Here is a 135,316-nt window from a genome sequence, read left to right as displayed (position 1 = left end):
TCAAATAAATTCTTTTTCTTCTTTGACATCTGGAGTCAGCTTCTGTTATTTGCAACTAAAGCCCACAGCTTCTCCCAGTCACCAGGTGGGAATCCTTCTTGACTGTTCCTTTACAGTTTGTGCTACTGTCACTGAGGTCTAGTGATTCTGTACCATGATGTCACCTCTGTCACCCCCCTGCTACCCAGCATTATGTTTGCATATTCTCACTGTCCCCATGTTAGTGGCTTCTCTGGCTTCTGGGCTCTTCTGAATGAGGACCAAGTACTTCTGGCCAAACCTTAACAAGAATTTTTGAGGAGGAAAAGGAGAAAATAAAAGTTCTCAATGAGTCTGAGTGGAGAGGGGAGAGATACAGCAGGTGCACAAGACACAGATGTGGCTGGGTGTTACTGCATCTGCCTGAGGTCCTGAGCGTGCACAGCTTCTCCCCCTTCGTGCTAGTTTTCCTTATTTTCTAAATTCTCAGCAATGAAAACATATTAATTACCCTTTAAATGGAAGTAAATTAACTTAAGAAGATGCAGTTTTATCTTGCTTTTATAGTAGCCAAGTTCCCTGAGGATGCATTAATTGATTTTAAATCCAAATCAGCCCTAATGCACTTGGGCTCTTTGCCCAGAGGAAATTAGTGATGACTCCTGTAGAGGGAAGGCTTCGTGCCAGCTCCTCTTTCTGCACATTTTTACCGCTGCAGATGAGGTGAGCACAAATGTGGGTGGAGAAAGTCCAGAAGCACCAAGCTCTTTGTTTATTTAGTAAATATTTACTAAGCAGCTACTTTATGCCAAGGACTACACAAGACACTGGGATCCAATAATGAATGAGGCAGGTTTGGCCCTCATCTAATGAAGCTTATAGTTGGACACACTGAAATGCCTACTAGGGCCTTCCTAAAGTTTCTATGCTCAGCTCTTCCTGCATGGATCTCACTGGAGCTGTCTTATGGGTGGCCAGGCCCACCAGGGACCCAGGTGGAGCATTAGGGAACAGGAGTGTGGATAGCTACAAATGCTGGGTGGACTTGTTCCCCTCCCTCTGCCAAGCTGCTCCTCCAGGAAGATGCACTTCTATGTATGAATTGGGCCCAGAAAGACTGGGGAGATGGTCCCAGTACCCTCTCCCTGACATCCCCATCTAGATTTAGCAAATAAAAATACAGGCACCCAGTTAAATTTGAATTCCAGATAAATAACAAATTATTTTAGTGTAAGAGTGTCCCATTGTGCTTACAATGGCTCACCTCACTATTTGGGACATATTTACACTCAACTGGGTGTCTGTGGTTTATCTGGCAGCCCTACCACTCCCGCTTCCACCCAAGCCAGTCACCCTGTGCCCCCAGTATCCTGGATCCCTGCCCTGAAGCCGCACGTCTCCCAGAGCAGGAGTGCAGAATGGACCCTCTGCCTTTCAAAATGCTCTTCTTGAGAGAAGAGAGGTCTGCTCACAGCTGGCTGTCCCTGAAAGGAACTGGATGTCGCCATCTTCACTAGGCACTGATTCCTTCAAGGATGGTGCATGCTAAGGAGGATACAGATGAGGACGCTGGAACCTGAGGGATGTGGAGGCTGGTAGGGGAAGAGAAGTAAGCTACTGAAATTATTGGCATTCTGTAGCAAATTACAATGATTTAGGTGCCAAGAGGATGCAGGGAGGAAGAGGCACATTTACTTTGACCAGTGGGAGTCTTGCTGACACCAAGGAAGAGGTGACACTCACCATTGACTAGATTTATGACAAATCTGTGAATTGGGTTCTTGATGTCCCCCACAGTTGTCACTCCAGATGAAGTCTTTAAGCTATCCTTGACCTAGAAAGCAAATTAAGGCTGCAAGAACAACAACATTCCAGAAAAGGCATGCCGGGTGGGGCAATCAATACCAATCCACATCCTGAAACAGTGCCCATGTGTTTGTAGAAGTCTCACGAAGCCAGAGTCCAGGGTTTATGTGGGATATGAGGCTGAAAGGCTTACCCATAGGTGCATTAAGGCAGGACAATGGAGGATCCAGGATCCCAGGGAGCTTGCACTTCCATTTGGAATCCAAGCTGGGGTCACCTGCCCCCGCCAGAGGTGGGCCTCCTGGGCAAAGGCTGGCCTGAGCATTACTGCTGTTCCTAACATTCTGTGCTAATGAGGGCTGCCAATCACAGCCTCGTCAATATATAGCAACCTGAGGTTTTCGAACAGATAACATTTCAGAGACGGCTTTATGTTTGCCCCACATCAAACGAGGGAGAAAAAAGCCTTCTCATTCATCGATTCTTCATTGGCATGAGTGAGCATTTCCAACCTGCAAACATTTGCAGCGGCAGCTGCCAAGCCTAGCCCTGACAATGCCCTGAAGGTGGCCAGGAAAGAAAGCTACCTGGGAAGAAAACTGCCCATTTGCTGAGAAGTGGCCAAGAGGCTGTTCCACATGGGCTGTCAGGATTCTTTGGCCTGTTCTGCCCTCACAAACATACCCAGAGTGTCCCAGTGCTGAGTCTCTGGGACAGAAGAGCTGATGGTAGTTAATTAATGCTCTGCCAGCAAGTTGGGCGGACAGGCTCCCGCAGCATCCAGGCTGGTCTGTTAGCAGGTTAGGCTCCCTGCACAGGCCTATGGCAGGGCTGTCGGGGAACAGCATTGCTAAGTGGGTACATATAACAGGAGTAAGCCAGCTTCCTTCCTCTCCACCCCCTGCCGGACAGAATTCCACTCAGAGGGAATGTCTGTTCTTGCAGCAACTTAATTAAAGCTGGCTGCATGATGGAGCCAGCCTGTGCTCATTTTCAAACTGGGTTTGTGTGGGGTGTGGCTCTTGCTGTGTCCACTGCCCTGCTACAATCTGCCCCTTACACTCCTCCAGACTCTGGGAGAAAGGGAGACACAATGCCCCAGGAGGCTGAGGCTAGAGCTTTTGGATGCCTCCTGCTCCTCTTGGCAGGGGCTCTGTCCAGCAGGCCCAGCTCTCTCCTGGCCTGAACCCTGACCCTTCTTCTTAGTCTGCCACCTGTCAGATTCTAATCTCCCAAGATGTTTTCACCTTCCAGGGGCCATCATCACTAGTTTTGGGAGGCCAGGGCTGTTTGTGACCTGATCCTGTTTTCACTAAACACTGGGGCCTACTGGAAGGGTCCAACCCTACATCCCCACCCCCACCAGGAGGGCTGGGCTGGAAACCACAGGAAGGGGCTGGGTTGGCCTGGCTGCTGAGTCCAGAGCTGGAGGTGGGGAAATCAGGAAACCCAGGCTGGATTCCAACAAAAAGATCCCCAACAGCCAAGGCACTGGTAAATAAGAGTGCAAAGACCAGTGAATGGCAAAGGATTTTTTATTTCCATTAAGATTTGCAACTTTTTGTTTTGAACACCATCCTTCTCATGAGGAGCAACACGTCTTTTTATTAATTCTCATGATATAATACATGCTTATGGGAAGAAATTTAAAAAATACAGAAGAGTAAACATAGAAAGTGAAGTCCCTACCACTCCCACAACCACCCCGACCCCAAGTCCCACCAGCCTAAGATAAACTGTTAACAGTGTCTGGGGATGATCAGGTTTTAAAGAAACAAAACTCAGAACTGAAACTGCAGAAATCCACTGAACTCTGGCTGGCGAGTATGGGATGGAAAGCAAAAGTGGGTGTGTGCGAAACATGTCTACCTGCGTGATCGTGGTGTGCTAACGCAGGCTCTGCTTTGGGCCGCCTGGGTCCAGATTCTAGCTCTTCTACTCCTGTGATTTGGGCAGTTTACTCGACTTTTTGTTTCCTTTATCACTCAGAAGTCATGCATGCCAATAGAACCTCACTGCCCTGTTGTGGGCATGTGAGTATTTCCCAGCTCATGAAACATCTGTGAACCTGCAAGGGTTTCCATTCTGCTCATGCATGCTCGTGAGACCCACCTCTTTGCAGAAATGATGGTGATGATAGTAAGCCCTCCTCTAGTTTGTGAGGCACTTAGCACCCTTGGGAGGCAGCTAATTAAGAGATGCAGAAACCAAGGCATAGAGACTTGTGGAAGGGCCTATAAGCTGTCAGTGACAGAACTGGATCTAAAATGGAGTACTTTTCCAGAATCCCGGTGCCCCTGTGGCCTGTCTGAGTTGGGAGGACAAGGCTTATGACAGCCAGGCAGAAGAAGGCTATTTCAGACCCCATGTCTCTCCATTCCCTTATAATTTTAGCGTGACCACTGGGCTAGCAATTAGGCAAGAGCCCAGGACTCAGTGGACAGGCCTCAGTCTGCAGTCCTCCGAGGCACAAACATCCTTAGTGCAGAGTCTCTTTTCTTCTCTCTCCTTCCCATTGAGATTTAATAGCTTTAATTCATCTAACTGCTTAACATTTTGTACCTTTAGAAATATATCACTTTTTCTTATTATAAAAGTGATACCTGAGCCGGGTACAGTGGCACACACCTGTAATCCCAGTAGCTCAGGAGGCTGAGACAGGAGGATTGTGAGTTCAAAGCCAGCCTCATCAAAAGTAAGGTGCTAATTGAGACTCTATTTCTAAATAAAATACACAACAGGACTGGTGTGTTGTATTTTGGGCACAGGACTGAGTGCCCCTGAGTTCAATCCTTGGTATCCCACCCCCAAAAAGTGACACCTGCACAGTATAGAAAATTCAGACAAACAAAGATAAAATAGAAACAATTCAGCAGAAGTATTTTACACCTTCTTGGAATATCCCCCAGTCCCTCCTTGTGCCCAGTGATGCCCTCCAATAACACAGAATCTTTATTTGGGGACCCCCTCAGCCTCCAGTTTCATCCAACAACATGATATCATATGAAAATTACAAGTTATTGATTGCAATGATTTCTGACCTGCAAATGACTCATGCAATTTGACAATGTCATGACTCAGTTTTTAAAGTTGCTTCTTAATTTAAAAATCAAATTCAACTTGGTCCATGGATTTTAAAAATGCCCCACTGCCTCGGTTCCAATTCTTTGATACTATTAGCAGAGGGTTGCTTTACCAAGAAAATAAACTTGTTCTAGAGTTTCAATGAAGTGTTACCATGAGTCACAGGATTCAGAGCGGTAGAAAGAGAGGTAGGTGAGCTGCGGTCACAGGGCCGGGCATTGAGTGTGGATGGCGATGTGTACAAAGGGCGTGGAGGGCCAGGAGCAGGGTGCTGACTTCCGCCTGCAGGGAGAAAGGGTCTGATGAGGCTTTCCTGAGGGATTGGACCTTCAGTGAACATTAGGAGACAGGGAAAGAGGTTTGTCAAGTAAATGGGTATGGCCAGGGAACAGGGCTGGATGTCTGGAGTGGAGAGGGCAGGAGGGGCCCACTGAATCAGCAGGTGCAGCAGAAGGAAGGCCTGGAAATCAGATTACCCAGGGCCTGTGCGCCATGCTGGCCATGTGGTCTTCATGGGCCCTGGAGCAACGCTGCAGTCTTGCTCAATGCCTTCCAGCTCTGGGCCCCTAGCCTAGCTCTGTTTGAACGACCTGGCCTATTGCAGAGGGATGGAGAGAGAAGGGCGCAGCCTCACGCTCCAGGGGAAGGATGCCAGAGGCTTTCAGGAGCATGTGGAGAAGAACATGGAGAAGAAGTCTGGGCTTTGGAAGAAGACGGAGGTTGGGCCCTGTCCCTTGCACTTCACCAACCCACTTCAGGGCTTCTCTGAAAAGCTCTTGTGTTTCTCTTACCAAGTGTCTGTTGTCAGCCAAGTTGCTTGTGAATGTTAAAATACACACACATACGCCCCCATCCAAAGGAAAGCAAGTCATTTACTGTTTTTGTCCAAGAGTTAAAATGGGAATGTGGGACATAGGAAAATACTACTTAGGGATGAGGAAAATTAGAAGTGGAGCAGATAGTGAACAGACAAAAGCCAGGAGGTCAAATCTAATCTTCCAAGGCTTGTTTTGACTTTCCGATTTTTAGATTTTCTTCTCTCTGACTTGGGGACCACGGAAATGTGGAGGCAAACGCTGGCTCTATCGCTGGTGAGTTGGGTTTTTCTTGGACAGACTTTGGCCATCTGGGTTCTGTCAGGTGAGAAGTGTTTTCAGCAGCTGTAAAAGCCCTGGCATCCCCTGAGTTAATAAGTGGGTCACAGAGAGATCTGAGTTCTGCCGCTTTCCACCCAGCCCTTGTTCCTGGCCTGGCGACCCGCAAACCCCTGCCACTCAGGAAGAGAGCCAGGAAGTCCTGGAAACAGCTGGTCCTGCTCTGCGGGGTGGCCCCAGACAGCTAGCCCTCACTCTCTGAGCTGCTAAAACTGGGGGCAGCAGAGTGACTGAGTTGGAGGAGGCTTGGGGCCAGGACATGCCTGAGGACAGAGGGGAGAACAGGGACCTGGCCATGCCAGCCCCCTTGTCTTGGCCGCTGGCATCTGTGGCTGGAAGCTTCCCTGGAGGTGACTCACTCCATCCTGGCTGCTGGAGAGTATGGTGTGATGGGTATAGGGAGGAGGCAGAGAGACATGGGATTCACCTCTTGCAGGGCTGGCCAGTGGGGGGCAAGAGGCTGAGGACAAGGAGGCGCTCTTGTGTCTGCTTCCTTCTGAGTTCTCAAGTCAACTATGTTCCTAAAATGTTTTCTAAAGATGCAGGTAGGAAGGAAAGGGGTTCTACCTGCTGTGGCCAGCTACCCCCCCATGCACCAAGGCCTGAGGAGTCACGCCCACCTCTAAAGACATCTGAGCACCTTATGGAGACCGTGTGTGGCCCTCATGGCAGTCCCAGGAAGCAGAGGGGTAGCAGCTCTCTAACCCACAAGCGAGTGGTGGAGCATTAGAGGTTCTGCTCTTGCTCCAATCCCAGCAGCTTGGCTGCTCTGGCTGGGTATGGTTGGGTGTCCTCCAAGGCTTCGTGTGTTGAAACTTTATCTCCATTGTAAGCTCTTAAGAGGGTGGAAACATGATCCAACTGTGATGTTTAGAGGTGGGGCCTTTGGAAAATGATTAGGATTAGATAAGATCATTAAGGCAGAACCCTAATGTAAGAAGAGAAACAGAGACCAGATAGACACTGGTGTATGCTCCCTGTCTCTTGCCAGGTGATACACCATGCTGCCTTGAGATTCTGCCAGGAAAAAGGCCACCAGTAAATAAGGTCCTTAGACTTTGCACCTTTAGAACTGAGGGCCTAGAGTCTTAAATAAACCTCTTTTCTTTATAATGTAGCTTCTTTTAGATATTTTGTTATAATAATGGAAAAACAGACCAATACACTGACATTCTGGCACACCTCATCTGTACTCCTCCCTGAACAACTGAAGAAGTGAGGATTTCTCATTTTATTAAAATAGAATTGAAGAATGAGTTCAATATGACACTCCAGACCTCTTCTGAAAAGAACAGGTGACCTCTCAAGACCAGATGAATCTGTACTTAATGAACATTTTCAGCTGCCATTGACACCAGAAGCTTTTAAGTAAAAATCATCCAGATGTTCTTTTGAGTCTCGATTGCAAAACGAGGCCCTGTTCTTTGGACCCGTATGCTCACTCTAAACTGATAAACCAAAGTCTCACGTAGCTTAGCACAGCTGAGAATCAGGAGAAGAGTTGTTCTTCCCCAGAGCCTGGTTCCAGAGAGAACTTGAAAATATTTGCTCCACTAATCATGTAGGTCCTGTAGGCAAACCAGCCCAAACTTTGTTAGTCTAAGGAGTTCATATTCCATGAAGGCTTGGCCTCCTGCACCATGTAATTAGGAGTCAACATGTTCAGAATAGAGGCCATAATGTGTCCTTATTTATTTATGCCAGGTGAACCAATGAACACATCTCAAATTAACCACCGTATATAAGGTATTTTACAGTATGTAATATGGTTCTTAAGAGAGAGTATAATTGATTCTCTAGGATAAAATACAATAGATTCTCTAGAGTTTTCAAAGTCTAATTTTGCTTTTTTAAGTGTCTGGTTTTCATTTATGCTGCCTGCTGTCCAAAAAAAATAACCTTCTTGTTCTCCTCCACTCCTCCTGCTCTTCCCTCCCTCCCCATTAGCTGATGATACCACCTTAGTGTCCCCTTCTTTACCCTCCCCACAATGATCCCATATTTGGTGTAGGGAAGTCTCATGCATAGGCAAGTAAATAGAATTAGAAGTTTCTGGAGTCCACAATGTATTATCAAGGTGACTTTGACAAGAAAGCATCAGTGCCTCAGTTTCACGTCTGTAAGCCTGAAATAATAATAGTATGTACCTCTTAGGAGTGTAAGGAGTAAATGTAACAATTAAGAGACAATCCCTGGCACCTAGTGAACAATGAAATGTTAACTGAGCTGCAGCTGCTGAGATTTCTCTGAGTAGCTCATCAGCAAAGCCCATTAGAGGTTCTGTTCTTGGGGTCACTAAGGAATCACTCCTTATTAAATTAATCTAATCTAATCATTCTTCTTGGTTTAGTTTAACAACGTTTAACAGAAACTAAATAAGGACATGGTGAGAGCCCAAAGGGACTCAGTTTCTGCAATTTGTGAAATGGCTGTTTCATCCCAGAGCTATTTCAGGGGTCAAGGAAGATATCAGGTATGAATGCAAGAGGGAAAGACTGAGCAGAGCTGAAGGATGTCATTGTTCCCTCCTGGAAGAGCAAGTGCCTTCTCTGTTCTACCCCCTGGTTTTCCTTCAAGGTCCCCAGAGGGCCTCAGCCCAAGAGGAGGGAGGCGCGGCAGTCAGAGGCCATGTCAAGGGTGCATGGGGCCAGGACTATGGGGGAAGACTTTCCTAGCTACCTTTTCTTCTACTACCAAGTCATCTCCAAGCACGTCCAGGCCTGGTCAGTGGGAAAGTGGACTCCACTCTGGAGCTGCCCATCTCTGACTTGCTCTGACCTTTCTCTTCTCACATCTGTTCAAATCTGCTGCCCTGCTCTTGGCCTCTGCTTCCTCTTATCCCCTCTCTCTTCTTGCTTCCTCCCCACTTGGTCAAGCTCACCATGGCAGCACAGCACAGAACCTAGCCTGGCCAACAGGAGTGCCACGCCCTTACCCTCTACAGGCCCTCTTCCTCTTCCTCTTCCCTCCCTCCTCTCTTTACTTGGTCAGTTCACATCATGATCCGCTCTCTGCCAGGCCCCTTGATGGGCACGGGACATCATGGTGTCATGGACAGATGTGGTTCCACTCTCACTGTGTCACTGCTGTAAGAGCTGCGTGACCTTGGGCAAGTCCATGGCTCAGGACCTGTGTCCTTTCTTCCACACCTTTCTCTGACACCCAGGTGTTCTCCCTTCTGTGATGTCTGTGGTTGGAGCGTTGGCTGAGGCCTGAATGCCACAGAGGTGGGACTGCAATTGCAGTGACAGCTCAAGGACATCGGACTCCATGTCTTCTCCTCCCACATAACTATAAAAGACCACTTCCTCAAAGCTAATTTATTCATTTTCTATTTTTAAAGCCATAACCAAAACCAGCCCTAATGGCCATGCAGTTCACTGGCCAAAACCCCAAATGCCCAGCAGACAGCAGGGGAACTGCTCCTCCTTCTCTGTGGTCAGAAGCCCTGCAGGAGAACCCACCCACCCATGCCACTACAGTGTGGGACAGCGGGTGGGGTAGCCCAGGGTGTCTCCCAGGGCAGTGCCCTTGGCAGGAACCCAGTGCCCAAGCTGTCTTGGCAGAGTGAGCGCTGCCTTCTGCAGACCACATTCTCCCACAGTGTCCTCCAGGTGGAATCTGGGTGTGCCTCCTGTGTGGCAGGACAGCGGGATTGTGGTCACTCTAGGAGGTGCATCCGGAGTGACTTAGGCTCCTGGGAGGGGTCTTCCAGACTTGTCTCGAATCTGTATTTGCATAGCAAACACACTGATTTCATTTATATTGCATGTTATAAGTCAATAAAAATAGCAGCATTCTATAAAGATGTGTGTATTCATACTTTGTACAAGAGTGAGGGAACAGAATGTCCCCCAAAAGATTATTACCGTAATGTTGTGCTGGGTGACTTAGGAGTTTGGAGATGGGTGGTGATTGATTCTAAAGGCCACTGTCCTGGGAGGGACCTTGGGTATGGTGAATTCCGGTGACAGCTCAAAGCCCCTGAGGAGTTAGTGCAATCCTGGACAGGCCTGGCACCATCCTGGGCTTTAACGTCAGAATCTGTAAAACTACGATGAAAGTTTCTGCCACTCTCGACTCTAGAGAATCAAATCTAATAAGCCAACAGGTGCAACAGGCCCTTATGAGGAGTGGCGTTCTGCATACAGGGAGGGGTGTCATTGTTTCCATTGCCGTCTGGTACCCAGGACCTCACCGTGTCACATTGGTTTCCATACATTTCCTCCAGAAGCTTCTTCCTGTTTCCTCCTGACTCCTGCCTCCCCTGCCCAAGGCCCAGAAGCAGGGACCTTGGCAGCTTCTGGGATTGACTCATCAGCAAACTCAGGTCATGACCTCAGATGTCCCTTGGAATCTGCTGTGCCAAATCCAGTTTGTTCTGACTCCATTTTAACAAGAACGTGAGTAGGCACATGTCCTATGAGTTGGGTGATAAAGGGGGGCCGGCAGAACGAGGCTTCCTTATTATAGCTCTGGGCTGTGACACTGACCACAGAGTTCCCACCTCATCTAGCTTTCTCAGAGCCCAAGCCTGGACCTTTCCAGCAGCCTATAGGGTTGCAACTTCTACAATTTTCTACAGTGGTTCAGCATCTCAGTGATAGCCACAGCAAGCTCTTTCACCTGTGGGGACATGGAACACGTGCAGGTCTTGACCTCTTAGCTCTGCTCCTGAGGCCAAGCCTACCTACTTGAGATGGATTCCAGAAGTGTCCAGGGAAAGCCATCATGTCCAGGCCTCAGAGCACCTCTGGTGCCCCCTTTCCTTCTCCAGATGGGGACCTGGTCATGGTTAAGTTTAGATTGCGAGAATCTTAACAGCCAAGCTCAACTAGGTTGAATAGTGTCTCCTAAATTCATGAATATGTGGTACCTGTGGATGTGACTTTATTTGGAAAAGGGACCTTTGCAGATATAATGGGTGAAGTTGAGGTCATGCTAGATTAAGGTGGGCCCAAAACTTAATGACCTTTGTCTTTATAAGAAGGGCATGTGAAGACCGTGACACAGAGGTTAGAAGCCACTTTGACAACAGAGGTGGAGACTGGCATGACGGGGCTGCAAACCAAGGAGTGCCAGGGATTGACAGCCACCCATGAAAACCTGGATGAGCAAAGGAAGGATCCTTCCTGTGAGCCTGGGGCGGGAGCAGGGCCTGCTGACACACCCTGATTTCAGTCTTCTGGCCTCCAGAACGGTGAGAGAATAAATCTGTGTGGTTTTTACATCATCCTGTTTGTGGTACCTTGTTCTAGGAGCCCTGGGAAGTAATGCACAGGCCAGGGCTCTTCCTACTGCTTCCTGGAGAGGCAACCACAGCCTGGGGGTTGGAAGGGGGGCACTGCGCTCACACACATCATCATATTTAATTCCCATAGCAACGCTACAAACTAGGGCACTTTTTTCTGTCTATTTGTAATTTTGAATAGCAGTAAATTCACACTGTGCAAAAATGTAAAAGTTACTACAGTGAAGTCTCCTTCCCACCTTACCTCAGCCCATGCTCCTGTACCCAGTGTTTTCCTCTAGGGGTAGCCATTGGGATCAGGTTTTTTCAGGAGCTCCCAGGGCTGCTCTATAGAGAAACCTGCAAATTAGCAAAAATATCCCCCTCTCCAACATCCGTATTCTTAAAACACAAATTGAATATGCTATATTCTGTCCTGGTATACTGTCCTTCTGTCCTTGGCTTGGTAGCTTTGAACCCAGGCCACACCCGACTTCTGGACAGTCCCCTCCCTGGAACCACCCTGCTCTGGCCTCGCCTTTTGCCTTGTGGTCACTCCTTTGCCAGCCTCTTGATCTTGACCCTGCACTCTCCCTGGGCTGCTCTCCTCCCCTGTCGTCGCTGGGTCAGCAAGTAGCACCACTTGCATTCCCTGGCTCAAGCCAGTGCCGGGGGGAGGGGGGCATCCCATCCCCCATCCATCCACACTCCTAGGGCTCAGCTCCATCAGCTTTCCCTGTCTCCTCGGCTGTCCTATGTCCAGCAGCCTCCTGGTGGGTGTCCTCCCTTCCATTCATAACCTCCACACCAGCCCCCACCCCTTGTCCACACAGTAGCCAGCAAGATCATCTTAGCACTTTGGTTTCTGCCTTCTGCCTTTGGAAACCCAGATGCCTTCCTGGGTTTAGAAAATTCCTGTCTCTCCAGCCTCACCTGGCATTGACGGCCTCCAGGAACTCTCCCCTTGCCCCAGCCTCACTGTTCTCCTCAGTTTCTTACAGTACCAAGCTCTGTCTGACCCCAGGAACCTTTGAAAATATGCTCCCTTTACTGGGAAAGTCCTTCTCTTGATTAGTTCCTCTTCCCTTGAGGTTCATGGAGGCCCTCCCTGACTCTTCTGTTATTTTCCATCTCAGCTCATGGTTGGTTTCTTTCATAACACTACGACTATGATTGTGATCATGATCACATAAGGCCTTTTGTTGCTCACTCTGCCTCCTGACAATGCATACTCCACAGTGGCCAGGACCATGTCTACTTTATTTGCCAGTGATCCCTGGAGCTCAGCAGCCTACCTCACAAGGCAAAGCTTTCAATAGAGGTCCAATGAATAAATAAACAAATGCCCATTTTATAGGTGGAGAATTGAGGCTTAGAATGGTTGAACAACTTACTCAAGGCCACACAGTGAATAGGTAATAGAGCCAGGATTTGACACCAGGCAGTCTGATTCTAGAGATAAGTTTATATAAGAGAAATTGTGATGGAGAAAGCAGAGAAAATTCGTGCTGTAGATATTTGGATTTCCCCACAGAGAGGGAATAGAATCCCACACTCTCATTACAGTAGAAACCAGACCTCTCCAAATGCTTAGTCTCTTTGTCAGCATGGCATCTCATAATCTAATACGGAAGGTCAGGGAGCAGGATGCAGCCTGACAGTAGTTTACTGTCTGCTTTTCAAACTTGAAGCCTCTTTGAATAAGAGGGACTTTTTCAGGACGGTTGGCTAGAAGGGAAAAGGTTGAGCTGGCCTTTTAGAAATCTTGAGCCTTTTAAATATTCATCTCCTGCCTTGTCAGGCAAAGAAGTTCAACCTTTATTAAGCAGTTTGATGACCATGGGGAGCCACCAAAGGGGGAGCAGGGCTGGGGAGCCTGGGCAATCCCTCTGCAGCATCCATTCAGAGGGGAGGAGGCGCCACTCCTGTGGCGGGGTGGCCAAGCAGGGAAGCCCTCCCTCTCCCCCCAGCAGACAGGAAGCACACTGTGCACTGGGAAGCACATGCTCTTCCTTCCTTCTTCCCCGTGTTTGTTTGGAGAATTCCACAAGCAACACCTCCTCCCCACTAAGGGCCTGCACAAGGGGTATTCCTTTACGGTTTTTGTTGTTGTTGTTGTGGTTGTTTCCTTTAAAAATTTTTTTTTTTCAGAAATATGAAATGCACACAGAAAACTGCACTGTTCTTAAATGTCCCAGATCAGATTATTGTTCAGCAAATATTTACTCCCCATGGGAGGAGTGTATTTCCCTACTCCATTGGTGTTGGACTCGGATGTGTGACTGATTGTGGGCAGCAGTAAAAGGACACTAGTCCCAGGCAAGACCTGAAGAGAGCTGTGCCCTTTCATTGGCCCCTCTGGACTCCTGCCAGTTTCATTTTGAGAGGACACACCCCGGACAGCTGCCAGTTAAAGGAGGAAGGGAGACACATGGGGCAGCTCTGCCTTTAACCCACAGCTGAGCCCAACCTCAACGGGCTGACCTCTAACCACTGCAAACCAGTCAGCAAGAAATGTGTGTTTATTGACTACCACTGGGCTTGCGGGGGGTGGGGGGGGCGGACTTGTTATGGCAACAGCTGCAGACACTGTAAGTAAATTTTGGTGAATTTTCACAAACTGAATAAACTTTTGTAACCAGTGGATAGATCAACATAGACCAGCACCTTGGAGGCTTGGCCTCCCTGGTACCCCACTCCAGTACCACATCTTCCCTAGGTAACCATTATCTTGACCACGAACAGGGGATCTTTGTCTGTTTTGTTACTTTAAACAAAGGAAATATCTAGATATACCCATTGGGGTCTGGTTTCTTTTCCACTATATCATGGTGGTAGGATTTTTCCATCTGTTACTTCAGAGAGTTGTGGTTCATACATTCTCACTGCTATTGTACAAATATACCCTAATTCATCTTGCCATTCTATTGTTCAGTTGGTTTTGTTTCAGCCCTCAGAAATAATACTGCCACAAATTTTTATTCTGGTATCAGTCTTTTGGTGAAGTTGTATAAAGGTATGTGCAGAAGGTATCTGTGGGGTATTGTCCTAGCAGTGAAATTATATGTAAGGTATGTGCACATTCAGCTTTAGCAGAAAATGCTGAGCAGATCCCCCAAGTTTGTATCCATTTACCTCCCTAAGAGTTGGAGAGAGTTCTGGTTGCTCCACATCCTCACCAGGGCTTGGTATTTCCTACTTTTTAAAATTTCGTCATTCCTATGGATGTATAATGAGATTGCCTTGTGGTTCTTCATTTGCATTTCCCGGATGACTAATAAACTGAAGCCATTTCCACATGTTTATTAGCCTTTGAATATTTTCTTGGGAAGTGTCTGTTCAAGGCTTTGGTCCATTTTTCTACTGAGTTTCCTGTCTTTTTCTTATTGATTTGTAGAAGTTATTTGTTTATTCTTGATATGAATCCTATAAGCATTACCAAAAAAATCCTCTCATTCTATGGGTTGGTTGCTTTTTATGTTCCCAACAGCAGTCTCTCTGATGATGAAGTTCTTCATTTAATATAATCCAATTTATCAATTTTACTATTTATGGTTAGGAACAATTTTGCTCTCTGTAAGGAATCATTATCTGCTCCAAAATTATAATGATGTTCTCCTATGTTTTGTACCCCCCAAAAATGTATTGTTCTATGACTTAATTGGGATTGATTGATGTGTGTGGTGTGAGGTAAGGGTTTCAGTACTTTTTTACTCCATATGAATACACAGTTGACCCAGAGCCATTTATTGCAAGAGCTGTCATTTCCCCTGCTGCACTAGGAGGATATTGTTTTTTTCTTTAATTACTTTTTAAAAAATTATGGCTTTGAGAACATGCTCTCAGACTTACGAGACTAGTTTCATCCCGTCTTTCACATCCTTGCTGTGGATTTGGGGCAAGTTACTTTCTGTCTGAGTCTCAGTTTCCTCATCTGTATCGAAGAGTAATAATGCTTTTCATCTGAGACTCTTGAGGGCATCAAATGAGAAAAGGCATCCACAGTGCTTAATTCAGTGCCCATGACTGAGTGCACAATAGAAATCTGTTGTTACTATGTTCCCGATGTTAGCAGAATGGAAGTCAAATGGAATTTTTCTAATCCAGGAAAATGAATTTTCTGTTTTTGCTCAATTCAGTTTCCAAGTCTCTATGAAACCTAATGTAGGCCAGTCCATTGCTCCCAGCTGGTTTTGTATTCCTCTCTTTGTTCCCCAGCATCCTCAGGCACTTTTACTCGGGGACCCTGACTATTGCCAGCTGTTGTTTTCCTGGACTCTACATAAAATCAGCAACCTCCCCACATTATTTGCCATTTGTTTCCCCAGTTCTCTGCGGCTCAGCTTTTGAAGCCATAGATCCAACTTCCCTAGTGAGCTGGCATCACTGAATATGCTTTTTCTGGTTTGTTTGTGACACTCAGCCAGCTGTAGGCCTGTCCAGCAGGGAACCAGAGGATGCTTTTTTAGGGCAACATCCTGTCTTTGTGAGATTGCTTTGTAGAGAAACAGCTGTGAAAGAAGCCTGGTTGGTCAATGTCTTCAGCAGTGAAATTTTAACTCAAAGCAAAGCATAGATAAAATAAACATCGGACAGTTCACCCGTCAACCTAGGTAGTCATGTGATCTTGATTATTAAAAATGTCGTTTGAAACTTCTTGTGGTCAAGGAGAGTTCATGGTCCTGCCCAAGCTGGGATGCATAGTTTAGAAATGAGTTCCTCTGGGGTTAACTTCTGTCTATGGAAATGTCAACAATTTATTCACATTTTAAAAAGGTTGCAAATGTCACCCGTTCCTGATTTTTAAGAGGAGGTTAAGTGTTTTTCAGGGGAGACGTAGCTAAAACAGTCTGGTCTTCTATAACCTGTTTATAAGACAGTGTCAAAGCTATTCCTGGTCTCTGGGCTATATTGCACATTCGTTCAACCTGCACACATGCACTAACTACCATACTGTGCCAGGCCTGTGCTGGGTGCAGGAGATAGAGACAAATGTCCTACCTTTTGAAGTTCTTTTATTTCACCTAGATTGTAACACCACACACAGTATTTTATAAGGTAGGCAGATATTTTCAGAACCCAAGTTGGTCTTGCTTTTAAGCATTTTATGTCATGACTCTTTTTATACTCTGACTTATCATTTTGGCCTTTCACCTGGAGGTTCTTCTCCCTGAATGAAGATCCTGTCGTCCTCCCTGATGAGTAGAGATGCTCAATTTGGCTTGATCATTGATGTGTTCTACTTTGATTCCCACCAGGGAGTATCTCTTTTTGTTGCTACATTTATTTTCAAGCTAAATCAAGTATAATATAAGTTGGTGTCCAAAATCTCCTTGGTATAGTTACCGGAAATATGTATTAAGATGTGAAGACCTTTTAAAAGTGACCTTGGAGATATTTAGAAGTCACATCTCTCCATGGAGTGAGCCTATAATGGGAACATTTCTTCAGATGTTAAAACTTCTTTATTTGGTGTCCTCCACTGCAAAACAAAACTATGTGTGTATTTCACATTGCAAAGGTTCTCATGCTATACACTAGTTACGTGTCTGTGGCATTAAATCATTGGTTGGCTCATGGTATAAAATTTTGCATTTTCAAAAATGTGTTCAACTATAGCTGGTTCGAGTCACATTATGTCCTTTTGCAACTACTCTCCATACCAGCAGTTTTCAAACATTTTTTTAATAAAACAAAAAAGATTTTCATTAGTTAAAAATTTCTAAACATCTCATTCCCAACATGTTTTATTTATTTACTAGTTATGCAACAGAGAGAAAGTGGAATGAGGACCTCCACATTTTGAAGAAAGCTGCCAACATGTTCTGATGGTTTCATGACAGCAAGACTTGTCCAGAGTTCACAACCCCCATCCCAGCTAAGCAAGCCTAGTGACTTCAAGATTCATGTCAGGGAATTTGGAAAAGGACAGAGGACTTTTGCTTTCTCCTTGGCTCTCCTGTGGGGAAGGGAATGGGAAGTACTTACGCTACTTCAAGCCAAATGATGGGACTTTAAGGGAACCACTCAAAACCATAGGAAGTGTCTACAAGAAAGCAAAGGAGAGGCCTGATGGGAGAGAAATTTCTTGAAAGAAATTGAAAGCATCCTGAGGTATGGATGAGCAGTTTACATGATGACTGTAGCCCACTGTGGATCCAGAGATCCGTGGAGATTGGAAGCTGAATGGATCTGCCTGTAATGAAGGACAAAGAAAGAGATCAGAGGTGGGAGCAGCCTGCATTGACTCAGGCAGCAGAGCAAAGACACTTGGGTACCCATCAACCAATAGGATGGTCCAGAGGACTATGAGCTCTGAGGCACCTGGAGGGTGAATGCATTAGCCTGTTTTCCATTGCTATAACAAAATGCCGGAAGCTATGTTCTTATAATGAAAAGATGCTTATTGAGCTCACAATTTTGAAGGCTGAAAATCCAAACAGCATAATACCAGCTCTGGTGAGGGCCCCCCTGGCTATTTCCACATAATGGCAGATGGCATCATGGTTGGAGCCCAAAAAAGAGGGAGAAATCCCATGGTGAGATAGGAAGCTAGAAAAAGAGTCAGGAGTGAGGCTTGCTTTTTATAGCAACACTCTCTCAGAGGAACTAACTGGGATCCCACATGAGCTACATTCATCCTTCTGAGGGCAGCACCCCATGACCCACTAGACACCACTTCTTAAAGATCCACCACCTCTCAATACCACCATAGGGTGGTGATACATGTAGCTTGGGGGACACACTCAAACCATATACAAACCATAGCATGACTTATGGAGCCAGTGAGATTCCAGTGGTAAAAATATAGGAGGTGAATGTTGGGAGGTGGTAAGAGGCTATTCAGAGAGCACATTGCTAGTGACAGGGACCAGGAATTCCATGTGGGTCTTCATGGGGGCAGAGAAAGATGGAGCAACATTTGCAAATCACACAGAAATGTGACTCTGGAAACAGAAAGAATTTGGTGGATGCCCACCTCAACTGAAGACACTGATGGCTGAATAAAACAGCACGATCCCACAAGACTTGGCCCCTTTCCCTTTTCTCTTTTTTTTTTCCAAATGGCCCTCGGCTCTGTGCTCAGCTTGGGGAGCTGCAATAGGAGGGGACCAAAGATATGAAGAACAGATAGAGGGAGGGCAAAGAACAACTCTTGGTCCCCTGCTTCCTATGTCAGGTCCTCATGCCTTGGGTCAGGCCTGAGCATGGGAAGAAAGTGTGTTGAATTCAATGTGGGTTTGAAGTTTTGATTTAGACTGGCCTAAACTTTTTTAATACTTGAGAAATGCGACCATTGTGTAAGCTGAAATGACCAGAAAGCTAAGGTATCTGTCCAAGAAGTCATCAAGGATAGGAAAGCCTGATCCAAAAACCATGTCTGAAGTCAGGTAGTGGGAAAATTAGGAAATTATTTTCCGCTTGTACTCTACAAATATTACTCCACCTAATAAGCTGACTGCATTAAAAAAGAAACCCAAAATTCCTTCCTTCCATCCTCTCTCCCTCTTTCCTTCCTTCTCAGGTAAAAAATCAACACAAATGCTCATCCTGATGTTATGTATCTTCTTGTGCTCCCCTAGATCCTCTCCTGCAGCTTTTGGGTGAGCACTCACTTTGAAGACCAGGACTCCACACCTGGTACCTTTGAGTAGGAAGCAGCCTGGTGATTCTGTGCAGACCAGAGCCTCTGGAGACCAAGCTGCTCTTCCGAATCTGAGCAAATGTTCAGGAAATGCACAGCTGCTCACTCAAGCTGCCTAGGCTGATCACCTGTTCATTCATTCAGCACATTTCCTGCCTGATCTCTTGTGTCAGGCTGCTCAGCTCTGAGAGTCACTGGCGAATGAAATAGACATCATACCCATCCTTGAGAAGCTTATAATTCAATCACATTCGAAAAAACACCATAAAAACATAAATAAATAACTACAAACTCTGGTCAGTGTTGTAGCAGTGGCTGTAAAAAAGAAGAAGAAGGAAGAAAGAAAAAATAGTACAATAGTAAAGGATAACGTGTGGTTGGAGGGCGAGAACAGGGGAGAATGTGTGCTGGCAAATCTCTAAGCTGCTCAGAAGCTAAAATGTACAAAAAGAAAAGCTAGTCGGGGTGGTGGTGCATGCCTGTAATCTCAGTGACTCGGAAGGCTGAGGTAGGAGGATCCCAAGTTCAAGACCAGCCTCAGCAACTTAGCAAGACCCTGACTCAGAATGAAAAATAAAAAGGTCTGGGGATGGTAACGTGGTAACATGCCCCTGAGTTCAATCCCTGGCAGAGAGAGAGAGAGAGAGAGAGAGAGAGAGAGAGAGGGAGGGAGGGAGGGAGGGAGGGAGGGAGAGGAGAGAGAGAGAGAGAGAGAGAGAGAGAGAGAGAGAGAGAGAGAGAGAGAGAAGAAATTTACTTAAAAGATAATTTCACCTAACAAGCATTTTCTGAGAATCTAGTTTGAGTATGGAAACAGGCCAGCCAGTGCTGCAAAGAGATAGATTTAGGGACGTTTAAGCCAGGAGCATCTTGGCCAGAGTCCCTGGTACTTAGGAATCTCTGAGCATGTCTGAGCCATTTGGGGCAGGGCAGTGAGTGTGCGTGCCCATGTCCTCCTGTCCCTGCAGTGTCTGGGCTGGGAGCAGAGGCTCAACAGAGCTGGAAGAAGGGGTCTCAAAGGATGTCACAAGGATGATTTAGCTGTCTCCTTTAGACAAGCAGCCACGTGACATGAGGCTTCAGCTTTCGGCTGCTGACTTCCTGGCTCTTTTGCTTCCACTTCTTGGGCTAAGGTGTGAGTGAGAATATTGGGTCCCTATGTCATGCTGGACAGCTTCCTAGGTGACTTCAGACCACATCCCACCATTGGACCTTCGCCACCTCATGGGGTAGGCCTTGTTGTCTTCGTTTCACAAATGAGGGACCCTGGGCCTTTGACTAGTGGATCCCTAAGCCCATACTCCCTGCAGAGCCAGGGGTCAGATGCCCATTTGTCTCACTTTTTCCTTCACCCATGTGCCTCCAAACAGATGCTGGCCACTGAGCATCTTGAGGGCTGAGACTGCTGAGATCTTACATCCCTCTTGCCCCTAAATTGTAAGGAATGCAGTCATTCATTCATCCAAAATAAATATTTACTGAGCGCTAGTTAAATGCCAGGACCTACACATGTGGTCATTAACTATTTGGCAAATGGAAGAAGGAAAGAGGGAGGAAAGGGGGAAACCTAGCTGGGGAGGAGGCTGGGTGTGCACTGGTGCTCAGCAGGAGGGCTGGCCTGGGGATTGTGGGGCTCTGAGGAGGAGGGGCAGCAGCACTGGAAGAGAAGCCCTCCCCTGGGAACCATTCCTTGGCTCTGGCATTGATTGGTTGCCTGACATTTCCTCTCTGGACGTAAGTTTTTACAGAACTTTCTGGAGCTCCTCAGGTAGACTTTTTGGCAGGGAATTTTGAAAGCCCCATCAATGGAGCAAGCCCTTCCTTTCACTCGTGATCAGCCATTCACAGGTGATCAGCCTAGGCAGCTTGAGTGAGCAGCTTGGCGTGGTCTGGGTGAGTTCTCCTGAGGAGGAATGACTTTTTCTGGAGCAGTAAATGACTTCAGAAGATGAATGCATGAAGTTTTCTCTTTCTGTGTGTGGATTTAGATTTGAGCACTTGCTGTGTGAGAGGCACTTACACATTAACTGTGGATTGATTGATTGATTGGTTGGTTAGGGGTAGTGGATGGAAATCTGAACTCAGTTTTTAAAATCCTGGGTGATTCTGAGCAGTGACTTACTTTTCAGAGCCTGAAAGGTGCAGATCATTATATCAGATCAATCAAGGACTGGAAGGAGACAAGTGCTGTTGGTATTCCTCCAGATTTTCCTGGGTAATTCAGCCAGGATTGAGAATTACTTATTTATATGGTTTTATTCCCATTGAACTGGGAACTGGGTGTCCAAGATTCCTAGCACCAGGTCTGTCCTATAGAAAATTTGATAAATAGGTTTTATTATTGTTGTTATTGTTTTAAGCAGTACTGGGAATAGAGAGCCCAGGAGCTCAAACATACCATGCAAGTGCTCTACCACTGACCACACCCCTACTCTAAATACACACATAAATAAATAGCACTGATTGTAGCATTTGCCAGTTTCCTGATGTAAACACTCTCATCATGTCCATTTGCCCTTATGAATGGCTTCACAATGACTCAGAAGATTCCTGGGTATCCAAAGTCACTCTCCCAAGCCTGCACTGGCTATCTTCAGCAGAGCACAGCAGGGGAATGAATGAGTGGAACACATGCATTGTTTGGGAGAATGTTCGTGGCTCTTTCTCCTCTTTTGATACTAACAGCAATCCAATGAGGAAGGTAGGATTTCCTGTTTTGCAGATAAAAAAAATTGAAGTTCAGAGAGTCTGTGATTTGCCAGGGCCACACAGCTTCTGTCTGTGGTGGAGTTGGGTCTCAGAAAAATCCAAGCTCTTTCTCCTATCATGACTGCTACTTAACTTCCAGAGGCACTTATGTAGGACACACAATTTCCCTGACTTGGGGGGAGGTGGGAAGAGGAGGATGGATGATCTCATCTGTTCAGCAAAAGCCCAGGACACTGCATGGGATGATAACATGAAGATGGTTCATCCAGCCTTGATAGTGTCGGTGAGCATTCTCAGGGAAGAGTCTCTCCGGGGAAAGATTATTAATTCATGATAAGGATAAAGCAGACTCATCTCTTGCTTTTTTTTTTCTTTCCTTTTTGGTAGGGGCAAGGGGGGTACCAGGGATTGAACTCAGGGGCACTCGACCACTGAGCCACATCCCCAGCCCTATTTAATATTTTATTTAGAGACAGGTTCTCACTGAGTTGCTTAGCACCTCACTTTTGCTGAGGCTGGCTTTGAACTCATGATCCTCCTGTCTCAGCCTCCAGAACCACTGGGATTACAGGCGTGAGTCACTGTGCCTGGCTTTATCTCTTGCTTTTTAACGTGAGCTTGAATTATTGTGATAATTAAGCTCGGCGGTTAAGGGCATGAGCTGTGTGGTGTGAGAAGCTGTGTGATCTGTCAAACACCAGGAGCAGCTGGATGGTACAGGCAAGCACAAATGCCTAGTGAGAAGGCCTCCTGCCACAGTATAGAGAGCAGTGTCTGCTAAGTTGGGCAGCTTAGGGCACAAGGATGGGTAAGAGCTATTCTCTGACTGAAAGCCTCTCTTTACCAAATAGCAATGCTGTGTCTCTAAACAATGGAACATGCCCCATTCTGTATTCAGGGATTCAGCAAGAAGTAGTGTTGGAAGAAGGCACACATGCATGACCCTCATGACATCTGAAATATGCCATTGGTCCTGCAATGTGTCACATGCTCAGAATGGGTTCATCAAGATGGGAGGTGGATTGGGGATGATTCTCTTACATTGTCCCCATTCTGTGGTGACTTAGATGGGTGCTTGCAAGAGGACCTGGGGGAGAGGAGTGCCCAGTGGACATGGATAAAGCAAAGGGTCCACAGAGAGAGTAAATCTATGTCCTCTCAGTCCTGACAAGTCAACCTTTGGAAAGTTGGCCCGAGATGACATTTCAAGGGAAAAATTCCAGAAATGTATGGACATACAGGAAGTGTTAAACACATTAGAAGACTTCTGGAGGTCCATTTTTTTTTAACTTTAAGATTTTAAAAAAGTATATGAAATAAGTAATTACAAAAGATTTACCTCTAGACCTTTGTTATTTTGTCTAGCATTGCTCAGAAGAAGTCATGCAGTGTCCAGGGAGAAAGTGGGTTCCAGGGAGCCTTTGCTGAGCAGTCCCTGAGCCCTGAGGGCCAGACCCTCTGCTGACTACATTACCTCATTTCATCACCTCATCAGTAATGCGAAGCAGTCACCATTATCCACATTTTACAAGAGAAGCAAGATGCTCAGATGTCCCACCCAGGAGGCAGCAGAAAACAGTGGAATTAGAACCTAACTCTGCTTGCCCGGCTCCTTGGAGCCCAGTGTTCGGAGCACAGGCAGCTCAGCTTAAACCCAGACGGCTCCTTCCTTGCTCCAGGCAGAACAATTCTTTAATGTACCCATGCATATTGCATTATTGACACAGAATGAGGACTAAAATTAATTATGTACTATTGCTGAGCCCTGCATGGGGCCCCTGTGAAAGGCAGCTTGCTATAACAAGAAGATGAGCAGCTTTGGAAAGAGAAGGTCCCGCATTCACGATCTGCTGGTCAGTTGTATAGTTTGAGGCAACTTAACCTTTCTGATCATATTTCTCTTATCTACAAAAGGAGTATAATAATCCTACAAACTCTCCTTGATAGATTGCTTGTGAGGATTAAATGAGATGAGAGCACAGTAGATGTTGTGAATATTAGCATGATCACATATTCTTCATAGAACTAAGCTTATGTCCATAATGCATCCAACACAACCACATAGTCTACAATTTTGTTCAAAATGGACCTTGAACTTTCATTATCACTATCTTCAGTGATATTCTTTCTCTCTTTTTGAAAATAGAACTGCATTTGCCACTTCTTTTTAATTTATTCTTATTTGTTATATATGACAGCTGGATGCATTTTAATTCATATTACACAAACAGAGCACAATTTTTTATGTCACTGGTTATACACAAAGTAGAGTCACCCATTCATGTACTCAGGGAAATGATGTCCTAATGTCAAGTGCTTTTCTTAATTCTCAAAATATCCTCTACATAACTTTATTAAGTCACCCTGGAGCTTGGGACTGTATTCTCTCCCTATTCATGGGACATGAGAGCAAAGGCTCTGAGGGAGAGGGAGGGGAAATATTTTGTTTGTTCACTTGTCCTATGTTATTTAGCATATGCTCCATATGATACTATGTTATTATTACATACAAGTCATTTAGCATTAACAATGTGAAAAGCCCAGTCTTTGCCTCTAAGTAGTGCACAATTTAGGGAAAAACAAAACAGAAAGCAAAGCAAACAGGGTTACACTCCTGAAACATGGTGCCTCCAAGGAAATATGGCATCCGGGGATGGAGACACGTCCTCTTGTTTGGGCATTGCTATAGTCTGGATGTTGACTATCTCCCGGAGGCCATGAGTTAAACTTTGACCCTCAGCGTGGTGTTATTGGGAGGTAGGGCTTTATGGGAAGTTCTGAGGTCATTGGGGGCATGCCAATGTGTTTAACACTTCCTCGAAAGGAATATGGTACCCTATTTCTCTTTGTTCCTTGACTCTTAATGCAAGTGGTTCTGTTCCACTGCATACTCCTTCCAAAGCTATGGGGCCAACCAGTCATAGCCTGGAACATCCAAAACTGTGAGCTGAAATAAATCTTTTCTCTTTATAAGTTAGTTATCTCAGGTTATTTTGTTATACTGACAGAGATTTGACTAACACAGGCATCATGGAGGAAGAAAAATTTGGACAACTGACTTAACCTTTCTGGAATCTGGAAAACTTTGTTAACCTTTAGGTCAACTCTGAAGAGTGGGTGTGGTTTGGTGGAGATCCAGGAAGAGGAAGGGCAATCAGAGTTTATGGAGAAATACACAGGATATGACAAGGATCTGTCTGTCTGGTTGGAGCTTATAAGTTATGCGAGAGGAAAATGAGGTGATTTAGATGGGTGTCAAAGTGCGAAAAACTTTGCCCATCAAGCTATATTTGACACTGACCTAGGATTTCTAACAGAGGAGGGACCCAACCCAAAGAAGCTGTCAATTAGACGAGATGGAACCTTCTGGGAAGGCTGCTAGTGCAAAGGTCATTGAGTAGGTGAAAGAGAAAAGGTTGAGAACTGAAGTGGCTAGAATTGCTGCAAGAGAGGTGACCCAGACAGACACCTTCTAGGATGAGCCTTATGAGTTCCTGACTGAGATCTGCCAGGTGAGACCTTGCTTATTCTCTCTGAGGTTCAGGTGCCATAGCTGGGAAGTAAAGAGGTTGGGCCAGAAAGTGATTTTTTCAGTGTCTCCAGCCCTGGCCTCTCATATCCTCCTCATATTTTGTCCTTGTTCTCCAAGCTTGCTGGCCCCTGTGGTGGGACAAGGAGGACTGCTAGGCCTCCCTGCCAAGCCACTCCTTCCCCTCAACAGCCCCAGTCACATTCTCAATAGCAGGTGGCTTTCCTTTTGTAAAACCTCACCGAGGCACCCAGCTAATCAAATCATTTGTGTTTGCTTTGACTTCACAAACTTTCCCAGAACCAAATGATGCCAAAACAAAGAAACAGATCAATGGGGCAAAATAATAAAGCCCAATAACACATAAGAATATTCTTTTATTGCAAAGGTGACATTTCAAATCAGTGAAGAAAAGATAAATTCAATAAGTGGGCCTGAGGAAAATGGTTATTTTGGAAAAAGTAATGTTCCATCGCTACCTCACGCTCCACCAGTATTATTAATTCCAGATGGTGTTAGGAGAGAAATATAAAAAATGGCCATGAGAAACATTACTCTTGAGACAGGAAACACCTTTTTTACCATGACCGAGGCAGTTAACAATAAAGGAGAGAGGCAAGAGGAGAATGGGAAGGACAGTAGAATTAATCAGACATAACCTTCCTAGCCTTGTATTTGAATACATGACCAGGATAGCTCCACACTGGGCACAACCACAAGAATAGAATCCTAATTAGAATAAGTTATACTCCATGTATGTATAAAATGTCAAAATACATCTTCTGTAAAACTAAAAAGGACAAATAAAATTTTAAAAAAACAATAAAGGCAGAGATTTAAAAATTTGGCTACACAAATATTTAAAACTGCATCCCAAAGACACCAAAACCATTTGCTGGTGTTGCAGCATCCCTTTGGGGTGTATCTAGGACCGGAAGGGAAGCTATTTCTAATCACCTCGACATGACATGGGTGGACCATGGGCAGAAAAAAGTGAAGAGAACTAGCTTCAAGGAATCTTGGGCAGGAAAGAAGCTGTGCCATAGGCTGTCAGAAAGGAACCCTGAGAGTAGTTGCCTAGGGAACCGTGGGTCCCTTCCTGCCAGGGCTGCCTGCCCCTCTGCCCTGGGGAGTAATCTGCAGAACCTGCTGGCCTCCCTGCCCCATGGCCTGGAGCGTGAAGGCACCGCCCAGGAGGGAAGTGAAGACCTGCCATGCTACGGTGTGCCTGCCACAGCCTGAGCTGTACACCAGCTGACAGGAAAGAAAGGGTCCACCTCCCCCTAGAAGGAGCAGTGGCCCAGGGAAGGTGTCCTTGGGCCACTCCTAGCAGCCTCAAGAGCTTGTCTTTCCTGTTCTGTCCTTACTGCCTGGTGTCACAAGGGAGGGATTTAGTGTCACACTGCCTTCCATAGTCCATGGCTGCATGCCAGGCCTCAGTGCCCACAAGAAACACGATTCTACCTGCTCTAGGGAACAATGGGGCAATGAGCCTTACAGAGCTCACCGATGAGTGGCTGGAAGGCTGCAGCCACAGCACATGGCAGTTCCTCTGAGCCAGAGATTCCTCCCTGGTTGCTTTTCCCTTGGGGACACTGAGAAGGAGCCCCAAGGCGCCCTGCAGATGGCAAGCTCCTTTTATGGTCTCCTTTCCCGCCCTAGGCGGCCAGCCTTTAGGAATAGTAGTCTGGGAGTAGCGCTGCCTGGACACTGCGCTGACCTCAGCAGAAAATTCACTGGTGGCAATAGATCCTAGCCCATAATGGAGAAGTTTCTAAATGACAGATTATATGCGGGCTAGCCAGTTTCTGGGAATAGAATTCATGTTGTACCCACAGGTAGAATTTACACATGCCTGGGTTCACCTAACAAATGGGAACAGTGATCCAAGGAGAGTCTAAAGGCAGAAAAGGTGTTTTAGTCAGCTTTTTCACTGCTGGGACTTTAAAGACCTGACAAGAATAATTAGGGGAGGAAAAGTTTATTTGGGGGGCTCACAGTTTCAGAGGTCTCAGTCCATAAATAGCCAGCTCCATCCCTCAGGGCCCTGTGATGAGGCAACCATCCTGGTGAAGAGTGTGGTGGAGAAAAGCCACTCAAGACATGACAATCAGGAAGCAGAGAGTCTCCACTCACCAGAAACAAACAAAATACATACCCCAAAGACTACACACGATGCCCACCTCCTTAGCCTACCCTACCTGCCTTCAGTTACCACTCAGAGGACTACTTCATATATTGGGTTAAGGCTCTCATAACCTAGTCATTTGATCTCTGAATGCTTTTGCATTATCTCACACATGAGCTTTTAGGGGAACACCTAAAATCTAAATCACAACAAGAGGTAAGGAGTCCTGGGGAGAGCATTCTTCCTAAGGAAAGAAGTCAGGCATATCAGGTTTGAGTGGGTGGCAAAACCATTTTCTGGAAGAGATGAGCAATTCTCAGCAGTAGTTGAGGCTCGGATTCGGGTCCCTGTTAGATTCAGGTCCCTGTTAGATTCACACCTGAGCTCCATGGAGAGCTTAGACCCTAAGTAAAAACAAACTCTGGACCATCCCAGGCTCATGCACAGAGTGTATTAGTTAGGATTCCTCATCATAGTTGGCAAAAACGGATTCTGACTGATTGAAGCCAAAAGGAATGTTGTGAAAGGATATCACGTAGCTCACACTATGGCCAGCCAGGAGGACTGGAACACTAACAGAAACAAAAGGTCACTCTGCAGCTGGGCACAGCCACAGAACCAGCTTGGAGAGAATACCACTACTATCTCCATGCCAAACCCTTATTTCCCTTGTCTTTGTCATTAGATATCACTACCATCCCCATCACCACCATGACACCATCTCTGTCACCACCATCATCACCATAGTCACTGCCACTACCGCCATCACCACCACCATCATCACCACCCCAGAAAGAATTTGCCCCTGCTACTGCTTCATTGTGATCACTAGCTTTTGATTCGAAGTCCAAAAGGAGTGAGGTTGATTCACCCTTGGATATCCTGGCCTCAAAAAATGACTGGGAAAATGAGCATCTATCCTCTGCAGCTTCCAGATTTGTAGAGGAAATTATCCCAACAGAGGGAGGTGAAGAGGGAACAATGAGACACTTGCTGCCCAGCCTCAGAAGAAAGAAGAGGAGGAAGAGAATAAATAAGACAAGTCAATTACATTCTCTAGGCTTTGTTCTCCTCTTCCATAATGAAGGTCCAAATCTCCTGGGTCATGGGAGGAAATAGGTCTTAGATTCCATTGTCCACTGTAGTGTAGACAAGTGGAATGAACCATCATCACCATCACCATCACCATTACCATCATCTTTATCATGATCCTTTGGGTCTCCTGAATCCCAGCACAGTGCAGACTGGCAGAGTTAGCAGAGAGCTCCATCTCCAACACAGTCTTTTCCCAACCTGTGCTTTCTCGCCCTCAGCACTGCTGACATTTTGGACCAGATTATGCTTCATTGCCCAGGCTGCCTTAACCATTGCAGGATGTTTAGCATCTCTCCCCCAGGTGCTCATCAAACTTCCTCCCCAGTTGTGGCAACCAAGAATATCTCTAGACATTGCCAGATATCCTCTGGGGGATGCGGATTTGCCCTGAGGTGAAAACTATTGCTCTAATGTCATCCCCAACTTTCTCTCTTCCATAGCCGCCATATTGTCCTGAGATGAATACTTTCACAGGCTCAGGAAGAGAGTGCCTCAGTCCTTCTGCAGCCACCTGAAGAAACAGGCCTGGACTTTCCTGGTGGTGAAGCAAGGTTCTTGCCAGGAACATGCAGAGTTCTAAAGAGTCCCTCTTTATTCCACTGATGGAGGCAGGGAAGAGGGAAGGGATGCCTTGTGCAGTCTAGTATTTATGACTCATTGCCCTGCACAACCCCACCTCTAGGGCTTCCCTCGCTTAGCTCGCTTTTCTGAAGGCCCTTTCCACTTGCCCCAGACTTACCCCTTCCTCCTTTCCCTGAATTGGCCAGCATCTTTCTCTTTCTCTAATCTATGTTCTACCCCATACTGTGGTGTAGACAGTGGGGTGCACTGGGGTAAGCCACAGCCCACACTGAGATATATTATAAGCAATCACCCCAGGAGGGTATTTGTCAGAGACAGGAAGGAAGACAGTGCTCCTTGGATCACAGCACGCTTTTTAAAATTAGGGCCCTCAGAAAAGAAGCCCAGATTACTCTGTGAGGTTTTATTCAATGGACTCCAGGAACCGTCTTTTCCTAAATTGCTCTTTCCCATTTGCTGTTAGAAAACATGGGGCTGAATTTGTGGTCAGCCACAGCGTACATATTTTTATTTCTGGTTCTCCTGGTTTAGTCTCATTCATGGCCCCTTTTATGCCCTTGACCTCATTTTTTTCTTTAATTCCTTCTTTTAAATTATCTGCCCTTGTTACATTTTATGTATTTCTCTGGCACATAACAAGGTCAAAATAAAAAAGAAAATGGATGTAGATAAAGTATAGCCTCTTTCATATGAGAGCCATGTGTTTTCATGTCTCGTTTTTCCCTCAATTGATGTGAACCTCTTGAGAGCAGTTATGTCAGCTCCATTTCCTTGCTCACTTCCCCCACTCCTTCACTCCATGCTCAGCATCCAGCCCAATGCCCATCACCACCGACACTCACTCAGGACTTGAAGCTCTGTTGGTGGGTGATTCTGTTAGGCACAAAAATATTCTTTCCTTCTTTTTCCTTATCTCGTCTCATCTCATCTCGTTTCCTCTCCTCTCCTCTTATCTCCTCTCCTCTCCTCTCTCTCCTTTCCCTTTCCCTTCTCCTTTCTTCCTTCCTCCTCCTTCTCCCCTCTCTCTCCCCTATTCTTGAAGATACAGATGCAAAGGAGGAAACACGTGCATGTTACAAAGAATTCCCCACAGGTCCTTCAATGTATCCAAGTTTTAGGAGCTTCTAATAGGCATGACTGGAGTCCACGGTGTGCATACTAAAGGGTGGCTCCAGCCCAAAGAAGGATCAGTCAGGAGCTTTGACCCTGAGTAGAATCCCGGGACCCTCTCAGTGACCCTGGTCTTATTTTGGGAGGTTATAGGCCAGGCTTGTCAGCTCACCATCTTCCCTCTGAAACCACCCTGTCTTTTCATCTTGATCTAGCAATCCTTGAACTCTGCTTTCTCCTGCTGTGTTACGTGGAGAATGTCAAACTCTGTGCTCAGTGAATATTAGTTGAGTGAGTAAATCCCATTCGACTTCCCAACTCTGCCTGAGCTACATTGAGCAGTTATGATTATCATTGTCATCTTTATAGATGAGGAGGGCGAGGCTTAGACATGTGAAATCTGTAAAATCTGGACTAGAATTGATAGATAAAGCCAAGAAATCCTCTGCGGGTGCAGAGGGGTGTCTATTAGACAAAGCCCAGGCCTCAGACCCTGCAGATGTACCAAAGACCCCACCATTGCTTCAGTTTTTAAATATTCATTTTTTTCTTGCTTTTATGGGCAACACCCAAGTATACAATTTAACTCTGTGTTAGGCACAGTGAAGGCTGTAGAGATGTATGCCACCATTCTTTTTATTTTTATTATTATTTGTTCTTTTTAGATACACATGACAGTAGAGTGTATTTTGACATATTATATATACATGGAATATAATGTATTCTAATGAGGATCCCATTCTTGTGGTTATACATGATGTGGAGTTACATGGGTTGTGTATTCACATATGAGCATAGGAAAGTTATATCTGATTCATTCTACCATCTTTCCTATTCCCTCTCCTTTTCCCCCACTCCACCCTGTCCAATCTGGTGAGCCCACCCACCCTCTTCCCTCCCCCTCCCCCCTGCCTATTGTAAGTCAGCATCTGTATATTCTGTATATCGACAGAATATTTGGCCTTTGGTTTTGGGGAATTGGCTTATTTCACTTAGCATGACATTCTCCACCAAGTTCCCTCCATTTATTGGAAAATTCCATGATTTCATTCTTTTTAATAGTTGAGTAGTATTCCATTGTGTATATGTACCACTTTTTCTTTATTCATTCATCTACTGAAGGGCACCTAGGTTGGTTCCATAGCTTAGCAATTGTGAATTGAGCTGTTATAAACATTGATGTGGCATGCCACCATTCTTGAGCAGCTCAGATTCTAGCAGGAAAGCAGACCTGAAGACAAATACTCAAGATGCAGAGGGTCAGCGCTCTGGTGGCAAGTTTCTTTACCTAACACTTCCAAACCTGCGTGCAACTCCGTTGCAGCGATTGTCACATTGTATTGTCAATGCTTTGTGTCTGTTTCACTACCAGGTTATGAGCTCCTTGAAGTAAAGGGTGATCTTATTTTCATCTTTTCCTCCATAGCATTTGGCCTAGTGCCTGGTACAAGTTTGTGTTTAGTCAACAGTTATTGAAGGAGCAGCCACAGAGAACTCTGGGGGCTTTAAGAAGAGGAAATGTCTCTCAGAAGTCATGAAATGCACCATGGAGGAGAAGATTTTTGCATGGAGTCTAAAAACCAAGGAAGTGTGTGCTTGTAGGAACAGGCCAGGGGAACCCCATACACATAACTCATCTTGGCCACACTCTTCCTGCAGGTCAGGCTGAGGTGTGTGGTGTGAAGGGCTTTACAAAGCCTGTCTTTGACCCTCCAACAGCTCCAAGAGATGGCTGGAATCAGGCTACCACCTTATAGTTGAGGAAGTGAAGACAGAGAGGCATCATGGCTACCAAGAGCGAGAGGAGAGCTGGAACTCAGTACTCCTGTCTCCAAAGTGTGTGTGCTGTTACCCACTCTGTTATATAACCACAACCCATGCTGCATTGGGAGAGGCAATGATCTCCTCCTTCCCACTCCTCCTTGAACCTCTTAAGTCTCTGAGATCCCCTGGAGTCTATAATCAATAGACATTAACCATGTGACACCCCTGGGGACATACAGCAATGTGAGACAGCCAGGCCTGAATGTTTTCTGTGCCCATGGCCATCAGTAGCCAGCTCCACAGCATCCCCAGGTTCTCCTTGGCTCTGACCTGGGAGCTGAGGTGGATGAGGGCTTCTCAGGGACATGTTCCTTCCCATCTTAGAGGCCTCACCTTTGCTCTCCAGGTGTTTGCATTCTGCAGGGAAAAGGTCTTGGGACAGGAACAGTCCAGGAAGATACCAGCTACCCTCTCCTAATTCAGGACTCTGTTTTCCAGAGTATTCCTGGGGTTTAGGAGGAGAAGAATAAGCCTAATGGCTACAAAGAAGGCACTGGAATCCCAGGGATTTTGGTCCAAGCCTCCATGGTATCTCTATTGGAACACTCCACTCTGTCATCCACCATTTTCACACTAAGCTCCATCTTAACCTGTCCTTTCACAGTGCACAAGACACAATGGGATACTATGCATGACCTATTAGTCCGCTGAGCCACCGGACGGATCAGCCATGATGATTGTACAGTATATTCATTTAAAATCTTCTCTGGAAGGATCAGGCCCAGAGTTGGGTTAGGCCTTGAGGACTTAAAGCCCAAAGAAGGACCCAAGTTGAAAAGATCACAAATATGAAGTAGAGAACATCATCTGTCATAACCTCTATGTATGGCAAAAGACAATCTCTATGTATGGCAAAACCCACAGCTTTTAGTGGGTTTTAGGGAAGTCTATGATAATATTCACTAGTATTTATTATCTGTCAGGTGCCAAGCATATGGAATATCTCAAATCTTAATGATAAATTGGATATCAATGTCCTATTTTACAAACAATCTCCAAGAAGGTAAGCCAATCTCCCAAGGCCACACAATTCGTAAATGCCATAGTCAGTGTTCACACCCAGGACTTCCTGGCTCCAAATCCCATGCACTTTTCACTACACATATCTCTGCCTATGCACCAGAACTCTCCACCATCATCATGTCATCATTACCTGAAGTGCATACACCAAGGTGACAATGGATACTGGAAACTGCAGAAATAAATCTGGACCATCTTCTTGGGGTATAGTTTATTTGGTGACTCATAAACATTAGCTTAATATTAAAATTGACATTGATATATTAAGGAAGAGACAGCAAAATAAGCATAACTGTTTAGGGTAAAAGCAGAACTTCCTCAGACCTGGGTCTCTTCCAGGCTCTGTCCCAGGCTAACAGGAGCTTGTTTCTCCCCTGCCATGAGGTGCTTGGGTGGAAAATGTTAAGTCCTGGGTTTTCCTGGGAAAGAGTGGGGAGGGTTGCAGGGTGACCTGGATCCCTCCCTCCTGGTTAGGCGAGGCTGGGATTTATCTAAGAGGGATATTTCTGTGCATACAGGAAGTTAGGGGCAGAGGAATGAACTGTGGGACCTTTCAAATCTCTTATCTTGCTTCTAGGCAACTGTGTTATTTAAAGCTACATCTGGGGCTGAGGTGTGGCTCAGTGGTAAAACACTTGCCTTGATTACACAAGGCCCTGGGTTCAGTCTCCAGCATGGTGGTGATAGAGATGATGGTGGTGATAGAGATGGTGATGGTGGTGGTGATGGTGGTGGTGATGATACTGGTGATGGACAGTATTAAATTTACACCTTCTTGGAAATTTCATAAAAACGAAATTCTTAGGAAAATTCTTACCAAATAACACTTTCAGGTAACCAGGAACTGAGCCTCCCCTTTTCCTGGCCTCTATGTGCCTCTCCTTGTGCTAAAGGAAACTAATTTAGTGGGTCAGCACCTTCCTTTCCTTAAATACTCCTCAAATTTGGCTGTGCTCTTGAACCTCCTGGGGAGTTTCAGCAAACACTGGGTGGGCTGTAGCCTCAGGGGCTCTGATATGCTTGGTCAGGGGTGGAGGTAAGTGACCATTATCTCCAGTTGAAAACTACCCCAGGTGGTCCAGGGTATAGCAGGCCTGAGAACCTGCCTAGTTTTAGGCCCCAACCAGGATCCCTGGAACTTTGAGGAAAGTAATTTCAAGAAGATTTGAGCTGCAAAATTGCCATCACCTTACTCCTATTGATTAACAAAATACAGAGAAAAATCTCTCTGCTAAAAGCCTGAGGTGAAAAGGTTCCACTTTTGATGGATGAACTTAAAAAGAAAAAGGCTTTGATTTGCTTGAAGTCATCCTTGGGGATTTTTTTTTCTTGCCTCTATGAGAGAGTGCTAAAACCCTCAGAAATGAATTAGATTCTAGCAGCAAAGGTTGATGAAATGCAGGTACTAGGGAAGAGCATATGAAATTGAAAAGCAGAAGGCCATGGCTGGCTTCCCTCTTGAGTAGTTTCTGTTTTTCATATTTCTGCAGTAGTATTGGATCCATTTATCCTCACTGTTCGCCTTGTCACTGCCTTAAGCCACACACAGCATCTTTCTGCTGCAATGTAACAGTCTCCCAACTAATTTCCAGACTTTCTCTTCTCCAATCACTCTTTGTGTTATGTCCTAAGAGATCTTTCTAGAACAGGCACTTGGTTATATCACTCTCCAGTTTAAAAACCCCGTGGTGTCTGCTTCCCTACTGCATGTGAAATGAAGTCTGAACTCCTTAGTGCAGCTCATCAACTTGTTCATGATCTATCGGGGGCCTACCTCTGGTTTTTCCTCTCAATTTCTCCATAATCCCCTACCTTGTGTAGACTCCATGCCACAGCCAAAGACAATGCCTCACAGTTTTCCAAACATGATGTTCCCACTTATGTTCCTACATCATTTTTTAGGGAGTTTATTGATTGGGTACTTCCTCCCCATCACCTTCTTCTCTGGGCTAAATTCCACTGGTTTCTTGAGAAGCTTCATTGAAGCCCCGGGTCCAGGCTCAGTGGCCCTGCTCCCTGCTCCCTGCTTCCCTAGCACTTGGGCAGAGACCTCTTAGCACACTGTTATGAGCATCTGTTTACTCATCTATACTATACTGTGATCCCTTCAATATCACCCCATGCCTAGCCTGTGGCCTGATACATTATCAATACTTATTATGGTTTACAATAAAAAGAGTCAAAAGAACTCTCAAAATGCATTCTTGTTGATTCCCTATGGGCTTCCAGCACAATAGGTCACTGAAATAGTTTGCATGGACCCCAAGAAACATCTTTGTCCTAAGTGGTATCTATTTTTCCCTGTTAATAAAACCTCATGGAAAAGCATAGGGCATTTGCTGAATGATAAGCATTAGGGGTGGCAAACAAAGAATAAAACATAATTGGATTTGCTGAGGCACAGGCCCTTTCTTTTTCTTTGCTTCTACTGCATTAGGTGTTCCTTGGCTGAATGCCTTCCTCCTCCCAGAGTGCCTGTCATTGGGTCTGTGACTTTTATGCCATCACCCTTGAGATAGCTGGACAGCAAGAATCATGCTTCCTGATCCCTCCATGACTCACCTTGCCTGGAAATATTGTCCAATTCTGAATCAGGATGAATTAAGGATTTGGGGACACATTCTGAAATGTTTGTTTCGGGGTCACAAATTAAAATTTTCACCTCTAATGAAGATGCTTCAAATTCTTTCTGGAATATGGTAAATTATAAGTAAATAAATGGAGAACGCAAAAATGAATAAAAATAAATAAGTAAAGACATGAGAAATACTTCATAAACCAAACTATGGCTCACCTATTCATTTGTTGATTCATTTTTTTCCACTAGTACCTTCTCCCATTCAACCCGCCATCTGCCATTAACACAGAAGCACTCCTTTCAATCTCAGGTTTGTGTTCTAACAGGAAACACATATTCAACAAATAATTGTGTCACCAGGAGAATGAAAAGAGTGCCCTGATGGGCACCAAGAGAAAGTGGTACTCATTCATTCAGCCAGTCACCACTCACTGCACCCTCAATTCCCAGCACAAAGTCTGGACCGCTAGTATCACTATATGTTTAATGCAACCGCTGACCCCAGATTGTGCAATTAACAAAAAAGGATTTGTGGAAGTTTCAGTTGAAAGCCTCAACTTTAAACTTGTGTGATTTTTCAAAGCTTCTATTTTTTCTCAGACCTCTGCAGGAAAAAGGAACACTAGCATGTGTCACATTAGTGAGAACCTAGACTGGATAGTCAGGTCACTGCTATACTAGGGAGCACACTGGTCTAGAGCTGCTGGCGTCCTATAACACAGCTCCTGAGCCTAGCCAAAGGCAGTTTCTCTTTCAAGGGCAAAGAAACAACATTTCCATCACCTGTTCCCTGTCCCCACCAGGGAGAAAAAAAAAGATATCATATCATGGTGTCATAATTTTACCAGTAAAACAGGACCCAGATTGTTCTGCAAATGCACCACTGCTCTGTCTTGACAAAGTTTCCTATGTTTCTGCAATGACAAGCCCTGTACCGTGCAGCCTCTCCTATCCCAGAGAGACCTAAGTGACACCAACCTGCCTGATTGCACAGAAGGATTGGGCTTTGCCATTTCTAGCTAAACATGAGATGGGGAGAGACAGGAAAGGTGGGCTTTTGGGTATCACTGTGACCTTGGCTGGGGTCATTCTACTGCCAAGTCATCTGGAAGACAATGTCTCAGTTGTGAGCTGGGTTTTACAAGGCTTGACAGAATTTGGATTCTGTGGCCAGTAGATAATTCATAAAAGCATCAGCAGCAGAGCTCAGAGCCTCTTTTGAATGTTTCTATGCCTTTCTGTCCTCCAGATCAAAAACTGGCTGGGTGTCCAAGAGCTGAAGACAGGATCCCAGGCATGAACTGGGAGAGCTGGGTGGAGTCCCAAATCTGCCACCACCCCTGTTTGATCTACCAAGTCACTTCCCCCCTGTGGGTGCCTCTTGCCCCATTCATAAAATGGGAGTTAAACAAGCCCAAAAAGTCTAACTTTGGGGCTCCTAGAGACTAAAGTCCTCCCAGAGAGTAAAGATGTCTCATTTCAAAAAGCTTGATGAAAATCTACATTTCTCAACAAAGATTTGACTTAACCAAAGGGGCAAACCCTGGTGCTTTCTGCAGCCTGATATAGATTCCATATGTTGGGGTTGTGCTGATCAGGAACCCCTGGCAGCAGCCACGCCTGTCTTTAATAATGGGGAAATCAATTCATGTTAACACATTTAGTTTTTAAGTATATAAAATTGTTCTAAATGTTGGAACCAGAATGAAGGATGTCCCTTCAAAGTATTTTTGGTGGTAAGCACATTGGAGGCCCCATGGAACCCAGTGATCCCTCCAGCTTGAGATTGGAAAGGAATCTAAAGAGAGTCCCTTCCTTCCTTTCTCCTGCTCCCTTCCTCCACAAGTAAGCAGCATCCCTCTGCCCCAGGGCCAGGCTGCAGGCTCCCTTCAGATGAGAGCTCTGGCCCATTTGGGTGATTAGAAAAAGATTGGGATGCTGATTTGGGATTATGATTCCTGTTTGCCTGGAGTATCTCTCTATACTCAATGATGATTCATTTTTTATCATTGCTTCCATTTCCTTTACTGCAAAATAATGTTCATTTACCTGCCTCCTAGAATGAACTATTAACTATTGGATATACTATGGAGAGAAGCAGGTAGGGAAGAAAAGTACAGACTCTCAGAACCAGAGCTAAAATTCGTTGAAGTTTATCCACCATATGTATACACATGTGTGCCCATAAACACACACACACACACACACACACACACACACGCACGCACACACACACCACACATTAAATCACAATCTCCTCCAAAATACAGGCATTACCCATCTTGCCCTCTCTTTGAGACCTTTCTTTCTGGCTTGGATAGGAGAAGAACTTGCTAGGTTTAGAGCCCAATACCTGGCAAAGATATGAAGATCATAAACTCCCTTCATTACAGAAAGAAAAAAAAACAGAGAGAGCTTGACCTCAGGTTTCATATTAATGCTTCAATTGCCTGATGTTCAAGGGAGGACATGCAGGAGAGGCCAAAGGAGTTATGGGGGGGGGGGGGAATGCTCTGAGATAATGCATCCAAACTCCCTCTCAGCAAGCAAAACAATGGATCATTTAGGACTGGGGCAAGAACAGTCAGGCCATTAAAATCAGGACTTTATCTCTTAGTGTGATATTTATAGGAGTTGCACATAAAATTCATCCAGCCCCAATTGCTATCATCACTACCTGACAGATGAGCATCTGTTCGATGTCCTGTGAGTAGGAGAACAGCTTTCACATCCATTATCTTATTTGAGCTTTATCATCTCCCTATAAAGCAGGCACAGCAGAGCTTATCCCCTGTTCCCTCCATCTCTTCTGAAGATGAGAAAACTGTAGCTCTGGGCTCGGGTCTTGCCCAGGCCTCCTGAAGGTGTTAGAAGACACAGGGCTAGAATCCAGCCCTCTTGCCTCTATCCATGGTTCCTGTGGTGACCGTTTGGGAACTGAAAAGGCGCCTTTCTGGGTGCACTGGCCTTTATTTTGACTGCAGACCAGAGCTGACACCCTGTGCCCTGAGGGAGGCGGGGCTGCTGATGCTCCTCATTGCTCCAAGGGAAGCAAGTGATTTTCTGGTTGGCTTCCTTGGTTGATTGCAATTGAGCTGAATCTTCAAGTTAAGTTTGTCACAAAAATTGGCACCAATTAAAGATGAACCTTCTGCTCTCCATGGCTGACTAGCCATCTAGAGGCTTCAGGGAGGCCTCCAGGAGGGGAGGGTCTCTCCCTGTGAAGTCAGACATTATACTTTGGTTCCCAAGTTTCCTTCCCTGCAAGCTGAGGAGAGCACCCTGCCACCATGAGCATCTCTTGCTTTCCTCAGTAACCCTCAGGGTGTGCTGTCCTTCTGTAGCCTCACTTTTCCTCTTTCCTATTTTTCTTAAACCACACCAACCTAGGCTCAGAAATGTGAGCTAAAAACATATCATCCAACTGAAAATATAGATGCTCCAGCTTCAGAAGGAAGTTAGGCCTTCAGCTGAGATCTAGGACACAGATGCACAGCTTCTGCACACACCCCCCCCCCCACCTCCCCAGCCTTCCACCAACCGCTTACACTCTGAGAGCCCCATTCTGCTGATTCCCAGCCTGGTCCCCTGGTAGGGCAGGTCCCTACCTTTCAAGTTGGTACCTTTCTTGTTAGTCCATATCTCACCTTAGGAAACCTCTTAGAACTCACTTTTCATCATTTTCTACCACATATTTCCATGTGTCCTTGACAGCAAATGACCTCTTCACTTGCTAGTCACTGTTTGAACAAACCACCCCAGATAATTTATGTTGGCTTTTGACTGTAGATTCTATGGCCTCTGGATAATCTCCCCATTTACAGAATCATAGTATATGAGCATTGGAAGGGGTCTTGGACAGTCCTAGTTCACAGCTAGGGACACTGGGGTCCTGGGAGGAAAAGCAATGTGCCTACAGCCACATGACTTCCAGCATGAACCATGACCTCAGGCTTCTGCCTTTTTTTTTTTTTTTTTTTGGAGTATTTCTTAGAGGCTCCCTTTTCCTGACCTTTCCACTGTTTGAATCAACCCCAAATCCACTAGTCCAGATTCAGCAGTGATACTACTACCTCCACAAAGTTGATAAATGAAAACAGATGTCTTACCACAAAGCAGACTGAGAATTTCTTGTTTGCTACATATCAGGGCTTTGTTTTCTGTCAGCCTGGATGCAGTCTCAGATAGATGCATGCACAAATTTCAACTGTCTTATCAGTTCAGGCCCTCAACATCTCCCCTGGTTATTTGCTGTAGCCCCATATAATTGCCTGATCAGTCTTCTAAAACCTAGCAGTGGCTCCCTGTTACCTACTGATCTTCTTTAGCTTGGCACCCCAGTCCCCTTCACTGGCTGCAAAAGATTCCCAGCTGTGTATTCTCTGACGACTCATTTCCTTAGGCATCTAATCCCCCTGTCTCTGCCAGCCTCACTGCTGCCCGCCCCCTCCTTGCTTCCCAGATGCATTGTGTTTGGCCTAAATGGTTCCTTGGCTTGGAGTGTCCTCCAGTCTTTTCAAAGTCTGCAGAAATGCTATCTCTTTCTGTGAAATCTTCGTTATGGACCCAGGAGATGCCTCTGAGTTCTACATGGTCTCTCTCTGCCCTCTGACTCACCTTACTCCACTTTGCTTTTACAACTATTGAGACCCAGGTCTCATGTCTCTGCTCTAGGATTGGGAGGGCAAAGACCAATTCTTTTCCAGCTTGGGATTTGCTACTGCCCAGCACAGCAGCCTATTGCAAAGTCTACAAAATAAATATATTGCAAGGGTGTCTCTAGATTAGCAAGGTTAATATGGAAAATGCTGTTCCCTCTGCCCTAGTTGTCAAACTTTGGGTGATTAAGGGAAATTCAGTCTCGGCCTGCCTCTCCTCCACAGACCCTGAACCTAACCACCCTTTATTCCAGCAGTCTTTCCTTCTTGGAGATTGAGACTTAGATCCCTGTGGTTATGGAAGAGCCTCCTGGGAGACAAGCAGAAATTCATTTCTTGGTCTCTTGCAATTGCAATTTGCCTGGAGAAGGCTCTGAACATAGGAGGTTAAAAGTTGGAGGTAGAGGCTGCCCTTCAAACTGGTAAATATTAAAGTGCTGATGATTTCTTTAAAATCAGTGAGTGTTGTCCTCAGCGGCCACGGTATTTGCTCCCATTAAATCTTCCCTGCTCCTGGGCTCTGTGAGTCTAGAAGACCCTGGCAGTGTGCTATTGACTCCTGTGGTGCCTCCTGGAAGTGCAGGCTGTTGATTCCCACATTTTGGACTTTAAAAAAAAAATACATCAAACAGTCCTTTCACCATTCTTTCCACCACAAGTGGTGCTCATGGCTAAACTATCCTGGATTTTTCCATCTGATTCAAAAAGGCTCTTTGAACTGCCCATGGCTGGATCTTGTAGGGGATACTGAAAGCCATCAGTGAATTTCCATTGCCCTCAAAATATAATTCATGCAAACTTCTGTGTTCCTGGTCTGTAAGACCCTTCATGTCTGGCCCCTCCTGCCTCACCCCTCTCATCCCTGTTCTTCTCCACTCTCCCTTGTCTTCTCCTTTCCATTCCACCCAAGCCCACACTCTCTCTTGCCTGAGGTCACTGCAGGTGCTGCTCCCTCTGCCCACCATGCCCTTCCCCAGGCTCTTCACTTGACTAATCCTACTTATCTTTGGTCCTACTCATCTCAGCTTAAATGCCACCTATCCCCAGAGGCTGCCCAATCTCAAGTGGGCCTTTGCCATTATTTTCACCGATGCCTGTCTTTTTTGTTCATAGCACTTGCTGATTTTTTTTTTGTCTTCAGTCTTTCCTCTCCATTAGATGAAAAGCTTCATGAGAACAAAGACTGTGGATGCTTTGTTCACTAGTGTTTAACCAGCCCCCAGTTCAGTACCTGGCACATGATAGGTATTAGACATAAAGCCCATTGAATGAGGTTATTTAAAAGGATGAATGAATGAATGAAACATCCCCCAATTTTTTGCACCTGTGTCCTCCCAACTACATTTCCACGCCCCACCCCCAGCTTCCCCACCTCCATTCCCTCCACTCATATTTACCTGTTGAGCCTTGACTGTCTATGCAGCTATACTAGTTTCCCACCACAGGAAAACCTCATCCATCTGAAGGACATCTCATACCCTCTTCTATTCAGAAAGCAGCTGGAAAGCCAGAAAGAAGCTGAAAATCATCTATAATAATCCCCAAACTGCAATTCCAAGCTTTAAAGCTACCATGTTAGCCAATTTTATAAATATTTCTACACTTCCAGTAGAGATGAAGATGTGTTCTCTAAACCCACAGTTAATTAATTGCTTCTCTATTGTTAGGAAAAGATGCTGTCAAATTCCATCAATCATGGCCGCCTTTCCAATGAAAGATCTCAAGAAAAGAAATTTATATCAAACTTTAAATAGAAACAGAATTCTTATTTTAATCCATTTATTAATCACAGTCTGCACCCACTCCGTGTTCCCACTAGCTCACTCATGCACAGCCAACATCACAGTGTGATGTGCACCCTTCCAGGGGAAGTAATGGTCCCTTTCCTTGGTATCCTACTATAAGACTGCTAAATTCCCAAAGGGGCCTTTCCTTACAGGGTACAGAAATGCAGGGAGTTTTGAGATGCCTTTGGCTCCTCTTGGATTACTTGGCCAGAATACAGTGCTCCAGAAGCTGAGAAGAGATCCCAGCAGGTCATGGATGAATCCCTTCAGCACCAAGCACTCATTTAGCATTCCTGTCCCTGTCAGAAGAGCACACATACCTGTGCCCAACCCTCCAAGGACCCTCACACAGCCTCCAGGAGGCCAAAATGAGGAAATGGAGCATTTATCCTATTCATTTATTTATTCCTTATTCATCCACATTTTTTGCTGCCAGACAGGCAATATGCAGGGGATACAGACTTAGCCCAACTGTCTTTGCCCTCAGATAGTGTTTTGTTCATGTGTAATTCATGTGTAGGCTGCACTAGGGATTTTCTCTTCCTAAGAACAAACCTTTCTTTCTTAAATAACACATCAGGCGGGAGCCCTTAGGGAGGGATCCTTAGCCTGGCTCTGACAGGTTGTCATCATTTGCTTGCAATTTGTTCAGCTATCTCAAAAACATTTCTCCTTGATTTATAGATAGATAGCTCTCTAGGATTTTTTTGTTTCTTCTGGCTCAACTGGAACTTCCTGTTGGGCTCCTCCTTCTCTGTCTCTGCACCCCCATCTGACCCAGGGTTGGGTGGACTTAGCCTGAGATTTGTCCCATGGGCCACCAGAGGAGTTTTTAGGATGGGAAGCAGATCACTATTAGTAAGCCTTTCTCTAGGGGGTGTCCTGTGTGGGTGAGGTAGTGGTAGTGGTTTGTGTGCATGCAAGTTTTCCTCAATTCGTTGCAATCTCATTACTGGTTATTTCCATAAAAGAATTCCTGGAGAGTGCTCTGGGAATAAAAGTGGTTATATAAATGTTTGGGCATTAAGAGCCCCAAGGACTCTGAAAAGAATGGGACCAGGCCCTCAGTATGGCTGCAGCCATAGCAATGAAGAGGCCTGTTTTCTGTGTTAGGTTCTACGAGAACCAATAGGCCTGATTTACTAAATGAAGGATTTAAAATTCAATGAGCAAGAACTACGGAGCGTCTCTCATGAACACCAACTTCCAACAACTCACAAAAGTCTTCTGACTCTTCCTCCTCAGTGCCTCTTGATTGCATCTGTTTCTCTCTCTGCCCTTCTCCTTAACCCCCTGGCTGCACCCCACAAGTTTCTTAAGCAGGCTTCCTGACTCCCCACTGGTCTCCTCTAGTTGATGCTCCAAGAGCGTCCAGAGCCTCATTTTTAACCACAAATCAGACCAGGCACTGTTGCCCTCCATGGCTTCCTTAGACCTCAGGGTAAAGTCCCAGCCTCTTTTCTCACAAACTCCTCCCAGCTTGACTTCTGCTAACCTCCATTCATATTCCTCCTTTTCTTTCTCTGATGCTCTGACTGTTCATATCCCATGCGTGTTCCTGCTTCCAGGACATCCAATATGAAGCACTTCCTCCAGGGTCTCCCTGCCCTCCCTCTCCTGATCCCTAGTCAGTGTTAAAAACTGTTAAGATGCTAGCAGAGCACCCATCACCTTCCACCACAACCATGCCTTCCCAGCATCTGGATTAGGAGGCCGTGCAGTTGTTCCAGAGCCCCCTGTCCACCTCCTTGGACCAAAGGAGGCTTTATCTTTATTTGCTCCTAATTGGTGGCCCAGGGCTTCTGTGTGACAACTCCACCAGAGCTAATAAGTTTTCTGAATTCCAAAGATTGTGGGGCAGGGTGAATGAATTGCCCATTTTCTTACTGGAATGTAAGAGCCTTGAGATTTGGATTCTTTCCTATTCATTGCTGTCTCTCCAGTGACTAGCATAGTTCCTACCACACAGCAGGAAAGGTTTGCTGATTCCATTCATTCATTCATGAATAGAATGGCTTCAATGAGATAAATCTAGGTCTTGGTGTCAAAGGCAATCATGAAACAGCAAGTGACACCATGACATTAGGTCATGAGGTCACTATTCCTTTAAACTCGGCAAGTCACTTCTCTCTGTATAGATCTTCAGTTTTCCCATATATGAAAACCTAGAATCCACATCTCAGAGGTCCTTTTCAACTTTTTATGGTTTGTGGTGTTAAATCATACAGTAAATGTTTTCTTTGAGAATTGTTCTTGTTCTTCTGAGTTGCCTGTAAGGGATGTCAGACAGCCCTCATGTCCAGATGGACTCTCTTAAAAGTCCACAAATAGTATCAAGTGCATAATTAATTAGAAACAGGAGCTAATTTGAGAACAACAGGATTTAGTCCTCAAAGCCTAATTGTCAATACCTCCCACTGACATCTCCTTGGACCAGAGGAGGCCTTGTCTTTATTTGCTCCTAATTGGTGGCCCAGGGCTTCTGTGTGACAATTCCACCAAATTTCCCCTCCAGAGCTAATAAGTTTTCTGAATTACAAAGATTGTGGCTCACAATCAGGACCTGAGAGGAACTGGAAGAGGTATCAAATTCCATGAATGATAATAAAGTGTCTAGAAATGTTTTAAAACTCCCCAAAGCCCAAGACTGAGGCTGAAAAATGGTGGGCTAGAACACAGGGTGGTGGAAAAAAGGGCTCAAATTTATGTCTAGGGGTCCACAGATGCATTTGTGAATTAAGTGCTGACTTGGGACTAAATGAGAACTAAGCCTTACAACTAACTGTACCTAGTTATTCAAATGTGCAACAGATCTGCCATTGTGATCAACCAAGAAGACATCCATTGAAAAGTGGCTCTAAATTCATACCAGGCATCATGCACTTTCCTTTGCTCAGTGGATCCTACGGAGACTACAATAGGCACTGCAATGACTAAATTGTGAGAGGACCAGCTCCAGGAAAGACCAACCTGAGGCTGTCTTGCTGCTGGTGCTGTATCATCATAGATATTTTTCAACACTCAGGGATTTTTTTTTAACTTTATAAAAAGACATTTGAAAAGGTTAGGAACAGGGATGGGGTTGTAGCTCAGTGGTAGAATGCTCACCTTGCATGTAGAAGGCAATGGGTTTGATCCTCAGCACCACATAAAAATAAAATAAAGGTATTGTCCATCTACAACTAAAAATGTATTTAAAAAAAAAGACTAGGAACATTGGGTAATCAAAATATTTAACGAATATTTAACTGCAATTTACAATTACTTTTTAAAAATTTCTCATGTATTACTTCATTGGCTCTCAAAAAATGACCTTGCAAGAAAGATGAAGCTCGGAGCTATGGGGGCTGCCTGGGCAGCACTGCAAACAACAAGCCATGGAATGGGACTTTAGGAACACACTGTGTGGTGACATCGATTTGCAATGCACCTCTCCTCTCCCTCTGGAAGCTGGGGTGGCTCAGCTTGGGTAACATCCAGATGAGAAAAGGCCCTCAAATATGACTGGGGTGTCATCAAGCCAGTTTGGATACTCTAAGAATTACAAAGACAGTACAGAGCTTCTTGCATTTAAAAAAAGATGGGGCCTGAGAAACTGCAGACTAGGTTCTCCTTTTGTATCTCTATTATCTCCCTTTTTCTGTTGTTAAATAGAAACAAAATGGTAGGGCCAACATGAGGGTTAGTGTCCGTTATTCATTTAAAGGTTGTCTTTTGTGTATTTTGGTTGAGGCCCAGGGTTTCGAGATCATAAAAGATGGTTGAGATACAAAGCACAAGGCAAATTGCCATCAGAGGAACACTGATGAAATAAAGTACATCCACACAATGAGATTGAGTGCAGCAGGTAAAACGATGGAGATTTGTATTTATTGATATGTAATTGAATAAGCAAGTCAAAGTATTGCATATACTGTATGGTGTGTTTCCATTTATATAAAACTACACTTGCTCTTACAAGTGCTCAGATAGATGCCTGGATTAAATGATGATCACTAAATCCTAACCAGCTCTGCATGGTAGGATTACATACAACTCTACTTCCATAGATTTATATTGTCATGAGCATGTTGTGGAGAGGGGCTTTGGAATCTCTGTTCTTGGATCCCACTTGCATTGCTGTTTTCAGAGAATTTGATGTATCCCCAACAGAATGTTGTTTTGTTTAATTTGTTCTTTTTAGTTATACATGACAGTAGAGTATATTTTGATATGTCTATGCAAACTTGGAGTACATTTTGTTCTAATTAGGATCCCAGTCTAGCAGTTATACATGATGTGGAGATTCACTGTTGTGCCTTTGCATATATACATAGGAAAATTAAGTCAGATTCATTCCATCATCTTTCCTATTTCCTGTCCCCTCTCCCTTCCCTTCATTCCCCTTGTCTAATCTTTTGTTTTCTTTTTAAATCTGGTCCTTACACAGAGTCCAAAGCTGATTGGGCCCTCTCAGTCCCCCTGATGACTAAGAAAACAGCTTTGACAGGCCACATGGTGAACTGGCACCCTTGGGGGCTCAGATGACAGTGCTCACTGCTGCTCTAAATGCTGCTTGTGAGGCTCTCCTGGGAGTAATGGTGACAGACAGCCAGTAAAGGAGCCCACAGTTTGCAAACCCATGGTCTGTCCAGCCGACATCTTCTGCAGACACTGAGCTCTGGGTCTCTACTTTTATTCCCTTGTCCTCCATGGGGGAAGTCATACAGTTGAGCACACGGGTCCCCTCCCAGCCAGACAAGTACTGCGGTGTTTGTGTTAGTAGCCATTGGGTATTCACCTGAGCCTCCTGTGGGGACTGATCCTCAAGAAATTTGGAATCCCAGGGCCCTGAGGGCTCATGTGCTGTGAGATGGAAGGTAAACCACTTCACTTCTCTGAGCCTTGGTGTCTTCATCTGTAAAATTGGAAAAATGCTGCCTCATGTAAGGATCAAATGACATGTTTAAAGATGTGCTTTGAAGATGGTCTTATAGTTGAAAAACTGGCAAGATAACAGGGATTTGGAATTAGACATGGGTCTAAATGCAGCCCTGTCACAAATTAACTGTGTGACTTGGGGAGAATTAAACATCCTCTCACGGCCTCAGTTTCCATCCTATAAAATGGAGTTACTCTTCTGCTCTTCATCCTGGCCACTGGCTCCAGTGAAACTTCCTCAGGGGTAATTTCCAGATGTTGTGGGGGTGGGGATGCCCTATGGCTGGAACTCAGCATCCCTCACCTTGTTTTTATTTTTACACCCCTGAAGCCCAAACCAGCTGTCTGAATCACTTGCAAACAGAGCCAAAACTATTTTCGTGCGTCACAGGAGGCCATGGGATCCAGCCCCGCCTTAGGATGGTGCACTAAAAATATCCTTCTAGTGCTATTTTTAAGGTCCTGTGGGCTTCTAACCATGGGTCAGGAGAGCTGCATGCACAAAGAGGGCACCAAGCCAGGGCTTGATTCCCAATGGGCCCTTGGGTCAGTTCAGGAGCTGGACTTAAACCCTCTTGCTCTCCTCCATGACCACAGGAAATCTCATTGTGCAAAGGACTACACACTGCAAGTGCCGGCTTGACCGTCTCTGAGGACACTGCTAGGTGCTGAGGACCACCACAGAGCCCACTGTGATGGGATCACTGTGTCCAGCTGTGTGTTCACACTGCTCTCTGTGTGTTCTCGACTGCCCAGAGGGAACGTGGGTACTAAAGGAACAATAATTCATAATTTTCAAAGTGTGTTCTCATTCTTTACCTTCTCTGATCCTCACTGCACTTCTGGTTAAATAGATAACATTATCTACATGTTATAGATAAGGAAACTAAAGGACTGTTTGTGCTTTTCTCACACCATTATTATGCAATAGAATGCTAATGAACTGCTCCTGTGTCTGCAGATGGGTTGGAAAACCCCTTATGGGTTCAGCATCTTCCTTTTTCTACACAGCTGGCCACATCCACCCTCCACCACAGTCACACGGGTTACCATCCATTCATTCATTTATTCATTTGACAAGCATTTCCTGAGCACCCAATTCTGGGTCAGAGATCATTGATACCATTCTTGTCCTGGGGAGGTGACAGTGCTGGCACAGAACACAAGAAGCAGGAGACTGGAGAGAACTGGGAGCCTGGGGAGACTGAGGGTAGGTTTGAGTGGATATGGGAAGAAAGCAGGGAACCATAGGGTTTGGACCACTATGTAGATAAGAGCAGAAGCTGCAGGGGCTTGCAGAGAGCATGGGGGATCCCAGAGGTTTGCAGCAGAGGACAGCTAGAGCATAGCTGCGTTATAGAACCATCCTGATGGTAGCTGTGTGGAAGATTGGGGGAGGTGGGCAGCCTACAGAGAAGGCCAGCTGATGGGTCATGGCAATAGTTCAGGCAACAGTGGGGGTGGGGACTGACTTAAGTCAATTCAATTCTAGGCACCTAAAAAGTAGGATAAAACAAGTCACTAAGCTTAGTGAACAGCCAACTGTTCACTAAGGGACAGGAGAAAAGACGAGTTCAGGGCTAGCCCAGGCTTGAGCCCCAGTAACTGGGGGCAGATTAGCCCACCCACTAAGTAAAGGATCCCAGAAGAAGTGGACTGGGGGGAAAGGCAGGCTTAACTTGGATCAGTTGTGATGAGGAGCCCTTTAGCTATCCAAGGAGTGACAATAAGCAGGAGGTCAGACACACAGTCCTGGAGCTCAAAGGAGAGATCAGGCTTGGCTCCACATCTCAGAAGGCAGTGGGCATCAAAGAAGCCTAGAGAACAGTGGGTCCCAACCGTCACTCTCATGAAAATCAGATGGGCAATTAAAAAAAAAAATACGGATACCGGCCCCATCCCCGGAAATCCTGATTCCATTACTATATGATGATCTCTGGCTCAGGATCTTTATAAAGTCTCAGGTGCTCCTCCTGGCATGCAGCCAGGGATGGAAACACTGCCCTGGAGACAGGACAAGGAATCAGACCACTTTGGCCAGGCCCATGGTGCACATCAGCACCAACAGGCGAGGGAGGATGCGTACAGAGAGTCCCAAACCACAATGGCCTCCCGGGACAAGATGGAGAGACTGATATCTCAAGAACCAGAGCAGGGTGGGGGTGTTAGGAAGGAGACCCTGTGACAGGGTGGGATGCTGTATAAAGGTCAGGCAGTGCAGGGACTGGAGAGTGTCCCTGGGGTTTTCCAACAAGTTCTCCATGGGTGACATGGACCTTGAAGGCTTCTAGGGTAGTGGGGGGTGGGGAGGGTAGATTGCAAGATCCCTTTCTCCCCTTCCAGGGAACGTGGAAGGGGAGAAAGGGAAGACAACAAAGGTGGGCAGCTCTGTTAGGAAACCTGGCTGTGAAAAGAAGCAGAGGGAAGAGGTAGAGAGGGAAACAGGGTGTGGCTGTCAGGGTTGAGGAAGATTCTGTTCCCAGGGTAAGAGGCAAGGAGAGTTAATGGGGTCCTGAATAACAGGGGAAAGCTAGGCACCCAGAGGGCCGTCCCAAGGAAGCCAGGGGCTAGGCTTATCATCCAGGGCAGAGATGAGCCCTAGGGGAGGGACACTTCTCCCTCTAAGAGGCTGAGGACCTTAGACTGTGTCGCCTACCCTCAGTAGAGCCCTGTACATCTCTATGGAGGTATGCTGATAGGCAGGTCAGGCACTGCTCCTTCCCCTCCCCCACTGACCCCATTTCCAGCCCTCCTTGTCCTGCCCCACTGCTCTAGCTGGACACACCAGGCTGTGCCTACCTGCATACCATGCCACCATCTTCCTCACCCCCCAGAATTTTTTTTAAATCAATTATTAAGTAGACTGAATACCTTAAAAGCAGGGATTCAAAGTGCAACCGAGTGCTTGTTTCTAACTGGGTCGTGGATCCTTAAGAAACAATTATTGCATAAATTCATACACAAACAGGCATAAACATAAAAACCCTGACAATTATATTTTGGCATGTGTGTATACCTAATTGTGCATGCTCACCTCAAGGTAGACACGTGCATTCACAAAAAGATTTCCTCACAGAGCCCTGCTCAACCACTCTCTGTGACTGGTTCACACATCCCTGAAAGAAGTCCCTGTGCCACCCACATTTCCCAATGTATTCACCCCAGGCTAATAAAGGTCACAATCACCCTCAAATTCTGGAACATGAGCTCTTCCGACATGTAGCTAAATGGACTGAAAATTTGCCATCCCATTATGGAATTTCTACTTCATAGAACTTCCTTTCTCTCTAACAGTGAATGGCTTCTAGAAAGAGAACAGGAAAGAGTGTCTTTCCAGCACTCCTCCCTGTTCTAACTTTGATTCAATATCTGGTAGAACGGTGGCTCAGTTTCAACTCACAGTTTTCATATCCTGATTTATAAGAGATACAAATGAGTGGTCAGCAGAGCAGACACTCAAATTTTTTAATTCCAGGCAAAGGTAATAAGTTATGTGAATGATGGCTAGATACCATTGTGACATAATGCTTTTTGTCACTCGGTATGAGGCACCCCATTAAATGAGGAGATGCTGCTGTCCCTCCTGTCTGTGAGAGATTGTAGGAGTCACATTTCACAGCACTTCACACACTGTCTGATGATTTTTAACAAGGTACAAACTTGAGCAAGGTCAGCTTCTGGCTAGATTTCTTAGACCTGGGGCCCCTGGCTCAGGAACACATCTACCCTGGAGAGGGCATTTGAGTCCCCTGCCCCATTTGACCCTCAGCTATCCTTGACCACAGATATGTACCCTGATCCTGGGTAGACCCTGGCTATTCAGAAGTCCCTGGGTCTCCAGGCTGCCACTCTCTTTCCTCTGAGATTTCTGATCCTGGTGCTTGGGCAAAGTGGAAGGATTCCCTCCCTTAGAATAAAAGGACAGGAGCTGAAGGGAGTCACCATTTTTTCTTAGAAGGGCATCTGGAGACAGATAATTTCTAGAACTGTGATCTCTTCCTGGCTTCTAGCCCTTTGCCACTCTCTAGTACTGACATTGTCCTGAGGTACTGAGTGGGTGACACCTTTAGGCCAAAGAACCTTTGTGTTTGCATAGAGAAGGGTGGATACAAATGTTGAAGCAGAAGCTGGGCTGAAGGGGGACAGAATCTCAGGGGAAAGATCAGGCAATAGTGGCCCCCAAGAGGAGAGGAAGACAAGAAGATCCATGGTGGATGGTGGATGGCAATAGCAGAAGTGTGTTTCAGGGTAACCAGTCCCATCCTTAGCCAGAAAGCAGAGAGGGAGGAAGTGGCAAGGTTTACTCCTTTTATAACTCAAGAACTGCCAAAGGGTCCCATGAGAACGCTCATGCCCCAGGGACCTAAGAACCTTATACCAGGGGACAGAGCCTCCAATCACATAGACACTTGATACACAAATGATAGCAGCTGCCTCAGGAGGTGGTGGGGTCTCCTGCTGGGGAGATTCAAGTGGAAACTACAGGGCCATTTGTCAGGGATCCCACGGGATTGCTATTTAATTAGGACCACGTGATCCTTCCTGCAGGAATGAGTTGAAGCTTGTCCAGCTGCCATCTGCCCCATGGGTCTCCTTGGTGTTGCCTGGTCAAGGCTTACCCTAATCACTCCAGACCCTCAAGACTCTGAATAACCTGAGATGTCCTTACCTGGAGAGTAGAGCCTGTTCTTGGCTGGCCTATGACCTCGGTTCACACACACACACACACACACACACACACACACACACACACACACACCAATGTCCAAGGCCTTCACTAGTGCCACGTTAAGAACTATGTGCTGGCTAGCACATAGGAGAGAGGTATTAGCAGTGTTATGACACTAATGAGGAAAGCAGGGCTTACAGAAGTTAGGTAACTAGCTGGCAAGTGGACCCAGCTCCTAACCACCAGATCATTACTCATGTTTTAAAAGGATTCTTAGGTAAGGGGGATAATTAGTAAATAGTCACTCCCCAATTTAACCTGTGTATAAACTGAAATTTTAAACATATTCCTTAAAATGTTGTTTAATGACACATGGTTTCATTCCTAGGCTCCACCCACAGAATTTCTGATTTCCTATAGCCTTCTCCTCCTTTATAGGACACACAGACTACTAAACTTATGGGAGTTGTATTTCCTGATAACACCCTCTTTGATTTTGCAATTCATCTTCCCACCACTTTCTAAAAATATTCTCTTGCTGGGCATGGTAATACACACCTGTAATCCTAGCAGCCCGGGAGGCTGAGACAGGAGGATTACGAGTTCAAAGCCAGCCTCAGCAATGCTGAGGCACAAAGCAACTCATTGAGAACCTGTCTCTAAATAAAATACAAAATAGGGCTGTAGATGTGGTTCAGTGTTTGAGTGCCCCTGGGTTCAATCACTGGTATAAAAAAAAAATTATCTGGAGGAGATAGAGGCACACACATTCATGTGTTAATTCAACAAACCACAGCACACACTGTTTCCGCAAAATGTTCTGAGTGGTCTTGGATCTTACATCTTGGGGCAGGGATCTAGACATAATCCAAATCAGACAGCCAAAAGATGTGCACTGACTAGACTGGCTGTCGAATTCTTTGAGGTCACATTACCTCCCAGCGTCAGTTCTCCCACTTCTATAAACTTTGTGTGTGACTTGAGAAGTGGTAAAACCACTTCCCACAAGCTTGGGGAGGCTTGCACCTGCTGGGTGGGAAATTCCTGCCTTGGGTCACACACCTGCCTCTCCACAGAAGCCTCTGCCTTCTTGCCTTTCAGCAAGAAGTGCAACTCAGAATTTTTCCCAAGCTGCCTTTCAGCAGAGGCTTTCCAAAAAGCAAATATTCCCTCTTTTTATGGGACTCCTCCTTCATCCCTAGGGTCACAGCCACAGCACACTGATGAGAATAGAAGCAAGGAGGGTGGAAATGGAGACTTCTCCAAATAACACCTGATGATAGAAAGGTAGCAGCATCCTCCCAGAAATCTGATCTCTAAATGGAGATCACAGCTTAGAGCAGTCTAAAGCAGGAAAGTGAGAGGTGAAAAATGTCTCATTTCCAAACCTATAATTTATCGTTAAAAAACTTCGAGACATTTCCATTTCCTTATAATATAGCCAATCACATGCTGTGATGGATGCCAAAGGAGAAAGGCACCCCAGCTAATGAGAGCCAACACATCATAATTAGGCCTATTTTTTGTCTCAAAATAAATAAATTGATCACATAGGAAATTATTTATTTGCTTTGGGTTATTCTGAGTTTTTTCTTTTTCTTTTTTTTAGGGAAGGAAAAAGGAAATATAGAGGAAAAGGCAAATGATTAGAGAAATTAATCTGCATGAATTACAGATTTATTCCCAAACTTTTAGAAAGGCAGAGGATTTGACAGAGAACAAATAAGACTCATTAAAATGAATCTAACTGTCATACCACAAAGCCTGAGGGAAAAACATAGGACACAGGGAAGAAAAGAGGAGAGAAGAGAGGAAGGAGGAGAGGAAAGATAGGGTCATCAAAAATTAAATATGTCTTCTTTAATTATAAACTAAGCTTTTTACAAAAGCATATTTACAAAGCAACTGAGATGTTTGATTGTATGTTTTTCTACTGGTATTTTTCTAGCAAATTTTTTAAAATATATTTTTTAGTTGTAGACAACACAATACCTTTATTTTATTTATCTATTTTTATGTGGTGCTGACAATCAAATCCAGTGCCTCACATGTGCTAAGTAAGCACTCTACCACTGAGTCATAACTCTAGCCCCTTTCCTAGAAAAATGTAACAGTGCAACTCAGAATTTTTCCCAAACTGCCTCATAATCCTGTGTTCTAAGTATCACTTATGTTACATCAAATCCTAAAGGAACAGCCATGTCTTCTTGACTCTATTTACTGGTGTGCGAATGAAGAATAAGATAAACAAGAGCTTGTCTGTCCCTGAAAGGAACTAGAAAAACTCTACTTACAGCCCCCCGCAGGGACAGTGCCCTGGGACATGGTGGGAGAAGAGTCACTGAATGAAACCAGAAAACCAAGTTTGGATCACACCACCACAGGGGTCCATGCTGTGCAGACACCAAAGACCAACAAAGAAACCTCAAACCCAGTTCTGAACCAATGATCCCAGAGGATCCAGCAGAAGAGAGGCAGAAGCATCCCACAGGGAAATGGTAACCACAGGCACAGAGAGCCCTGCTTCCCAACAACCCCTACTGTACTTGAACTTGAACTTACCACCCAGAAGCTGAACTTGAACTTGAGCTTACCTCCCAGAAGCAAACACCTCCATCAGAGAACCAGTTTCAGTTTATGTGTATCAGCAGCCAAAGCAAATGACATAATAATCCTCAGGTAGTAAGTTCAGAAGAGAGAATGGCAGGTGAGAAGGGGGCGTGGTGAGTGTAGCCAAGGTTTTGGGTAAGTTTGGTTGTGAAGAGGAACAGAAACCTTGCAGGAGTTGGTGAAGGCTGGAAGAGGGAAGGAGTAGTACTCAGGATGGACAACATGTGCCCATAGAAATGACCAGAAGACTAGGGGAGGGATAACCTCTATAGGAGTCAAGTCCCAGAGAAGTGAGAAGAAGAGAGGGGTTGGAGGGAAGGGAATAGAGGTGGTGGTCAGGAGTTCACTGTCCCAAGGAGAGGGACTCTGCCTGGTTCATCAGAGCCACAGTAAATCAGTGGGTACAGATGGTGGGATATGGCTCTAGCTTTGAGACAGGGATGATGACGGTGTTTCTCTCTGATGGCTTCTATTTAGGACATATGAGACAAGGTCACTGGATGAAAGTGATAGCGTTTGAGGAGAAAGGACAAGGTTTGTGACTGTCCCCTTGCAGACAGGGACAACAAGCTTTCCAAAACTTCAGTGGACTGTCAGACGACATGGAGGAGTGTGACTGTGAGTGCAGCAGAGGAAGTGGGAATTTTCAGGTGAGCCATCAAAATGCCAGCTCACTGTCTGGCAGATGTCACTGCAACACGGTGATGAGGGGGGCAGTTGGCTACGTCACTGATGGACCTCCAGACGTTGGCCTCTGAAGGTCTGTTCTTTGTTTTTTTAAAAAAGCATTACTGATGTATATTAATTATAAAATTAATGGGGTTCACCATTTCCACATGTGCATACCAACCCTGCGCATTGGTCACATCCATCCACCCTTCTTCTGTTCTCACCCACTCCAATCTCCCTTCAGTATGCTTCCCAGACCCTAGTAATCCTCAAGATCTGTTCTTGTCATTTGTTCAGTTTCTCTGGAGAGGAAGAACCCAGTCTCCTCTTTTGAGGGCGCGTGCCTGGCTGCAGGTGGGTGTTCTGCAGCAGGGTGCAGAACATTAGGTAGTTTCCTCTGAATCCTTCCGTTTGCACTCCCAGGTGGAACACCTCTACTCTCATTGTGCCTAGTGATCCTACAGTCAATGTCCCTGCTGTTAAATTTATTTAGAGAATAAATTTCCATTTTCTTGCAGGTGCTAGTGGGGAAAGGCTGAGGGTAAGAGGAGCATAAGCCCCTGACCATATAAGGAGGGCATAGTCAACCCACTGACTTTAAAACAATGCCCCTCTTCTTATGTCTGCAGTATATCCTGACCCTGTAGCTTGGCCAGGAGGTCAGTTCAGGCCTGGAGGTGGCTACTGCTGTTTGATCCAGGATTTCTGTAATCCTTTGCACCATATGGGGTCCTGCTAGGTATGGCAGAGACTTGGACCACCCTGCTGCAGAGGCAATACTACACTTAACATTCAGTTAATGGGAAGATTATAAACAGCTCTCTTTCTCTACCTCATTCTTTACTGGGGGGTTGGGGGAGGAAACTGCTCATCCAGATAGGAAATAAGAATATAACAACACCTCCTAATCCAGATCACAAAACATGAAAATAGTGTTAAAAACTCCACCTCCCCCAGCATCTGCTGGAGTCTTAATCCATTAAGCACAGTCTGCTAAGAGCTTCTTTTTCTAGCTTGGCCAGAAATTCCATATCCCAGTAGGCAGAAGCTGAACCTCTCAGTTCACAGGTTATAAAAATAGGGCAATCAATGCACAGGGCTGCTAGCCTGGATTCTTCCCAAGTGATAGTGGGTTCTGATAGATGGAGCCACGGGAAGAGACAGAGACCCCACTTTCTCCTGGGGGTCTCTGAACTTCTGTCAGAAGCTCCTCAGAACTTCCACATTAGGGAAAAGCAGAGGGCCAGGGGTCATGGGGCTGAGGACTGGGAGCCAACTTTCCTTTCCAGCTGGTGATTGAGAGCAAGTCAGATTCTGTTAAGTACAGCAGCCTTGGTGTGATCTGAACTTGGGCTGAATTCTGGCTCTGCCCCTTACTAGGTATGTGACCTTGGATAAGCTACTTAACCTTTCTAACCCTCACTTGACCTGTGGTGAAGGTGGGAAATGATAGCTCCTCAGTCCCAGAGTTGCTATGAGGACCAGGCATGTGAGGTATTCACGTCACTGATGCTTGTGTGGTGTTCAGCACAGCGCATGGCACTTGGGGGATTATTTCACTAAGGGCTCTGATGCTGGTGAAAGGGTGATAACAGGTGCTTAGAGCGCCAAGGAACATCTGAAGATCGTTTGCCTCTCCTTGCCTCAATTTACTAACTTGTAAAATGGAAATATTGTTGTCACCCCTACCTGGTCTTCCTCAAATTGTCATTTTGGGATCACAGCAGTTCTCAAGTGCAGATCTTGGGATAAGAGTCTGCAAATGACAAAGTTTTCAACCATCTGTGGAAAGACACTTTTATAAAAGTATGATGCCAATGTAGTTTGGTTTTAAATGGCCTCAAGTTATCAACTCTATATATTCGTCCCAATACAATTGAAATCATACCAGTCTGTGAAATCAGAACATCTATAAAGAAACTTTCCACAAAAGAAATCTGACAGACTTTGACAATTTTATGATTTTTATGGAGATAACACCACATTAGGTCAGGGATTGTGGAAAGTGGAAACAATTCCCGCAATCCTAACAACAATCAGGCAGGCTGTGGTTTAGCCCATTTAGCAGGGGAAGAAACTGACTCAGAGAAGGTGCAAACCTGAGCTCGTCCGTCATTCAAGGGGAGTTCAATGCTAAGCAAGCCTGCCTGTCTCACACTTCAGTTTTCCCTGGGCTACCCTAAAGGATCACTATGGAGGAGACCTAACTTTGCCACTGAGATGTCACCCCTATAAGAAGTAAACCCACCTTGGGCTTAAGTGCAAATCATTTACCCTCTCTCTGCCTGTAGCATCCAAGTAGGAAATTAGTAGTAATTGGGGTCAGGCTGAAAACTGATGGAGAATAAAACAGGGTTGTCCTGAGAAATAAAATTGGTCCAAAGAAGCCATTCTGTAGGATTCTCTATAATTCAGTGCCCTTTGACTATTTATGAAACCATGAACATCCCTGCCCAGGAAATCGATGGCATGCTGCCATGGCATGGCCTCTTTCTCTCTTTGACAAACCAGATTCTGCTCCTTAGTCAGCCAAGTCCTCCCTTCCTGCTGGTCTCAAGGCCGGTGCAGAGAGACCACCCTTGCTACTCTCCCACCCCTCACATTGTAGCAGGCAGGGTTCTGTGCATAGCTCCTTTGATCTTTCTTACCTTCAGAGCAATTCTGGAAGGAGGTTTGATTAATCTTACCTTATAGATGGGATTCTGAGGCTCATTGAAGCTAAGAAGCTGGCTTAGGGTTTTCTATTAGCTACCTAATAGAAATCTGCAAAGAGTAGAAGAAGAATCCTCCTCAGCAGAGGCTGCCTGACCGGAGTCTGTGCCTCATTTTATCACTACACACCCCTAGACTGAGGGAAGAAGATCTTGCACTTTAACAAATCCTCCTTTCACATAAAATGTGCCCTCTCTGGACACCATGCTGGACCCTTTGTTGAGGACCAATTCCAGCCCAACAGCCTTCCTCAGCTTTATACCCCAAGACTGGACTTGCAGCAGTTACATCCAAGACATGCTAATTCTGATGCAGCGAGGCTTCAATTCTAAGTTTAGCCTTTCTTTTTTTAATTGGAAGTCAAGTGCTTCTTTGTTCTCTCTTCAGCCTCTTTTAATTAATTTGTTCTTATGGAAGACAATTTAACAAACAACAAATTTCAGGGTCTTTCAATTTTTGTTTTAAGACTTAACATTTATGGCTTGACATTTTGAGTGTTTGTTTCCATTGTTTTCCTCATTTTTACCGTTATTTTTAAATGTACCAAATGATGCATGCACTTGATTTAAAAATTAGAATATATCAGAATCTATCAGAGAAAACTCTACCCCTCCAACCCAGTTCCCTTCCCCAAAGGCAACCATTTACACTGAGTTGTATGGTAACAAGGGGAAGATAGTTGGTTTTCTATTAGCTACCCTCCATGTCTCTAACTAGATAGCCTATAGTATTAATTCTTGAAGCACTACCTATTGTTCATCACCATGTCAGATGGAGATTTAGTTCCCTTACTCCTGCCACTATCCATTGCCCCTCCCAACATATCTATAACTCTAGACTTATTCCTCTGCTGGCAAATTTTAACTAATAAAGTCACGTGTTGTATAATGTTCCAGTAAATGATGGACTGCATATATGACCGTGATCCCATAAGATTATAATGGAACTGAGAAATCCCTCTCTCCTAGTGATGTCACCACTGCCCTGATGTCACCGAGCAGGGAATCACTCACGTGTCTTTGGTGATGCTGGTGTAAATAAACCTACAGCGATCTTATAAATCACCTTATAAAGTGTAGCACAAACAATGATGGATAGTGCTTAATACTTGATAGTGATAATAAATGACCATGTCCCTGGTTTATGTGTACACTATATTATACTTTATTATTTTACAGTGAATTCCTACTCGTATTAGAAAAATTTACTGTAAAACAGAATGCCATGGGACACCGAAACAGCCTTGTACATCTTGTGTTTATCAACTACTTAAATCTCTTGTGCTTGATGTAAGCCCATATGGTTTTATTCAGCATGGCCCTGGGAGCAATGGGCTGTAATATACATATGACATATAGCCTGCATGTGTGGTAGGCAGTACCATTCGGTTTGTACAAGTTTCTGATGTCAGCATAATGACAAATCCACCTAACAACTTGTTTCTCAGAATGTATCCCAGGAGTTAAGTGATGCCTGACTTTATCAGAACCTTGATTTCTTGCTCTACCAACTGTGGGTACTGTCTTCTCTCTTCTTACAGTGGTGGATTATGTTATGGTTTGGCTGTGTTGAACTTTGTCCCCAGAGCAGAAAGATTCCAAGGTGGGGCTTTTGGGAAGTGCTTGGATCATAAGGGCTCTAACCTCATTGGTGGATTAATCCACTAACAGCTGAATGGACTGTTGGGAGGTGGTGGAGACTGTGGGAGGTGGGACCTAGTTGGAGCAGGTCTTGGGGGTTTGCCCTTGGAAACTGTATCTTGTCCCCCACCCCTTGCTCACTCTGTCTCTGCTCTCTGGAAGCCATGAGGTGAGCAGATTTCCTCTGGCTCACCCTTCTGTCATGATGATCAGCCTCCCTCAGGCCTAAGGCAATGGAGCAGGCTGACCTTGGACTGAAACATTTGAAACCACAAGCCAAGATAAATCTTTCCTCCTTTAAGTTGTCCATGTCAGGTATTTCAGTCCCAGCAATAAAAAGTTAATACGTCTTTCCATTCATTCCATCTAAACTCCCATGACACTGCCTGTTTTGTTTTGTTGGATTGTCAATATGAATCACGTTGGCATTTTGGTCTGTAACTGTGAATACTTTTTCTACATTTTGCCTAATGTGGTTCCAAGCTAGTATCTGCCCTTGGCCGCCTGATCATTCACCTTTGATTCCTTGTATAAATACCCTGGTTTGCCACCCACCTCCTACCTTTAAGGAGCCATGCTCTGTCCACTCCATCTCCTTGGCTCTGCCCCCAGCTGCCACTCCATCCCTGTTGCTCAGTAAGATAATGCATTCACCTGGCTGCCGATGGCTTTAAGTGCCACCATCTGGTCCTTTTTAGTTCAGGGCTCTGTGGCTCCCATTGGTATTAGGGGGATCAGTTCTGTAACACCCAAGTTCAGCTCATTGGGTCCTCAGAGGACCACCCAGCTTCTCAGTTACTATTCTCTATCACCTTGGAAGATGGAATATCTGCCAATCTGCTCATCAAACTGAGTTGGCTTGTGGATTTTCTGCCCTTATATGGTATGCCCAGGGAGTCTATACCCCAGGATCCAGCATCACCTTGGGGGTTGAAGGTGCTTGGAAAGAAGAGACATCAGGTCTAAACCATTGCTCCCGTGACCCTGATGTAAGTCAAGTAGTGGTTCAGAACCGCAGGGGCCCTGCCTTAGTGAATCTTGGGCTACTTCCCAAGTTATCAACAGCCCACTGCTCTGAGTCCCTGTGTCCTGCTCATCACTCATTGGCCTTCAGAGCTCTGTGGAGCTGAAGAGGGAGAGCAGTTTTCAGATATCAGCAAACACAACCACCTTCTCCTGGCCGCTTACAATACTGCACTCACCTCCCACCTGGGCTGTTGATACTTTGGAGGCAGACTGCTTTCCTTGCAATGGCTGTGTATTGGTGACCCTTAGACTCCTCCTACACTGACCTGTGCGGGTCACCAGGTAGAGTTGGCCACCACAGTAAATATGAGAGACCCAGCATACTAGGGGAATGCTATAGTTTTGACATTGACTATACCCCAAAGTTATGTGGGTTAAAGAGGTCCCTGGATTGGCACTACAGGGAGTTAATAGAACCTTTAGGAGGCCAGGCCTGCTGGGAAGACCTCTGGTCATCAGGTTGTGCCCTCAAAGGGGAATTTGGGATAGTGGCCACTTCCTCTTTCTCCTGGCCACAGGGTGAGCAGTTTGCTTTACTGCATGCTCACTATCATTGCCATCTTCATCCCCTCCAGAGACCCAAAGCAATGGGTTCAGCCAACCATAGACTAGAGCCATGAGCAAAATAAACCTTTTCTCTTTATAAGTTAATTATCTCAGGTATTTTGTTATAATGAAGGAAAAGTAACACAGGGAGTAACAAAGTTTTATGTGGGAAGCAGCCTTTCTTGAGTTTTAACCTTTCTTCTGATGTCAACAAAGCCAGAACTCAGAATCCAGAGAGTTCCCTTTCTTCAACTGTAAGGATCCTACTGCAATTATCTCTCATACCATGGATTCTGGAGAAACTGTTTTTATAGGTCTCATTGACCCTTATTCCAAAATGGAGGTCCAGCCCTATGGCTGTGCCTCAGAGCCCATTGTGCCTTGATCCTGGGCTCTGAGGAGTCATCATCTGCTCTTCCACATTGAAAAATCACAAGGGAAAATAAGAGAGCCCACAGCCCACCCGCTGCACTAGCCAGACTGCCTCTATGCACCCTTTCCTTCCCTTCCAGCTGATGTACAGACTGACAGAGAGTTTAGTGATATCCTCAGGGCTCCTTCTGTGACCTACATTTTTTTCCTTTAGGACAAGCTAAGACTATATTTCTCCTTCATTTCTTGGGCACGATATATTTTTAATGGCCCATCAGGAAAACAGTAATGCTGGCAGGCAGCTCTTTGCACCTGCAGAACGAGGGAGCAGTCGGCTCCTTTCTGCCCTAGTTGCCAATTTACTCAGACTTACTTAAAGGTTGAGTTTATCTACTTGGCTTTTAAGTTCCACACCCTTGGATAAGCAAAAAGGGTCATAATTAGTTTCTTGTTTTAAAATGAAAATGGAAAGTTACCACTCACATCTTGATGGTGCTTTGGTTAGTGAGATTTCAACACAAGAGCACAGAAGGAAGGCCAAATCACCTTCCAGATGTGCTGAGGGCCTCTCTGGGTCAAGCACCCTGCCGAGTGCTTCCTTGTTGGAATGTCACTTCAGTCTGATGGGGCCAGCAGGGCACATCCCAGGATTCTCAACTTTCAGATAGAGGCTTGGGGCACCCTGGGGGCAGAGGCTATTTTAGGCACCTTGGCATCTTCCCTGGCCATCAGCTAGGATCCCCTGCCCATAACTAAATTGCTTGTCAAAAGAATAAAATGGCCAAGATCACAGAGCTAGTTAGATTTCTGGGTTTCTAATCAAATGTTCTTTCCACCAGTCCAAGCTCCTTCGTATGAGTGAGCCAAAAGCTCTGAAAACAATAAATAAACAGATTTCACCAACTGCAAAACTACAAAGAAAAACAAAACCAGGAGCATAAAGGAAAATTTTAGGCAAAATGAGCAGATCTCAAAAATCCACAAACTACTTGTTCCCTGACTGTGTCACCTGTTGCATATTAAATGGAACAAATGGGCTGTGACAGATCCAACCACATGAAGGGGTGCCCATTATTATTTATTTATTTATTTATTTTTACAGAACTGTCCATTTTCCCTGTGGTCCTCCAGCCGGAGTAAACTGTGTCATCATGGGTGACAGCAGTACAACCTGTGTCCCCTGTTCTCCCCACTACTGCCTGTCCTTTCTCATGGTCCTCTCCCTGGCCCTCAAATGTGATTGGGCAGAGGTGTACTCCTGTCAGAGCGGGTCCACCGCATTGTGGAGCGAATCGAATCAATGCATGATGCCTTTGAGCATGGGAGGAAATGAAGGCCCAGCCGAGTCTGCACCATATTGCATACATCAGTCACCCACTCCCACTGAGCAGCCTGCTTCCAACACCCAGTGAACACTGCAGGTACTTCTGGGACTGACAAATGTTAGCTGAGTTTTAACTCCTCTTAGGTCTCCCCTGATATAGACGTGGGCTGCTTAAAAAGGCTAGAACCCCTTTCCTTTCCAGCTTCAGAGTCATGAAACAGTTCGGAGTCTACCACTAAAGCAAAGTGCTGGACCCTTGCACCCCTGAAGCGGGCCTTCCTTTTCTCACCACTATTCTCTTGCAGATGCTGCACTCAGGCCAATCTTCCCACCCACCAGCTATCCTGCACTTCCTGTATGTGCAAGACACTGAGGAATGGGCTGGGGAGTAGTCGGGAACACACCCACTGTCTCATTAAAGCCTATCACATGCATGCCCTGGGCTTGGGTACCTGTCAGGAAATTCACCTGTAATAATCTATAGATGCACCCTGTGAATTACATTAGCCAGGTCTTTTGACCTTCATCCTACCATTAGATATTTATACCAACCCTTTGAGGGGTAGTATTATGCTCATTTACTCCATATCCTTATTTATGGAGTGCTTAGCATATTTTACATCCTATTCAAGGCACTACCATCCAACAAATCATGGAACCATTACATCACCCCCAAAAGGAAGTTCTATTAACTTCATTTTTCAAATAAGGAAATCAAAGACTCAAGAGTCACTAAGTAACTTGTTCAAGGTATTCAGCAGCCTGTGTGAACCTCCCAGTTTATCTCAAAGCAAGTGCATACCTCAGAAAGAAACCAGAGCTCAAACTAGACAGATTATCATTTCTGTCCTGATTTGCCTTTCAATAATGCAAATTTGGAAGGTGGGGCAGGAAGAAGGAAATCTTTTCATGACCTCAAAAGATCAGCAGGGCCTTTCCATAGGGGTTCCAGCACTCCAGGAACCCTCCAGCAAGCTCTGGGTGCATTTAATTCACTTGGCACTCATCTTGGGCTTAGTGACACTTGGTAGAGACACCTGCCCCATACAGAAGTCAGTCTGGCTTCCTCGAAGAAGGTCTAGGATGGGGGAGACAAGCTTTGAAGGCAAGTGGGCCAGATTTTAAATCCTAGCTTCACATTTTCGATGAAGTCACTTATCTTTTGGGGTCCTCAGTTTCTTCATCTTAAAACAGGAAATAATACTTATTTTGTAGGATTTTTGTATGGCTTAGAGATAATTGCAAAGAATAGGTACTGATGAGGGTGGCTATGGTGGTAGCAGCAACTATTATTAATCCTTCTCTAGATAATACACACTAATTTCCCTGTATATTATTCTACCTAAAGATAAACAATAAAATAAAGACTATAAGAGAACTAAACAATAATTGCAGCAGATTACCCTTGGCAGTTAAATATTAGAATTGCTCAGTCAGGTTTGGAGGCCAAATTCTATTATTCAAATATCCTGATAATTAAAATTCTGAATAGCAAAATATTTCCAATCAAAATGATGACCCCCTCACTCACTTTAAGCTAAACAGGAAACCCACATGTGTGGGGTACACTATAGTTAAAGAAGCAACCACCTTCCTTTGTCCTAATGACAGTACATGTGGTTTCAATTCCCTAGAGCCCGGATAGGGCAAGAGGTAAAATCTATCTCAAGTTTTCAAAACCAAGAAACTCAAATCACAAATCTAATTCGTTTCCTGTGCTCAGTGCAACCAAATAAGGAACACACCAAACCACACCCCCACCCATTGTATTTTAACAGAATTGTAATCCCCTATCTTTCCTGAAAGTAAACAAGTAATTCAGAAGCCTCACAAATTTAATCTTATTGCTTTGGCTTGTCATTGTGTCCTTCTCTCCATTCCATGTGCATTAAGCTAGAATCTGAACTTTCCTGCTTTGCACTAAGGCATCCTGCAGAGCAGAGCCTTACACCCCAACACGTGGAGAGTTTAGTTGCCCCATTGAGGAAAGGACAGGAGAAGTATTTGATCCTAACTAGGAGAATCAAGGAGTTCTCGAAGAAAGGCAGCATTGGCTTTGGAACTTGAAGAAGGAGCAGAATTCCAAGATGGGAAGTTGGAAAGGGGAATCTGGTCATTGTGGACAGAGTATCCCGCACAATTGCAAGGCCTCTTTAGAGACCAAATAGGCTCACAAATGTGCTATGTAGTTATTGAGTAGAAGAGAGAATGGGGAGAATAGGTCTCTATCTGCAGTCCCTGCAATGACTACAGACTGGGAAATGAAGCGCAGTACAGTTCTGTTTTCTTGAGCAGATAATCTTCTTCCTATTGTTAACTACTTCAGATTTGCTGGAAACACAGGCTGGGGGTAGAAACTTGGCACAAACATCCTGGAATGTTTGGAGCAGTCCCAATTATGCTGGTTTTGGCCTCAACTTTTCAGCCAGACCAAGGCTCAAAGAGGAGCAGAGAGCAGTCTCTAATGTCCATAACATGATGCATTAGAGCGCACCTGATGAATTATGTGTCCATTAGCTAAGTGGCCCTGGGGCTGTATGACTTGCTCTTTTTCTAAATAAAAAATAATAACAATAACAGCTCACCATTTTCTCCTGCTGCTTGAGAGAGTGAGTATTTCATCTGTCATTAAACAATTACAGCCGCTCCCCCAGACAACTCCATACTAAGCCCCAGGATACAGAATCGAATGTAAAATCCATGCTCCCATCCTGACCTTTCCAGCCAGGACCCAGTCAGTACAGGGAGCAGCTTCTTATCACAGAAGGCTGGCAACATAGCCAATTCAGGAGAGAAATTGGTTGTTTTGGTGCTGGAACCCTTCAGGGAAGGACCAGATGTCCCTGCATTAAGGCCAAGAGGGCCCCAATTGGAAGAGGTCCCTAATAATTCCTCCTAATGACACTCTTCCCCATTCCATTCTGCTCCACCCTTTCAGCCATGCCCTGTCTGGGCCTGGAGGTGTTGCCAGCTGGCTGGGAGAATAGAGAGGTGAGGTGGAGGTGAGTGTGTCTTTCTCAGGGCAAAAACAGGGCTTCACTCTAGGTAAATTACCCAGCTTCGAAGCCTCAAGCTGAACCCCAAACAACCGTGTATGGCTGCTTGGTGCTGACTCACCCCACCCATGGTGCATCCCTCCAAGGCAAGATAGAAATTTCCAAAGAATTTTTTTCCCCAAAAGAGTGAAACACATGAAATAGGAAGAAACCAATCATTCCCAGACGTTCAGGATGACAGAGCCTGACATCATAGACCCGAGAACAGAGAACAGCCATGACTGAGAACCCGTGTTGTTTGTTATGACGCAGCTCCCAGTGTTTCTTGCAGGGATTCTGTATTGAATGTGTTAACATACTTCATAGTGCCCTGATCCAAACCTGAGAGGCTGGGAATCCTGATTTGTCATTAGACAGAAACCTGCCCCTCCCTGGGGGGAGGCTGAAGTGTCATCTTCTATTCCCTGGCATTTGTTTTATTATTCTCTTTCCTTTTTATTACACGGACTACAGTTCCTGATATACTCTCATGATCGGTCCTCTTTGAACTAATTAATTAACTGATTAATGATATAATTAACACCATTGTTGACAATAATGTATATCTGACTGTGTTTCCCTGCTGTCAGGCCTCTCTTCCTCCCCAACTTAAGGCAATCACTTGTCTATTATAACCTTGGTTTTTTTTTTTTTTTTTTTTTAGAAAAAGTTTAATTTTATATACATTTTCATTTATGTTCAGTTGTTTCTCTTGATAATTTAAAGTATGCATCTGAGTCTTAACCTTTCATTGATATTTTATTTTTGTCCATAGAGTTTATGTTTATGTGCCACATGGTATATGTATGTGCTATATTAAATAGCATGTAGCTATAGTTCATTCATTTTTATTGCCATTATGTGGTGATGCTGCAATTTATATATACAATATCTTATCAAAGGGCATTATTGTTTTCAAATCTTTGCTGATATGAACAATACTGCCGGAGCATTATTGTATCTGTTTCCTGGTATGAACATGAAAGCATTTTTCTTATGTATACACCTAGTGGTGAAATTGTTATGTCACAGGATATATGAATATGCAATTTTTTAAGATAATGCTAAAGTACCTGCCAAGAGGGTTGCACCAATTGGTACTTCCATGAGGAAAGTAGAAGAGATTTAGTTAATGTACATATTCTGTTACATTAGATTATCATCAGACCCTACAATGTCCTGCTATGAAATGAGCACACATAGCAGTGGGAATTAATTGCTACCATAGTCTTTAAAAGTAATTTCAAGGTTAAAATGCAACCATGAAAATGAAAACTGAGTTAGGTGTGTTTGCAGTGACTTGATAAATGCTTAATTATGACATAAAAAAAGGCAAATCATAGAGTAATGTGTATTAGTTTTGTCTACAAGATCTCACCAAAAGACTTAAGCTGCCATAGAATCTTTCAGAAATTTATCTATTAAAATTTCAAATGGACTTGCTCTTTAATCCATGAGTATTACTTTCAAGCTTTTATTCTAAAAAAAAAAAAAAGCAAGCACAGAAGAGTGAATTTTAAGGACATTTATTGTATTATCATTTTTAAAAGTTTTTATTTTATTCATTTATTTTATGTGGTGCTGAGGTTTGAACCCAGGGCCTCACACATGCTAATCAAATGCTCTACCACTGAGCCACAATCCAGCCCCTGTATTATCTTTTGGATTAGCAAAATTTGAAACAGTATGAATGTCCACAAATAAGCAATTAATTGAATAAATTAAGGAACATATATACCTAGGTTAAAATGCAACCATGAAAACCAATACTGAGTTAGGTATGTTTGCAGTGACTTGATAAATGCTTAATTGTGACATAAAAAGGGCAGGTCATAGAGTAATGTGTATTAGTTTGTCTACAAAAGGATAATGAGTGCTATAATTGCTTATATCTATATGCACAAAAGGAAAGGTGTGGGAAATATCCCTTGCTATAGAATCTTCCAGAAACAAGTACCAGTGGGAATAGAAGAGAGGAGGAGAGAGATTGCTGAGAAGGTGGCAGATATGGGACCATGATTCCAGTGCCTGTGGCAGTCTCCTCTTGGCCTTCAGTCTACTCTTCTGCACGTCACCCCTGTGTTTCCCATTGTTCAGTCTTCATATTCCCATGTGACACTGAATACCTGTCAAGAGCTGGCCCAACCCTACAGATCTCATATTCACCTCTAGGTGTGAGATGTTGTAGCCAGTTATTCTTGAGTCTTCTCTAACATTCCTTGGCTTTTTCTCTCTTCATCTTCACTCATACCCTTTACTTGAAAACTCCACCTCACCCCCACTTTCCCTCCATTGCTGCCTGCAAATCTCATGTAGTGTTCAAGATCTCACCAAAAGACTTAAGCTGCCATAGAATCTTCCAGAAATAAGAGCTAAGTACCAGACCTTGGAAAGAATAGAATTAGGAAGGTATAGGTTTAACAACTGTCTTTCCAGGGGATCACTTACAGACAATCCTAGTCGGACCAAATTTGGTCCCTATCTATGTCAAGATTTGAAATCCCAGGAGAGAGAATCCTAGTGATTCCTCTCTGATTTAACGTCCTCACTATTTAAATAATAGTATTCATTTTTCCTACTCTATTTCTGAATCAACTGAGACTAAGACAGAGGGATCGGGCAAATGGAGATAAAGTTTGGATGTGAGGTGTCCCTGAAAAGCTCATGTGTGAGACAATGCAAGATGGTTCAGAGGAGGCATGATTGGGTTGTAAAAGTCTTAACCTAATCGGTGAATTAATCCTCTGATAGGGATTAACTGAGTGGTAACTGAAGTGGTAGAGTGTGGCTGGAGGAGGTGGGAATTGGGGCGTGGCTTTGGGGGATATATTTGTATCTGGCCAGTGGAGACCTCTCTCTCTGCCTTCTGATCATGATGTGGGAGCTGCTTCCCTGTGCCCCATTCTCCTACCATCATTTTCAGCCTCACCTTGAGCCCCAAGGAATGGGGATGGCCTTCTATAGACTAAGAACTCTGAAACTGTGATCCACCAAATAAACCTTTTCTCTTTAAAATTGTTCTGATCAGATCTTTTAGTCACAGCAGCGAACACCCTGACTAAAACAGATATTATCTCATAACATGGGGTAATTCTTTTGCTGGAGAATTTGCTTTCAAATACAGAACCTGAGAAGTAGAAGCACCTGCCAGCCAGTGGCCTGGACTAGGGAGACCATAACCTCCTGTGGAACAGACCATGGGCTTCCAGCAGATAGCTCATCTAACAGGAAGTGAAAAGAACTGGGCAATGCCTGACCAGGAGAAAAAGCCAGAGATTACACCCTTCTCCACATGGAAGCACACAGCATGTCCCCTTGAAAGGCTTGGTCAAAAGGCCAGGGTCCTGTCAGCAAAACCACACAGAGCAGACAGGACAGGTCCCTAAAGGAAGAGGGAACAGAAACTAGGCACAAAAAACAACAGATATCCACTGTATTTAGCCTTCGTCCCACGCTTAGCCCACTTCGTAAGCTGGTCTTCTCATCTCTAAATTCTCCTTTCAAAGTGCAGGTGCCCTTGGTGGGGCCCCCTACCAAGCCCTCATACGGGCCTCTGCAAAGCACATTCCCATCAGGCAAAAAAACAGAGGGCTGGTGAGTGGCCTAAGGTGACGAAGGCCCCAGAAGCACAAGGTAATGGCAGGAATGAGAATAGGTGGACGACAGCAGGTGGGAGACTCCCGGTTCAGCTTCCCTCCCCTTGAGGTACAGGCTGGGGCCTTGACCCTGCATCCCTGACTCTGCATCTTCCTAGCCACTGCCTGTGTCCCCAGGAAGTGTCCCAGTCTTGTAGAGTCCTTATCCAGCCCATACCTACTGACCAGGTCTCCTCCTCAATGAGAACAAGGTGAAAGGCTCAGCTGGACCCACTTTATGGGGACCTGTGTTAGGGGAAAGTCCCAGATGGAATCAGGCCTGTATGCTCAGTGGATGAGCAGCAGTCTTAAAATAGTCAGAAAGCAGCTGGCCTAGGGCGGTGACTTTGTAACCTGAAAGGTCCGAGTAGTAATTATTGCTGAGAAAAACAATCCAAAGTCAAAATAGAAACCTGTGAGGGTGAGGAAGCTCCAGGTCAGAAGGACTTCAAGGACAGTTCCCATCCGGGGCTCTGGCGTTGGCATGAGGCCTAGCTTGGTGGATAGTGAGCATGGGTAATTCGTTAAACCTGAGTCTGTGTCTTCACCTATCAGTCAGTATTTGTAATGTCCACCTTCTCAGGGCATTGTAACCCAATCACTATTGTAACTATTGTAACTTATATACACCTCTAACATGAGGCTCCCTGACCTAAGGGTCCCATGTAGCACTAGGCACACACCTGTCACTTTTCTATGGCCTAAGTCCTGCTTTTTTCCCAAATTCTCTTTCCCAAAGGATGGGAAGTTCTGAGTCTTCAACAAATGATGAGCTCTCTACTGCCCAGAAACAAGTGGAGCAGGCTTGCTTTACCCATGAAGGGACTAGGAGGGACCTTTATGCTCCTGGTACCCTGCCTGGAGCTATGGATCCAAGGAAAGCATCTCCAATGACAAGTGAGGGCAGGGGTCCAGGGCTCTGAGAGGTCAACAAAGGGCAGGGCCTCCTCTGGAAATCAGGGAACTTATTGCTCAATCCCCCCTACCCCCAATGGCTCTAGGAGTTCCCTCCCTCCTCTGAGCCTCAGCTTCCCAATCTTCAGACTGGCTAGTGAGAAAAGACAATATTTGATTATCACAGGTCTTGCCAGATCAAGAGGTACCAGCTCTGAGCCTTCTGATAGCTCGATGGCTGTGGCCTCATAGTGCTGGCTCTAGTCATGATTCCAACAGCTCTGATGAAACAATTCTCTTCAGAAATGTGAATGTGTAACTGATGTGATTCTGCAATTTGTATTTGGGGTAAAAATGGGAGTTCATAACTCACTTGGATCAAATGTATGAAAGATGATATGTCATGAGCTTTGTAATGTTTTGAACAACCAATTAAAAAAAAAAAAGAATTGACCCTAAAAAAAAAAAAAAGAAAGAAAAAAAAAGAAATGTTCTTGCAATAAGTAATTTCCATGCTCCTATGAAACGCTTTTGTGCTTCTGCTACAGGAGGGAGCATTTAGTGAATTACTTCTTTTTCTAACCACTCGGTGCCCTGGGAGAGCTCATTCATTTCACAGAGGAAAGCAATTTACTCCTATAAGTTAACCATGAGCCTCACCAGGCCTCCAAAGTTTTGGAAAATTACCCAAACGTCTTTCCCACCCCCCAGCACACGGAGCAGAATCCTTCGAGGTTGTTTGACGGATGACCAGTCCCCTGCTGAGCATTTATGACCTTCTGGGTACAAACCCCGCACAAGGCACCTGGCAGATGTGGAAGACAGATGTGCCAATCCTCCAGTGACTCATAAATAAGCCTGAAAGAAAAGACAAGCCCAGATTGCTCAGCAGACCTTCTCCCTGAGGCCTTGGGCCAGCCCTGTAATTCTCCATTGCTGTAGCTGAAAGATGAGGCCTCTTGATTATTTGTCTCTTAAAATTTTTCTCTTCAGCATTGCAAAAGGCTACACAAAATATAATGAGCGATTCCAGTGCATGAGGGAAATGGCTTGCTGGCTTCCCAAAGCCAGCTCCTTGCTGAACTTCAACACCTGTCATGAGCACCTGCCCTCCTGCCCCTCTACTCCTAGCACCTGCGGCACCTCCCCTCCCCTCCCCTCCCCTGCCCCAGTGCCTCTTCCTGAAGCTTTCCTTGTTTCTGGGGCTATTTAGTTTGGCAAGATCTTCAAATCTTTGAGTTCTGGTTAGAGCTATGTCTTGCAGTCTCTTTATTTGCAGACTGCAAGAAGTAGAATGAGATCAGGTCATCAATTTCAGGATATCAGAGTAGGACAACGCTAAGGTTTTGTTCCTACCTCCTTCATCTCACAGGTGAGGATGCTGAAGAGAGAAGCAGCCTACCCAAGGCAGTGCAGGGAGCAAGAAATACGGAGTTGAAGACGGGACTTGGGTCGGCTACCCACTGGCTGTGGCCTTTTCTAATTCTTCGTGTGGGCCTCCAGCAAATGTTGCCTATGTGCCAGACTCTGGACTGTGGACCAGTCAGAAGATGAAAAGGGACTTTTATGGGGTTTCCAGATAGACAGGTGAGACATACCTATAAACCATAGCATGCTGCAGAGGCCACAGGAAGGGTCCACAGGAAGGGTCCATAGGAAGCATAGTACAGGGCATGTCCTCGTGGTGTTGGGTTAGAGCTTCCCCAGAGCATATGCTTTTGTAGCTTTCTTGGTGGCTCTCAAAAGGACTGTGAGTCTGAGAAATTAGAAGCCCCATTAGTCTTTGAGCTCATTGCTTCTTCCAGAAAGAGGACCAAGATGGCAAGGACTGCCTCTGTCTAAACTCCAGTTCCCAAGAGGCAGGGTGGGATGGATTGCCAGTACTAGGGGCTCCACACAGGGAAAAATGGATGAGTTCTGTTTGAACGTGGTGCTTTGCAGCATCAATGGAAGACTCAAGCAGTTAGATAGACTATGAATCTATGGGACCAGGGAAAGGTCTGGAGGAGAGATGTAGATTTTGGAGTTCTTAGAACTGGCCTCTGTTTGGACCCCTAGCCCCATCTCAGACTCCCTGTGATTGATAACCAAAGTCCTGACCCCTAGGTTGGACTCTTGTACCCACTTTCTCATGTCATCTTCTGTTAGAACCTCCCCAAGTGACCCACCATGCCCTGTAGACTGGCCCTGTGTGGGGGCTCTAGTAGTGGAAATCCATCCCGCCCTGCCTCTTGGGAATTTAGGGTCCACAGGAAGCAGAATGCTAGTGTCACGTCAGAAGAGTCATGACCAGGAAGGAAAAGGTTCAGTTGGGCCTGACAGAGACCCTGCTGCTCCCCAGGTGAAGGGTGAATGTCGGGCTGGCCTCTGCACCATGCTAGGAGGAAGTCACCGCCTGAGTCTCTGGAATTGGTTCAGCTTCCTAAAAGGGAACATCTCTAAGTCACACTGGTCATGGCTAAGGAAAAATAAAAATAGGAAATAAAAGAAAGGAACATCTCACGTCAATTGAGGAGGGAGATGGATAAAAAAAAATAAAAATAAAAACTCATAAGCTCTCTTTCTTTCTCATGCTACACAGGTCTGAGAAATATCAGCCATTCTCATGACTTTGACTAAGTCATAGATATTTACCATATTATTTGTTTTAGTCAGTTATTTCGCTGCTGTGACTAAAGGACCTGACCAGAACAACTACAGAAGAGGAAAAGTTTATTTGGGGGCTCAATCCACAGACAGCAGGCTTTACTCCTCAGGGCTCATAGAGAAGAGTGTGTCAGAGGGAAGCAGCAAGAGAGATTCCTCTGACCAGATACAAACTAAATACCCCATAGCCACCTCCCCTAAGAACCACTTCCTCCAGCTACACCCCACCTGCCTTCAGTTACCACTCAGCTAATCCCACCAAGGATTAATTCACTTATTACGTTAAGGCTATAACCCAATCATTTCTCCTCCAAACTTTGTATTGTCTCAAATGTGAGTTTTTGGAGGGCACCTCACGTCTAAATCATAACACTACTGCTGCTGAAATAGTCATTCTGTTCTTCTACCTTCTGGTATTGTCCCCTCACTTTTGAGGAATAGGACAGGCATGCCTCCTGAATTTATGTTAAAATTCATGGGGCGAATTCTCTATAATATATGCATGGGAAGTTATTGGTGTTTACTTCATTAGCCATCAGAGTTCTGAGTTGCAAACAACAAAATTGGACTCTGGAAATAGAGAAGGAAAAGGAAAAAGGAGAAGAGAAGGAGGAGGAGAAGGAGAAGGGTGGTGACAATGTAAGATGGGTGTGTCACCTGCAGCAGCTAGGTAGCAGCCAGAACCACACTAAAACCAACACCTGGAGAAGGTGCTGCAGCCCGGCCACCAAATGCCAGGCATAACAACTGACATCACCCATGTCACAGACAGGGGACATTACACATAGCAAACTGCATGCAACCATCTCCAGAAAGAATTCTTCCCAGGCCTCGTTCCTTTAGATATTTTACAAGGGTGCATCCATCTTGTTGATCAGTATATCAGAGTGCCCTGACCTGAAGGTCAGTCTCTAATTCTCCATCTCCCATCTCCCCTGTCTCACACATCACATCCAATCCAAGACTGATCCAGCCAACTCTACTTTCCTTAAATCTGCAACCCTCCCTGGCCTCTGGGTTCAAGTTCTCATTGCCACTTGCTTAGACTTTCCTATGAGACTTCCTCTACACTGCCCCCAGGCCAAGTGTCTAAGGCAGAAGTGGGACTTCAGTATCCAGCTGTGACAGATTAGCTTGCATCAGACCCTGGGGGTTGGCAGATCCTCCTGCCAATAATAACTTAAAAAACTGAATAAAATGTACTTCAAAAATACATGTGAAGGGCCAAGATCCAGGAAAGAAGGGAAACACAGAGTCAAGCCTAACATTTAGCCACTCTTGAGGCATTTGACCTTTTGTAAGAAGTGGTCTAGAATCTGAGAAATGGAGTGTGCAGCATTTGACAGTCCTGTGGGGCCAAACAGAAAAAGTTGGGATGCAGGATTTATCAATCCAAAAGTGTCCCTGGTGTAATAGCTGGTCAGAAATGAGTTTCTTCTCCAGAGGCCAGCCCCATAATCTCTATACCAGCAATGTCCATTTTCGGCAATGATGAGAACATTCAATAATCAGCACTGAGTGATACAGTAGGCACTAGCTGTATGTAATGACTGAGTCTATGGAGTGTAGCTAGGGGAATTAAGGAACTGAATTTTGAATGTTATGTCATTTTAAATTCACAAAGCTTCCTGAGACTAATTGTATTGGACAATGCTGCTTTATACAAGGTTCAATTTCAATTAAAAATTACCAGGGAGATCAGGAGGCAAGATCAAATGACCAAAAATCAAGAAAAAAAAAAAAGACATAAATAGATACAAAACATCCAGATGTTGGAGTTATCGGACATGGTCTTTAAGTCATAGAGGCCTTGACTTCCTGTATGTATTACAATTAGTTTTTGGCTAAGCATTATAAACAATCAATATAACAATAATTTAAATAACATAAAGGCTTGTTTATTTATCACATGAAAGAAAAGATGACACACAGAGCTGGTGGCTTCTCTTTCTACTCTGTCATTTTCAGTTCTGACTCTCATCCTCAAGGTGTCTTTGTAGTCCAAAAGAGGGGCAAAGGGGGCCACTCCTCGATAACTCATCTCCCTTTAAGCAGCCTTCCTAGAAATTCTACACAATACTCTGCTTACTCACCTGCTACCTCCTCACTGCAAAGGAGGCTGAAAAAAGCAGTCTTTTGTTCCAGAAATTAATAGGCTCTACAGAGTTCTGTAAGTAAGAAGGAAAGGAAAAATAAATATTAAAGTAGATAACTAGCCAGCTCTGTTACACTTTCATTTAAAGACTTTCAACATCTCCCCATTGCTGGGGACATAAAGATTTTTCTATATTGTCACCTACTCTCATTCCAACTGTATCTCCTGCCCCTCCCCATGGTGGGCCACACCATAGCCACCCTGGTAACTGATCACTTCTGAAATATCCAAACACAGGCCTTTAGGCCCTTGCTCCTGCTTGTTTGTTAGCCTTGGATGCCCTTTCTCTGACAAGTCTCGATCATTTTCAAAGCTTAATTCAAATGTCATCTCTTTTGTGTTCCCTTTCCAAATTCTCTTAGTCAGAACCAAAGCCTCTCTGGTGCTCATAGCACCTGGAGCATACCTGCATTGCATTTGCATGGAATTATAATTCCAGGTTTGGTCTTCCTACTATCTCCCTTTCAAGTTATGAGTCTCTCCAAACCAGAAACACAACTTATTCTTCACCTTTATTTCCCTAGCATTTATTAAGGTCTGGTACGTGTTATGTGCTGTCAAGGTATATGGAATAGATAGTGAGAGAGTAAAAGATAAATTTAGTGAGTTAATCTATCTCAATGCATTCCCTCTCTACCTTACATAACTCTAACTCTGGACAATGTATTTGATTTTGCAAATTCTTTTTGTTATGCTAGAATCTGCTGTTATTGTACATTGTACAAAACAAGTGTGCTGAGCTGGGAAGTTACTGGCACACAAATTATTTGATACAATAACATAAAATCAACCTCAGAGCAACACAATTACAATCCACAGTCACAAGGATTTAAATTTCATTCAGCGACGTAAACCAAGCATCACCTTTGTGTTCAGCAGTGTGAAAGATGCCACTTGAAATCCCATGTGCCAAGAAAAGAATTTACGGTCACTGCCTTTGGAAGTGTGACACCGCTGGCAAGACAGAACATGGAGCTCCAGAACAATTAGATGGCAATTAGGTTACAGCAAATCTCATAATAAGTGCTTCCTATTTGCTATAAGATGGTACCTATAACTATAAATATTTAGAGAAAGATGTAAATGATATCAGCAAGAGCATAAGAAAAGACTTCTTGAGGCAGTAAGATCATTGGCCTGTTCTTTAAAGACATGCCCAAACTGGGCAGGACCATGACTATCAAAGCATGAAATACAGAGCAGAGGTGGGAGGAGATGTGATTGGCTAAGCATTATAGGCATGATATTGAGTCTCATTAAATGGCATAGCAAGGTTTTGCCTTTTGGTTCTCACTGGCTTCTGTGGCTTACATGAAGGAGAGAGTGTCATTGGTGCATCTTGCACAGATGGTAGTATTCTTGTCAGTACAACAGGGCAAGTCTCAAGCCCAGATCCTGGGCAGCCAACAATATGGAACGAAAGTGATGCTCTTCTGGTTTTTATGGCAATCGTTTGTACAGGTAGCTCCTATTTATAGCAAGTGATTCTGATTCCCACAGTACACCTTAAAATCAGTCAATTTCAAGGATAAAGAGTGAATTTAAAGACCATTAGTCAGTAAAAAAATAGTGCACATGGTATGTGGCTATGGAAATAGGTGAAATGGTGCTTAGAGGACTGAGGTTCGGGAAACATGATGAAAGACAGAGGTTTTCCTGACTGGTGTGAAGGTTATGCTGGCAGAGGGCTCCCAGGGAGCCTGGCGGGAGTCAGATGAGACTGGAGTCCAGGGAGAGGCTGAAGGCTCCCAGAGGCTGCAGCATGAAGGACACCGCCCACCCAGCTGACGTTTCCTCCTGTGGCAGAGCTGACATTTCCTCCTGTAACTCTCAATATGCCCTCATGCTGCTTCCTGAGCCACAACCCTCTCACCCTTTTGCCTGCATGGACTCTGAGGACAGGGCCGTGGACACAGAGGGCAGACATCAAGGAGAGTTCAAGTTGGAGGAAAGAGAAAGCAGCAGCAGACAAGAGGCTGGGGAAGAGCATCCTTCACTACTGATGTTTGGAACTAGAGCTGCCACAGCAAGTCAGAGACACAGCACCTCCACGGCAGCATCCTGTCCCCACACAGACCATGAAGGGGCATGTTATAGAGGGGTATGGAACCTGTGGCACTGCCCTGGGGCCTCTGCAGAGCCTGCATGCATGGTGAGAGTCTGTCCAGTACATGCTGGCCTGCACGTCTTCACTCAGACAAGGCCTCCACCCTGCCCTCAGCCAAGCTTCTAATTCCACAGGATCTACTCCCCTGTCCTAGCTATTTTGCTTTGAGAACAGAAATATAAAGCAGCCTCCACAGACTAGAAAAGCAATAAAGGTGGAGAGAAAAGGCAGGGGGAGTGTGTTCTGAATAAGCAATCAGGATGACATTTCAGGCCCCGCCATGTTTCTGACTGACCTGACCCAAGGTACAGAGCGAAGTGACACTAAGTGGAGGCTCCACGCCTCAGCATCTGACACCATCAATCTAGATCCTGCCACACACTAGCTTGAAAACATTTCAAGAAGAAAAGGTCACAACCATTTGTTTCCCCACGTGAATGAATTCACAAAATCCTGGCTGTGGGCCCCTGAAAGACAGCTGGCCGATACAAACCTCCTAGAAAAAGCCTCAAGGCTAAGAAAGACTTCCAAGGCCAATCCCCCAGAAACAAGTCCATCCATCAGGAGTTCAGTCTCCTGAGTCCCCTGTATCCAGTCGTGTAGCAGAGTGACTGACAATGGTACTATGAGGGCTGGGGTTGGAGTATTCAGTATCTAAATCCTGACCTCTTCACTAACTAGTTATGCAACCTCGGCTTAGTACTTAACATCACTGAACCTTTCTCATATGTAAAGCAGGCTTCATGAATCATCATAGACAATGAAATAGCCATAACAAAATGAAATCCTGGCATTTGTGGCAATGTGCATGAAAGTGAAATAAGCCTGGCACAGAAAGAAAAATACTGCACGTTCTCACTCATATATGGAAGCCAAAGAAGTTGACACACAGAAGGAGCGTAGAAGAGTGGCTGTCAGAGGCTGAGAAGTGGTGAGAGTGACAAATAGGTTAATGAATAAGAAAATACAGTTAGCTAAGAGCAACAAGTTCCCTAGCATGGTGGGGTAGCCATAGTTAATATATAGCTTATGGGTATATTTCCAAACAGCCCAAAGAGATGATTTTGAATGTTCCTAGCACAAAGAAATGATATATGTTTGAGGTGATAGATATACTAATTATCCTGATTTGGTCATTATACAATGTATGTATGTACCCCATAAATTTATTAAAAGAAACTAAAAGAACAAATAATTGGCATTATCCCCTATGGTTCTTGTGAAAAATCAAGTGGAATAATAAATATAGAATGTTTAATATGTAACTTGATACATAAATGTTCAGTAAAAATTGGTCACAATTTTTGTATTTTACATAAAATTTACATGAAATTTTTGTATTGTACATAAAATGGTCCTGAACCTCAATTGCTTTAGTTGGGTTTCACTCTATCATTGTGTCACTGTGAAATGAACCATTCCAAAACCTGATTGTTTAAAACTCAAACTCACTCTTACTTCCCCAGATCTGAAGGACCGCTTGGGCTCAGCTGGGTGGTTTCTCTTCCCTGGGTGCCTCCACTGAAGTGGAGCCTGAGACTAGTCTGAAGACCACACAGGGCAGGAACATCCAAAATGGCTTCTTTGTTCCATGTGTTATGCCTCAGGTGGGATGACTTGAACTGCCAGGGAATCTTCCCCCACATTGTCTCTTCACCTGACCAGCTTGGCCATTTTCACAGCATGGTGATCTCAGAGAAGTCAGACTTCGTACATGGCAGTGGGCTTCTTTCAGAGCAGGACAAGACCAAGAAGCTATGAGGCATCTTATGACCTAGCTTCAGAAACCACAAAGTATCTCCTCACCACATTCACTTTAGTGACACAGGGACAGCCCAAACTCCATGCATACAGCAGCTGTGCAAGGTGTGAATACAGAAATGAGCTCCCCGAGGCCATCTTGGAGACTAGCCACCACATCAGCCATCATCCTGTGCTAATGGAGAAGAACTATGGATTCAGAATTGGACACCTGGGGTTCAACACTTAGGCAAGTCATGACCACCCCATTATCAATCTGTAGAATGGAGACAAAGACATGTGATACACGGTGTGGCAAATATCACGCATGGAAAGCTCTAGCACAGGGGTACATAAAAGTCCCCCTTACTCCAAACAAGAAGACATTCTTAGTCCTTGGCAAGTCCCCGTGCCTGGGCTGCCATCACTCTCCATTCCTGAGCTCTGTATGCGTGCCAGCAAGTTTAGTTTAGCTCAGTACCTGCTGGGCTCATGACTGGCAGGGAATAAATAATGTATTAGTCAGAAGCAGAGTTGTCACCTCATGCTGTTTTGTCAGGGTCCTTCTGAATGGAATTTTTGCTAAATCTGGAGTGAGTTATTTAAAAATTTAAAAAAAAAAGGTTAAGCTACTTGATCTAGGAAATTTCAGAAATGCTCTTATTTTTTCTTGACCTCTATTCTTTGGAACCTGCCAGGAACCACACATACGCTCATTTGGGATTTAACACAAATTACCAAACAGCTGGCGAAAAATCAAGGTGACAAATTAATGACAACAGTTCTTAATGCTGCACTCAGGGGACCACAGCAAGCCACTTAGCCACTGAGTGGCTTTCTGTGCCCTTTCTCTGTGTCTCTGGGCCCACCTGGGTGCAAAGGGGGCAGAGAAATCAGCAGATACTCTGTCCTGCTCAGAGTTCCTGGGATTGCCAGTCATATCTGTCCCCTCCTCATCCCGGCTCTCTCGCCATCTCTAAGGAAATGCTTTACTATGGCTAGAGAGCATGGCTCCTGAAGACCCATGGACATTAACTTCTTTCAGCAGGGAGGGACATGCGTATGGATACATGCAGTGCAGGTCTAAGAAGGAGATGACTCTGAGAACTTGGGACAGATCCCTCTTTGGGAAGGTGCCTGTGGTCCCTTATCCTCCTCCCTTGCAGGGGGATGATAGTATGGTTTAGTGGAATAGCATGATCCCAGCAAGCAGCTTTGGTTCCGCTTTTACCTGGCTATGAACTCTCTTTTGCAAATCCTTCTTTCCATGAGTTCAGCTTCCGTATTATGGTGGGATGCCATACCTGGTGCTCAGTTCTGTGCTCTGAGCTTTAGGAGCACAAACTCATTGTCCATTCAGTGACCCCTCCTAGATATCCCACAATCACCTTCCCTAAAGCATCCTCATTGCCCATGCTCAAAGCCTCCCATCTGCTACACATTCCTGCTCCTCTTAGTAATTTCTGCACATCCAGGACAGGCACTCTGAGCCCCATCCTTCCCCCAATTCACACACCTACAGGTTCTTTCTCACAATTATCTTTGGATACAGAGTCTGCCCCCCTTCCCCACGTACCCTGCAACTTCCAGGCCCAGCACATTTCACCCGGACTATGAGTGGCTCCCGGGGAGCCTTCCTCTCAGCCATCCCCTGTACCAGCCGGTCCAGGCTTCTCCTCCCTAGAACCAGGTACAGATAAAGGAGAGGAACAATTGGCTGTATTTACTCAGGCTCATCATTTCCCTGCTGGGCCCTTTGTAACTTCATCTGCAAAGTGAAGGAACTGGCTAGTATAACAACTTCCAGAAGCTTCTTCCTGCTCTAAGAATCTGATTCATCTGAGGAAATGTCCACAGAAGAGATAACAAAAGAAGAAGAAGAAGAAGCTGAGCTCCTTATCTGACTACAGGCCTCAGGCAGACTCCTCATATCTGAAGAGGAAATCACTAACTTTTAACTTCTCTCAGTACAAACTGCTGCCATTGATCTCTGCCATCCAGTTGGCTCAGCAGAAGGCAACCAATGTGGAGGAGAGAGTGTGCTGGAAATAAAAGCCTGGAAGGACTCCCGCTGGGAAGAGCTGACCTTTCAGAGACAGGGACAGTGAGCAGCCAGAGGCCTCTGTGGACATCAGAGAGTCATTTCTTGGCATTTGGCTGATGGGAGGTCAAGTCAACAACGCTTGAGATGACAGAGTGTGGGCCACATCAACAATCCTAGGCTGCAGGGTGGGCTCTGACGGGTGTGACTTGGGGTAAGAGACTCCCTCTCTCTGGATCTGCTTCTCAACCTCTTGTTGTAGATACTGAGTTGCCTAAAGGGCAGGAGAGGAGGGAGCCTTTCAGGGTCCTGGGGTCTTTCTGGGCCCATGGGGAGCTTGAAGATGTTTCTGTTTCTCACAAAGCCTCAGTTTGAATCCATAAGACTTAATACAGGAGAAAAATGGGAGAAAGGAGCTGAGGTGGTTAATTTTATGTGTTGACGCGTCTGGGCTATGATGCCCAGATAGTTGCTCATATATTATTCTGGATGTTTCTAGGAATTTGTGTTGTGTGTTGTTTTGTTTTATGAGATCAACCTTTAAAACAGTGAATTTTGAAGGTGTTAGACAACTTTTCATTACTGTGACTGAAATACCTGAAAAAAAAAAAAAGAGTTAGAGGAGGAAAATTTTATTTTGGCTCAAGATTTCAAAGGTGTCCATGGTTGGCTGACTCTGTTGCTCTGGGCCCAAGGTGATACAGAACATCATGGTGGCGAAAGCTGCTCAGTTCGTGACAGCCAAGAGGCAGGGGGACAGAGAGGGAGGGGGGAAGAGAGAGAGAGAGAGAGAGACAGACAGACAGACCAATACATGCCAGGGACAAAATATTAACCCTAAAAGCACAAATCCAGTGACCTAATTCCTCCAGCCACTGCCTGTCTGTCTACAGCTAGCATCTAGGATGGTAATGTATTCAAATGATTAATCCATCAAGTGGATTAATTTGTGATCAGGTTACAGCTCTCACAATCTGATTATTTCACCTCTGGGCATTCCTGCATTGTCTCACATGAATTTGGGGGACCCCTCATGTTCCACCATAACACTGAATGAAGCAGATTACTCTCCATATTGTGCATAGGTCTCACCAATAAGTCAAAGATATGAACAGAACAAAAACTGACCTCTCCTGAGTCAGAAGGGATTCTGCCAGCAGACAGATTCGGGGCTCCTTTCTGCCGGCCTCTCCCATCACACCTGAACTCACCAAGCCTCCACAGTCATGGGGGCCTCTTCCTTAGGTTCTCTCCCTCCCTCCCTCCCTCTGTGTGTCCAACCCCAGCTGTGTGCACCCCTTCCATACTGTCAGTCTGTTTCTCTGGAGAACCCTAGCTAACAGGAGGGGACAGGCCAAGCCCCTTGAGCTCCGCCAAGATTCTCAGGAGACCCAAGTCCAGCATCTTGTCCTCTAGGCTGCTCTGCACAGGCACCATGGGATGGCACAAAGCCTCCCTCTAGAATCCAGGAGCCTCCTTCCCACAGTAAGTGCCACAGGTAGGGATCGGAGAGGCTGGATGGGAGGAAAGACCAAGCTCCCCAGAGCCCTGGCAATTGTCAATCATCAACAACATCTGGCACTGTTCAGTGTACCTTCCTTCATGTCTCTTCCTGTGCTGTTTAACCATCAAATCCCAGAAGTGGACACAATTTATATCCACTCTTCACTAACAAAGAAATTGAGGTCTTATGAGATTAATTCTTCAACTTGGAGCTCACACTATGTATTCTGCTTGTTGTGTTTGGGAGTTCCTGGGAGCCAGGGGACGATCCTGAGAGCCAGATAGCACTATCTATAGCACTCAGGTGAGAAAATAAGACCCAGAGAAGTTAGGCAGCCTTATAAGGTCACACAGCTATTAGCAGAGTCAAGATTACCTTCCAAGTTCTATGACCACATCCCCGCTCTCTTGAACCAGCCATGCTGCTTTGTACCCATATTTCTTGCACAGGTCTCTCCATTTGCTATGGGGACTCAGCTCTTCACTCTTTGTAAGCCTACTGCCCCCTCAGCCCACATTTCAGGATAATTGTTATCATTATTCACCATCATCTTGATGATGATTATACCTATGTGCACAGATCATCAAGGACTTTCATGTACTAAATCCCCAAGGTAAACTAGGGCAGTGCATAATACCCTCCATTCTGCAGGGTCCTCTTGAAACCGAGGATGAAGGACAGAAGCTAACATTTTGTAGTAACTGCCATACTTTAGGGTGGTGCTTGATGTAATAATTTAATTCTAACCATGATAACACTTCTAATTCTCACTACAAACCTATGAGACATAACTGCCTCCATTTTACAAATAAGGATACTGAACATGTAGAATACCCAGCCAGGTAAGATCACAGAAAGAATGGATTCTCCCAGAGAATTGTCAAAATTCTTTATACAGCCTTCTCCCTGTCATTTCCAGTATCCTCACCTCCAATCAACTCCACCCTACCTTCCCTTTAAGTAATGCCCCTAGGTCTCCCCTTCTAAATTCTAATTCCTCATCTTGAGGAAATATTAACCCTCCAGATAGCAGAAAGATTGCTAGCTCCCTCAGGAAGTTGCAGAGAGGACATGGTTTCATCCCCAAGAGTCCCTGATCTCCTGATCAGACCATGGAGCTGTGTGCCCTGGAGCTAAGTGACACAGAGCCACATTTTCGCACCTCTTTTGCCAACTCCAAACTAGCCTCCAATTCCAACATCCTCTTGGGCCTCCAGTGGTCAACATTCACCTCTTCTCCATGCCCTGTGGTCTAAACCAGCACACCTCTGTCAAACTCCTACAAGGTATAGTCTCCACCCCAGGATGATTCTCCTTCCCCAGAACTATACCTGCAACCCTCCCAACCATCCCACGCTGTCTAATTGCTTACAAACAGCTGCCTGTTCACCCTTACCCCAGGCCCTCTCCCACCCCACCCCTCTGCCTGGTCATTCTCCATTAAGTTAATTCACTCTTGGTGTCCCCTGTTAAACTAAAGCTTTCACATCTTTCTTTTTTTTTTTTTTTCCATCATCGTATTCTTAGGATCTAGGCAGTTTTTTGCATATAAAAAGAGTTCAATAAACATTTGTTGATTGCATGGATGTATGTATATATGTATGGATGGATGGGTGGGTGGGTGGATGGGTGGATGGATGGATGGTTAGATGGATGGATGGTGGATGGATGGTTAGATGGATGGGTGGATGGATGGGTAGATGGATGGATGGGTGGATGGATGATTAGATGAATAGATGGATAGATGTGTAGATGGATGGATGGAGGGATGGACGGATGGATGGATGGATGGGTAGATGGATGGGTGGTGAATGAATGAATGAATGAACTAGCAGTATCATGGCATAGTATCTTAACAATGACTTGTGCCTTTTCACCTCCAGCTTCTTTAACCCCTAATGGACTTCTCTAGGCTCCTTGAAGACTGAGGCACAGAACTGGCTGAAACTTGGCTTTTTCTTTACCATTGGCCAGGTCTAGCCAACTGTCCCTCAATCAGATCTCTTATTTAACCTCCCAGAATGCCCTAAGGTCCCGCCTTCTCTACTCTTCCTTTCCCCCTCTTCTTGTGAGACAAAACAGCCCAATATGCATACCCCTCCCAGCCACAACCCCTCCTCAGCACCGGGCCAAACTTCACCCCCACATCTGTGTGTCCTTGTCCAGCTCTCTCCCTCCCGAAACACACTGACTTCTATTTATTCCTCCCTTGGCTAACCCTCCCTGAGGCAGGTGTAGGCTGTAAGCTAAGGAATGATTACAGGTGCTGACAACTTCAATGATCAGCTCTCTTGATCCATCTCACCCTAATGGGTTGCTTCCCCAGGATGGCAGGTAATAAAAATGCATCTCGTTACCCTCCAACGATTTGTGTAATCTCAGTTCTCTGTTACAAAGTTCAACTCCAACTGATGAAAACTTTAGATACACATGGAGAAGGAAATATTCATGTTTGTGGGAAGATGAGACTGCTGAGATGGATACTATTGTCCCAGGGCCTGATCCCAGGGGCCTGGAGAAGTTGTATATTCTGCTCATGGTTGCTTTGGGGCAGATGGCTCCCTGGTCACTGGCTCTCCAGGAGACAGGGCCCCTGCAAACCTGAGTCTTGGGCTAAGACCAAGATTTCTGACAAAAACATACATGAGGGCACTGGAGTAGAGCTCTGCAATTCTTAAATAATATTAGCAAATTCTGCAATTTTCTTCCAAGGAAGAGAAACCATAAGAATATACACAGCTCCTTCTCAGAACAGCCCTTAGTTATCTTAGCAAACTGGGAGTCACCAGGGCCAACACCATCCAAAAGCAGGCACTGAGTTCTCCTGACAAATATGGTCTCCAAAAGACAGTCTCCAGGAGACTACTGGAAGAAGACACAGCAACAATTTAGGCTTTGCATATTTTTGAACTATTCTAATTTTTACAACAAGAAATTTTTGGTTTTGTAATTAAAATATATAACTATAATTTAAAACTAAAAACAAAACAAAAACTTCTACCAATGCCTTCTCTTTTAGGAATAAATTCAAAGAACTGAATGGTCTCAAGGAACTATGGAGCCATTGAAAGTCATCTAGCTCAGCTTACTCCTTGACCGAGAAGGAAACTGGGTTCACAAAGGGAATGGATGTCCCCAAGGTCTCAGAGCTCAGGATCACACAACAGAAGCCTTGGAACCCACTTCCCAGACATACTAACATAGGCTGTTATAGAAAGTTTGGCTTAAAATTTCCTCAAGAAAAAATAAAAGGGTACTGGCATTGTGCTAAATGCTGAGTTGGACTATTCTGGAGGTGGGCCTGTCAAAGTCCTAGGAGTAAGAGAATGGTTAGAGAACTCAACAGGGTCAAGGAGACCCCTAAGACAAAAGAGCAATTTTGCCACCTGTTCATATCATACCCATGGTTCTATCACCTTTTCCCTGTACAGCAGGAGAAAGAGAGAGAGAGAGAGAGAGAGAGAGAGAGAGAGAGAGAGAGAGAGAGAGAGAGAGAGAGAGAAAGCAGGTAAAAAAAACAAGATCACATGAAAGGAGGGTGTAGCTGGTGGGGTGGGGTGGGCAAATTTATGGCTTCTTCCTTGTCAAGCTCCAGGGAGAAAAACCCAAGTAGGAAGAAGATGGAAGAGCAAAGAAAAAGATAAAGTTCCTAGGGACCTTTTGGGAACCATGAAAGGGGGACATTTGATAAGTCAGAAGACTGGAAAGTGGGCCTCCCCTACAAGCTAGATGCTATGGTTTGAATGTAGCCCACCTCCAGGGTCTCTGTGTTGGAGGCTTAGTCCTCAGTGTGACAGTGTAGAAGCTGAGGAAAACTTTAAGAGGTGAGGCCAAGTGGGAGCTGACAGTTGTTGATGGCATTGCCATTAATCAGAAGGGATGAACGTAGCTCTTATGAGAGCAAGTTGTTATAAGAACAAGCCTGACCCTTGAATCTCTCCTTTGATTCCTGAATCAAGATGTGATCGATCACTTGCTCCCACAAGTGTTCCTACCATTTCTATCCACTAGGATGATGCTTCCAAGAGGGCCCTCACCAAAACTGAGCCAGTGCACGTGCCATGCCCTTGAATCTCTAAAACTGTAAGCTAAATAAACCTCTTTTCTTCTTGCCTCAGGTATTTCATTATAGTGATGAAAAACTGACTAATACACTGAAGTAAACAAGGTAGGCAGGGGTCTTTTGTTGTTTATTGGTTTCAAATCCTAAAGTATCACCAAAGCAGAATATTGATAAGAAAAAGATGAATTTAATTGACTTAAACTAATCACCTTGCATGGGGAGTGTTCATGACACATACGGGCATGAAGCACAAGGACAAACTGGGATATTATTAGCAAGAAAAAGGAGAGCTATTAGATGGGTGAGGCTCACACTCTGCCTTAGAGGGAATTTTGACTAGACAACTTCCAAGCTTGATTGCAACTCTTTGATCTTATTTCTAAGTTTCCTTCCAATTTGAGAATCCTAATTTCTCTAAGTAGCCATTTCTCTCAAAAACAAAAGCACTTTTTTTTTTTACTTACAACCCAATTTTCCTCTTTACTCCCTGTCTTTGCAATTACAATTAGCCCCTGTGACACATTAAGCAGGTAACACTGAGAATAGAGTCCTGATGAGCTGTAAGCCCAGACAATAAGGGCAGGAGGCTAATTGCAGTTTACTCTCTCACTCAATGTTCCTGCAAAAAAAAAAAAGGAAAAAAAAAGAAAGAAAATAGGAGGTTCAAGATCAAAGTATGAGCTGAGGAAATGGGAACTACAGAGAACATAACTTCTTGGATTCTGCTGTGGACCAGATCTTTCATGGCTCCAAGATGGACATCTCAGGGGCTCAAATGAAGCAGAAATATACTTTTTGGGCTGTTCTTTCCAATCTCTCTAAGATCCCAGAGATAACCTCGGTTATCCTAAACTAAGCCGGCATCCCAAAACTGAGCCTGCCTTTGTGTGCAGGCCCTGAAAGCAGAGACATAGAAGAAGAAACACATCCCAGCTTCCCAGCAATATTTAAACAGTGAGAAATCTCACAAATAGGAAAGAGGAGGTTAGAATCGGTATGGCAAAAAAAAAAAAAAAAAGCAAATGTCCACTGCACCAGCTCTCCCCATTCAGCCACCACCCTTCACCTCTGCTCACCTCCTCCCAGCCTCACTCTGTGAGTTCTCATGCTTGGAGTTCATTCATATTCCATATGCTGCATGAGGAAGTAGATTTTGCCAAACAGCAAGCAGGGAAGAGGGAGGCAGAGAGTCCGCTGTGATTTCTCATCGGTGGAATGAAGAGGCATCACGGGCATCTGTGCCAGGGACAGGACAGAAGCCCAAGTCAGAATGTAAGAGTTGCAGGCTGCACTAGGTCAGAGGTCAGCCATCAATCAGATCACCATCAGGCGCTGGAGATGGCATGCCTTCGAGAGGCATTGGGTTAGGAACCATCCCTCCCACACCCAATTACAGAAGCCTTGAGTGTTGCAGACCCTGATAAGTGCAGTGTAGGTGACAGAAAGGACTAAGATGGGAATCAGCACTCTGAGCAGAGCAGTCTAAGACGCCCTGCTAGGGAAGTAAGACACACACAATGTCCTGGGAAAAACTGACTGTATGGGCTCCAGGAAGTCCCAACAACACTTCGCTGAGTTGCAATAGGTTCCCAGCACCTAAAACAAGATCTAGTCCCTACTGACCTTCTACTGTGATTATAAAATCACACGCTCCATGCTGTATTATATGTGTGTGATTTCAGTTAACCCTACTGTATGAGTCATGTTATCCAGAAAAACAGAACCAATAGGAGATACAAATAGAGGCATAGGTACAGATGTAAGTATAAAGATATTTATTATATGGAATAAATCATGAAATTTGGGAGGCTGGTAAGCCCAAAGTCTTCAAGGCTTATATTCCAGCTTGAGTCTGGAGACTGGCAGCTGCCATGGAACCAGGAAAGGTTGACACCTCACTTTGAAGGCCATCAGGCAGGAAGAATTCTCTTACCTGGGAGAAAGTCAGCCTTTTATTCTACACAGGCCTTCAACTGATTAGGTGACCCCCACATACACACACATACATACACACATTATAGAAGGTAATTTAGTTTACCAAGTGGTATGGTTTGACTTATGGCCCAAAGCATGCGTTGGAAACTCAATACCAGTCCAACAGTGTGAGAAGATGGGGCTTAATGACAGGTGATTAGGGTACCAGGGCTCTGTCCTCATGATTATTGCTGTTTTTGTGTGGGTGAGTTCCATATAAAAGGACTAGTTCAGTTCCCTCTTGTCTTCTCCCACTCTCTCCTCTCTCTCCTCCTTTCCTCCTCCCTTCCTGTCCTTACCCTACCACTGTGTGATGATATCAAGACGACCCTCACTAGATGTAGCCCCTTTATCTTGGATTTCCCAGGCCCTAGAACCATGAGCCTATAAATGTCTGTTCATGATAAATTACCCAATCTGTGTATTCGATTATTGCAGCACAAAATGGGCTAAGACAGTCTACTGATTCAAATGTTCAAAACACCCTCACAGAAATACCCAGAGTAATGGTTGATTCCATTTCTGGACACCCTATGGCCCAGTCAAGGTGATACAAAAAAAATTAACCTTTAGAGGTGAGCTCAATGAGACCACCATGAAATAGCAGACCCAAGACTTGAACCCAGGAAACATGCAACCACAACCATCATACCACTTCTAAGTCAGGCATGCGATGGACACACAGTCTGTATTTATTAAATGAATGAATGAATGAATGAAGCATCAGAAAACAACTTGAAAACCCCTGGGAGCACAGAAAACACAGACTTCTGACTGCAGTGATTAAGGAAAACTTTCATGAAAGCTCATTTAGCTTGCAATTTATGAGCCAATGAAGAGGACAGGAAAAGGGTTTGTGTGGCAGACAGATGTCAAAGTGACCCCATGATCCCCACCTCTTGGTTTTCATGCCTTGGTGTAATTCCCATCTGTTGAGTGTCACAGGAATTGTGACTTGATGCTATGAAATAAAATATAGCAGAGGTGACAGCTATGTTTTGTTTTGTTTTGGTGCTGGGACTGAACCCAGCCCTTCACATATGCTAAGAATGCAGTATATTCCCGAGCTGTATCCCAGCCCCTGGGCGTCACTTCTGTGATTACATGACACAAGTTTGTAATGACTAACTTATTATGTGACCCTCTGCCTTGCTGGCCTTGAGGAAACAAGCACTCATGTTAAGCAGGGCTCTTCCATGTGGCAAGGAACCTAAGGCAGCCTCCACAACCACCAGCTAGAAACTGAAGGATTTCTTTGACCAACTGCTGACAAGATACTAAGACCCGAGGTCTGACCATCTTCAAGAGCCTGAATTCTACCAATCACCACACAAGTCAGGAAGTGCATTTTCCCCTAATCAGCCTGGAGTGAGTCCACAGTACTGACCAACTCCTAAATTGCAAGACTTTCAGAGAACCAGATAAGCCATGCCTGAATTTCTGAGCCACAGTAATTATGAGATAATAAATGTGCATTATTTCAAGCTAAGTTTGTGGTGATATTGCTACAAAATAATAAATAACCAGAACAACACTGTTGGCAGAGAAAGGAGCCGGAGCTAGGCCTGGGGAGCATCAGGAGATGCTTGCTCTATGAGACTGGAGCGAAGCTGCTGGCTGTGTCCCAGGAGGTGGAGGTTGGACAGGCAGGCTGAAAGCAGGCCATAGGAGCTTTCAAAGACAAAGTAAGTTGCCCAGACTCTGTTCTATAGGAAAGGAACTTCAATGATGGTAGATTTAGGAGCCATCATGTGGGAAGTGAGAAGCTCCCTGTGAGCAACTCCCAAATCATAGTATATGGGTGGATGTCTACAGAGAATTCCGTTCCATATCTCTGTGGCTTCCACATGATGTTCAGCCAAGATCCTGGGATAAGTAACCCCAAGTTACTCCATCAACTTGTGACAAGGCAATGGTCAAGAGCCTGGGGGAACAAGGGTACCTCTGAGTTGTGGTCAGTTCCCTAGGCCTCCCCTGTCCTCTCATCACTCAGTTCCAGACCCTAAGGGACTTGTGGAACCATCAGGGTGACAGCCAGAGCAGCTCTGTCTCAATCTGTAGACATGGTCCACTACAAAGCCAGGAGACACTGCTGTCGCATTTTGAGAATGATGCTGGAGGATGCAGGAGCATGGTAAATGGTTAACAGGGTCTTAAACTCAAGAGTTTGCGGATGGATTACAACAGCAACAAGAGATAGTTTCATCATTTGGAAAGAGTGTTTATTGAAGAAGATCCCTCAGTGTTGTCTCTCTCCCCTTGTAATAAATCAGTTGAGTGACGCAGAAGCTCCCATCTTAACAAGTGGCCTAAGGTCAAGGCAAAAGGTCAAGCAAACCTGCCTGGCAGTGCAACACTGTGTGAGAACTTTAGACTGTGGACTGAGGATCTGGGGAAATTTCTGTGAGGAAGGGATATCAGGCCAGGATGAAGAGAAAAGCTATGGGAGCAGCTTGTGAACCAGAACTCCAGAGAGGATTTAAAATGTGCAGTCCCCCAAGACCAGAAATCATAAGGGAGTTTGGCCAATGCACAGAGGAATAAAAATACAAAGGCAAACCAAGGGCACATTCCAACCATTCCAGCTCCTGGCTGCATAAAGAAATTTTAAAGGGCATCCCCAAAAGAATTTCATTCATTCCACTGACACCTCCAAACCACCTTGGCACCAAGCTGAGCACCAGCCATGTTGTAGGGCTAAGAAACGGCTCCTATCTTCCAGGAACTCCACAGCCAGTGGGGAGACATCAGGGAAGCAGGATCTATCCAGTGGGCTCAGGACCCAGACGAGGGGGCCAACAGAGCCCTTAGAGCAGGGCCAGGTGATCACCAAGTGGACAAGGGTGAGATCAACTCAGGCCAGGTAAGCACATGAGCCAAGCAGACCAAGATGGCACACCACAGAAAGAACACAGTGAAGGTGATATGGAAATGGGTTTGGGGGTCTGGCTGAATCCTAAATCATATTTTTAAATCAGAATCCAGAAAGGTCTCCAGCTCCTGCCTAAATCTGCTGCCTACTGTGAGGGAAGAAGCTAGGAATAGAGGCGAAGATGGGCAAGAAGTAGCTGCTCACTTCCCTGGAACTCATTCCTTTCCAGGGCTCCCTCCAGCAAGCTCTGGCAGTGCTTATACTCCTCAGGTCTCACTTTGGAATATTGATTTCCTGCCAAAGGTGAGCCTTGGTAGGGAGTGGACCCTATTGTCTTATTGCTATCACTCAAGGACTTCCCATTTCCTAAGACAAAGTCTAAAACCCTCATTCTGATGTTTAACACCCTCCACACACTGGCCCCAAGCTCTCTGTCCAGGGAGTTATCCACTCCCTACATTCACCCTCTCTACTCCAGAGCCATCAAGTCACCCCAGCTCAAACCACACCTCTCGGGCTCCTTCTCACATTTTCTCCCCCACCCCCTGCTCCAATTCCATACACCTAAATGCTACCCATCCACATTAGTCAGGATTCTTCAGAGAAACAACCAGAAACAGAACTAATAGAATCTGTGTACATGTATATACAGAAAGTGATCTGCTTTGAAGAACTGACTTGTGCTATTATGGAGACTGGCTAGTCGGAAACCTTGGATAGAAGAGCAGATTGGAGACCTAGGTAGAGTTGCTACAGGTGTTCAAGTCCTATGGCAGGATTCCTTCGTGGAGGAGCTCAGTCTTTTTTCTTAAGGCTTCTTCTCTTTGGATGAGACTCATCCATATTATCCATATTATTCAGAGTCAACCAATTTAAATAAAATTACATCTAAAAATTATCTGCAGAGCAACATCAAGACCAAATAATGGTACCATGACCTAGCCAAGTTGACATGTAAAATGAACCATCCCATCATCCTTCAAACTCAGTTCAAATTCAACCTCTTCCTTCATTTCATTCCCACTTCCAAATGCAAATAATTGCTTTCTCTTCTAAATTCCCTAGTCCTAAATCCAGCCACGCTTCTCTTGGGATGTTTAGCATTTGCTTCCTTACAATACAGTGATTTGTATCTTTGTGTTCGTTATTCTACAAGACTGTGAATTCTGAGGTCAATTAGTTGTATATTGTACCACTTAATAAGTAGGTACATGATCTTGGGCAGATTCCTTAACTTTACCAAGTCTTGGCTTGTGTAAAACATGGGGATGATATAGTATTTACCTTAGGGATTCCTTTTGGTTTACATGAAACAGTGCATGCAAATTACTTAGCACAGCCCCTGGTATGCACCATTCATTCAATACACTTATAAATAAATATTCATTGAGTACCTATTACACGCCAGGCTCTGGGGAGAACAAATGAAAGGGACAGACAAGCCACTGCTCTGACGGGCCTATCTTCATGATAGCTCCTATTAATAAATGAATTTTTAAAAGCCTAACATGAGATGGAGATGTGATAAGTACTTGGAATAAAATAAACTAGAATAAAGGACAGAGATTGCAATTGGGAGAAAAAAACTAAATTAAGAGAAGGACCTCGTCCTGCAAGACCTGGGAGAAGAACATTCCTGGAAGGCCAGCAGGGATAATTACAGTTATAACCCAGTGGCTTGTTCTCTCCTGTGCTTGGCCCCCAGGCTTTGTCTTCTGAGATGGGGAAATTGAGGAGATAGATCTTATCTTCACTCCAGTCAGACCTTCACCTTCACATGCATGGTTCTCACCATCCAGGAACCATGGTAATGGAGGCCAGTGGCCATCACTTAGCAGGAAAGATTTTCCCTACCTGCTCCACATGCTAATACACCTTCCTCACTGCCTCACCTTACTGGTCTCCAGTGAAGGTGTTTCTTTGGTTAAGAGTCATTGTTACTGTGTGATGTGCCACAGAGTCAAAAAGGAGAGAGAACAGTTGTCCCCAGGACTTTTCGAGAGATGTCTCTTTTTCCCTAATACTCCTCCTTCTTTCTGGCATATGGTAGAATAAAATTCGGGATGCCAACAACCCTATAAGGCAGACTGTCCTTCCCAAAGGGTGAATGCAGATATTAATCTCCCGGGGTCACCCCGAATGTTACCTATCCCTTCCTGCCCTATACCCGGATTCTGTCATCTGTCTCTTCAGAAATAATCAAGGCTTCATCTTCCCAACTTCCCACTGTGCTGTGTGAGTTGGACAGTCTCAGATGTGCAGTACCAGTGCCTTCTACCTCTACCAGGAGAGGAAGGGCAGCCCCTAGTGACCACTGGCTCCACCAAAGAGACGAATCAACTCTAACCCTGTGCCTGGACCAGCTGAGAAAAATGGTGGGAAGTTCTTACAAGTTGCTCTGTGTGGTGGTGAAGAATTCTCCTCTGGAGTAAAAATAGAACACTTCTCACCACAGAGAGGATAACTACCCTTTGGGGTTTTTTCTTGTTTCTTTTTTTAGTTGTAGATGGACACAATACCTTTATTTTATTTATTTTTAGGTGGTGCTGAGGATCGAACCCAGTGCCTCACACATAGGATGCAAGTGCTCTACTACTGAGCCACAACCTCAGTCCATAACCACCCTTTTGATGAGAAATTTATATTACCCTTATTAATCACTCCTAATTCTAGCTCTGAATTACATTATAAAACATCCTATATAAACTTGACAAAGAGATCCAAATGCTTCTCCATCTGGGACAAAAGCAATGGCAGTGAGAGAGGCAGATCCCCAGACTGCTTTGACATTGATCATTGTCATCACCAAATATTACTATTATTAGCCACACAAGGCTTTGCATAAAGATGAGCACAGGTGGAAGTTTAGTCACTGGAGGGTCCTAACTGCATGAATGATTGTTAGGAAGAGATGGGGCACGGCTGTGGTCCCTCACAAAGGTTCTCGGGCAATCTGACTTCCTGATTTGCTTAGTGCACACAGCTCAATGCTTGATTATAATTGCTCAAGAAAAATGCTCTCAAGAGGAGAGGAAGGAGCCAGGGGCTTTGGGGGGTTCATTTTTCATTCTTTAACTTGGAGAAATTGCAGGAAATGGGGCAACAACTCTTCCCTGCAGAAAGCAATCCTCCAGATGGCTCCTAAAAGCTGGCCGGGGAAAGTTGCTTTTTTAGCAGTCTCGCCTGCCAGCATGACTTTCCAAATGTCCAAGCCAAAGCAGCACTTGTGGGAGATTCAGAGCAGGACTGCTTACAGCAAGAGTTCTGTCCCATCTGGATGTTTCTATTTACTAAAACTGACAGTAGATCCTCTTTGTCCACAGAACAAGGTGTATCCGGTGTGTCATGGTTTGGATATGATGTGTCCCATAAAGGCTTATGTGGTGAAGGCTTATTCCCTAATGCAACAGTGTTCAGAAATGATTCTTTTTTTTTTTTTTTGGAAAGTGATTGGATCATGAGGGCTCTGACCTCATGAGTGTATTAATCCATGGATGAATTAATTGATGTCATCATTGGGAGGTGGCAGAAACTGTAGGAGATCAGGTCTTGCTGGAGGAAGTAGGTCACTTGGTGGGGAGAGTGCTCTGGAAGTGCATATTTTGTCCGTAATCCCTTCTCCCTCCCCATCTCCCTCTCCTTCCTGGCTGCCATGAGGTGACCAGCTTTTCTGCACCATGCCTTTCCACCATGATGGTCTGTTCTGCCTCAGGCCCAAAGCACTGAGCCAGCCAGCCACGGGTGGGAACCTCTGAAACCCAGAGCCAAAAGAAATCTTTCCTCCTCTAAGTTGTTTTTCTCTGGTGGTTTTCCCAGTGACAAAAAGTTGCCTAGCACAGGAAGAGTCATTTGAGAACTGAGCTGGCCACTCAAACAACAGAGCAGAGAAAAGGTATGAGGAGGGGTAAAGAAGGTGGGAGAGCCCCAGGGCTGGCAGCATCAGAGAGAAGTTTCCACCCTCAGGACCTGAAGGGCATGGGAAGGAGGAATTGCTAGAACCCTAAAAATGTGTTGTGGCCAAACCCCCCGCCCAGCAGATTGATAAATGCAGAGATAAAGACCTATCTCAATCTCCTCCTGCTGGCAGAGGACAAAGAGCATAGGCCCATCTAGGTCAGCTCCTGACCACAGAGAGGGAGGGCTGGGTCAGGTCACTTCTATAAACCATCCCAAATTTCAGTGCCTCGAGACAATAACCACTTAATTTTGCATACTAGCAAGTTAGTAATTTAAGCTGGGCTCAGTTGAAGAGTTCTTCAGATCTTCTTTGAGATGATTTTGGCTGATCTCATATGTCTGCAGTCAATTGCATTTAGGATGGCCTTGTCAGAGATGGTTCAAAAGACAGGACCTTTCTCAGCATAGGTCACCTATTCACTAGATTGCTAGCTTGGACTTGTTTACAAAGCAGAGTTCCAAGAGCAGCAAGCAGGAAAACTCAAAGTATAAATGCTTTTCAGACATCTGCTTACATGAATTTTGCTGCTGTGGTTGATTTAGCCAAAATAAGTCACAAGGCCATTTCCAAATCAAGGGTTTAAAAAAATAGATTCTACTTCTTGAGTGTAACAAAGACAATGTGGTTATTTTCTGCAACCTGCCATAGCCTGTGCTCTAGTCACAATAATTTCCACCAAAATATGCTCTCCACATCCCAGGGCCCCTAAATCTAGGCCTCTTGAATCCAGGCTTATTCCTGCAGCAGTTGACCTTGGCCATGTAACAAATGAGCCCAATACTTAGAAGCTTAAAACAATGGATACTTTTTGAACTCAGCATTCTTCAGATTGGCAATTGAGGCTGGACTCAGCTGGACAGATCTGATCTGGGTCAGGCGTGACTGATCTCTGCTGGGGCTCCCTCATACACCATTGGTCAGCTGAATGCCAGCCCAGGAGCCTCAATGCTACCCCATATGGCTCTTATTCTTCCTCATGCTCATTCATATGACAGCAGCATTCCAAGAGCTACAAGAAAGGACAAGTCACAATGTGCAATCACTTTTGTTCAAGTCTCTGCTCATGCACAATGGCTAACACCTCATTGGCCAAGAAAGTCTGATGGCATAGCTTAGTATAAGAGTTGAAAAGTAATGGAAAATCACACAGCATGGGGACATGGATGCAGAGGGGGGAATGACTAGTGATCTTTGACCTTGTCACAGTTTTGTGTACCTCTCCTGACTTCTTCATCTCCTGGTTCATTGTTCTCTGGGTTACTCCCCATCTTTACCTGGCCAAATCCTCTATACTCCTCTTCATCCAATTCAAAGCTGCCCTCTCTCCCTCACCTTTCCTTTTCCACTTCTGCATCCCCTCCCCCACCACACACTTCCCGACTACACATAGAGCCACCACCACTGCCAAGACAGACAAGATTGAATTCCTAATCTTCAGGCTCTTACAGTAGTGTGTTTATTTGCAGGGGGATGTTATCTCCTTTCTTGGATGATGAGTCACCAAAGGGTTGAGTCCTTGTTTGACACATCCTTTATCCTTCTCTGCCCCAGGGCCCAACACAAGAGGTGTTCTTTTGACCGGAGGAGGTCAGCACTGGACAAAGCCAAAGTCTGCAGTAGCAGGCAATTCAATAGATCCAAGAAACACCCTTCAAAGAGGGTGAACTTCCAGTCAGGAAGTCTGTGCCTTCAAGAAACAGTGAACAGGAAGTGGCAGAGAAGAGCCAGAAAACCAGGAGTTGGGAGACTAAACAAGGAACAGGGCTTTAGACTTGCCACAAATCAACTGGGACCAGAAGTCAGAGTCACTGAGAGATCTTCCAAAAAAGACCTTCCTAAGAGAACAGTCCAGATTTGGAGTGGGCTAGCAAGAAAAGGGTGAGCCCTCCTGCAACTGGCATGTTAGCTTCTGAGACAGTTTTTGTGGGGACTTTACTTTAAGGTTTGCACATTAATAATGCCTTCATAAGACTTGTATTTCACTTTGGCACACAGGAGTGCATTCATGGGCTCCCAAATAAAGGGCCCTAATGAGCAGCAGCTGTGCACCATGGGCAAAGTGACTTGTGGTTAGATTGATTGTGGAAGGCGTGGGACATAGATGACTGCATCAAGTGTCAGTCTGAAGGAATTCTAAAATGTGGAGGAGAGTCTTGCCAGTGAATTTTCTACTACACATATGTGCATGTGCACACACATACACACACAAACAAAACCCCGAACACACCTGAGAGAAATCAGGGGCTCAGCCCAGCAGTGCTTCTTGGGTTGGTGGGTGGAGGATGTAATTTGGCAGTCTCTGTGGTTTCAACCCTTCCCTAATACACAGAAGTCTTTTCCTATTTACCACCAAGCATGCCCAACCCTGTGAGTTGGGCTTTCTTAGAGCTCTCTGAGGTTTTAGATGATTCTTTGGCGTAAAAACAATCCTTCTGAAACCATAAGAACTGGAATTAATAGATCTGATCATTCACCTGCTTCTGCCTATGAAGAATCCAGTTAATGTCAGAACAGCCCAAACTGTCCCAAGAGACTAACCCTTTCCCAAAATCCCATCCCTTTCCACTTGTAAACTCAAAAGGAAAACCAATTTTTTTCTTAAAATTGAACACCAACTCTGTGGACCTCAGATGCATCCTGCAAAATCCCTAGCAAGCAGGTAACTTAGAATGGACAGGTTAGAAGAAGAGCAGTGAGCCCCATGGCCCTGAGCCAGAGAAGGAAACATTTAAAGACTTTGGAAAAGTTTTCACTTCCATCATTCCATGGTTTCCCATTGGCTGCAGTAAAGTTAGATTATTTTGTTCAGAATTCAGGTACTTCACACTCCAGTCATTCTAGTCTTATCTGCTAGATCTCTTAATCAATAGCCATCTTGGAACATTAGTGCTTCCCACATACATTCAATTCATCCACCTACAGGTCTGTATTCCAACTGCTAAAATATCTTCTTAGTTTGTATTCTTAGATCTTTAGACTTCTTTTTCTTCCCCACTATCCTACTGATATTTTCTTGGATCCTCTCCCCCAGACATTGTCCCAACAATACTTGCATTTGAATTCTTGTCTAAAGGGTACATTTTTTTAACAGGTTTTCATTATTTGCAGATAAGATTCAGTTCTACTGGGGAACTCTGAAAGACAGTGTAGAACTCACTTCAGAATACACTGGGAAACAGTGCAGAACCCACTTCCTCTACCCTAGAGTACAGGAAACTGGGATATTTATCCACCAACTCCCATCAGTCATGGATCATGGGTTTCTTCTGGAGTAACACCTCCAGCAAGCAAGTCCAGCTGGCACCAGATGGCTAATTCCAAGGGGATGTGGCAGCCCTAAGTGCACCATGGCCTTCTCCCATGCCCCTCCTAGACTCCCCCCATCAGTTTTTAGTTTCCCCAAATGACTCACCCATCAAAGCTCAATGCCATTTTCTCCAACAAGCTTCAGTCTGAACCAATGACTTCTTCCTTTAGTTTCCCAAATCACCAAGCACTACAAAAATCCTCCCGGTTTTGCCCTTCACTTGACCACTGCCAGTAAGAGTGTGGTTTGTTGGCATTCAGCCTCCTGCTCTGACGTCCTTCCTTCCTGCTAGATGTGTGGTTCTGTCTGTGATTGGCACCTTATCTCAGACTTTTAGCCTGACAGTTAACATTAAAAATCAGAAAATCCTCTGGTGCTACTGCTATTCTTGCTGTTAAAATGAAAATTTAAACTTATGTTATCTAAAGCAATGCATGATCATTGCTGCATTGTAATTTAATATGAGTAGTCATATTTGCATAAAGGTAGTATATTGTATCTGTGGTCATACAAAAATAAGAATAGATATCTAAATCCAAATTGCTCTTTGTAAGTTATCTGGAACTGGTATGAAAACATTTACCTCTCTGAAGAGAAGTGAGAAGAAAAGGAGGAGGGAAAGAAGAAGCCCTAAACCCACAGGGGTTAAAAGTGGCTGTCTGTGAGTAGTGAAGTGGTTTCTGTGACATCTGAAGTGACCAAGGCAGACTGATGAGGCAATTTTATTCTTAAGTTGTTTTCCTAAAAACAACTTAACTGAGTATTGCAATAAATTTGGGAAAAGAGCTTCCTGAGTCTTAGAGAAAGAGGAATGAGGAACTGATGGCTGTGGTTGGTAATTTAAGAAGCTAGAGCTTCCACAGATCACAAAAGAAGTTGGAGGTAGCATGTGATTAAAGGCTATAAGTAGATGTGTCTCACCCATGAGCTACCATGCTTCTCAGCTTAGAGATCAAGCATCCAGATGGGCATCTTGCCCAAAGAGCATGGCTCTCACTTGATTATTGACTATTTCTGAGGGTTCATCCATGTCCCACCACCAGATGGGAAATCCAGAAAGCTGACTCAGGCTCCAACAGGAGGAAGTGCCCATGATCACCAGAGCCACCCAATAACAAAAGAGGAAGCAGAGGTTGGACGAACATGAGTGTGGGAAGTCAAGGAGAAAGTTCTTGAATAAAGGAGGAGGATGGATTCTTTGACCCAAAAAAAGATCTGACTCTGAGAGTCTACATGCAAGAATCCACCTCAGCAGCTTCACCCACATCATTCCCAGGTCCAGGTGGGCTTCCTGCTCTCCTTCTCTCCCAAAGTGGATCACTTCCGCTTGGGGCCACTGCAAGTCTGGTGCACACCTCTGTGTCCTTTTTGATTTCCTACATTTACCCACCTATCAGGGCACTGCTATTGCCCTCACAGCCACCTCACACATGAGCACCTTGGGGCAGACACCTATTGTCTTCATCTCAGTGCTTGTAGTAAATTATCACTATTATTAATAAGGATTTGCCAAAGTTGCTTTTAAGTCTTCCTGTGGTATGCTTCCTTCCAATGTCCCTTGGTGCCTCTTGAAGTCCAGACCTCCTGTCCCTTCTATCTCTGGAGCCATTAGTTCCTCTGTTTGTCCCTATCCACATTGTCCCTTGATACAGGAGGATTAGTTCTGAACTAACAGGGAAGAGTTACAGACACACGTATCTTTTAGGGTGAGGAGTATCTGGATGCCTGAAAGAAATAAAAGCTACTGAATCCAACCTTATCTATTTATCTACTCACTCAGGGAAAGAAAATACTTTTGCCAGAGAGTATAGTAGACATTCACATCTACCCCTTTTCTCTCCCTCAGAAGTCTCTACCATCATTCAAACATCTCAAACACCAACTCCCTGGTGAAGCATCCTGACCCCTAGGTAGTCCCAATGGTCCCAGTCACCCCGTGCTGTTTCTATAGCACTCACCAGCTTCTTCCTTCTGCCACATTACTCAGGACCAGAGAGTAGGTCCTGGTGAGCAGGAGTTGCTGAGTCATCTCCATCCCACTGCACTCCAACCCCATCCTGACCTAAGCAGAAGAAAAGGAAGTACTGCCAAGAGCATAATTTGGTTCAGAAGGATGTCATTTTCACTTCTCAAGATGCTACTCTCTAGCAATGATCCTGGGGAAGCTAGTGCCTATCTGACCTAGAACCTCCCTCTTGTAGCCCTGCCACAACATTCCTGGGATCATGGTCCTCCTCTTGAGGAGGGTTCTTCTTGTATTTATGAAGGTGAAGTTGGACCAGATGATCATAAACCCAGAAATGTGGGGCTGAGAGATGGCACTTATCCAAAGCTAGTATCCCCTCCTTCAGCACGCCTGCCAAGCAGACTTCCTGCCTTGGCTGGAACAAGCCACCAATGGGGAACTGACACCATTGACCTTGGACTGCTGAGCCTATGGGACACTTTCCCTAGATTCACATTCACCCTCTGACCCACTTCTATGTCCTTGGGCAGCACAGAACAAATCTACTTCCTTCCCCAGGGTTGCCCTTCAGATGCTTGGGGTCAGCTCTCTTGTCCTCTTGAGTCTTCTTTCTCCAGACTAAACATCTTCAACTCTCACACAGTTTTTGGGTTGTCCCAACAAGGATATTGTTTTAGGTGCTCTGGAAAGAATATCCTCTGCAAGGTGAAATAGAAATGAGCAGCCATGTCCCTTCTGACCTGACCCCTTGCTGCACCTCAGTGAGAATAAATACTTTCCTGTCTCTCCAGTGGTGCAGAAATAATTGGTGAGAGTTGCATTCACACACACACTTGCTCAAAACAGGCCACTAAAAGGAGACTGGAAGTGTTTGAAGAGAGTATGTGAGGTTTATGGTTTTATAAAAAGACAGAAGTTTAAACCTCAGTATAGTTGTTATATTTTTTTCTTTAAACATAGATGAGCATAGTTTAAGAACACTGAGAGCCAATAACTGAACTGTAAACTTTCCTTTGAGATCTTGAGGCAGGGCCCAGAGGATCAGAATGTGGGTTAGAAAGGGAATGGGCCAACTCAAGAGCTGAAAGGGAAACCAATGATTGGAAAATTCCTGAAGAGACCTTGCCCTAGTGAAGCACTTTTTCATCTTGTGTTCCAGAGTCTGTCCTTTGGAGAATACTAGAAAGTGTTCAATTTCTTAAAAATGAATTCCAAAAATATTCATGAGAGTCTTTTCTTCCTCCTCTCCTCCTTCCTCCCTCCATCACTTTTTCCCTTACCTACCCCCAAATGTATGCCAGGTAGCATTAAATCACTCTGCGCCACAAGTGGGCCAATATTTGGAATCCCAAATTCTTTTTGTGATAAAGACTTTAGGCCAAAGCGGAATCTTTAAGGATGAGGTCTAACCTGTAATCAAATTAGATATCACAGCATTAGATTAAATTTCAACCCTACACATCTACTCCTATTGGATCCTATTAACTTTAAAAATTGATATAAAATTCTCTCTTAAAGCAAATTTTGTGTAAGCATAGCACATCAAGGGATATTTTTGTCATTGTCATTTTAATGAAAAGACCAAGCAAAAATGCTTTAAAGTGCAACTGTCTTCATTGAGTCACTTTAAATGCAATCTGTGGGAACTTTGGAAAGGGCATTAAAGCAGCAATGACAACATCTCCATTTCTGTTTGTTTCTCAGGCAGGAAATGAGAGCATATGTTCACATAATGCCACCCCAGAGGACTTTCTAGCTTTACGAAGAGCAGTCTTTCTTCTCCTTCCTAAACATCTTGGCACCAGAACCCTGTCCGGCTTCGTCCTATGCCCTTTGACGTCATCTGAAGGAGGAAGTCAATTTTACTACCTACTTAGATTTGGGTAAAGCATGATGCATTCAAGCAACTTGCTACATATGTCAAAAATAGAGTTTAAGGTGATGGATAGGTCAATTACAGATCTAATCATTATATAGGGAGTATATATATTGAAATGTCATACTGTACCCCCCAAAGGGGTACAATTAACACTCATCAATTAAAAGATAGATAGATAGATAAATAGATAGATGATTGATAGATATATCCAGGCCTCCAAGAGTCTGAGGAAAAGATAAAATGAGAGAGGTGGAGCACCAGGAAGACCTTATAAGGTGACATATTAATTTTTTCCTGCTTTACTGTCTTCAAATCTACTACTGTTCCCCTATACCATAGCCTCCCAGGGGAAAATAAAAAGTCAATAGCACGTATAGTTTTTAGTCCCACGTGAAGAACAAGCCATACAAGAAAGTTCTAGGCCCCCAGTGGATTCAAATTCTGGAGCAGCCACAATGTGTCAGTGTGCTTCCTGCGGGGGGGGGGGGGGAACCACACCAGACTGGCCAAGGAAGCTAAGAAAGGAGTGGTATGTGCCATGGAGAGAACACATCCCTTTTAAGTGGCCAGAACCGCTGTCATCTGCACAAGCTCTGCAGTCTAAAGGTAGCACCAAGTGGAAGGGCACGGTCTTGTACACAGAGCCCGGGACTCTGTATGGAGGCCTGAATTCAAGTCCCTGTTCTGTCACTTCACTTACTAACATGTTCCTGAAAAGTCATGTACCCTCTTTGGACTCATCTGCCTTCCCTATAAAATGGGGATTCAAATCTCTGTGTCCCATGTAACTGATGTCTGTGGATCTGGAGATCTTCCTGCCCACTCAACCTAGAAACACTGTCACCAGATCAAAAGTACAGTGAGTAGCTGGCCTCCTTTATAGGAAACTCTACGTCTAGGAGATGTAAGAAGGGGATACACTGCCACTGTGTGAGGTGGGACAGGCATGGCGTGGCCTCCTGGATGATTCCTGTGCCCTAGCAGCTCTGCTGCAATCCTCCCCTTCCTTCCACCTCACTTCTCCATTAACCTCTGGGTTTTCTTGGTGCCCCCAAATTTTCTGAAACTGCCGAACTTTGAAACTGATTCACTCATGGCTCTTGCCAACTCACTTCACCTCTCTAAATGCCATTCACCCATCTGCAAAACCCAAATCACACATCCTTCCCACCAGATGCCTTCGCTGCTGTTCACTGTCAGACACAATCATTCTGCACCCATGATCTCCCTGGAAGGTGCCTGCCTTGCTCAATCACTCAGTGGTAATGAGGTCATTGCAGGAACTGGCAGCCCACAGAGCCTTGGAATTAAAACAGGGCACACCAGACTTCCCAAAAAAGCAGCAGAGGCCTTGTATGTCCCTGGGGTGACTGCTGCCCCTCTGATGCCAACCTTCCCTCTAGGAGCCTCCCAAGATGCTTCAGTCACAGGCAAGCTTGCTGGCAACTCTCAAAATCTGCTCAACACAAGACTTGACTCTTAGGAGTCATTCTTCATGGAGAGCACCTGATAAGAGCAGGAGAAGATGGGAGTTCCTGAAATGCCACTTCTAGTCCCCATCTTTAACCCCTGGGAAGTGAGGGAACAACTGAATGTATCTGAGTGCAAACAGAAGTTCTCGAAGAGTGTGCAATGGATCCCTGGGGTCCCCAAGAGCACCATGGAGTCAGGGGCTCTATGAAGTCACAGCTATTTTCATAATAGTACAAAGACATCATGCCTTTTCTCCCTATGTTGACAGTTTTAATAATGGTGCAAAAGCTTTAGTAAGTAAAATTGCCATCCCCTTAATTTAAAAACAAAATAGACTTAAAAAAAAAATACCAGTTTCACTTAAGCTTGTCCTTGATGAAGCAATACAAGGTATTAACATTCAATTCAACCCTTGAGGAACACAGTGCTTGGACATTGTGTGTGAATGGGTCAGAGCACGTAGCTATTACTGCCACGTATTAAAGCCTGATGCTACCTCAAGAAAAATCACTTCTGAGACTAAGTCGTGAGTGGAACAAATCACTTTTTTCAGAAAACATATTTTTATTTGAAACAAATGACTAACAGACAAACTGTGATTATATAGACTTAGGTTCTGGTGGACATTTTCTCAAAAAATGAGTCTCATGAGAATGTCACTTCAAAGAAAGCAACTGACAGTATTTGTTGCCTGTGATAAAATCTGAGGTTTTAAAAATCTGAGTTTCAAAATCCTGGTGAGAATTTTGGGAACACTGTGTTTGCCAATATGAGTTTGACAGCTTCCCAATACTTATAGACTTTTACAATGATATTCCAATGGTGATATTAATGAATGAGCTTTTTAATATTTTGGTTAATGAATGAAATGTGTCAACATTTAGAAAGTGTATGCAAGTCAGTGAACCAATATTTTCCAAATGACTGATGCATGAAGTTAGACACTCAAGTATGAGTAAAAGGTATTCAAAGTGCAAGATAAGTAAATATATTTTATTGTGAGAGAGTACAGAAAGTTCACTGATGTGGTTAAGACTCCACACCATAACTAACCTCAAAGAAGCCACCACTTAAGTTAACATGTAATATCACAAAGGAATACCTGTAATTATCTAAGAAGAGTATTAAACTATTACTTCTTTTTTTGTATTAAGGCTAGATTTTCCTCATGTATGCCAACCAAAACAACACAGCCCAACAGACTAAATGCAGGAGCAGTTATGAAACATCTGCTTATCTATTAAGTCATATAACAATACTACTCTGCTCAGTAAAATTTCTGTTTGAGAAAATATATTTACTTTTTATAAAAAATGTGATTTATGTTGACATGTAATGTGTTTATTATTTCATTTTAAAATGAATTAGTAAATTGTTAAATTTCTGTTTTAAATAGTCACTGTAAATATTAAACAGATAATTCATATGAGGAATATATCTTGGAGAGTTAGTAATTTTTAATAGTGTGAAAAGACTCTGGGACCAAATAGTTTGACAACCCCTGAGGTCTGATGTTGTGTAATATGAAGATTGGTCCCAGCAACAGTGAGGAGACTGGCTCTAGTCAAAGATTGGATGGGAATCTTTGACTATAGGATGGTGACAGATGATGAGAGACAGAACTAAGGTAGAGAAGTGACACTGGCCATGGGATGTGTGATGTAAGTTCATAATGAAAATAGGAGTCACTGTGTCCTGTTTTGGTTTGGTTGAGGTGTTGAAGCCCACAGACTACGGCCCTGGAGCACCCCTAGTTTCTTCTGTAGGGAAGGGTCATTTCTGGAACCAGCTGCTTGAGGAAGATGCTCTGGAAAAATGTGTAATGAGCAGGTAAGCAGGATGTCCTTGCTCCAGTTGTTCTGGGTTGAGACTTAAGGATTCAAGGTAAGTGGACACAAATCTGCATGGCAACTGCAGACATAGGGGCCACCATAGGAATGCAGAGAGAGGCTAGGATGGGGCAAGGTCAGCAGGCTTCAAGGGAAAGGTCCATCCTGAACACATGGTGACCTGTGTCACATGATATTTATTGCTTTCTGTCATTGTTGAGCCTCTGGTGAGACAAATCTCATCATATTTTCCAGCTATATCTCAGCTGTACAAAAAGAGGAAGAGCTGTGTGTTCATGCAGGAAGAGTCAGAGACCCTTACCAGTTATTATGGGGTGGGAGCAATGGTGAGAAAGAAAGTCTCCAGAAGTAGGGAAATCTTGTGGATCATAGAGATGGCTTCTCCATCCAACAAAAATTGACTTTGTTGATGAAAAACAAAATTTTCCTTAAAGTAAGTGGTAGACTTGAGCTGTATTTTGGTAGAAAAATAAAATAAAATGAGTTGAATGCAGCTGCAGAGGTGACTCCAAAACATCTTCCAACATGTCTCCTTAGAGTTTGAGGTGCCCTTGAGACATTGCAGGTGGAGCTGCGCAGGAGACCAAAGTTCAGGAGGTATGGAGTGAAGGTATTGGCTTGAGAACCATCAACCCACACAGGTCAGTGGTTCTCAGGCTTCAGAACAATTCAGAGTCACCTGTAGAAGATTTTTAATGGGAAGTTGCCTTGTTAGATCAACCAACTGAGAATCTCTGGGCTTGGTTCTGATGCACACCACCAGGAGTTCTCTAAAGGTGCAGGAGATGCTGAGGTCTCCCAGAAAAAGAAGAGAATGTGAGTTCAAAATGCAGCCAGAAACCCAAAGGCATTTTGCTGTGGAACAGCAGAAGTTAGCCTCTCCTGTCAGTAAAGAATTTGCTTCAACTCTAATGGGCTCTAAACTGGCCAGCACACTCCAGCACGTGGAACATACCCATCACTCATCTTCAGGCAGTGCAAGAGTTCCCTACTAATATTTGAAGCCTTAAATGTGGCCACTTAAGCTGTCCATATATCAGGCATAATCAGAGATCCCAGAAGCTGTACAAGGCCTGGCCATAAAACAGTCATGAGGCACAGCAGGAGGCCACAGGTGGCAATTCCCAGCCCTCCTTAGGTGAAGGCATGTCTAGTAGACACTTTCTCCTAGAAACAATCCCTTTCCCCTGCAATCCTGGACTGAAGGAAATTAACATTTCTGAAACATGTCCAGGGAACAGGCCATTCCCTGGAAGACTACATCTAGCAGAGAGGGGAGGGAGAACGGTGAATGTTTTTCATTTATTAGCATCTTTTGATTATATAGAGTGGGCTAGATACCCAGGCAGGGTTTCAAGCCTTCTCTTTTAAGTGTCATTATTTTGTTCTCTTTGTAGAGCATGGTCTGATTGAGTGTGTTAATTAATAACTTGTTTGCCCATACACGAATGAAGACAAGAAAATATGCAAACTTCAGGCTCCACTGGCCTGACACATCACAAGGACTTCATGAACATTTGGTGCAATGAATCCAACCCAGTGCCACCATATGTTGCACCAAAGGCAAAAAAAAAAAAAAAAAAAAAAAAAAAAAAAAAAAAAAAGGCCTAATAGTCTTGTTACCAGCTAAGAGTTTGAGGAAATAGTTAAAGTACTGACCTATAGCACCATAGAGCACTGGAGCTGCAGGGAACTTAGGCTAGGAAGCACTTTGGCCCCCCAGACTGAATAATGAGAAAGTATGAACTCCTGCCTCCCATGAAGACTCACAGAAATTCTCTGGGAGAAGTCTCAGGAACAACTGGGAGAAAGAAGTGGGCATCTGTTCAGTAGGGGTAATCCAGGTGTCTTATTTGGGGCTCCACGACTAGAGATAAGATGGTGTCGATCCAAGGACATATTCGGGAAAATGTGTAAGATAAATCTGTTTGTGGGTAAGTGAGGCTAGCCTGCATCCACATGGGCCCCAGATGTGGCCTATGGACCATGTGCATCAGAATCATCTGGGAACAAAATGTTAAATGCTGATTACTGGGCCCCACCTCCATGCACTGAACCAGAATCTTAGGAAGACTCCGTAATATGCATTTTAAACAAGTTCCATGGGTGATTCTAATGTGTCTCGCCCTTAAGAGCCAGTGCCAATCACCCTACACTGCCAGGCATGGTGAACAGGTTGGTTTGTGGGTGAAGAAGGTAGGTCAATCCTAAGTAAATAGCTGAGTCACCCCTGCAGCCCCTCCTGGTAGTATGGCCTGCCAGGTGTTTATCCCACATTCTCTCACACCCAAAGTCTTACTTCATCCTCACCAGGCTCAGGAGGTGGCAGAGGAGGCAGGACCATGGGCGGCTTCAAACTGCCTGCAGCCTCACCGCCCTCCCTGTCAGGCCTCCCTCCTTCCCACGAGGCACTCTCACATTCACACACCCTCCAAGGGCACCCTGTGCAAATACCCAGGTGTGGGGAATTGCTGTACCTTCCCCTCCTTTCGCCAGGGATACCTTCCTACCCTTGCCACATGGTAACATCTTATCCCCAAGGTACTGATGTCATAGCCCCTGCCCACACAATGGGGACTTCCTGACAAGGGACTCAGGAGAACATCAACTTTATCCAGAGAAAGTATGACAGAAAGGAGTGTTAGAACAGTATCACCTGGGCAGGGGGGACCCCCAGGCTCTACTCAAGGGTGTGTTTGAAACCTATGCTTCCTCTTACCTGTTCCATGGTTCTGAGGGAGAGGCTCACCACCCTTAATACCTGGGCCCTCCTTACAATAGGTCACCTTGGGAAGTGCTCCTACCTCCTGGCCACGCTCTGCTAACCCAGAACCAACAGTCTTGCATTCCTATCTTGAGGAACTGCTGAGGTTCCAAGAAGTAATGGACAGAATGGGAAGGGATATTAAGGCACCAGAAATACTAATGGCCTTTGGTGGGCTTCAGTTTCCTTGTGGCACCATAACCCCTGTGCAAAGAGGCAGTCCAGATTAGTATTTTCTCAACTACAGTTGGTATTTTCTCAACTACAGTTGTCCAGTGATGCGTGGCTTGGAATGTGGGGTCCTACCTGGCTCCTGGCACCCCTGAACCTCCTCTCTACCCTCCCCAATCCCAGTTGACTCAGCTTCCATCTATGAGCCCAAGACCAAGCCCTGCCTCATAAAGCCCTGGGCCCAGACATGCAAGTAGCAAGTGGCCTCTCTGTGAGTGCTGCCTATGTCTAACCTTTCTCTGCTTGAGCAGAGGTAAAAGGATCAGGACTCTCAGGCTCCCCCTCTGCCCCTGGTGGGTGCTGACCATCCGACCACATACACATCCCAGATTTTCTGACAATTCACCCTTCCTCATCCTTGGTTAGTGTTATCATTGTGGCTCTGAGGGGCTAGCATGTTGGTGACAGGAACTCTGTCACCAAAGCCAGGAGCTGGCTCCTCCTCTTACCCCCATGACAGCCACCTCCTTCCCTTAGCAACCCCCTTTCTAAATAGAGTCCAATTCCAACAGCCACTTAGGGAAATAATCTTATAATAGATGTTGAAATAAGTGCTTAGGAGACTATAAAACAGACCTACTAAGTTTTAAAATGTTTCTTGCTTTTTTATGCTTGAAGATTTTTTGAAAGATTTCTTTTCCTGCTTGCAAGAGTTGGAAATACATATTGTGTGCATGTACATTTACAGACACACATATGTACATTGCAATAAGTTTGAAAACAAAAACATAAAGAAAATATTATCCACTAACCCACTACCTGAAAAATCCTGAGCATTTTTGGTTTACTTCCTTCTTTTTTCTTTAACACAGTTAAGATCATACTCTGTGATTTCAAATGCTGTTTGCATTATATATATATGGTGTGGAGGATCGAACCCAGCATCCTGCTCATGCCAGGCAAGTGCGCTACCGCTTGAGCCACATCTCCAGCCACAGGTTTTCTTTTTTTAACCCAACACAGCATAAGTATTCCCCCCCCTTTTTTAGATAGTCTTCTTAGACAAATAAATAATGACTGAATGATGTGGGCAATGAGCATTTTAAAGCAGAGAGCTTTCTGGCTTACTTTTAAGGGATAATTTCTCAGAAGTCAGATGCCTGGGCTGAAGGGTGTGAATCTCTTGATGTCTATACTGTAGCTACTGTGGTCCCTTTTTCCCAGAGTGGCAACGGAAGCGTGAGGATTGAAGTAATTTGTCATAGGTCACACAGCTAATCCTCAGCAGAGCCAAGAAAAATACATGGCAAGATGCTCTGTGGTCTGGGTTCTGTGGCAATATGGCACAAACGAGGAGACCGCTGCTTTGCTGCAGAGCATCTGACGTCTGTCGCACTGACAGGACAAACGGCCATGTGAGGGAATGAAGACTGGTGCAGTGAGGGAACAGCTGGGGTTCAAGGCCCCTGGACCCCCTAGGAGTTCTTCTGCTAACTCCGTCACCTGAAGCACACCCCTTGGGCCTTTATTTTAGCCCTACAAGATGATGGGTCTGGCCTGAATCGAACACACTGCCTTTCTTCCCAGTACATCACTCCCAAGGCAAAATCAGAAAAATTTTGGTTTTGGTTTTATGTAAAGACCAAAGATAATTCATTAGCTTCAGCTCCATCATAACTGTTGGCACTGCTGGCCATAAAACCGATCCAGCTGGATCCCAAAGCAGCAGGTTGGGGTTAACCAGACAGCCAGTTCCAGAAAACACGTGCCCACCGGCCCCTGCCAGAGAGCAGCAGAAGAATGTAGCCCTTCCAGATGAGGTCAGATGTCTGGAAAACACTCCTGGCACTGAGTCCCAGCACCAGGCTCTGCCATCGGCACTGTGAAGAGACCTCCCTGTCGCTCCAGTCCTGGGGATGGAGGGCATCGGGACCAGCAGCCCAGGGTGCCAGTCTGCTGCCTGTCCAATATATGTGCAGGAGGAGCTGGTGGTGCCTGCCCAGAGTGTCTACCCGGGGGGCTCCAGGCATAGAGAGTGCTGCACTTGGTTGTTTCCCCAAGTGACGAGGAACTTGGAGAACCACATTGGCAATTGTGAAATTAGGACCCGTGGGACAAGCTGAGGGGGGGGGGGGCAGTTGTTTGTCAGATGCCTAGAAGCTCATTTGTTACTCTGGCCCCAGAATGCAGAGGTGAGTGGCTATGTTCTGAGTGTAGGGTCAAGGTCCTGGAATCTGGGGATCTGTGAGGAGTGGGGCATTCCTACATATCAGCATCTCTGTCTAACTTCCTGCTATGGGGCTAATGGACGGGGCAACAGGGGTAGTGGATAATAAACCACCACATTTTTGAGCCTGGAAAAATGTCTTTTCCCCTGGTGGAACAACGACCTCATCTCTTTCATAAAGAAGAATAATGAGTTCAGAGAAGGAACCAGGGGGAGGCAGATGGTCTGTGTGAAAATGTGCATATGGGGTATGAGGAAGCCAAGTCACTGCCAGGAACTGAGCCCTGTGATGTGTCATTTGCATAAATAAAAGTACATGTACATAAACAAACACACTTTGCAAGAACATATTCAAAAAGATGCATGAAAACAGTGATTTTTATATAATGAAATGAAATCGGATTGGGACAGGGGAATAGTCACCTTTGTTACCTTGAAAGAAGAGCCCTGCTAGAGGCACTTAGGAGAACGGTACCATGAGCTGACTGAGGAATGTCGTTAACTCAGCCCTATGGACTTGAGGTCCAAACTTTCTAAAGGAAAAGAAAGAGACAAAAGCCAACCAAACCCAGGAGATGTCATTAACAATGGCTTTTGAAGGTTTGTTTTGTTGTTTTAAATGAAAGGAAGGAGGTCAGCTGAATCCACACAGGACTGAGAGTTGGGCACCACTTTTTGTTCTCAACCCTGCAAGCACATTTGAGTCCCCAGGGGAGTTCTGACCAAACCCTGGACACCTGCCTTGGTTGGCTTGGGGGGAGGCAGGCTCTGGAGTTGGAACAGAGCCCCATCGATGGGCTTAACAAGCAGCCAAGACCTCAAGGACTGCACTAGAGGATCCTAGCATGACAACTGGGAGGCTCCAATGACCAGCAGGCTGGACAAGAGCTGGAGGAGGACATGTTTTGGGAGAGGAGAGGTCAGTTGTGGTCGGTGGTAGAGCCAAGGAAACACTGTTGGAAGAGGGTGAAGAGGAGGAACCACGAAAGAAGGAGGGGAGATGGTGGCCAGTGAATGCCAGAGAAGGGGGACAAAAGAGCGGTATATGCAAAGAACAGCAATGGCTAGCAAGGAATGAGGCTGGCCTCTCCTATTAAAGACGTGAGGAGAAAACTGAGACTAAGAGAAAGTGACTTTCCCAGAAACAGGTCTCTGACACAGCCCCCCGACTCCATCCATCTTCCCAGTGCCCTTTCCTCTGTCCCACAGAGCAACCCCTGCTTTTCACCAGAGGCGCATCCCTGGACGACTCCTGCCGCCTGATCAATACCCATCATGGAGGAGAGGCGAAGCCTCCACTGAGGGAGCTGAAGTGATCTGAGCAGCCTGAGAAAAAATAAAACTTTTAGAAAGAAATCCAACTGGTTATGATAGCTGTCGCCTTCCCTTTCTCAGGTAAATGACTTCATCCATCGCTGATTTCCTGTCACCCTCTGAATTCTGGTCTTCTTTTCTTCTTGACCTCTTCATTCAGGAAACTCTATTGTTTGTTGTTCTTTCAATCTTGCCAGCCAGGCTTGGTGGTGGTCCTAATTATTCTCCAATTTCCTGCCACCCTGGTGGTCTATTTGGCCATGTTGCTGAGAAAGGGAAGTCCAAGGAGTTGGGGTCCAGTGGGGACATTAAGTTTCAGCTAGAATGTGTGGAGTTCTCATGAGCCCTTCAAACTAAATGGTCTCAGATTTGCTCAATTTTTACAGACAAGCAAAGCAAGCCCAAGAGAGGTTTCATAAATTCTTAAGTTATGGGCAAGCTCCTATGAGGGGTTGGGTCTTGCATGTTTGTACCCTGCTAGAGTCCTAACCAGTGACAGCATGTGGCACATTCTCATCAAATGCTCCCTGAACCAAAGGGAGCACCTAAGCTAAGAGCTGCCCCAGGTTTTCTGGCTAGCAGCTCAGGAGCATTGGCTCCTGTGGGGCACAGGCCCACCCAACCCCTGCAGGCCATCCTGGGTATATCTGGCCACAAGATCCCTGGCCAGGTCTGCATACAACCCCGACCCAAAACAGTGCTGATCACACAACGGGTGCTCAGTCAGCCCTCACAGCTCTGTCTCTGGTCACCTTGACCCCAACCCTCAACTTTCTAGCAGGGTGTCTTAGCAGACTGTTCCCAGGGTGGCCATGTGTAACATTCCAGAAGAAAACCCAGGGCTGAGAGGGAAATGAAAAGTCATCCAATGTCAATGCCCGTTCTCCCCCGCCTCTCCCCCCACCCCAGGCACAAATACCTGCACTGCTTCCTGCCCCTCTGATACACACACACTGCTATCGGTTGTTGGAATAGAAGATACGTTTCTAGTTCATTAGTATTTATTTTTTATTGTAATGTGGAGAGAATACACAGAGAGGTCATGTGTCAGTGTCTTGGCAGTAATCCAGCTAACAACCCAATTGACAGTCGGCATTAATCCCTAGACATGTCGGTAGAGATGCTGCCGTACAGTAGACGGCATGAGAGTTATGAATAGGGTTACTGCAGCTCAGGGAGACAGTGATGCATTATAACATGGGAAGATCAGGGAAGGCTTTCTTAAGAAGGTGGCAGGTGAGAGTGGCCTTAAAGAATGGGAGAGCTCTGGGATGGCCCATGGGTATAGTAAAGAGCTAGATTAAGTAAGCTATGGCATGCCACGGTTAAGGTGAATACCATACTAACTGCAGTCACCCAGAGAAATCCATGCCCTTGGAGCCCCTGCAGCATCAGTGATTTTTGACTATAAATTCCACACCTACCAGGGAGGACAGGAATCAGAGGGTGTGAAGTCAAGTGCATTGGGAGAGATTAGAGAGTGCTTTGCTGGTATGGGAGAGGTTGGTTGGTCTGTTGCCACTTATCTGCTGTAGTGTGCCTCTACCTAGCTACTTAGTCTCATGGACTCTCAGTTTCCTCGTCTGCAGTTAGGGATGGTAACCTCTCCACCATCTACCTCATGCTTTTCTATGAAAACCCTTTAAGAAGCACTGCAACAGAAAGAGGTTGCCATGAATATCGCTGAGACCATCTGCTCAGGGGGCCCTGTGCTCTAGCATGTCTCTGCTCCATCCTTCAATGGCTTCCTATAGAAGTTTGTGACTGATCCAGTTTCTCCTGCCGCATAACAAAGAACCCCAGGAGACACTATTTTGGGGCGTGATATAAAACAATCATTATCTCATGATGCTCAGAGTCAGGAATGTAAACCAAGCTCAGCAAAGATGGTTTATCCATGCTTCACCATATCTAGGACCTCATCTGGGAAGACATGAAGGCTGGGGGTGACTGGAGGCTGGAACACCTGGAGCATCCTTCATGTATGTCTAATGATGGATGTTGGCTCTCAGTGGGGTCTCAGTAGGTGGCTGTTGCCAGTACACCTACATGTGGCATCTGCAAGAGTTCCAAGAGGAAGTGTTCCAAGAGAAAAAAAAAAAGAAAGTGTATGCTTTAGCCTTGGAACACACATGATGTCACTTCCTCTATTGTCTATTGGTCAAGGAAGTCACAGAGCTCTGCCCAGGTTCAGGAGTAGGGAAGATATAGACTCCTCAATCAAGAAGAGGAGTATCAAAGTCACATTCTAAGAAAAGCATGCAAGATGAGCATGTTTTTGCAGCAATATTTGAAAAACACAGCCTGCAATGTTCCTTGCTCTGGCAATGAATCCTGCTCAGTGTGCTCATGGCAGCATCTCTGCTACCTTGCAGCACAAACCCCACTAGGCCAACCAGCCTCCTCACTGCCCCCAGAACACACTGAGCCTGAGTTGGACCCGGTTCTGTTCATACTCCTCCTGACCATCCAAGTCCTATCTTGGATTCAGGGTCTTGATTGTGTCTAAATAACCATTAAGACAAAAACAGGAAGTCTCTTAGCAAGCACCATCCCTGGGGTCTCTAACAGGATGCCAGGATCCTTCTTGGAATTGGTAAAAATTCTGCCTTGCTGAGAATCACTGGCTCAGAAAAACATCCACTAAGCATGGGGCCACTACCACTGTAATCATTGCTGGCGTACTTAGAAATTCAGGTTCTTTATCTCCCCCAGACAGAAATAATGACTGTAATAAATTAAAGCAGCTTGTTTCAAACCAACAAATGGTGTGGCTGACAATAGAAGTGTAAATATGGTTATAGTTAATGGATTTTTTCAGCCTTACTCTATTTTAGCTCATTAGATCCATGACTAATAAAGGGCTGGCTGCCATTGTTCACTAATTACTCCCCCAATTAAATCAAAGGCCAAGCCCCTGCCTCCTATGCAGACCCCAATTCTAGGAATTTGGGACATCTACTAGTGCTCACCAAACAGTGGTAGAAAAACAGAAACGTACAAGGCTGCTGAACGACGCCTTTCCTCTATGTGCTACCTAGAGATAAAAGTCCCCCTGAGCAGCCAACAACACAGCCGTCACACCTTACAATGAGTTTCATACCCATTCCTCACTCACAGCTAGCGAGGCATACAAGGAAGGGGTTGTAATCTCCATTTTCCCAATGAGGAAGCTGAGGCTCCAACAGATTAAGGACCTTTTGCAGAATCAATGGCTCCCATGTACAGAGGGAGGACTTTGGGTTAAGTCTTTTCATTTCCCGGTTCAGATTCTTTCCTCCTGTACTGCTTCCAGTTCAGCTGGCCCACTCATTGAATTCTTCACTCGTTAATGGACCTGACAAAAGCCTGTTAAGTACATCTTTTATACACAGCACAGGCCTAGGGGAACGCTGGCCAACAAAGCTCCTGCTTTCATGGAGTGCAGGGTCCAAAGACAGAGGCAGCAAGAAACACCTAAGCAAGCACATAATGAAGAGAGTCTCACATAGGACCAGGATGGTCAGGGTAGGGAGGTAAAGAAAGGTCCATTGATGTCTTCCTTTTTCTTTTTGGTGGTGCAGGGGATACAACCTCACACATGGTAGGACCTAACACATACAAGGCAAGTGCACTACCCCTGAGCAGCACCCCCACCACTGAGAGGGGCCGCTTTAGACAGGATTGTCCATGAGAAAGAGAACTGAATCTTTATTAATGATAGGAAGCCAGCCATGGAATGGTCTGGAATAAGTAAAGTCCCAGGAAGGGGATATGGCAGGTTCAAAGCCCTGAAACAGGAATAGGAACAGGCCTATCACACAAAGGCCCATTTGGTGAAAATTTTTGAACAATGCAGAGAATAGATATGCTCAGAAGGCCTGGGCCCTGCAGGTCCCCAGAGGGAGGGTAGAGCTAAGGAGACCCAGCAGGACTGCTGTCCTGCAGGTGCCTGTGAGAATATAGTGGATTTGGCTTGTTTGCTTCTAACTTGTGTTTATTTCCAAGATAATCTTAAAGGCAAAAGAGACTCTCAATGCCTGAATACAGCATCTATGTGCTTCTTTCATAGTCTTTCTCCCACTCACACCATCTGTCAGTAGCTTCGATTTCCTTTAAGGTGCTGCTATAAAACTCTCAACACAAGTTTGGTGGCAGTATCCACATAGTAAATTCATTACAAAATTTCTAATCCAATTTTCTTTTTAAAATTCCATTATATTTTTCTGAGACATTACCTTATTTTCTAATTACAGAAAATTTAAAAATAGTTAGGCCAGGCATGGTGATGCACGCCTGTAATCCCAGCAGCTCAGGAGGCTGAGTCAGGAGGATAGCAAGTTCAAAGCCAGCCTCAGCAACTTAAGAAGGTCCTAAGCAACTTAGTAAGACCCTGTTTCTAAATAAAATATAAAAAGGCCTGAGGATGTGGCTCAGTGCTTCAATCCCTGGTACCAAAAAAAAAAAAAAAATAGTTGAGACCTTCAGAAAAACACAAGAAGAAAATTTAAATCTCCTATAAAGGGTGGGGTTGATCTAAACATGGAGTAATTAACTTTTTGCTTCTTTCTTTGTTTTGTCCTTTTTATATACACAAACAGTAGAGTGTATTTTGACATACACACATGGAGTATAACTTATGTAATTAGAATCCCATTCTTGCAGCTATATATAATGTGGAGTTTCACTGGTCATGTATTCATATATGAACATATGAAAATAACGGCTCATTAATTCTACTGTCTTTTCTATTCCCATCTTTCCTCCCTTCCTTCAGTCCCCTTTGTTTACTCCAATGAACTTCTCCTCCCTTATTGTGTGATAGCATCCACATATCAGAGAGAACATTCATCCTTTGTTTTTGGGGGGATTGGCTTATTTCACTTAGCATGATAGTCTCCAAACAGTTCTATCCATTTACTGGCAAATGCCATAACTTCATTCTTCCTTATGTCTGAGTAATATTCCACTTTGTATATATACTCATTTTCTATATCCATTTATCTGTTGAAAGGCATCTAGGTTGGTTCCATAGCTTAGCAATTGTGAATTGAGCTGGTATGAACATGGATGTGGTTGCATCACTGTAGTATGCTGATTTTAAGTTCTTTGGGTGTATGCCAAGGAGTGGGATAAATGGGTCAAATGGTGGTTTCAAGGAATGAACATTTGAAAGGCACCCTGTATTCATTTCCAAATTCAAAGCAGTTTCTCTGCAGCCTCCCCAGCCAGAAGAGGCCTATTTACTTTATTTTTTTTTCCTATTTACTTTTGGTAAAACAATTTGCCTTTTTAACTTTTAGAATCCTTTTCTGTTCGGTAGAGATTTACTTCAAAGGACTATAATGAGAATCAAATAAGGTAATGTATGTAGGACATATTGCCTGGCTCAGCACACAGGCTCAAAAATATTAGCTCTGTAGTCCTGAGACCACAACCAGGGCCTGGACATGTAGGGGTATACCATCAAGGAGTGGCTTCTTGTTTCTAAAAAAGAATATTCTAGCAGTCAAGCTGCTCATAACTTGAGTGCCTTGTCAAAGCATCACATCACATAATTTGCCAAGAACTTCCAATAATGAACTTGAAAAATTCCCTTCTATTCCTTGCTCTCATTTTCCCCATAGATAAATCACATGTCTTCTCCGGGCCCTGACTTTTCATTTCAGTTGTTTCTCAAATTGTTATTAACTTTATTTTTTATAATACGCACCACTTTCTAGTAGGTGCTTCAGTACAGGAGTGACCAGGATGGGCATGGACTGCTGCCTGGGGACTGACAGCCCCAAGACTCCATGACTGTCCTATGCTGGTGTCACTATTGCTTCAGCTACACTCTGCCAAGAGAGGAAACCGAAGATCTGCTCTCGTCCTTTCACTGCTGGGGCTAAGAGATGTGGCGTGTGTAGAAAGGATTGAGGGGGGACAGTTTGGATTCCCAGGACCTTTGTTGAATTCAGTTTGCAACCTGCCTCCTAGGCTTTGCCAGTGGATCCTAGAGTTGGGAGAGGAAATGCCTGGAATTCCATGACTGCTCCACACTGCCCCCACCAACCGCCACCACAATACCTCCAAACCAGAGCGGCCTGAAAGGAGGATGTCAAGAAGCAAAACAGCAGCCCTGACTGCCTGAGCCCCTTGGCAACATCTTTCCACACTCAAGTGGACAGACAGGCTAATGAGTAGGTGGACTTGGAAATCCTTTGTGAAAGCGATGGTTTCCCTAAACTGAAAATAAATTCTCCTGAAATGCAAGAAGCACATCTAGAAGCCAGTCCTGCTCGATTAAGAATAGCAGCTTATTCTGTGTTGCTGTTTAGTTAGAGACTTGGGCTGGGACCCAGCAGCGGGCCCTCTCCACGTCATGGGAAGGATAAAAGCCTAACTGAGGGAAAGAAGATGGTCTCCTTGACAGAAGACACACAGATGTGAGTGCTGGGAACATTAGACTAAGGGAACAATTCTACAAAATAGGCCCATTGTGCTGACCCCCACATGCTTTCTTTTCCAAGAAGTAATTTACCTGCAGCCCTGCCTAGCTTAAGTGGCCAGACTATGTCACATTCCTCAGCAAACTACCTGTTACCTGCAGGAGAAATACAGGCCCAAAACAATATTGATAAGAGGAATGCAGGTTATCCTGAAGTGGAAGACTTTGTTTGACCCTTTTTACAGACCAGATGGCAAAACTCAGGGAGATGAGCATAATTCCTCCTAATCATAAAATCTGTAAGAATTTATGGTTAAGAATCCAATGGGCTGAAGTGACCTAAAGTTGTCATGGCAGTGGGAAAGTCTGATGTCCTCTTGCTGTCAGTCAAGAGGTGGACCTGGGTGGGACTCTCTGGAAACTACTCTGGGATCCCCAATAAAACTGGAGTGCAAGAGTCACACTGTTCCTGTCTTCTCTGAGGGAATCCACTCTCTCCTTTGAGAGCATCCCCTTTCCTTTCTATAAACTGTCAGTCTGAAAGTCTGAAATCCTCTGACTTTATCATAAGCATTGGATTTTCAAGAGGGGTTCTTAGTGCTGCCTCAGTTTCCCAGAAGATCCCAGCTCTGTAACATTATAACTACATCATCTCTACTCCATATCCATGTCCTTCCATTCTGGCCTAGGTTGTCCTTTTACACACACACACCCGCACGCACATACATATGCACATATTCGCAGCACACACAGCCTCTTTTCCCATTTCATTTCCTCTAGATTGCTGTGGGTATGTGGCTTCCCCTCCCCCAATCCTGACTGCATCCAACCAACAACCATGTTTACTTACAGGCGAACCTTCGGGAAAACACACATCCTGGGTTTGCTTCCTAAACTTCCTATTATGCATAAAGAACACATTGTTCTTCCAAAGCTGGGACTGAGACCTAGTATTTGTCCCATGAGTAGCCACATGACATAGTTACCAAGAACGCAGACAGCCTACAAACAGCCTTACAGGTCCCTGAAGGATATGAAGTCACAGCTACCCCGCTGCAGTTGGATACATCCCAGCTGAAATTTCAGGTTTCTCGTTGACTGATGAGCATGCGTCAACCTGCTGAACTCCCCCTCACACACACAGCTTGCGTAAAAGACAGCTCTCAACATAGCAATCCCTCGCTCAGGAACTACTGTGGTACTGTGGAGTCCCTCTCTGGGGATGTGCAGGCAAAAAGCCGCGATTATATTTCATATGGTACAATGCAGCATGGGAAGTCATTGTCTAGTTGCCCACTTGGCAGCGTGGGTGGATCTTAACATCTTACTGCCAAAAAAAAAAAAAAAAAAGATAGAATTAGATATATAAAACCCACAGTCATTTGCCTAAGTTACCTCAACATGAACCCTACAAAATTGAATGCCAACACCCATAGGGTCATTGGCACTCCTGGATGGCAAGTCATGTCTTCTAAGGACTCTCTTCAAGGGACTTCCCCAAAGAGAAGCATTTTCTTCATAGAGATGCAACACTTTCCCAGGAAGACCCCTCCCAAAGAAGAGGCCCACAGATGTGTGGTGAATGGCCAAATAAGATTACTTCCATGAATCTTTTTTATAGGTAAGCTCCTTGGTCACTTCCCATGTCTAATAGCACTTTGGGGTCCCCAAGTCTCTCTTCAGACTACCCCTGAGTCTCAGCTAGTTTGCCTCTCCCGCTTTAAAGCCACTTCCATCTACTTTATCCTCTGGGCCCGAGTGTGGAAGTCATCATCCTGTTATTCCTGAAATCTACCCATGATACCTTCATGATACCAGATACTTCATCAGAACTCACATGAATCCTACAGACATGAATATCCTGGAGTTGGAAATCTTAGAAAGCAGTGAAAGCTTGCTTCCCCAGCTTCAGTATGTAGGGAATCTGCAAACAAATATTTGCGAGCACCTGATAGATGCTAGGTACTGGCTTTGGCTCTGGGGATTCAATGGTTGGTAAAAGCAGACTAGACCTGATTTCCTGGGGCCAATCATAATCTACTACTTCCTAGGGTACCAATCTCATCTACACTCCAAAGATGAGCATATGAATTTTGGCAAATGTTAATTCCATTCTCCTGGGGCCTGTGCAAGGCTGGCAGCAGGGGGTGGGGGGGAGCAGTTGGCTGGAGACCAGCTGCCTACAAGGCCCTGCCAAAGCTGGCACAGAAGGATTACTGTTTCTGTTCCCAGGGCTGGCTCCCAACCAGCATGGCATCTGCTCAGAGTTTGGAGCCCAGCATACTCTAATTGTCGTGTGGCCTTGTGGCACTTTCAGCCTATCAATTGGATTTTCTTAAAAAGCTACTTTGAGTTTATTGATTTTCTGTGCTGGATTTAGGTCACTAGACTATTCCTTAGGGATGGAAAAGCTCAGAGAACCAGATTTGGATGTCTCCCTGAATGGGAGAAACTGGTGATACATTAAGGAAAAGCTGGCCCACACCTACCACTTATAGTCCCCAATACTTTTCTGAGTGGACAAGAAGCTGGAGAAACTTACTCCAGTTAGGTATCACTACCTGCTGTGTGGCCATTGGCCAAATCCCTTCCTCTCTGAGCCAATATTCTAACTGTTTTTTGAACAGGTAAAATCACAGATATATTTTAAAAAAAGGGCTTTTAAGCTCTATGAAAATGTAAATTCCTATTTAGGTTCTACATACTTTCCTCTTGGTTTTGCTTTAAGACTATAATTTTTCTAAAAAATAGAGTGTATTTAAAAAAAAAAAAAGTAGGACCCCATGGTGAACTCTAAGAAAAGGGCACTAGGTTCTTATGAAAGCTCAAGTTCTTTCTGTGTGGTCTTTGGAAGCATGGAACCTGCTCCAAGCCTTAGTTTCCCTGATCTACCCACTGTGGCCATTGTGAGAATTAAATAAAATTTGATTTTATTTTTAAACACTGAATAAGATGCAAAGCGCTGCCCCTCTGTGAAATCTTTTTATTCTTTTTACATATTTTTTTTAGTTGTAGATGGACCCAATATCTTTATTTATTTCTATGTGTTGCTGAGGATCAAACCTAGTGCCTCACGCATATATGACAAGTGCTGTACCACTGAGCTACAGCCCCAGCCCTGAAATCCTCTTATTATTTGCCACTTACTAAAAGAGTCTGTACTGAAGGTCAACCGGAAATTTCACAGCTTCCAAAGAACACTGGGAGCCCTAGAAACAGTGCACACAGATATCTCAAACGCACCGAATTCAAAACTGAGCAGGAACAGAAGGAGGAAACAAGAAAAAGAAGATAAGATAAAGAAGGAGCAGGAAAGAGGAAAAAGAAAAAAGGAGAAGAGGATGAGGAGGAGGGAGGAGAACAAGAAGGAGGAGGAGAAGGAAGGAGAGGAACAGGGAAAAACAGAAGAAAAAGCAGAAGCTGCTCAGGAGGAGGAGAAGCAGCCACTGCTTCCAAAACAGCTTCCAGAAATGGAAAAGTAGAAGTGGATGCAGCAGAGGCAGAAAAGGCAGAAGAGGAGGAGGAGAAAGCAAAATCAGAAACATAGTAAAAAAAAAAAAAAAAAGCAGAGAAAGAGAGAGAAGAGGAAGGAGAGAAGGTGCAGTGGAGGAGGAGTGTGTGTGGTAGAAGAAGTTGGAGGCAGAGGAGCAACTGCCAAGGGGGACGCAGAGGTGGGGGCGGGCTGGGGGAAGCAGAGGAGGTCAAGTTAGAGCCACAGCAGAAACAATGGGAAAAGAGCAGGGAGCAGAAGGGAGCAGAAGAAGCCAAAGGAAAAGAGGAATGGGAAGATGAAAAGAAAAAGCAGAAGAAACCAAAGCAGGAGGAAGAAGAGTAGAAGCAACTGCTGAAGAAGAAACAATCAGACAAAAAGAGCAGACATATCAGTAAAAGAAGCAGAGGAAGAGAATGCAGAATAGGGAGAAAAAAAGCAGAATAAGGAGGAGAAGAGAGACAGGGGAAAGAAGGAGGGAGAGGAGGACTCTTGGTAGTGGAAGGAGGAGAAGGAACAGCAGAAGACGCAACATAATCGGGAGGAGAAAGTGCAGGAACCAAGCCAAAGCTGAAGCAGAAATGAGAGCAAGTGAAACAGAAGCAACAGAAAAGTGCCAGAGGCAGAAAAAGAGCAGATGCAGGGAGGGGAGAGAAAGAATGAACAGAACAGAAGCAGAAGCCAAAGCAGGAGAAGCCAAACTAGAGGCAGAAGTGCAGAAATAGAAGCACATCTCAGGGCAGAAGCTAAGCACCCAGGAGAGTTAGGAAAGAGAGGACACACAGGGCAGGCTGGCCTGGCTCTGCCCCATCTTTTCTTCAAATCTGTTTCCTTCTCAAAGAGGAGGTGAGCCTGAGATGTTCTTGCAATTCTAATAATTTGTGCCAAAGAAATGAGGCTGGGGGCCAAGCAGAAAAAAAGGTTAACAAGACAAACAAGGATGAAAGAATGAATTCTGGTTGGTGTTTTAGACAGATTTTCATCACTGTGACCAAAAGGCCTGACAAGAACAACTTAAAGGAGGAAAAGTATTTTTAGGCTCACAGTTTCAGAGGTTCTGTCTGTGGTTGGCCAAATCCACAGCTCTGAGCCTGAGGTGAGGCAGAACATCATGGAGTATGGGCATGGCGGGGGCTGCTGCTCAGCTCATGACAGCCAGGAAGCATAGAGAGCTCCAGTGCAAGAGCCAGGGAAAATATAATCCCCAAGAATATGTCCTAGCGTGCCCTTCCTCCAGCCATGCCCTACCTATCTATGGTTGTCACCCATTAACCCATTCAAATTTTAAATACATCAAATGGATTCATCTATTTATTAGGTTATAGCTCTGTAATCATTCACCTCTGATCATTGTCTCATGCATGAGCTTTTGGGGGACACCTCATATCTACGCCACAAAAACTGGGCATATTCTGTGGGCCAATACTGACAAAGGAGACTTAGTCCCTGCTTTCCATATCTCATAGTATGGGTCAGAGTAGTGCTGGTGATCAGAAGAAGGGTAGAAATTGATAAGCTTCAGAATTGGGGAAATCAAGAGACAATAACTTTAGAAAGAGGTGGGATTGTTAAAAGACAAAAGTATTAAAGATAACTAGAGTTAATTTGTTAATGGATGTACAATATAAAAAGATGTGAATTGTGACATCAAAAATATTAAATACAGGAGTGAAAGTATACAGTTTGTGTGTGTAATCAAAGTTCAATTATTATGGGCTGGGGATGTGGCTCAAGCAGTAACGCGCTCGCCTGTCATGCGCGGGGCGCTGAGTTCAATCCTCAGCACCACATAAAAATAAAATAAAGATGTTATGTCCACCGAAAACTAAGAAAAAAAATAAGGAAATAATAAATTAAATATTAAAAATTCTCTCTCTCTTAAAAAAAAGTTCAATTATTATCAGCTTAAAATAGAATGGTGTAACTATAAGAAGATGTTTTATGTAATTCTCATAGTAACCACAAAACAAAAACCTGTAGGACATACAAAGAGAGAGAGAGAGAGAGAGAGAGAGAGAGAGAGAGAGAGAGAAACCAAAGCATAGCACTACAGAAAATCACCAAATCACAAAGAAGACAGAAAAACAGAGGGGGGGAGAGGAGAAAGGAAGAAATATACACTACAACACAGACAATAAATAATTAACAATTAACAAAATGATAATACTAAGTCCTTACTGATCAAAATACAACTTTATGCTATCTATAACTGATTCACATTAGCTTTAAGGACACAAATAGGCAAAACAGATGGAATAAGATATAAAAATCAAAATGAAAGGAACAGGAGTTATGCTATGTTTATGTCAGACAAAATAGACTCAAGTCAAAAATTGTAAAAAGAGACAAAGAGTATTATATAATGATAAATGAATTAATTCATTAAATAACATATTTGTAAATGTATATTCACCCAACATCAAAAAACCTAAATATTTAAAAAGCAATGATCTAAAGGGAGACCGCAGTACAGTAATGGTAATGGGTGTCAGTACTTTATTTTCAATAATGGATAGATCATGCAGACAGAAAATTAGTAGGAAAATATTGAACTTGAACTACACTTTAGACCAAATGAACCTAACAAATATAAACATCATATTCCATCTAACAGATGCAGAATATACATTCTTCTCAAGTGCACATGGAACATTCTCTAGGATAGTTCGTTCATATGGTAGGCCACAAAACAAGTCTTAGAAAATTTAAGAAGTCCTATATTATATTGATTATCTTTTACGACCACAATTGTATGTGACCCAACCAAAATCAATAACAGGAGACAAACTGAAAAATTCACAAACATGTGAAAATTAAAGAATACATTCCTGAAGAACAAATAGGTCAAAAAAAATTAAAAGGAAAATCAGCGTTGGGGATGTAGCTCAGTGGTAGAAGCCCTGGGTTTGATTCCCAGCACCAAATGTGCATATACACACTCACACACACACACACACACACACACACACACACACACATCTGAAAATATCTTGAGACAATTGAAATTGAAGTACAACACACTAAAACTTATGAGATACTGCAAAGAGGTGATTTTATATAATAAGTATCTAAATTAAGAAAAGAGAAAGATCTCAAATAAACAACCTAAATTTTCACCTCCAGAAACTACAAAAAGAACAAACTGGACCCAAAGTGAGTAGAAGAAATGAAGTAAAAAAGATCAGGGCAGAAAAAATGAAATAAAGACTAGGGAAAAAATAGAAAATATTAATAAAACCAAGAGTTAGTTTAACAAGATAGATAAAATTGACAAGCCCTCAAGTAGACGAAGATAAGAAGAACTATTCAAATAAATAAAATCAGAAATTAAAGAAAACATTACAACTGATACCACAAAATTAGAAAATACCAGGAGAAACTACTATGAATAGATTCCCCTTCTTGGACTATTCCCTAAAGACCTTAAAAGAGCGTACTGTAGGGACACTGCTACAACAATGTTCATAGCAGCACAATTCACAATAGCTAGACTGTGGAACCAACCTAGATGCCCTTCAATAGATGAATGGATAAAAAAAAATGTGGCATTTATACACAATGGAGTATTACTCTGCACTAAAAAATGACAAAATCATGGAATTTTCAGGGAAATGGATGGCACTAGAGCAGATTATGCTAAGTGAAGATAGCCAATCCCTTAAAAATAAATGCCAAATGTCTTCTTTGATATAAGGAGAGCAACTAAGAACAGAATAGAGAAGAAGAGCATGAGAAGAAGATCACCACTAAACAGGGACAGAGACGGGGAGGGAAAGAGAGAGAAAAGGAAAATTGCATGATAAAGGAAGGAGACCCTCATTGTTATACAAAATTACATATAAGAGGAAGTGAGGGGAAAGGGGAAAAAACAAGAGAGAGAAATGAATTACAGTAGATGGGGTAGGGAGAGAAGAAGGGAAGGGAGGGGAGGGGAGGGGAGAAAAGGGGAGGAGAGGGAGGATAGTAGAGGATAGGAAAGGCAGCAGAATACAACATACACTAGTATGGCAGTAGGTAAAAAAGTGGATGTGTAACCGATGTGAATCTGCAATATGTATATAGGGTAAAAATGGGAGTTCATAATCCGCTTGAATCAAATGTATGAAATATGATATGTCAAGAACTTTGTAATGTTTTGAACAACTAATAAAAAAAAGAAATAGAAAAGACCAAATAGATTACAAAAAATATTTGGATATCCTAGAAGAAATTGAGAAAGTCTTAGAAACATATAACCTACCAATAAAACATGAAGAAACAAAAAACTTACAGACCAAAAATGAGTAGAGATTAAATAGGTCATCAAAAAACATCTCCCCCCAAAAAAACCAGGGCCAAATGGTTTCACTCATTAATTCAGCCACATTTAAGAATTATTAAGCCTTCTCAGACACTTCCAAAAAAACAGAACAGGAGGGAACACTTTCAAACTCATTTATGAAGCCAGTGTTACTCTGATACCAAAGCCAGACACAAGCACTACCAGAAAAGAAAATTACAAGTCAGTATTCATTATGAATACAAATACAAAATTCCTCAAAAATATATTAAAAAATCAAATCCTCCATTACACTAAAAGGATCACATACTATGATTGAGTGGGATTTATTATTGGGGAGCAAGGAATGGTTCAACATATGTAAAACAACATATGAGATACAGAATATTAACAGAAGGAAAGACAAAAATCATATCATCAATTCAATAAATGCAGAAAAAGCATTTGACAAAATTTGAACAACCTGAGTTGGGGATGAAGCTCAGTGGTAAATCACTTGCCTAGTATGTGTGAGGTCCTGGGTTTAATTCTCAGTTCTGGAAAAAAAAAACAGATGTAAAAGGAAACATAATAAAAGCACATATAATAAGATTACAGCTAACATACTCAATTATGAAGAGTTGAAAGCTTTTCCTCTAAGATCAGGAACAAGACAAGAATGCTCATTCTCACCACTTCTACTCAATATAGTACAGTACTTTATATAATACTATGAGTTCTAGAAGTCCCAGCCAGACCAATTAGGTAAGAAAAAGAAATAAAAGGCATCTAAAGCAGAAACAAAAAAAGAAAATCATCTCTTTTTGTAGATGACATAATCTTGTATATAGAAAACACTAAAGATCACCAAAAAAAAAAAAAACTATTAGCAAACTCAGCAAAGCTGGAAAATATAAGATCAACATATAGAAAACAGTTGTATTTTTATACAGTAACTATATAAAATAGAAATTAGGAAAACAATCCCATTTATAATAATATCCAAAAGAATAAAATACTTGGGAATGAATTTAACCAAGGAGATGAAAGATTTGTATGCTAAAAACTATAAAACACTGATTAAAAATAAACTGAGGAAGATATAAATAAATGGAAATACATTTCATGTTCATGGATTGGAAGAATTAATATTTTGTAAATGCCCACAATACTACAAGTGATCTGCAGATTCAATGTAATCCTTATCAAAATTCCAGTGACATTTTTCATAGCAATACAAAAAAAATCCTAAAATCTACATGGAACCACAAAAGACTCCAAAGACCAAGCATTCTTGAACAGGAAGAGCAACACTAGAGGTTTCCTGATTTAAAATTATATTACAGAACTATAATAATCAGAATACTAGAGTGCTTGCATAAAAATATATACATAGACCAATGGAACAGAATAAAGAAACCAGTGTCAACTATCTTACACAAAATTTTCAAGAATGTATAATGGGGAAAGAATAGTGTCTTCAATAAATGGTGTTGGGGAAACTGGAAATCTGCCTGCAAAAGAATGAAACTGGACCCCTACCTTACAAAAGTACATGAAAATCAACTTGAAATGGAGTAATGACTTAAATATAAGATCAAAAACGATAAGACTGCCAGAAATAAAGCAGAGGAATAGATCCTTGACATTGGTCTCGCAACAATTTTCAATATTTTTTCTGGATATGACACTGCAAGCACAGATGACAAAAACAAAAATAAACAAATGGGATTGCATCAAATTTTAAAACTTCTGCATGGCAAAGGAAACATCATCAAAAAGGAATGGGAAGAAATATTTTCAAGCCAGATCTCCAAGAAGGGGTTAATGTCCAAAATATATAAGGAATGCATATAACTCAATAGAAAAATAATTATAAAAATAATAACCCAATCTAAAAAATGGGTAAAGGACCTGAATAGACATTTCTCAAAAGAAGAGATATAAATCACCAAAAGGTACATGAAAAGGTGCTTATTATCAGTGATAATTAGAGAAATGTAAATCAAAACCACAATGTGGTATTATTGCACACCTGTTAGGGCAGTTATTACCAAAATCTCAAAAGCTATGTTTTGGCAAAGGTGCGGAGAAAAGAAAATGTTTATATACTATTGGTGAGAAGGTAAATTAGTATAGCCATTCCAAAAAATTAGCATAGCCAGTACCAAATATACTCCAGAAATTAAAATAGTACTTATCACATGATTCAAAATCCCAGTGCTGGGTATATATTCAAAGAAAATGAAATCCATATATCAAAGAAGTATATGCACACTCATGTTTATTGAAACTTTTTATTCACAGTGGCCAAGATATGGAATAATTAAGCATCCTAACAAATAAATGGATAAAGAAAGATATTTGTGTTACAGATATACAATGGAAGATTGTTCATCCTTTCAAAAGAAGAAAATCCTGCCATTTGCAATAACATGGATGAACCTGGAGGACATCATGTTAAGTGAAAGAAGCCAGGCACAAAAAGACAAAACCATAATTATCACATATGGTATCAAAAAAGTCAAACATGTAGGATCACAGAGAAGGACATTCACCAGGGGCTGGAGAATGGGAGAAATGAGTACATGTTAGTCAAAGGATATAAAGTTTCAGTTACAAGATGAGTAAGTTCTGAATCTCTAGCACACAGCATGGTGACTATAATGACTACATTTAACAACAGTAGTATATTACAGACTTCAGATTTGCTGAGAACAGATCCTAAATAGAACTATTTTTAAAAGGTAGCTATGAGAGGTCAAGGATATGTTCCCTAGCTTGATTGTGGCAATTGCTTCACAATGTGTACATATATTGAGACATCCCATTTTACACCTTAAAGACATATGATTTGTACTTGTCAATCAAAAGTCTCAATAAATCTGGGCATGAGAAAAAAGAAAGAATCAGAATTTGAGTTTAGGGTAAATGGACAGAGATGGAGTTTAGTAGATGGAATTGGGGACAGGGAAGAAGGGCTTCCCTCCTTAGAAAGGAATGTGTTAAAGTTTTCAGCTTCAGTCAAGCTGAGGTCACATGGTGGTCTTTCATGCCTATGGGTGAATGCAGAAAGCATCCATTGGAGTGGGGGATTCTGAAAAGTCTCTGCATGTGGAGTTCCTGTCCCAGTCAAGAATGTGTGACAAAGAGGTCAGGCTATTATAGAGCAATCTTCTTAATGGTGGCAAGAGATGGCTACTGGGAAGTTTCTCACCTCACTGACTAGAAGCACCTTGGACCCCAGAGGGTTGAATAACAAATGTCTCCTGACACTGAGGGGATATGAATGAGGAAAGAAGTGAGAACTGGCAAGTGACCCTATCTGTCCCCAACTCTCTGAGGGGGTTGTTCCTTCTGGAAAGCCAACCAACTTTGGAGTTGCCTCTAAATCCAGTGACAATATTAGCATTTGTGTGGACTTCTCCCCATCCCCTCAGGCCACTACAAACTCCACTGCTGGAGAAGAGTCTCTCCTGCAGAAAGGAAATCCTTCCACCTTGTCAACAAAAGAAAGAAAGCTTCCTAAACCAGGTGCAGTGACACACATATCTAATCCCAGCTGAGGGAGAAGGATCACAAATTCAAGAGCAATCAATACCAAAAATAAATAAATAAGTAAGAAAGAAAAGAAAAAAAAACTTCCTAAGTTTGGTGAATATTCATTGGAAAATGCATGGTGACATGTTTGTCACCATAGCCTCCAATAAAATGCTAAGCACAGAGAGAAGACATTAGCAGGCAGCTCAGGATAGGAGTTATGGCCAAGCCCCCAGGACGGCCTCCCTCTACTTTCGTCTCACCATCCAAAAAATGGCACCTCCCTCCCCTTGTCCTTACTCTAGGTAAATGACTGAGCAGAGCCTGGCATGTAGTAAAGAAATGCTCAGTAACTCCCAGTTGTTATATTAATGTAGGAAGCATATAATGAGCGCCTACTAATTGATAGAAAAATTATTTTAAAACTTGAATGAGCAACAAAAATTTATATTCTGAAATTTTTTTAAAAAAGTGAAAAACAGCAAAGGGAGGAGCTACTCTAAAGGAGAAAATGAAAGGAAAAGAAAAGAAATGAAAGGAGAAACTAAGTCAAATTAAAAACCAGAAATAAACCAAAATGAATGGGAATACAAGATATATCCCAATAATAATCCTGAATGTTAATGATCTACACCAATCAATCAAAAGACATACACTGGCAGATTGGATTAAAAAACAAGACCCACCAATATGCTGTCTCCAAAAGACTCATCTCATAGGCAAAGACATTCAAAAGACTGAAGGTGAAAGGATGGGAAAAATCATCACTCACATGGACCATGTAAACAAGCGCAAGTTTCCATCCTCATATCAGATAAAGTGAACTTCAATACAAAGGTAATCAGAAGGGAATTATACATCAAAAGACATAACAATCATGAATATTTATGCCCCAAACAATGGAGCATATACATACATCAAATAAACCCTTCTAAACTTCAAGAATCAATAGACCACAGCACAATAATACTGGGTGACCGACCTTAACATACCTCTCTCACTACTGGATAGATCTTCCAAACAAAAATTAAACAAAGAAACTATAGAACTACATAATAAATCAATAATTTGGACTTAACGAACATATATAAAATATTTCATCCATCAACGAGTGAATACACTTTCTTCTCAGCAGCACATAGATCCTTCTCTAAAACAGACCATATCTCATGTCACAAAGCAACTCTTAACAACTATAAAAAAAAAGAAAGAGAGAGAGAGAAAATACCCTGTATTCTATCCAATCATAATGGAATGAGATTAAAAATCAATGATAAAATTAAAAATAGGAGCTACTTCATCCAACACCTGGAGACTAAATAACACACTATTGAAGGATGAATGGATAGCAGAAGAAATCAGGAACAAATTTTTTTTAAAAAAGTTAGATGTAAATGAGAACACCAATACAACATATCAAAGTCTCCGGGACACTATGAAGACAGTGCTAAGAGGAAAGTTCATTACATTGAGCTCATTCATTAAAAGAATGAAAAATGACCTAACATTACATCTCAAAGCCCTAGAAAAATAAGAACAAATCAACACCAAAAACAGTAGAACACTGGAAATAATTGAAATTAAGCATTTTTATATGTTCTTTGGTGAAGTATGGTTTAAATCTTTGTCCATTATTTTTATTAGTTTACTTTTCTTGTTATTATTGTATTTTGAGAGTTCTTTTTTTATTCTGAATACAAGTCACCTACCAATATATCACTTACAAATATTTTTTTCCTATTCCATGACTTGTCTTTTTAGCAATATATTATAGTGTTCTTTGGAGTGGCTTACTATGTTTTGGGGGGTGTTTTTTTGTTGTTTTGGCTTTTATTTTTTTTAGTGTTCGCAAGCATGTAGGATCTCTGGATTCATAATTCTCATCAATTTATAAAACATTCAGTAATTATATTTTCAAATATTTTTTCTGTCTCCCTTCCATCTCTTTCCCCTCTTCCTAGATCTCCAATTATACATATGTCAGACTGTTAGTGCTATAATTTTCTGAGGATACATTTTTTTTCTTCTTAACCCTTTAATATATATTTTTTATCTTATTATGGTTTTAAGTTTTCACATCTTCAGTGTTTATTCTACTATGAATTCTATTCGACATATTGTTTATTTCAGATTTTATAGTTTCTTTCCCGAGTTTGATTAGGGTCTTTTAAATTTTTCGAACATTTTCTTCTTGTGTTCATCTTCTATTTTTCTTCAGATCTATAATAGACATTTAAAGTCCTTTTCTGATGATTCCATCACCTTTGTCATTTAAGAATCTCTTTGCTAATTGATTTTTCTTTTTTTAGGTTATAATTGATGTTTCCAGTTTTTTCACACTTGGTAATTTTGTCGGACCAATTGATCTTATAAATTTTGTTATTGAATATTAAGAGTTTGGGCTTTGTCTCAGCACACTGTGAGTGACAGATTTCAGGATGGCCCCCTTGACTCCAGCCTCTCATTATCCCTGCACCATATAATAACCTCCCCTTAAGTGCTCCTAATGAATAGAATGTGGTGAAGTGTGTGATGTCATTCTCCTGATTAAGTTTTGTCAGATTGTAAAGGTGATGGGATATCACTCCAACCTCTCAGGCTAGAACTGGAGGCTTTCCTTATAGGCATGACAAGGACAGTGGCCATGTTGGCAGGTCAATGGTGCATGGAGTTGAGGATATTATCCCCAGACTTCGGGATGGCATTCGGTGGACAGCAAGCAAAAGCCAGGGCCCTCAGTACTAAAATCATAAGAATTAATTTTGCAAATTCTCTGAGTGAGTTTGGAAGCAGATCCTTCCCCAGATAAATGTTGAGATGACACTGCAACTTGGCTGACATCTTGATTTAAGCAGATTAATTTGTGATGATTTTATACATCAATGGAAAATAAATACACACAGTTAAGTTACTTTTCTTACAGTATGATCCTTTTGATTGCTTTTAAGCTTGCTTTTAAGCTATTTTATGAAGAGTCAGGAACACTCAATATGCTGTCTATTAAAATATGACCCTCTAGAGACCTCTACGGAAATACACTGCATATGTAAGTTTCTTCGTTCTCCCTGGTGGGAACACAAACCATTTCCAGCCTGGGAGAGTATTAGGAATTGTGTGGTCTACTGCTTTCACCTGCTCAGCTTCATAGAATTTCATCCCACAAAGACACAGAACTGTGCTGAAGACATGAGGGGACTCATCTGAGATTTTAGACTTTCTTTTTACAGTCCCTCTCAGTGGTGGTACTCTGTCCTGCAAATTCTAGCCATCTCCTCAGCTCTTTTATCTGTAACTTAGACTCAGAGGACTGCCAAGCTCTGTTTGTTGCATCCTGGGAAACTCCCTGGGCAGTAAGCTGGGCAGCTCTTAGACTCACTCATTCCTTTCTCTGAGATTTCACAGGCCTGGGCTGTCTGAGGTTCATTGTGTGAAGACATACAATATTTTGTGTGTGTGTGTTTTATTTTCATTGATGGTTTGTTTGGTTTGGGCAAGAGAATGATTCTCAGATCAGTTGACACTTCTTAGGCTGAAGCAGAGAAGTCCTGCCATGTTTTCTATTTTTATCTGTCACCATATATTATTGGTGTATGACGGCTGAGAACTGGCCTGCTTTGATTATGGCCAGAACTCTAGTACCTGGAGTGCTGCATGTATACAAGTGTATATATGCTCTGTGAAGTAGATTTACATGAGTGGGCTTAGTCATAGCATTCTTAGTGTCTATGGAGTGTTATTTTTCATTTTCCAATTTATTTTATCTACCCTTAGAGGTTATATGTGTTTGCTTTCTCTCACTGTTCTGCTTGGGGTATTTCACAGAGCCTTTCTTGTTAACTCTTTCTTGCTTCTTGGAGTTAATTTCTGATGAAGGTTGTTCATGAAAACATACTATATATCAAGTCCTCTTTCACATTCTAGATAACAAAGCATACTGTTTGGTTTTTCCCTTTTCTTTGCCATTAGCTTAATGTCTTAACTTTCTTTTTCCTTGTCTTCTTGTCTTAGAGCAGTATCTAAAAATTCTTTAAACATAGTGTTATTTAGTGGATTTTCTTGCTTTAAGAATAGTGAGCTTGGGTGGGGTGCAGTGGTACACCTTTAATCCCAACATCTCAAGGATTTGAAGGATGGCAGGTTCAAAGCCAGCCTCAGCAAAGGCGAAGTACTAAGCAACTCAGTAAGACCCTGTCTCTAATAAAATACAAAATAGAGCTGGGGATGTGGCTCAGTGGTTGAGTGCTCCTGAGTTCAATTCCTAGTACCCCCTCCACCCACCCACACACAAAAGAATAGTGAGTTTGAGGTAGTTATGCCCTTTTATATAGTTGGATGGACAGCAGTGATGGAATACCAGTTGACTTTGGGGAGGTGTGAACAACTTGTATAGAGCAAAGGATAAAGGTCAGAAATAGTTGGTGTCTACTCTTTTCCACACTGGAATGTACTCTATCAGTATGCCAAAAGGAAAACAAGATGCCCAGAGCATTATTCCCCAAAATAAAGTGTTCAGGAAGATAACTGAATTAAAATAAGAGTAAATGACTTTTGAAATGTTCTAATTTAAAATCTTCTGAAGCTAAACTATGATTTTTCCATGAAAATTTTGTTGTACATGTCCATACACTGCTTTTCTGCACAGGAAATTTGATTGTTCATTGTATTTTCTATGACTCTAAGTGTTTCAGTTTGGAAAATTCAGTGCAAACCCACATTTTAAGGTCTTCAAAAAGTAGGTGAAGTTAAGTTCCTGCAAATGATAATCACAGAAAGATGTAGCCCAGTTTCCCTAACAATAAATTAAATCCATCCTTTAATAATTCTATGGCTACAATATACCTTAGTTTGCTAAAAATATTTCAATTAATGTTTTTGGGACACTAAAAATGCTATAATACTGTAAATTTATTTTATAATATCACTGTATTCTTTCCTTTTTTAAATTTTATTTTTGGTGTGTGTCTTGGTTGGGAGAAGAAGTATCTCTTGTAGCTCTTGGAGTTTCAACTTCCTTGTGAATTTGCACAACCCAATAGAGCAAATATTGCCATCCTACACCAAAGCCTCTTCTCTCTTCCATCTTTCCAGCAAGCCCAGTTCAGCATGTTCCTGGCTCTGGCTTCCTAAGGACTCCTGTGAATGACTATTTTAAACAGAACCACTTCGAAATGTGCATCTGGCTTCCATTTGGATACAGGATACTTTGACCTAAAATATCATGAGAAGGACATGGCACAGCCAAAGAATGAGTACAGCTAGTTATCTTATCACATTTTCAAAATCTTTGTTATTATGTTATCTATTTCTTTTTGATTACTTTTCTGGGGTGTTTTGATGTTTTCGCTGTCATTACTTCTTTGTGATACAATTTACCACTCGGTGTTGTTGACTATTGGATTTGGCTCAAGGGAGCCATGATGCTCTCCTTCCTGGAAACTATATTTTCAGGTCTGCTTATGGATAAAATGAAGTGTTGCACTTGCTTCCTATTCCACGGAGAATTAGAGAAGGGAGAGATTTTTGTCCCTCAAAGTATCTCTTAGCTCTTGGAGTCTCAACTTCCTGTGACTTCTATTAAATGATGTCATATTTCATAGAAGTCTCAACTTCCACTCACTTTCTTATAGTATTACCAATG

General features: G+C 44.0%; 1 long non-coding RNA gene across 1 annotated transcript; it reads right to left on the bottom strand.

The window, feature by feature from the left end:
• Positions 1-16,987: 16,987 nt before the first annotated feature.
• Positions 16,988-98,611, bottom strand: LOC144375872 (uncharacterized). Its single transcript, XR_013435725.1, has 3 exons — positions 98,443-98,611; positions 74,710-74,784; positions 16,988-17,449 (listed from the first exon to the last, which is right to left on the bottom strand). It is a non-coding gene; the product is annotated as an uncharacterized LOC144375872 (long non-coding RNA).
• Positions 98,612-135,316: the final 36,705 nt, after the last annotated feature.

The sequence above is a fragment of the Ictidomys tridecemlineatus genome, chromosome 3 (genome assembly GCF_052094955.1).
Source record: "Ictidomys tridecemlineatus isolate mIctTri1 chromosome 3, mIctTri1.hap1, whole genome shotgun sequence".
Taxonomy (NCBI): Eukaryota; Metazoa; Chordata; class Mammalia; order Rodentia; family Sciuridae; genus Ictidomys; species Ictidomys tridecemlineatus.
The sequence above is the reverse complement of the archived record's forward strand: the minus strand, read 5'-3'. Positions and strand labels throughout refer to the sequence as shown.